The sequence below is a fragment of the Trachurus trachurus genome (assembly GCF_905171665.1).
Source record: "Trachurus trachurus genome assembly, chromosome: 1".
Lineage (NCBI taxonomy): Eukaryota > Metazoa > Chordata > Actinopteri > Carangiformes > Carangidae > Trachurus > Trachurus trachurus.
The window spans coordinates 5,747,881-5,892,059 of NC_139891.1; the positions used below are offsets into that span (position 1 = coordinate 5,747,881).

The 144,179-nt window shown below is 42.4% G+C and overlaps 6 protein-coding genes across 9 annotated transcripts; 4 read left to right on the forward strand and 2 right to left on the reverse strand.

Annotated features, from left to right (window-relative positions):
• Positions 1 to 22,314: 22,314 nt before the first annotated feature.
• ccdc85al (coiled-coil domain containing 85A, like) lies at positions 22,315 to 48,952 on the reverse strand (the record flags this gene model as incomplete). The annotated part of the gene is made up of 3 exons (XM_083974257.1): positions 22,315 to 22,376; positions 46,288 to 47,389; positions 48,707 to 48,952. 3 exons carry the CDS (start codon positions 48,950 to 48,952, stop codon positions 22,315 to 22,317), a joined length of 1,410 nt encoding a protein of 469 aa, XP_083830383.1.
• Positions 48,953 to 50,939: 1,987 nt separating this feature from the next.
• Positions 50,940 to 63,080, forward strand: sec23b (SEC23 homolog B, coat complex II component). The gene is made up of 19 exons (XM_083994208.1): positions 50,940 to 51,120; positions 53,546 to 53,773; positions 54,118 to 54,175; positions 54,314 to 54,400; positions 54,651 to 54,887; positions 55,439 to 55,521; positions 55,623 to 55,767; positions 57,030 to 57,188; positions 57,960 to 58,075; positions 58,185 to 58,308; positions 58,437 to 58,517; positions 58,614 to 58,703; positions 58,965 to 59,071; positions 59,349 to 59,502; positions 59,677 to 59,754; positions 59,959 to 60,120; positions 60,265 to 60,351; positions 60,612 to 60,833; positions 62,054 to 63,080. Exons 2-19 carry the CDS (start codon positions 53,553 to 53,555, stop codon positions 62,141 to 62,143), a joined length of 2,301 nt encoding a protein of 766 aa, XP_083850334.1. The 5' UTR covers positions 50,940 to 51,120; positions 53,546 to 53,552; the 3' UTR covers positions 62,144 to 63,080.
• A 6,387-nt stretch (positions 63,081 to 69,467) lies between these two features.
• LOC310984108 (germ cell-specific gene 1-like protein) lies at positions 69,468 to 75,274 on the forward strand (the record flags this gene model as incomplete). The annotated part of the gene is made up of 5 exons (XM_083969229.1): positions 69,468 to 69,756; positions 71,847 to 71,894; positions 73,123 to 73,275; positions 74,245 to 74,356; positions 74,980 to 75,274. The coding sequence occupies 5 exons, from the start codon at positions 69,468 to 69,470 to the stop codon at positions 75,272 to 75,274; spliced, it is 897 nt and encodes a 298-aa protein (XP_083825355.1).
• A 3,602-nt stretch (positions 75,275 to 78,876) lies between these two features.
• Positions 78,877 to 95,825, reverse strand: tmc5 (transmembrane channel like 5). 4 transcript variants are annotated; one of them, XM_083979027.1, is made up of 22 exons: positions 95,743 to 95,825; positions 94,371 to 94,470; positions 93,730 to 93,903; positions 92,938 to 93,155; positions 92,660 to 92,734; positions 89,651 to 89,761; positions 89,456 to 89,558; positions 89,131 to 89,209; positions 88,758 to 89,018; positions 86,264 to 86,406; positions 86,008 to 86,152; positions 85,615 to 85,767; positions 85,117 to 85,283; positions 84,022 to 84,097; positions 83,830 to 83,927; positions 82,743 to 82,838; positions 82,576 to 82,651; positions 81,910 to 82,043; positions 81,598 to 81,771; positions 80,042 to 80,120; positions 79,764 to 79,856; positions 78,877 to 79,672 (listed from the first exon to the last, which is right to left on the reverse strand). In XM_083979027.1, exons 3-22 carry the CDS (start codon positions 93,801 to 93,803, stop codon positions 79,073 to 79,075), a joined length of 2,955 nt encoding a protein of 984 aa, XP_083835153.1. In that variant the 5' UTR covers positions 93,804 to 93,903; positions 94,371 to 94,470; positions 95,743 to 95,825; the 3' UTR covers positions 78,877 to 79,072. The 4 variants fall into 4 exon arrangements, with proteins under 4 accessions (XP_083835153.1, XP_083835151.1, XP_083835154.1 ...); XM_083979025.1 differs by having other exon boundaries at positions 92,938 to 93,158; XM_083979028.1 differs by lacking the exon at positions 95,743 to 95,825 and having other exon boundaries at positions 93,730 to 93,978; positions 94,371 to 94,581.
• On the forward strand, positions 95,795 to 103,660 carry tmc7 (transmembrane channel like 7). The gene is made up of 16 exons (XM_083979058.1): positions 95,795 to 95,937; positions 97,303 to 97,567; positions 98,379 to 98,527; positions 98,709 to 98,864; positions 98,953 to 99,038; positions 99,127 to 99,272; positions 99,357 to 99,504; positions 100,021 to 100,203; positions 100,552 to 100,697; positions 100,880 to 100,994; positions 101,342 to 101,439; positions 101,743 to 101,926; positions 102,030 to 102,160; positions 102,317 to 102,472; positions 102,557 to 102,635; positions 102,776 to 103,660. Exons 1-16 carry the CDS (start codon positions 95,922 to 95,924, stop codon positions 102,971 to 102,973), a joined length of 2,256 nt encoding a protein of 751 aa, XP_083835184.1. The 5' UTR covers positions 95,795 to 95,921; the 3' UTR covers positions 102,974 to 103,660.
• A 952-nt stretch (positions 103,661 to 104,612) lies between these two features.
• Positions 104,613 to 128,501, forward strand: nomo (nodal modulator). The gene is made up of 31 exons (XM_083993286.1): positions 104,613 to 104,839; positions 105,522 to 105,611; positions 105,708 to 105,753; positions 106,200 to 106,300; positions 106,567 to 106,673; positions 106,776 to 106,848; positions 108,256 to 108,408; positions 109,444 to 109,581; positions 110,646 to 110,735; positions 110,844 to 110,949; positions 111,084 to 111,234; positions 112,190 to 112,367; positions 112,828 to 112,969; positions 113,159 to 113,290; positions 114,014 to 114,150; positions 115,950 to 116,037; positions 116,237 to 116,300; positions 116,396 to 116,491; positions 116,624 to 116,845; positions 117,831 to 117,913; positions 118,163 to 118,322; positions 120,118 to 120,244; positions 122,804 to 122,917; positions 123,065 to 123,192; positions 124,367 to 124,508; positions 124,661 to 124,744; positions 127,164 to 127,274; positions 127,388 to 127,489; positions 127,620 to 127,739; positions 127,917 to 128,009; positions 128,295 to 128,501. Exons 1-31 carry the CDS (start codon positions 104,684 to 104,686, stop codon positions 128,424 to 128,426), a joined length of 3,666 nt encoding a protein of 1,221 aa, XP_083849412.1. The 5' UTR covers positions 104,613 to 104,683; the 3' UTR covers positions 128,427 to 128,501.
• Positions 128,502 to 144,179: the final 15,678 nt, after the last annotated feature.

Sequence of the window (144,179 nt, forward strand, 5' to 3'; positions counted from 1 at the left end):
TAAACACTCATGATCATAATGCTTTATAACAGTAATTGACAGGAAGCCTATCATTGGTTTTTAGACTATTTCACTGAACACCACAATGCTTCACCTGGAAATACTGACAGGAGTGGTGAGCCAATTGGAAATCAAAACAAAGAGCTTAAAGTCACTAAAAGAGTATACTGTATTTGAAGAGTGTTGGTTGATCGTTTTCTGTGGATCAGTCTTTAAACTTAAACATGCACAGACAAGAAGACTAGAAAATAATGACATCACACACTGCAGGGTATTGATTACATGCCAAACCCAGCAATCAGAGTAATTTACCACCCCCCATAATCTCATGGAGACGCAGATGTAAACAAAATGGTGACTATGGTGCAATAATCATTGTAAAATTAGTAACATGTAACGGGTGTGAGTTGTAAGTTGTGAATAAAGAATAAGGATAAAAACTGAATAAATGTGGTCTCTTCTGGGGAGCCACTGGCCACAAACAAGCACGGGCTGTAGTTACAACGGAAGATATTTATTAAAACAGGGCTATATTAGAAGCAAGCTGAGACTACGATAAAAACACAATAAAAAGGAGTCCATGGAGTCTCTATGACGAGAGGGAGCAGGTGGTGGCAGAGCGCAGTCCAGTTACGATTCAACTCCAAGCTCGTGTCCTCTCCTCTTCAGGTGCGTGGGCCCAGTCCCGGCGTCACCTCCAACTATCATGTAGTACAGAGAATAACCAGTCAACACTCTGGGTAAAAACCGGAGAAACCCCTTTTGAAAATAATAAACTAAATCAACATGTAGCCATAATTAAATAAATCAAAGTCAAACCAAAACAATGGGCTACATGGAAAGTAAAGTCCAAAACAAACAATCATAAACAAAATCAAGGGGTTTCTCTGTCTTCCCGTCTGTAGGCTATAACAAGTGATGAGGGGAGTGGAATAAAAGCGGTACTTAGCTCGGAGGAGGGGCAAAGCTCACTTATACCCCTCCACGTTTCCCGCGTTGCGTCTCCCCTGTATCCTGCAGCCGACCAGCGTCGTCTGTGGCTCGCTCCGCCGCTGCGTTCTCTGTCGTCCGGCCGTAGGCTGGATCCCGCTCTCTTTCCGTCGTCCTGCTCCGTGAGTCGCGTCGCGCTCTTTGTCTGCTCCTGTCCCGTCTCGTCTCTCCCGTGTTCTTCCCGTCGCTCCCCTTTCACCTGTCCAGACCCCGCCTCCTCTGTTCCTCCGCCAACCGCACACCAGCAGTCTCCCGGACCTCTTCCGGGGCAGTCCTGACGCCAAAAGCCTGTGGAGACAAATCAACAAACAGCGCCCCCCACTGGTCCCACACATGGGTATAGTCACCCTGTGACACTCCCCCCATCTTAAACAGTTCTAGTCCCCTAGAACGACTCAATTTTGATACCTTGCAGGCATACGTCTATGTTCCCTCTGAGATCTTCTTAATGCGGGTCTCTCTGCTTCTTGGGCAGCACCGACAGGGTTTAAAGGGAGGGGGAGTACAAATCCCCAAAGGGGCCTGTCTTCATGGGAACCTTGGGTCCTGGGTTCTGCATTTTCCTCTGTTCTTGGAACTAATGCAGGGAGGCAGGGGCGTAGACTGTTCCGGTGGAGGACACGTTCTGGGCCGGCCTTGCCTTCAGGCCGTACTGTGTAGACTGGGCGGTCGGGGTAGGGTCGTGTTACTACTACATGGGGTTGGTTTTCCCACCTGTCACTCAGTTTTCCTTTTCCTCGTCTCCTCTGGTCTAAGACCAAGACACGCTCTCCTGGGAGCAATGGGGCATCTTGAGCAGTCCTATCATAAAGTCTCTTGTTCTTTGCAGCTGCTTTGTGAAGGTGGGCTGTGACCTTGTTGTAGGCATAATGAAGTTGTGTGTGATGCCTCTCCACCCATTCCGCTGTGGTGACTGTGTTAGTTGGGCCCGGTGCTCCTGTTATCATGTCTATCGGGGTTCTGAAGTGTCGTCCAAACATGAGGAAAGAGGGGGCGTAGCCGGTGGAGCTATGGATGGTGTTGTTGTAAGATTGAATCAGACCCGGCAAATACCCCACCCAATTACTGTGTTGTTCTGCTTCTAGGGTCCCTAGTAGCGACAGGAGCGTTTGGTTGAAACGCTCACAAGCCCCATTTCCCTGAGGGTGATAGGGAGTTGTGTGGGTTTTGTGGCAACCATACACTTGACACAACTCTTTCACCAGTTTAGACTCAAAATTAGGGCCTTGGTCTGAATGGAAAGTCTCAGGGCAGCCAAAGGGCTGTATCACATGTGTCCACAAAGCACGGGCTGTAGTCAGTGCAGTCTGATCAGGGGTTGGAATTGCCCATGCATATTTGGTGAATAGATCAGTAATAACAAGGATGTTCTGGTATCTATCTGTGGGGCGACTGAGTGTAAGGAAGTCCATGGCAACAATATGCATGGGGGCTTTTGGGGTTAAAGGGACGAGGGGGGCTCTAACATTGGCTCTAGCTTTATGAAGAGTGCAGCGGGGACAGTTTTGTGTGTAATGTTGTACAACCTGTTCCATCTGGGGCCAATAGAAGTTCCTCCGCAGTAGTGACAGCATACGTTCCGTTCCTGGATGTCCTGCTTGTTTGTGACATGTGTCCAGTAGGGTCTGGATCTTGGGCTCCGGGACTAGCACCTGTTTCAAAGTCTCGAGAGTTGATGGATCATGAATCTTCCTACACACAACTCCTTCAAACAGCGCCAAGCGCCTCCACTGGCTCAATAGTTTCTTTATAGGTTGTGTGAGAAACAGTCTTTGTGCTGTGGCAGGTAACTCACCCTGTTCCAAATAGTCACCAATCTGACGCAGAGTGGGGTCGTCTCTTTGTGCTGTCCTCCAGCGATCAGGATCCCACCCCCAGCTTGTAAAGCAGTCCTCCTCTCTGCTTGGGGCTTGTACCACCCTCACCTGCAGGTTCTCTTCACACCCATTATGAGTTTCCGTTGGACCTGGCGGGGCAGTTGAAAGTCTAGACAAGGCATCAGCATTAGTATGATCCCTCCCAGGACGATGTTTAATAGTGTAATCAAAATTGGCAAGCTGAGCGACCCACCTTTGTTCTACAGCCCCCAATTTTGCTGTCTGTAGATGTACCAGTGGGTTATTATCTGTCACAACAGTCACTTTAGCACCCCACAAGTAATCTTTAAATTTGTCCCCCATTGCCCACTTCAGTGCTAACAACTCAAGTTTAAAAGAGCTATAGTTAGCGTCATTACGTTCTGTTGGGTGGAGGCTTCGACTAGCATATGCAATGACTCTTTCCATCCCCTCTTGTTCTTGTGCCAAAACAGCACCCAACCCAAGGTTGCTGGCATCTGTGTAGAGGATAAATGGCTGGGTGTAGTCTGCATAAGCTAAAATGGGGGATTGCAAAAGTTCTTGTTTTAGCTGTTTGAAAGCCATTTCACAGTCCTCAGTCCAATGGATTGAATGGGATTGTCGCCCCCTGCCCCGGCCTGTTCCCCTCAGCAGTTCGTTTAGTGGCTTGGCAATCTTTGAGAAATCTTTAATAAAACGTCTATAATAGCCAACAAACCCCAAGAATGATCTCACCTGTTTGATGGTGGCAGGGGTAGCCCAGTTCTGGACTGCTGCGGTCTTCTCTGGGTCAGGTGCAACTCCCTGGCTGCAAACTTGGTGGCCTAGGAACTTGACTTCTTTTTGGAATAGTTGACACTTGCTGGGGCGGAGTTTGAGGCCGTAGCGACTGAGAGCCCTGAAGACCTCCTCTAGATGTTTCAGGTGAGCTGGAAAGTCTTTAGAGTATACAATTACATCGTCCAAATACACAAGGGCGGATTCAGTCAAGTGGTCACCTAGGCAGCGTTGCATGAGTCTCTGGAAAGTAGCGGGGGCATTGCAAAGGCCAAACGGCATCCTCTCAAACTCAAAAAGTCCAAAAGGGGTGGTGAATGCTGTTTTCTCTCTGTCATTATCTTCGACTTCGACTTGCCAATACCCACTGGCTAGGTCAAGAGTTGAGTACCATTCAGCTTGTGTGAGGCTGGTAAGAGAGTCTTCAATGCGGGGGAGGGGGAAGGCATCTTTGTGTGTTATGTTGTTGAGTTTGCGGTAGTCTACACAAAAGCGCCATGCTCCGCACTTTTTCTGCACTAGTACTATTGGGGCAGCCCAGGGACTACTACTCTCTCGCACCACACCTGCTGTGAGCATGCCTTGTAGCAACCCCCGAATCTCTTTGTAGAGTGTAGGTGGTATAGGCCTATACCTCTCCTTAATAGGTTCTGCATTACCTGTGGGGATCCTATGCTTCACTACATTAGTGCGGCCATAGTCCTCCTCATGTTTAGAAAAGACATGGTCCCACTTTTGGATTAGCTGATCCAACTGAAGCTGTTGTTCTGCAGTCAAACAATCACTCTTAAGAGATGGGGACTCAGTGTTTTCTACCTTAGCTTGCGTGACCTCATCTTCAACATTTACAAGGTTAACTTCAAGAATCCCTGGACACACTTCGATGAGGGATACTTCTGTATCTGTCCTAACCTGTTCGGGGTGTACAGAGCAGACATTAGCCACTTTCTGAAATTTGTGTAGGACTGTGGGAAATGGGTTGATGTTTCTTACCCTAATAGGGAACCTACCCTTCCTTAGAGTAACTAAAGTCCTTGCTACCTCAATGCCCTCTGCTCCCTCTAAGGGTTCTACCAATGCACACTGTCGTCTGTAGGGATGGGATGGCACTTTTGCCCACAACATCACTTCACTTTGTGCAGGGATCGTTATGTGAGAACGATAGGCCAATCGAGCAGTACCCTGCCAATTTTCTCTGGTCGAGGCAGCTTGGACACGTTGACAATCAACAAAAACCTCATTCCAACTTTTCTCTAAAGAAGTGTAGTTAGTTTGGTGTGAGTTTGGGTGTTGTCTATTAAAAAGTTCTTCCCAACAGTCGCCAATCACATTCATGCCTAAAATGGCCTTTTTGTCACCAATGAAGGAATCTTGAACTACAACTACACCGCGGGCTGGGACTTGGACTCCCCCAACCTGAAAGTCTGCAACAATGTAACCGGTGTAGGGAATGCTTAATCCGTTTGCTGCCCTGAGTTTGAGCCAGGACAGTGCTCCTCTCTGTTCTTTACCTTTAAAGAGTTTATCACATAAGCTCTCACTGAAGAGGGTAACTTGGGACCCCGTATCAACTAAACATTGTACGTCTACATCATCTACTTTAACAGTCACTTGTGGGCAGATTCCCGAGATTTTAACATCATGATTGGAAGGGTCAGCTTTGGGGGATCCGGATACCTGACCCACGGCGGCCGGAGAAGCTAAAAACCCCGAGAAGTAGGTCTAGATGAGCAATTGCGGATGAAATGCCCAGGTTCATTGCAGTAATTACAAATCGGACGCCCTTGGGAGTCCCATCTATATTTTGAAGGGCCAGCTACAGCTCTAGCTCTGTACCCATCCCGGTTAGGATTGGGTGTGTGTGTGTCAGAGTGTGGAAGTGGTGGTGTGTGTATGGTCGGTTTGACATTGTCTTTGAGTTCTGCCAAAATTGTCTTTGTCATCTCTGACATGTGTTCTTTTACCTCTTGGAGGATCTCGTTCCGCAGCTCTTGCTTCCAGTCCACTGTAGGGGATGAAGTGTGGGGTACCTGTTTGTGTACTGCTAAGCAGGTGGTCGGCAGCCATTGTTCGTCCCGTTCCTCCTCCAGTGCCATTGCCTCCATTTTTACTTCATCAAAGGAGAGTCTCGGCTTCTTCCTCACTTGACGGCGTAGCTCTTGTCGAATGGGGCCTTCTCTCAACCCCATGATAAACTGATCCCTCAACAGAATATCTCCTTCCCCAAGGCCGACATCTTCCCTCTGCCTCAGTCTGGAGAAAAGTTCTCTCAAACGTAGGGAGAATGATCTCAGGGTCTGTTGAGGTTCTTGCCTACAGTTAAAAAACTGTGTGCGGAGGGTGGAGACATGAGTGTTATCACCATACAACACAGTCAATACATCAAATATCTTCCTTGGTGTGTCTCTACATGCCCTCTCTAGAGTCAGAATTTCTCTTCTTGCTTCTCCATCTAACAAGCCCAGTATAAAATCTGCTTTCTGTGAGTCACTGATGGGCTGTAAATTTACCATAGTCTCCACTTGTTGTCTCCATTGTCCTAATTTAACTTCTGAGCCTTCACCATTAAACTTTTGTATCCAAGGGCCCCCCATAAAAAATGGCATCATCATATGAGGCCCTGCGGCCTGTGCTTCACCCTGCATGCTGGATGGGCCAGCTACTCAACCCAGAAGAGATCCTGCCAACAACGCCAAATTGTAACGGGTGTGAGTTGTAAGTTGTGAATAAAGAATAAGGATAAAAACTGAATAAATGTGGTCTCTTCTGGGGAGCCACTGGCCACAAACAAGCACGGGCTGTAGTTACAACGGAAGATATTTATTAAAACAGGGCTATATTAGAAGCAAGCTGAGACTACGATAAAAACACAATAAAAAGGAGTCCATGGAGTCTCTATGACGAGAGGGAGCAGGTGGTGGCAGAGCGCAGTCCAGTTACGATTCAACTCCAAGCTCGTGTCCTCTCCTCTTCAGGTGCGTGGGCCCAGTCCCGGCGTCACCTCCAACTATCATGTAGTACAGAGAATAACCAGTCAACACTCTGGGTAAAAACCGGAGAAACCCCTTTTGAAAATAATAAACTAAATCAACATGTAGCCATAATTAAATAAATCAAAGTCAAACCAAAACAATGGGCTACATGGAAAGTAAAGTCCAAAACAAACAATCATAAACAAAATCAAGGGGTTTCTCTGTCTTCCCGTCTGTAGGCTATAACAAGTGATGAGGGGAGTGGAATAAAAGCGGTACTTAGCTCGGAGGAGGGGCAAAGCTCACTTATACCCCTCCACGTTTCCCGCGTTGCGTCTCCCCTGTATCCTGCAGCCGACCAGCGTCGTCTGTGGCTCGCTCCGCCGCTGCGTTCTCTGTCGTCCGGCCGTAGGCTGGATCCCGCTCTCTTTCCGTCGTCCTGCTCCGTGAGTCGCGTCGCGCTCTTTGTCTGCTCCTGTCCCGTCTCGTCTCTCCCGTGTTCTTCCCGTCGCTCCCCTTTCACCTGTCCAGACCCCGCCTCCTCTGTTCCTCCGCCAACCGCACACCAGCAGTCTCCCGGACCTCTTCCGGGGCAGTCCTGACGCCAAAAGCCTGTGGAGACAAATCAACAAACAGCGCCCCCCACTGGTCCCACACATGGGTATAGTCACCCTGTGACAAACACATTTCAATGACAAACAAGTCTGTGTGAGAGAGTGTTTAGGCAGCCACAGTCAACACAGGTCGTCTATTCCTCAGTGAGAACAGCAGGTGAGATTTAATTGTCATTTACTATGTAAATGTGTAGTAAATTACTGGGGTGTAGCTACTATGTAGTACATTTTTTGCAAACTTCTGCTCCAAGGGCTAAATTGTTTCCAGTTGCTTGGCAACATTGTCAGGTGCTCTGTGACTGGCATATGATTGTAATCATCAGAATTTAATATGAATATAAGTGTGTTATCACATTGCAGATCACTGCAATTCTTTCAATGTAAAAATAATGATGCTTTAAGGACCACAGGGTCCAGACCGTTCATTTCCATCCTTTGTGATGAAAACTCATTACTTTTATTTACTAGTTTAGTTACATCTTTGTGGCACTGCGTAGGCCTACTATACTTTAAGCAATAACTGAGTCAGTAAATAGATGATTTATTGTGAAAATGCCTGTCTTAAATCACAAAATGTAAATAACAGTAAATGGAAATAAAATAAAATTCTTTATGACAGTCATTTCTGTCATAGAGTACTACAGGAATCAGTCTTAAACCAGGAATTTTGTTTGCATTGTAGCACTTGTCACAAAGTCTGCATGTTTATTTGGTCAGACCACTGAAGCAATTACTCTAAAATCATTCATCCCAGTTCAGATTTTTCAAACCTGACCAAAACTGAACCAGTAGCTACATTGTATCAGCAATCTTATTTATTCTTTGTCACACAACTTTTTTGCAGTAATATGAAATCCTTTTTGCAAGTTGTTGAGGGAACCAGGGTGGTGCTAACTTCCGGGCTGGCCCACAAAAATGTGTCATCCCTGCAGCACTCTGGGCTTCAGCTCATTTTGCAGCTGCAGTAGTTACACCAGGGCTCAGATAGCTGAGACACTCAGGGTGCAGGTACAGCAACTCTTTCTGTTATAGAAATGGAAGCGATAGAAAAATATACACAGACATTTCATCTCCCTGAGACCAAAAACATTCAAAAGGAAGACAGGATGTGGACAAGAGGTCAGTGAAGTCAAGGCGGCTTCACGTGGGAACTCAGCGTCAGGGCTCGGTCTCTGGTTCTTCCCTCTACGTCTCCATATGAGTCAGTTCCTGGTCTCTCTCTGAGCTAAGCTCCTTCCTCTGACTGCCTCCACTGCTGTCACTGCATATCAGCATTGTGTTAATGCTTAACATCTCTCTTCACCTATCCTGACTCTGCTCGCCCACTCAGGAGGCAGGAAAATAAAGAAATAAATAAAGGGACAGAATGAAACAAGGAATGAAGGCAGGGGACAGAGAGGCTGCAGACACAATGTCAGAGGTGCCAACCATGACAAGACAAGATAAGATAAGATAAGATAAGATAAGATAAGATAAGATAAGATAAGAAAGAACCTTTTTATTTTCTTGATAACATTTTCCACAAAATCCTCACTCTGTTTGCGATGTTGTATTTGTGTGTGAAAATCTCCACTTCTGAAAAGCAGGTACAGCTTGTGCAGGTATATTGATGTGAGAGAGAAGATTTAATTAACTTTTATTCTGCACCAAAATCTCACTGACGGCAGACAGGGTGAGCACATCACAAAACGTTCTGGGGAAATTGGACGGGGGGAGAAGCGGTTTTCACAAAAATCCCACCACTGAATTGCACCTTTTAAGCTCTGGATCGGGCTCTTGCAGAATTCACAGAGAAGCAGACAGACAGCACCAGCCACTGATTGCATAATTAGCTGCCGCCTTTTGTAAACCAGAAGCTAATTACGCACAGATTGTGACCGCAAATAGAATAAATGCTTCATGGTGCAGAGTCGTTGCACATCAATCAACACATCTGTCCATCAGTCAGCATGACACACTCATCAAAGTTAGTGCACTGCCTCATTGTTTCAGTATGCTTTATTGGCTGGGTGGGATTATTGACTGATGAAATATAGGTCTAGCTATTCCTCCTCCAGCTTGGCACCCTGAAGCTCTGCCTTAGGAGACAGTAGTTTATACACTTTGTGTAGATATATACACCTGAAAGAACTTCTCACATAGTGGAGCGGAGTGCTGTGTATTTTTATATTCTGCAATTTATATTCTGAGTCTATAACTGCTGCATAAAAAAATATACTGGCCCAGAATCCAAATCAAGCTACAGTTTGTATTTAAAAAGATAATAATGACAACTACCGAACACATAATATGCTATAACAATATCATGACCCAATAAATACCAATAATTTAAACAATTAAAGGTACCCTGCGGAGTTTTCTAGAAAACAAACAAAAGTTACATTCAGTTTTTTTTTCTGAAGCAAAAGTGGATTGTGTGTATATTTTTTTATACTGTGTATTATGTTAATAGTCTCTTTCCCTGCTGTTTGCTGATACAAACAGGATTATTTTCATTAGTGGCCTGTGATCACTCATGAAAATAATACCTAATGATCCTCAAAGTGGTCAACAACTCCACAGGGAACCTTTGAAACAGCCATGAACCCAAAAAGATTATAGCAACAATCTGAAGCTTTTAAAGGGACTACGAGGAGTTTTGGAAAGCAAAGTGTTTTCACACTACATTTCCCATGAGCCTCCACGTGCACTGTGAAATTCCTGGACCGGCACAAGACGGACGAAAGCGAAAACATTTGCCAAGAATGTTTTCATTCATCAGGAATAAAAGATGGGGGTTCGAAGACGATCAGATAGCGTCGTAGTTCCGACCATAAACAGCGATCCGGCAGTGTTATTCCCATGACCCGCCGGGCAGCGTCCGGGAAACCGAAACTAGGAAATGCTGGGCGAGTCGACCACTAAATAATAATAACGAAATAACAATAAAGACAATATCATATATTTATCGAAAATGGACCCTTTAACAAGTGTGGGTAATGAAGATTCATCCACATTAATATGAGACTCTTTTATAACTAAAAGCAAACTCCTCAGGGTCTCTTTAAAGCCCCATGTTTAACTTATTTGGTTTTTTATTAGCAAAAATCAAATATGTCTTTCATAAATACGTATTTCACTGAAGTTGAATCACACCCGCATACAAATGAAAGCTTTTTCGTACCTTAGAATGAGTTGTTACAAGTCATTACAAATACATAAGTGGGCGATGCACCGAACCGAGGCGGCCATGTTGCATCGCCATTTTTTACATTGAGTGGCAGCGTGACCGTAGGTAACCACGGAAACTCAGCGGAGCTGTCGGCTCGGGGAGAAAGTTTTCCAGATAGCGCCTGCACACTGTCACCACTGTGTAGTGTGAGGAAGGACGGAGGCTCTAGTGTTGCATTCAGGTGCAGTCAGGCAGACGGCCGTCGGCAAACCAACCAATGTCATTTTACTAGACGAGAGAAAGACGGTAAAACGTGGGTCAGGTAAACAATACGACATCACCATGACAACATATTGTCACGCCTGTATTGTTTTGCCTCGTGCTGGTGGACCACTTGTTTACATAGACGCTTGTTTATCCTGTTACATGCAGCGTCTGTTGTCTGTCTGACATCTGCCCGATTTCACGTGAATGCAACATCAAGAATATGTTCTGATATGCAACCGCACCGCTAGATGGGGGGAATTCACATACCTTTAACCACTGGAACCAGAAATTAAACTAACCTGCACAAAACAAACGGTTCCCATCAATACTGTAAGTGTGACAGTACAAATTATTACCTTGAACAATAGATTAAAATAATTTGCTGACTTTGGATAACATCTTCCTGCCCGTTTGACTATGCAACCCTGTTGCAGTGCTGGTCACATTATCAAAAAGTACAATTACCTCACCAGTGAAATGTGTTTAAGTGGCAGCAGCACTGAATGACTTTCTAACACGACCCAGTATCAGCGGCGGTGCGTCCGCACAATGAAGTGCGCTCAGTTTGTTTAATAAGTCCTCCATCCCAGTCAAGATATGTGCAGAGTGGTAATGAGAGATGTGTTATCTCTCTTGGCCATTAGCCTTACTGTGTGAAGTCATTAGAGGATGTAATTAACTCCTATTGTACTAGAGATGGGTCGTTAGCAAACGAGTCTAAGACGCATGTGGCACCGAAGTGATTTTCCAGCTTATGACGGTGACCTACATGGGGTGAGGGGGTGAACACGCCTCCCTGGGAGACAGCGAGACGACGGTGATGCTGGTGTTTACAGCCAAGTGTTTGCCAGAGAGAAGTTAGACTTTTATGATCACCCGCAGAATGCAGATGGAGCACATTGTTTCCTCACTTCTGATGCAGACGCAGCATTTTGAAGACATTTATCACTTGACAAAAATGTTTGCACCAACTGCTTTTGTGAGTCACAAATATGGAAAACAGTTCAACGCCTGTCCACAGCTCCTTTGTGTGAGCATTTATTCAGATCAGGTGCGTCTATAGGAAGCTCCTCATTTCTCTCTGTCTCCAGGGAGCCTGCAGTGAGTGCCCTGAACGATAGTTTTTTTGTTTTTTTTTTCCTTTGCACTGTTCCTGCACTAGCTAATCTGTACTGGTTCACATTTTACCCCAGTTCACCCCTTTTCAACACAATAAACACAGATCTGGGAAAGTTGAGATCTATTTGTTTGTTTCCATTGGATCTAGATGATAAATCATTGATAGTCCCATTGAAATCCTCCTGCTGCATCAATGTAATAAAACCCCGAGCATCCTGGCAGATGAGCTGAGCTGAGTATTTGTACAACAAGCCACTCCATGTCAAACAGCTCCCTGAAGCCACACTGGATAAGAGACGTGGTCAGAAGGCGAGTCAGTCAGCTGTCACCAGCTGCTTTTGCCCCGAATGCTCTTTCTTTCATTTATGCCCAAAAATCTCTGATTCTTTGTCATAGACTGAGCAACAGGCAAATGCAGTAATAACAAAATAACCCATAGTTATATTACAATATATATATATATATATATATATATATATATATATATATATATATATATATATATATATATATATATATATATATATATATATATATATATATATATATATATATATAAAGTGCTAATGTCACTTTTATTGGCTATATTGTGCTCATCTAGTTCATAAGACACCCGGCAGCATATCTTACAAGACATCTGACAGGGCGTGACACCCAAGCAGTCAGATAAACATTGATGTTTTACAATCCTTACATCAGACTAAACTATGTACATGTAAGTGACTGAGTGACTATCCCAAAATCAGAATCAGAATCAGATGTATTTGCCAAGTATGTAAAGACATGCAAGGAATTTGACAGTGACAGTGTAAAAGAAGAGAATAATATTTACATTTACATTAAAAGTTACATTGACTTCCTTGGGACAAGTTTTCATCCAAAGTGACAAAGAGACATTACTAAAGCTCCAATGCAGTGGGGAACAATATTGCAAAGTGTTCTTTATTAAAGGGACATTGTGTAACTTCTCCTGTTATCTATTCATGAAAATCGATTATTTCATTCAAAAGTCTGTTTTTCATTAATCAGTAATCCGTAAGTTCCGGTGAGCTCTGAATGAGCCGTTCATATCACTCATATCTACATGGAGCGGGTAAGCTCGGTGCTGCTGCCATGTGGTGTCGCCATGTTTTTACGTTCAGTGGCAGCGTGACGGTAGGAAACCACGGAAACTCAGCGGAGACACCGGAGCTGTCGGCTCAGGTCGAGGTGGCGTCTGTGAAAAGTCACCGCGGTAACGCAGTGAGGAGGAATGTTACACTGATGCTGCATTCACCTGCAGTCGGGCAGACGGCCGTCGGTGACAAACCAGATGTCATTTTAGTCACAGAAGTCGAGAGGAAGCCGGTAAAACGTGGGTCAGGTAAACAATACCACATCGCCATGACAACATATTGTCACGGGTATTGTTTTGCCTCATGCTGACGGACCACTTGTTTACATAGAGGCTTGTTTATGCCGTTACGTGCAGCGGCTGTCGTCCGTCTGCCCAATTTCACATGAATGCAGCATGAAAAATACGACTGAGTTGCTTGCGATATACAACCGCAACGCTAGATGGGAGGAATTCCTACACAATGTCCCTTTAAGAGCAACAAGATCAAGTAAAGATGTGCACTGAAATTACACAGTGTTTTCTAGTTCATTCTTACAGCTTTCCCATTATTGTGTCATTTTGGGCCAAGGTGTACAAAAACCCACCTGCTCAACAGTAAATATTAGAATAGCTGATTGAGAACAGTGGAGCATTAGCTAATCAGATATTTCTATTCTTGTCAGGAATCAGTACAGAGCAAATGCAAAATAGGCTACTCATCTTCCCTTTACCAGGTGGCCAGAATAACGTATGTCCTTCAACTGCTGGATGTGTAAATAAATGCTTGCTAATAAGCTCAACATGTTAATTAATGATATGTCAGTTTTGTGTTCACTTGTTTCCACTTTTATTGCACAGTCACTGCTGTTCTAGCAAAATAAACCATCAGCACACCGTTGAGAACAGGCGGGTTCTTTGCTAATAAAGGGCTTCATTGTTGTGATTTTGCCGTGTTACCCAGGTCCCAGAATCATTCTTTAATACAGCATGTACACTGTAAAATGTAATTTTGATCCTTACTTACAGTGCACAGAGTGATCGTAACTGATGTTTGCTTAATTTGTTGACTCTTCCAGCTTACACTTAGTTAATACAACTTCTGGTGAGGAAAGTAATTCAACTCATCAGTAACCTTTATTGAAAGGTTTGAGTGAGGATTAATGTGCCTTTAAAGCTGGTTGCCACCATGGGTCTATGGCTGCCACCCACCAAAAAACCAGAAAAAAATAAGTAGAAGTAGAAAAAGAGGATCCAACCTCAGGACAAACTCAACAGAAACAGTTTTACTCAGCAGCATTTGGCAAGTGCACATTAGTGCACTTTCTACATGAGACATGGTGCAATATTGGATACCCTTTAATGTTCTTAATTATGTTTTTAATACATTTACATGTGTGCGTGTGAATGTGAGCATAGTATGTGAATGTGAGTGTTGTACATTTTGTTTTGTACTGCACAATGACAATGAAGCCTTTGAATTTGAAATTGAATGTGATTTTTGAATTAAATTTAACTGGCTGACATGAGCTGTCTAAACGCAGTTCTTTTCAGCCTAAACAACTACAAGTAAATATTTTACTTTGAGGCAATCAATTTCCTAAGTTTTTTTTAAAGTAAAGACAATAAATTACATTTTTCAGTGTAGAGTGTGATTAAATCATGCGTTATACAGCCACATTTTTCACATATGTCACATTTGTGCAAAATATGATTCTTTTTTTTTTATATATATATGTATATCTTTTGAAACTTATCGTGGCCATGAATCACTCCAGGAGCATTTTTACATTCATGTTTGATTCTTTGCTTATTATTACTATAGTAAAATGACTGAACATTAATGATTTTCTTCAGCTGAGATTTTATTTGCAGGTGCTTTCACAGGTTCTGTGCTTTAGCTGTGCAAATTACTCGTATCCATGGCAGCAGAGGGAAATGTTTTATTTGTTCGAACCTGCCCTTGAACTCAGAGTAAAAACAGTGAACTATGGAGGAGTGTGTTTGTGTACTGTAGACACAAGCATTCAAAAGTTAATGTGGTGTTTGCATCTGTTTTAACTGTTTTTAATCCTCTAAGTAGCAAATATTTCCTTTTTTTCCCTAGTAGCCTAAGATTTGAAGTGATCACATCCATGTTTCATTATAATTTGTACTCGGGGCATTTTTTGGCCATAAAGCCTCACATGTGGCTCCACATGCCTGTTGGCTATTCCCATAAAAGTCTTCATCTTCCACAGATGGACAGTAAATTCCACCAGGCTAACAGCTCCCGTGTCAAAGTGTCACAACATGTGACTTCAGCTGCATGTATTTGCATGTAGAATGTGTGTGCTGCAGCAGTTCATCTTGTGTTCATCGGTTTCCTGGTTGATCGACCGGTCATCTGGGTAGATTACATGCCTGGTCTCTGCTCTGATAGATTATTGTGACCATGGAGCCTGAGTATGGTTATCTCCAGCCCTGGTTCTTACTGGTGTCTCGTTGCTCTAACAGCCAACAGATTTGGCGTGGTGTTTATAGATTTACCCTCGCAGCGGCTGGGTATGCAGATGGGGTGGATTGACCTGCTGTGACCTTGGAAGAGCGCCCTGGCGGAGGACGACGGCGACCTCGGGATGGGCAGGATGTGCTGCAATGCAGCAGAGCAGATCAGTGGCGCTGCATGGTCTCACCCACTCACACACAAGCTGCAGCCACCAGCACACTTCATTCACACACACACACACACACACACACACACCTACTGTACCTTAATATCACGAAAGAGAAAAAACTGCACAGATGCTCACAAATAAATACATACAAAAGCTCTCTCTCTCTCCCTCTCTGTCTTGGATAAGCAGGCAGGGGTGTGTCTTCACCAACCTGCCACTGTCTGGCTGGCTCCGATACACTCACCACCCACATGACTCTGCATATTGAACAGCATGCACATATGCACACAATCCCATTTACATACACACTCCTTCACAGTGCACACATGTACACACCTTTGTGGGTTGCTTGTATACACAGATACACATGTAGATTACAGAGATGTCCAAGTAAGACATGACATATCAGAGGTGTGTTTACTGTATATTAAATTGTAACAGGATTGCAAGAAAAATCTTTGAGTGGGACACTCTGACTAATGGGGCATGGGATAGGGACATATATGACATCTTGCTTAGAGCTGGATATGAAGACCATTATTATAACAAAGAGAAAGTGGAGATTAACGTATTAAAAGAAATTATTTTTCAACAAAGTACAAATAGATGGGCATTAGATATTTGGGGTAAACCAAAGCTGCGTACTTACTGAAAACTATGTTTTGTATAATTTGTCTAAAAAGAAAAGATCCCTGTGAGCTCAATTGAGAGCTGGTATTCTTGGTCTTCATATTGAGACAGGCAGATATGTTGGCACAGCAGAAGACGATAGAATTTGTAATTTATGTAACATCCAAGAGGTGGAGAATGAAATTCATTTTGTGTTCTATTGTCCTTTCTATGACTCTATAAGACACAAATTGTTTAGTAAGGTAGATCCAAATAATGAATTTGTGTGGTTAGACGATGCTGAGAAGCTAAAACATCTTTTTCAGTTGAATATATTTGCATTTTCTTTATTTCTTGAAAAGGCTTGGGCAATGAGACTTTACTTGAGTAAAGTGATCTTAAATTGTTTATTTGCATCACACCTGTGTGGCAGGTAACACCAACAGGAAGGACTGTCTAATCTTTGTTTTTGTCATTAAATGTGTCTTGTAATCCCATATGGGATGGGCAACAGTGGTGGCATGACACGAAAAAAAAAATCATTCATATAGATATAGATACACATTGCCTTACACTGTATTTATATAGCAAAATACCCACTATTGTGCACACTAAAAATAATGAAACTTTTTTCCTCTGAGTCCTTCTCTCTTGTACAAACAGCAAAAATAAGGACTTTCCTTTTTCTCTACATCTACACACAGTAGCACCCCTGTGTATTCATATACATAGAAAGTCTATACAGAGTTTCTAATGCTTTTTTCTTCACTGCATCAACACTTCCTGCACTACAGATAAGGTGATCACTCATTTCCATCAGCCACTAAAGATCCCCCAGACGCCTCCCCAGCAGGGCATCCCATAGGAGGACAATGTGCAGCTGCAGTGCTAAGACATTGAATTGAAACACCAGCACAGCACAGATCCTCATTAAAGAGATTTTCTCAGGCACATAAGTAAACCCTGATCACTCCGAGCGATCAGATCAGACCTCATCAGCCTCAGTTTGTTTTCATTTTCACACGATAATACTTGAACCCAGTGGACAGAGCAATACACAGTGCACACACTCATACCCACACCCCCCAACACACAGACGTGCATGGGCTTTTGTGACCTTGTACTACAGTATACTGTATGGTTCATTTCAAGGTGAACAAGACTGCCCCTCTAGTTAAAGTGTGAGCTTATGCCTCAGAGCAACAGAGCTCCATTATTGTCTAAAAACCATTTAAATGCATTAAATCCATAAATTAATGACACTGGATGACATGTCCCTTCACTACAGTAGACATGGGCACTGCAGTTGGAGTCTGGAGTCAATCCCGCAAATATCATCCTGCTGCCAGTTCAGTAGCAAATGTTTATTAATGCACAGCTGTTGATAGTCCCCAACAATCACATTCTTTATTCCTGATAGAGAAATTGTTGAAAAACCTACAGTACCCAACTGTTTCAGTAAATTCTTTCTTATCTTTTTTTTAAAGGAACAATAACTTGACTTAAAGGGATAGTTCACCCAAAATTCAAATTTCACTCATTATCTACTCACCCTCATGTCAACTAAGTCCTCTGTGCCTTCTCTGAGTTACGGGGGGGTCCGTGCAGCAGTATTTGTCCATATAATGGTTGTCAATGGATACCAACTTTGTTGTATTTGGATGTTTTTTGGTGTGTCTTCTTGGACGAAGAAAGTTGGTATCCATTGACAACCATTATATGGACAAGTACTGCTACACGGACCCCCCCGTAACTCAGAGAAGGCACAGAGGACTCTGAAAATTCTGACAGCTCTTAGTCAACATGAGGGTGAGTTGATAATGAATGAAATTTGATTTTTGGGTGAACTATCCCTTTAAGATATTTGCATCTTAACCTGGAACAAATTTGTTTTTGTCTGATACTATAATAGGCCGACTATTGTTTTGTTGGTCATGGTCTTCTTATGGGATCTGTTAACAATAACAAAAATACAGAATATCGTCATCTATATCCTTTGACCTAATCTAAACACACACACACACACACACACACACAATGGTGAGCAACATCCTAAGTAGCAGATGTTGAAGCACAGCTGGATTGAGTCATTGAGTTGGTCAGGATGTGAGAGAAGGTGATGGGTGTGCAGAGGAAGGAAACTCATGCCTTTTAGTTTCAGTGATTTAACAGGAAATTCTTTCCAGTTTGATCCCATTGTCACAGAGCTGACAGGATGGGACGGGGGAACATGTGAGGTTGTCACATCTAACATGTGGCAACCAGCATGTGTTTCGCCCAGAGCTCGAACGCCATATTTCCAAGATTTCTATTCCTCCGGATCACACTTATGGTTTATTTTCTCTTTTATCACAAGGATCCAAACTGCTGACGAACAACCTTTTCTCTGATGCTCTTTGTTTTTTTTCTAACTGCTGATGTGCATGACTTATTGATTTTTTCCTTACCTTAAAATTAGCTTCACAACATATCCAATGTGACCTCTGACTGCAGGGTCAAAGGTCACCACACATACACCTCCAAGTCGTTTCAGCACATGGAAATAAAACCTGAACAACTGATGCACTTTTACATAAAGAAGTCTGTTTATTATTTGATATATATATATCATATGCATCTTCGTATAATAGTTCTAATACCAGTAAGTCAAAAATAATAATCATATTATATTTATATATATAGATATATAGAAAACTAATCCAATAATCTACTTTTTACTTGAACTTTACTTCCTTGTAAAAAACAACATGGAGAAACGTATAATCTTCTCCCCAGCTTCAATATAGGCGCTTTATGGGAGCAAAGAAGATAATACAAAAAAGAAAAATTACACCTGAACATTGCATCTTATGGAACTAGAACGTCTGTCAGCAGCTAGTAATGTCGACCATCTTGGTTTAAGACACAGGAAAAGTTTGTTTGTTTTTTTTCTTTGCTAGAACATCTTTGACAAATGTTTTGTTTTATCTTTAAGTTCAGTTGAAATGGCTGAAAATGTTCAGAAATTTTTACGAAGGGAGAGGAGACGATGGGCGATCATGTGATTGGCTGGATCTGGAGACCGAGAGACAGAACATTAGATTACACCAGTCTCATTATACACTTTGGATGATGAATGTCTGAGGATGAAGGAGGAGGAGGAGGGAGAGAGCAGGAGAAAATGGGACAACAGTGGGGCTACAGGAGGGAAGTGGAAGAGAGAAAGAGGAAAAGAGTGTAGGAAAATAGTTAAAGTAGAGAACAGCAGGGTATAGAAAGTTTCATTTATGTGCTTCTCCACCAATGATCTACATTTGTAAACAGGGGGTAGCAGCACCCACAGTGCAGAGTCCTCTCCATCTCCTCTCACCAATCCCCAGCCAGCGCCCCCCCCCCCCCCCCCCCCCCCCCACCCCTCCCGCCCCACACTCTTCTCTCCGGGAGGTAGCCATGTCACAGTTGGCAAGGAGAGATATCCACTCTAATCCTTATAGCTGTGGCAGTCTTCCAGTTGTACCAGCCGTAGTAATAGCATTCTCACAAGAAACTCCCCTCCCCTTAAACTCTCGATATGTAGAAATGAAAAAAAACAAAACAAATGGAGGCAGGCTGTTTCAGGGCTGTGGACATGGACGAGGCCACGGGCGTCAGACCATGTGGAGCCGTGGACAGCGGCGTCCGGGGGCCCTCGTGTCTTCTCAATGCCAGAGACGCAGGAGGGCGGTACCACTGCGACCCCTCCTCGGTCCGAGGAGCCTAACTGGTCCAGCTGTGGTCAAGAGGAGGCGTCGAAGCTGTACAGGGAAACAAAAAGAACAAGAGGAGATCTTATTAGTGCTGCGTGACTTCTGTGGTGCATTATTGACAGTGTAGAGTCTTTTTTGTCTGTGCTTGGATTAACACAGATGTATTATTTCATTATATGTAATAGTGGCATTCAATTAACCTGTTCTGAAAGCATTAAAGGTCCAGTGTGTAAAATGAGGGGAAAACCGTAAGGCTGCCCCCAAATTGTCGACCAAGCACTGGTCGACCAAAAATTCATTAGCCGACCAGAATGTCATTGGTCAATTGGTCATAGGAAAAATAAATAAATATTTGGAGCCCTGTCTTGTCAAAATTATGTCAAAATCAGTATGACTTAACTGTATATGAAAGGCTATAGGGCTTTTGATTTGAAGGGCCAGATACAGGAAGTTGTGACACTCACTCGCTGTCAGTTTTTCGATTAGTCGATTTGTCATAAATGATGACTACTGGTCGACCAAGAAAATCTTTGGTCGGGGGCAGCCCTAGAAAACAGTGACATCTAGCATTCCAATTCTATTATTTATCTATTAAATAATTCTATTGTTTATTTAAGAACGTGAAACTCTTGAAACGTGCTCTCTGGTTGGCTAGATTTTCCATTTCGTACAAACATGGCGGCGCAAGATGGCGGCACTCTCTAAGCAAGACCCTTGCTAAAAGAAGAACTATGCAGGCTATGAAAACCAAACAGATTTTATTTTATAGCGATTATACACTTGTACAAATATATTCATTGGTATATTCAGATTTTACCAATAAACCTTGACAAATATTACACACTGGACCTTTAGGTCAGGACAACACCTCACATTGAATTAGAGATCTAGCTCCAGTGGGATAAAATCAAGAAGTTTTGTATAAACTCTGTGCTCACAAAATGGTTAAAATTCTGCATGGAGGCATTATCCAACTTCATTGTGTTTAATATTCAAACATTTGAAGCACAAACAGATACAAATCCACACTTATTCTCTTTTTACAGCTGACGTTCAACTCCGTGTCACTATCATGACAGAAAGATCACAGGTGTTGTATTTCTTATTATGACATGTAAATATGTCTTCTGTGAAAAAGGCCCATTCACCTTCCCCAGATAAGAGCAGGTCTCCTGCCTCTCACGCCAGCACCACTGCTGATAACACTGAGACTGAATTCATGGTTGAAGGTCATCTTTCTGAGGGTTCTTACAATAATCCACTAAGTCTGCGGATGTGAATGTTAATAAGCTGTTCATAAATGGTTCCAGACACTCTGCAGCACCGAGGTAAACACCAGCCACAGGGATTTTTCACAATAAAGATGTCCGTGGCCTATTACTGAACCATTGTATATGAGCATATGATTTATTAACCGCTGATAGAGCCATTAGCTTCAACTTGTTCTGTCTTATATCATATATTTGGGAGACAGGCAGTTAAATAGACAGAATCAGCAAAAATCTGTGCAGAGACGCAAATGAAAGAGACAGAGTGTGAGTGACTAAGATTTTCATCACTGCAGGTTTTTGTGTTGCTTATCAGTGACAGATCCTTTTGTCCCCCGCCTGCGTCTGTCTCCACCACAGCACGGGGCCGAGGGACGGCCGAGGGACGGCCGAGGGACGGCCGAGGGACCTATGGCTTCAGTCCGTATTGTTAGCACGTCCCCGTTGCTTTTCTCCGAGCTCGCAAATCATCTACTGACATAAAGTACACTTTCTTCCTTTCCTCACCTGAGTCATTGATATTTTTGTAGGAGGAAGTAAGAGGGAGTGGGCTGAGAGAGCACAGGCACAGGAGTGATGGGGTGAAAATACTAATGTGAAAGAAAAAGGAAGAAGACGTTTTCATCCACAGCTATGACTGAATGTGTGTGATATATGCCAGTGTACACTGTAGTGCATGTGTGCTGCGACAGGCTTGTCATGCAGTCATTAAATATTAACACATCCAACTGGCCCTCCCGCTGGGGCCTGATTGAAGACGTAGGACGGCACACAGGGACAGGATAGGGTCACCTCTAACTCTGTAGTCCCACTGTAAACCCACTGTGATTACACCTGGGCCAGAGCAAGCATGCAAACACATTACTCATCTGGGGTCAGCACAACGGACTAAGTCATAGAGCGACCCTGCAATGACACAGGATCACAGTCGAAAAAATTAGCTGATTAGCAAGAGAACAAAGTGAAAACATCCCTGTACTGTTATTGCTCGGTATAAATCAAATACCCCCTCCAACCCAATAATTAAATGTAAATAGGTTTAAGGACTCCAGCTAAAGGAGGCACACTGTATGGTAAAACAGAATAATAGGAGTTAATTACAGGATTATGGACCCTTGTCCATTGTCTGTGGAAATAACAGACAATGACCTTCACTGGTCATTCTCTTTATTCCAAAGACTCTAATTAACACAAAAGAGGTCTATAAAAAAAGAAGCAAGGTGTCGAGGGGCTCTTACCTGTCCCATAGCTTGACATTTCTACAGTTGTTAGTGCAGCAGCCGGCAGATATCAAAGCTGTGGAAAAGGAGAGGAGGAGGAGACAGGTTTTAAATGCATTGTTCATAAATCTAAAGATTTACAGATGAGGTCTGTCTTTCTAGATCAGTGGTTCCCAACCTTTTTTGGATCATGACCCCATTTTGACATCACAAATTTCTGGCGACCGTGTGATCACGTGCAGTCACGCGATCGCCATCAATCAAGATGCACCAGCTCAGATATTTGCTGAATTTTATTTAAACTCGATTTATATTTGAGAAAGTGAAAGTATAGAATACAGTTATTTAAGATTGTGTGTGGTGTTTTTAATCAGTAGCTATAATAATTAGTTAAACAATATATTTTTTTATCAGTAATTGTTTTATCAATTGACCCCATTTGAATTTCAGGCGACCCCACATGGGGTCCCAACCCCTAGGTTCAAAAACACTGGTCTACATGCTGGATATGATGGAGCGGGAGACCAAGTTTTGGTATGAGCTGAAATAATGTAAAAATTCACATTGGGAAAGATTGCACTCACTCACACCAAATACTTTCATGTCTATAGCTGTGCCCCATTTCTGGGACCACATCACAGGGAGGACACAGTCTACTTGTATGTTGAGCATGGAGCTATAGCCTGGAGGTGATTTGGCTTGGCTTAGCAGAAAGACTGAAGGCCAGAGGGAAGAGCTAGCCTCAGTCATACTGTCAAACTATTTCCTGACCAACAATAGTTTATTCCTCTGCCCCATCAACTGTGTGCTGTGTCTCTATTGCTTGCTTGTCAGCCCCTGTCAGAGACCAGCAGTTGTTTACTGAATATTAACAACACTCTATAACACTATATCCTTTAAAAAATACCCATAGACAACTGCCTTGGTTGTCTGTGAACATATCTACACGAGAGCTTTAACATGTTAATTGGTAGCTTTCACAGGCGCTGCTTGGGGCAGGTTTTGCTTTAAGTGGAGCTGAGCTAATTGTTTCCCACAAGAAACAAAATACACATAGATTTTTACATCTCGTTAGGAAATCCTTCATCGTTTTCTTTTATAAACGTAAAGCATAGTGCCTTTAAAGTACCAGTGCAGATATGTGGTAGATATTAACTTTATGCCTGCTGTATAGAGCAGCATTTACAACTTTTCCACATTTCCCCCATCGTCTGTTTCAATCTCTGCTGCAATGGTGCATGTGACAGCGAGCGGAGCGGCAGCAACCTTCACAGGATGGCTTAATGTGAATCATAGTGGGCACACACACACATGGTACATACACACATGCACACTCACAGGCAGACAGATTTATCTCTGCTTTAATCATCAAGTGTGTCCAATCTTTGAGTGAAAAATAAAGTGAAAGTCGAAGACAATGAGACAAAGGGGGCAGAGAGGGGGAGATTTTGTTTAATGAGTGACAGACTGATCGGCTTTGTCCACTAAAAGTTCTGTCATGCTCCACCTCACACTCTGACAAGTGTAAGACATCACGCTATTGCACTCGTCTCTGCCGCCCTTAAAGGGATACGCCAACATTTTTTTTTCATGTCTTGCCTCACTCCCGAGTCCATGACTAGCAGATAGACACCATTCTTTCGACTGTGTGTGCAGTAACAAGGGAGATACGGGCAGAGCTGGCGCACCGCTAATTAGCTTAGTTCAAACGCTGGAAGTGCATAGGTAGTGTTAGCCTGCCTCCTACCTAAAGTCATCAGAGAAACTCTTCAGCAACTCTAAACGGAAACCGGCGGGCTGATCTTCGTCTCAGAGCTGACAAACTCTCCGGTAAGGCATCTTGAGCGGTCAAATGCCGGTAACGGGACAAGATCGGTCAAAACGGAGGGTTCAAGCAAAGACGTGAAAGTAACCAGAAGTGCGTTGGTCACAACGGCTAGCTTGAGTAGCGCCGAATTCGTCCGAACAAAATTGTAAACAGCTGGTATTTAGACAAATTAACGACACACTGCTGATCTAAACGGCTACTTTCTCGCCTAAAAATGTTTGAAATGTCGATAAAGTGATATATTTACAGAGTTTACAGCTAAAATGAAATCAGCTTCTGACTGCTGATTTCAGCTCAGGTAGGAGGCAGGCTAACACTACCTATGCACTTCCAGCGTTTGAGCTAAGCTAATTAGTGGTGCGCCAGCTCTGCCCGTATCTCCCTTGTTACTGCTTGCACAGTCGAAAGGATGGTGTCTATCTGCTGGTTATGGACTCGGGAGTGAGGCAAGACATGAAAAAAAAATGTTGGCATATCCCTTTAAGGACGGCAGAGATGAGTGCAATAGCGTGATGTCTTACACTTCAGAGTGTGAGGTGGAGCATGACAGAAAAAAAAAATGTTGGCGTATCCCTTTAAACACAAAAGGGCATCCTTAACCCGAATCCTGCACTTTCAGTTCAGCCTCTCATTGAAAATAGTGCTAATCTGAAGTCGCTGTAATGTACAGGACATCATGTAGGCTATTTGACTGACTGTATGAGCAGGTCTGCTAGGGACTCAGTTCAGTAAAACAGAGGAAAATGCCTTTGCCTTAGGCTGTCTTAGTCTACAAAAAAAAAATGTTATCCCTCTTTACCTCCTTTGCCCTTCAAAACAACTCTTTTCTTCTTGCCCCCCTCCCCTTCTTGATATAGTTGTGTCTCTCTTTCTCCCCCCGCCAACGATTTCCTCCCCACGAGTCCATAATCATGTTTTCAGCACATTTCCTCTCCTTGGCGCACCAACATCTCACATTAAACATTCATAACGCTCTTGTGACCGCCGAGTTGTGCGAAGGATTCCGGGGGGCTACCTTCACTACGTTCCCTGCCCCCTCCCTCACTCTGTTTATCTTGGTTGGCGGAGGGGAGGGGAGGGGGGGTGGAGGGCAGACGCCACATACACAGATATGAAAAACTCCTTTAAAGAGTCGGGGGGATGCTGCAGTGGGCTGGAGGGTGTTTTCATTTGGAGGTCAGGGTGTGGGGAATGGGATTGATTTCACAGTTAAAGCAGAGCTGGTGGACCTGTTGGAGAGCAGTAAATACACAGACACATATATCTTGCATCCTCCTCCTCCTCACACACACACACACACACACAAAAAGTCAACAGGATGTGTGGCTGATTATCCGCTGATATGTTTGGAGGCAGGACGTTGTCTCTGATGGATCGATACAAATACAGAGCCATCTAGCGAGCAGTTACTCTGTAACTGTTGTAGTTGTGGTTTTGTATTGATGCTGGCAAAAAATGACATTGAACAATTTAGGCATCTTGTGAATCAGTTAAAGCTTAGAGTGGCAAACTATGGCAACAACAGAGCCTCACTCTGGGCTTTAAAACTACTCTTCAGTAACCTATGAGCGATGTCAGTTTTTATATACAGTCTATGTCATGGACATTAGCTGTGTGCATTAGCTGTGGAAGCTATATGAGGTCGTCCCCCAGGTCCTATGTTCCCCGCTGTGTATGTGACCAGGGAACATAGAACCCTTCTTTAGAAAAAGGTCTGCTTTTCCTCTAAAGGACCTGGGGAACATGCAATTTTTGGTCCCATACCTGCAGTGGAGTTGTGACTTTACAGATTTTTGCCTGGAATTGTCCCATTGGTTGGGTTTAGGCAATGAAGAAAGGAGTTGGTTTGTAAGTAAAAAAAAAAAAAAAAAAAAGACAAGGTAGAGGCTAGACAGGCCAGATAGATAGAGAGAGTCCAGAAGTAGAGAGAGTCCATCGACCAGCAACAGCGGGGAACATAGGACCCTTTTTCAGAAAAAAAGCTGTTGCTGGTCGATGGACTCTCTCTACTTCTGGACTCTCATACGTATCTGGCCTAGAACCCTTTTTCTGAAAAAGGGTCCTATGTTCCCTTGTACATATTGCGACCGGGGAACATAGGACCCTTTTTGGGGAAAATGGCGAACATAGGACCCAGGGAACATACGTACGCTCTCGCTATATGAATAGCTTCAAACAGCTAATGCACAACCCACAGTACATGTACCATATAAGACCAGCAGATGTGGTCACATGACAGACAAGGCGGCTTTACTGCTGACTAACTATTGACATAACTAAGGGCTTACAGTACAATTAACAGTAGCACAAGTCATAAAAATGATTCTGAAGAGTCAGAAAATGAGCTACCTAGGTAGCTGAGGTTGGCAACATTGCTTGTTTGCACATAATAATTTTGAAAGAGCAACGACCAATGGGGAAACTCAAACACTCAGCATGGTCAGTGGTGTAACCTTAACACTCATGTGGCATTTGGTTGACCAATGATATGACTTCATCATTCAGTCAGTCACTCAGTCAGTGGCATTCACATTTATAGGGCAGACCCCTGCTATTGCAGACCAAGTTGTGTTGTTATCTGAAGTAAAACCACATGACAATCTACTGTGAGGGGTCAATGGAATTTTGAATGATGTCTTTCACCTCTTGAATAGATCCTTTCAGTTCAGTTCAGTTCAGTTCAGTGTGTCCTCTTCACTATCTGATGTTTCACCAAACAAACACTCTGAACGGAGATGGTTTGAATGTTGACTCTGGGTGACCTCCACATTATTGCTCCTCTGTTTTTCACATAGATAGATAGATAGATAGATAGATAGATAGATAGATAGATAGATAGATAGATAGATAGATAGATAGATAGATAGATAGATAGATAGATAGATAGATAGATAGATAGATAGATAGATAGATAGATAGATAGATAGATAGATAGATAGATAGATAGATAGGCACAGGGTGTGTGTGTGGGGAGGACCCGGTCGCAAGTTAAAGTCACAACTCAACTTCTCACTCAAAAATAGGCAAAAATCTGCAAAGTCACAACAATAAGGTATGGGATCAAAAATTGCATGTTCCCCAGGTCCTTTTGGGAAAAAGCGTTTTTTAGAAAAAGGGTCCTATGTTCCCCGGTCCCATACAAAGTGGGGAACATAGGACCCGGGGAACATAGGGATGATCCCGTGTGTGTGCGTGTGTGTGAACATGCTGGATCCATTCAAACACACAGTTTTTGAATGTGGCTTTGTTTTGGAACTTATGAAATGACGTTGTTTTTATTAGTGAAAAATGAATATTAGGCCAAGCATCCTGCACACAATGTGATTAGTTCCAGATGTGTTCCAGATGATTTTTTTTTAGATAAACACATGTCGGCAGGCCGCTGTCACCACGCTGCTGAATGAAGGGTGGCGCCCCTCTGTTCCTGAGCTCGCTGCCTCGCCTTGGGGCGTGCAAATCAGTTTGCCAGATCAGATGCTCGATATTTTTGTCTCTTTGCATTGTCACTGTGAAAAACATGAGGACAGCCCGGGGTCCACAGTAAGACAATCAGAGATTCAAACACTGCAGTTTCTTTTCCAGTGTATCATGGTAACTCAGTTCTCCGTCTTAGGACCTGAACTGCTCAATCACAAGAACGATTAGCTTAAATGGATTTGCTGTCCCAGGGTCGGCAGTCACACACTCATAGGTCACAAGATTACAAACTGCTGCCTTGTGATAGAGCAGTCCTGCTAACACACACGGAGCCGTATGCCAAAATCCTGAGAATCCCTTTAAAAGTGAACCCTGATCAATGCCTAATGAAAGTTACTCCTCCTGAATTCTAACCAGCAGCCATGACCTCTTCAAGGAGAGTTACAAAGTGAGAAAAACGTGCAGCACACACGGACAGTGTTTGTTGATTCAGTTATGGGCAGGGTGTTAAAACCAAAATTGGATTTAATGGGCTTTGAGAGATATGTAGAGGGAAGAGGCTCCGTTGCGGGTCAGGGAAGGAGTATACAGATAACGTGATTACCCCAGAATAATGTGGGGCCTAAGATCCCTTAAATTCCAACTCTGTACACCAGGGTGTGAGTGAAAGGCTCTAAATTTCCTCACAAAGAGATCTGTGAGATTGGCTAGGGAGAGGCTGCTCCCACACTGAATAAATCACTGTTATGGATGGGGAACCCTTTTTTTTTTCTCCCTCCACAGCCAGACACCAGTTATTAACTCCATATAACTCATCATCATGCGGTTCATAACAGAGATTCCAGATTTCCTCTTTAAAAGGTGTTGTTTAGAAAATCAGATCTGTTTTGTCTGATGGATAGCAAATTTGCGAAATAACTTGAGGAGGCTGGGACACAGACAGAAACAATAAGGCAGTAACACTTTAGATTAGGGAACACATATTCACCATTAACTAGGTGCTTATTAATCTGCATATAAGTAGCTTACTAGCTCCTTATTAGTAATTATTAAGCACGTATTAACACCTTATTCTACCTCTATTACACCATGAATTAAGATTTTTCCTGATATTAACCAAGGGGGCAGTTGTCGGTCTGAGAAGTGAAGCTCACTTCCGCGTTAAAAAAACTGCAATCCCCTCGGCTTCCTCTGGGGGCTGGTGTCGGAAGGGAGCATTCTCCATAGACCCCCATGTTAAAATCACCGACTTTACATCCTCAATAAACATGATCAAAGCCTGGTGTCAGAACGTTTTTTGGTTTCTACCCCACACACACTCTGAGGGGGGTGAATTTTTTTTTAAACTCTACCGTTTTACTGTTATTAGGTTAAAATTCTGGCCAATTAGGGCGCGGAAACGTTGAGTGACAGGTCCGAGCAGCTCCGTGGACAGCTGCTTCGAGGCCAGTGGGCGGGTTCTCGGCCGGCCAATCCAACATGGCGCTGTTCAGGCCGCCATATTTGAGTCACAAAAACGACTCCCCAAAACCAATGGGTGACGTCACGGACGCTACGTCCATTCTTTTTACAGTCTATGATATTAACTCCTAATTATGGCTTATTCATTGTAAATGAATGCATTGTTGTTTCTGAATAATGATGTGAATAACCAGTGGGTTATTGGGGCCTTGTACAGGGGCAGTAGCACAAGAACAGTCATTCTTCCTTTATCACATTAATTTACAATGAATAAGCCATAATTAGGAGTTAATATCAGGAAAAATCTTAATTCATGGTGTAATAGAGGTAGAATAAGGCTATGTACTGTAGAATAAGGTGTTAATACGTGCTTAATAATTACTAATAAGGAGCTAGTAAGCTACTTATATGCATTTTAATAAGCACCTAGTTAATGGTGAATATGTGTTCTCTAATCTAAAGTGTTACCAATAAGGCACCTCTGAAAACATTTCTGAATGGCTACTGTGTAATTTGTGGAAAGCAGTAATCAAGGTGTTATTGATGTCTGAATCAAGACAGTAAACGCAACCAACCTGCTCTCTGCAGGTCTGCTCATTTCTCAATCCTCTCTGATCTGACCGCCCCCCACCCCCTTACCCTCCACCACCACCACCACCACCACCACCGGCTCCCTCCTCTCGCCTTCTCTCAACTTACAGGATCAATGCAAGGTAATTTCACATGGCCTTTCCCTCAGATCTCCTAAAAATCTGCTGCATAAATTATTCAGGCTGGCTGGGCAGGAAAGCTTGTGGAGATGCATGGTAGATCAGTGACCTTCCGTTTAGTGAGCAGCCATTCAGACAATCAGAAGCAGCCAGCCAGTCAGTCAGTCAGTCAGTCAGCAGGGATGCCTGGCAGGAGAACGACTTGTCTTAACGTCCCTCAGGCAGCTGCAGTCAGTGCTGTTACGTGCAGCTCTGGAGCATGAGGATAGGTTCTGAATGCATAATAAAGGGCTTATGTGTGGCCATAACACACACACACACACACATAAAGTGGCAACAATATGCGGGATATTTATGGAGTCATGTCAGTGTTCGGTCAGCAGCTAACAGTGACTCACAGAAAGGCCCAGTCTTGAGAGGCCAAAGTCGATACCACTTCATGTCTGGGGAATTTCGTCTCTTTGGTCATTGCTGCTGCACTAGATCGAACCACCAGCGTGCTGATTGGCTGCAAGGGTTGTCAGCTGTGGATGCGTTAGCTGTCACTCGGTGTTGCAGAGACCCTGGTGGCCTGTGCTTCTGTCTTACATCAATAAAATTAGACTAAGCTCAACTTAGATAACTTATTTCTATCAAAATAGAGGCCTGAAGACTTGAGGAGAGCAGAGAATCTGGACATTTTTAAAGGCAAACTGAAGACCTACCTTTTTAGCCTTGCTTTTAACTAATTCTTATTATTTTTATCGTTATAAAACATTAAATTTAATTTATTTTATTTTTTATTACTACTATTACTATTACTACACCTGTCTATTTTACTTCATTTTATCTAGTGTCTTTCTCGTCTTCTCATTTTATCTATTTTTACTTCACTTTATCTAGTGTTTTCCCCATTGCAAATGATTGAGTGTAAGATAGCGTTTCCCCTATGTCTCTAAAATCCAATGTTCTAAAATTATTGTGTGAATGCGTATGTGTATGTGAATGTATGTGTGTCTCCCAATATGTGTTCCCTATGTTCCTTGTTTTTGTCATGCGAAGCACTTTGAGCTGCCGTGGGCATGAAAAGTGCTATACAAATAAAGCCTGTTTGATTGATTGATTGATTGATTGATTGATTGATTGATTGATATATAAGTGTGGTGGGTGTGGTGTCACTTAAGATGGCTTTTTCAAAATCACATACAAAATGGCTGTCCCCTCGCTTTCACATTTTCTAATATTTTCAGGCCTGCACAACACAATTGTTGTGCACAAATGGCACTACTGTGAGACTGGACTGGATGTAGTAATGGTTAAAACCAATGCAAAGAAATATGATGATGCATAGTGGCTTCAAACGGCAGTGAAAAGCAGCACAAATACACACACACGCATACACAATAATGCTCTAATGTCTCTGTGTTCAGTATGGAGCTTCAGCTTGGAGGCGATTACTTTAACTTCTCATTAAGACTGACAGCAGAGAGAAAACAGGATATCCTCTAAATCTCTATAATTCCCTCATATCGTGTTTATTTAATCCACACAAAGACAGAAATGTAAAAACAATAAATTTGTGTTTCTATGGAGAGTCTTCAATGTTCAGCTACACTTACTGGCTAACTCTCCTCATGGCTAATGCACGGAAATGAGAATGGTACCACTCTAATTGATGGACAGAGCATGAATAAGCATATTTTTTTCCAAATGTGGATGAACTGCTTATAGGAAAGCACTGGACACATCCACATAACAGTGTAGGTATTTCACCCTGCTTATTGCTTATGCAGTGTCCTTATAAGTGTGTTTCTCTGTAAGAAATTGGTCAGTCATTGAATTTAGGAAAAAAAAAACACACTAGACACCATCCTGTGTTGGCATCACACCAGCCACAGCTGCTGATGTTGATGTTTGGACTCATGAGTGCTCAGTAGTGATTTCTACTAGTGCTCAGGACTCGGACCACAGGGATCTTTGAACTTCAGTCTTCACCTTGATCTCAACTACAACACCTGTAAAGTCTCATGACTGTATCTCACACAGCTGCGATGCTATCGAGGTGACAGAATCTGTCAGACACATAAACACCTGTCAAAGTACTCAAAACCTCTGTGTTAGTGTATCCTGGTTACACACACACAGAGCAGCTCTGCTGCTGCAACTGATGATGCGCTTTTCAGATGTGTTATTGGTTTAAAAGATTTTCTTTAATTGCTCCTCCTCTGTTCCTTCTGTATGTCGTTTACTTTCTCAGATATCTTGTCTAGTATTGGTTTAATGACATTTTGTATCAGTTAAGCTCCTACTTGTTGTCACATTAGACTACGCGGAGAATAAAAATACATAAATGAGTAAGCAAAAGACCTGTCATGCTGCTATAATTAATGGAAAGTGTCTTCCTACTACTGTGTGAGAACTGTAATGGCATGAATGATGACAGCGGGTAGGAGCAGGAAATAACTTGAAGCCCTGGTTTCTGAGCGTGGCTCACTGTGAGGCTGTGGACAGATGAGGGTATGAAACTCACTGGAGTAGAGCTGGATAATTGGTGGCCTGTAGGCCTATAGGACTGTCTGTCTCTGTGTGTGAGTGTGTGTGTTATTTTGTCTTTATAATCAGAGGCAAATAGACACACATCTACATCAAAAAGGAGTGCGTACTCACAGGGCCGTTGCTAGGAATTCTGGGCCCCCTTAAAGAATACTAAAATGGGCCCCTACCCCCTAACTTTTCCAGTTTCTTTTTTTTTCTTAGACTACGTATATGTATTATCATTTTTTATTTAGCCTACTTTGTTTTGATGCTAATGCAGCATTACTATGAGTATTAGTCAGGGTCTAATGCAGAATAATTCAGTCATACAAAGATTAGACTATGGGTTTTTTTGTGGGCCCCTAGAATTATCATCACCTTTCTCCTCTATACAACGGCCCTGCGTACTCATGCATCCACGTGCAAACTAATGCAGTAAAGGGAACACTTATACCAGGACTTTTTGCACATGATGATGAGCAGACGCTAAGATTTTAATTCTTTGCTCCAAAATCAACCACTTGTGTTTGATTTATATTTTAACAAAAGAAATCAACTGAGCGAGAGAGAAAAAAAAACTGAATACTGTCAGAAAGGTTTATATTAGCGCAGAGAGCTGTCACAACATCGGCCCTTTACTCCTCTTTTGTTGCTTTTGTCCTCTGTGCTGAAGCCTTCACATCCTCACTCCACTTTCTGCACAGGCCCCAATTGTCAGTCACATTGGTGCTGTATGGATTCTGCTATGATCCTCCAAGGTAAATTAAATATTTAAGCAGACATTTGCAAGATAAACTGCTGTTGTCCTATTTTAACATGTCACTGCCCATCACTCCTCAGCGCTGATGAATAATATAACAGTGTGTGCGGCTCAGGTGGGCGGGGAAGAGAGGCAATATTGGTAATTTCGCTAGCTGTGAATGATGTTGGACTTTGAAGCATCCCAGAATCCCTTGCTGCTCCATTTAACAACAAGGGTCGGCGTTTTAATGACTTCTGTCTTCTCAGCCCCCTATAAGCCTTTGAAAATTGTTTATGCTCTCACACACTGCTGTGTCTGTCTCCCCCTCCTTAACCAGAACAACAAATTATTTTGTACTTTGCACGTAGAGTAAGTATAATGCAGTGTATTGTGTCAGATATAGAAACAAACAAACAAAAAATCTGTTGTGGCAGTTTGCTTCAGCATAATGCAATGAAATATACAAGTTAAGTAACGTATTGTGACATAAAGCCTGAAGGAAGAGCTGACATTAATGCTAGTGTGCAACGCCTGTGGGGTTACATGTAAGTGTGGACGGGAATTTACATGTTTCTGTTCTCAAAATACTGCACATTTCACACTGCTCTTCTCACACTAAAGAAGTGAAAATAAGGTTTAACACTCCCTTATACAAGGTTTAAAAACTACATCCCTCGAACGCAACTTGAATTCAAAGAAATGTCAATATAAAGCTGCATTTTTCCCGGAATTCATCATCCTGCGTCAGAGAAAGCATATAAAAACCGACCTACCAGCACAAAAAATGGTCATCCACTGGAGTTCAAAGCAAACCAAGACCTCTCTCAATTACATGTCTTACCTGGAGCTAAAGTGCTCACAAAGCCAGACGGAAGCAGTAATTAAATGTAGCTTTTGCTGTAATAGTAAGGGAAATGAGCCAGTCAGTCTGGAGCGGTGGGGGGGGGGTAATGAAATTGATTTCAATATCTCAAAGAGGAAATCTCACAGACCAAAAGACATGGCTGAAAGTGAACCAGTAAGATATAATGATATAAATATAATGACAGTGGTGCCAATCATTTTATGTGGGTAAGATCAACCCCATTCATCTGTAATAATGGGAGATGCGCACGTGCCTTTGCTGTCATTCTCATCACAGAAAACATTACATCAAATGCACATAATGCACAATATGGGCAGGAGATAAATCCGTAGCCCCAGGAAATGGATAACTACATCCTGGGTGTTGTGAGTGGTGGAGAGATAATAATGTTGTCAGCAGCAGTGCTTCGGACATGTTATGTTTCCGTTATGTTATCTCACTTTCTATCCCTCTGTTAACAGATGTTGGAAGCTGTAAAAAGCGTTGCACCGACGGCAGCAGCACATCAGCTCATCACCAGTGATATAGGCTACCAATGCACAACAGATTAAAGTGAGACTGCATAAATTGTTGAAAGAGGAAATAAGACATCTCTCTTCTTTAGAATTAAAGTTGGATTCAGAGGCAAATGATACACCGCTGCTCATTTCCACAAATTCTATTGTTTTACTAGTGCAGCTTTTCTTAGTGTGCTATGGTCAGCAGCTTCTGATTGTTAATGTTAGCTAACTTTAAAGCAGAAGTAAGCGGAATGTTTGTGTTAATATAAGTCTTAAATAGTTATATCTTCCGACAGCAATCACTTATATAGAGTGTTTGGTCTGAAACACGGGTCTGTCAGTCACTCTGCTCTGCTGTAAGCCGAGGAGAAAACTTTCCTTGTATCCTACAACCTTTATCCAATGAGGAGAGAGAACGGCATAAAGGGGTGGTCCTCTCTGTGTGTGCAGCCAAGGGATGCGCGTGAATGTGGTGACGTAGGGACGAGGGCGGGGCCTGTTAACTCCATCGGCTGACAGGAAGTTAGCCAAAACGACCGGATCGCTTACTTCTGCTTTAAGTTAAAGTTGTTTTTTGTCCTTCTGAGAAAAAAAAAGTTCTTGTTATGTAAATGTATTTAGGGAAGACAAATGTTATTGTCATCTCACAGTTTGCATCTGTGATATTGAAACATACTGCTGTTGAAGCCTTCATTAATGACCATAAGCAGAGGGAACACCCTAACGGTCAATCCGCTGATAAATGTTCCCATCACTTTAATCATTTATATACTGCCTGCTCCTTGTTTCATGGTATGCATGAAGCACAGAATTACAAGATATTAAGCTGAATTGGGATTCACAATCTCGTATCAGTAGCATTCATGTACGCACAACACACACGTCTTTATTACTGATGAAAATAAAATGGTGGCAACACAAGGTCCATCCATCATAATATTTGTGGTGATTTTTTGATGTAACATTCAGACACAAAGTGAACTTCAAATAGCATTTAGTTTTATTGTCTCATGTTTTTTTTATCATGTTTATTGTAGCAGCTTGGTTTGGTCTGAATCTCGTGAATTGTTAATATCTTTAGTAGGCTAGGCAACTGTTCTGGGAATCTATTGCGTAAAGGGGAGTTTAACGGCATTTTCTATGGGATATTCAATAGCATATAACAGCAGCCTGTTGTTTAGCTGATGTTGAGTTTTATGCTCTGAAAAACACCATCCCTCCCTCTCTCTCTCTCCCTCCCTCTCATTCGATGAGAAGACATGGTTGTTTGAGAAACATAAAGGTAGCAAACAGACAGTTCCTCTGTGTACTATGAATTATAATCCTGCTGTTGTTGCTGCCTCACATGTTGCGTGTAAACTGTTATGGAGGAAAATGTGTGTTCAAAGTGTTCCCAGGACTGTTTCAGTGATACTACGGTTGCAATCTAAAAGTCTACTTTAAAAAGTGTCTGGTGCTTATTCAGATATGAGACTGCTATGCAAAAAAAAGTGATATAACATTTACATAAGTTCATATAACAGTGGTTCACATTGCTGTAAAATGTGTCTCTCTGATAACTGATGACTTCTCTCCACTTGCTACAGATGTGCTACTTGTGCAACACTGTGTGTTGGCATCTTTTTCACATCCTGAAAATATCACACATTTGCCAAAGTGGCAATTATTAGAAGCCACTTGGACTTGTTTTTAGTTGCACATGGGTGAGTTAACCTGTAGATACACATAATGTCCTATACTGTTCCCTGACAGACTCACCTAAACTCAACATACATAACTGATGAGTCTCATGCAAGTTGTGTTTCATTTCATGGTAATGATCAGTCAATATAGCTGAAAAACGAGACTTGGTCCAATCTTGCATATGGCTGGACTGTGTTATAGGCTATTTGCATTCTGCTGAGTGTCAGCTGGTTTCAGCCCTTTGTCTATTTGCTTCTCTCCAACTCTATGGAGAGGCAAACTCCTACATACAGAACTGTAATACTGGATAAGGATATTCTATTCTACATTATAGATTATAGACAAACAGATGGATGGATGGTGGATAGAAAGATCTAGTTACTTTTTGTTCTAATTCTGGCTAATTTATCTAGATAGCATGTATTCCTTCCATACTGAGCCATACTGAGCCAGACACGGTCCTGTTAAAGTGACAAACAGAAATAGAAGAGAGACTCCATCATTTTTGCGCCACAGTATAATTCCTCTGGAGTTCTCAGACTTCTATGGATTATGGGTTGCTTGATACTTCATCTGGTCCATCACTGTATCATAGTTCCCAGTGTAATAGCATGTGATCTGCCTAAGGCTGGGCTAAAAAAATACAGTGGCCAAAGACAATGGAGCCTGCAGCTGTGTTCACACTGCTAAGGATAAGTGAACCGCAATGCAGACATGAAGCAAACTGAACTGAGACCATTCGCTTCAAATGTGCTATGTTGGCAACAATGCAGACTCTAAGTGCCCCCCTGATATTGTTTGTGGCAATTCATTTTTGATAAACCAGCAGCCAGTAGGGGAACTCCAACCAAGTCACTCAGACATTCACAGAGATTTGCAATTACTCGACCGGTCCCATTGTTACAGCAGTCCAGCCGAGCATGGATACCAGTCCATAGCTGGTCAAACATTCATCTTAATGAAAGCCTGCGCTCAGCTACATCTATCCAGCTCCGCTCTTCGCTCTCCTCCCTTCACCTTAACACCCGATACCCTCAGACTGACTAGATGCAGCTGAAATAAATGTAACATAGCTAAATGTGGTTACTGCTGCTGACTTTGGGACTGACAGAGGTTTCCCCCAGGCCCAGTCCTGCCCTCGTACATGGCAGCCTCTCAACTTCCAGTTAATTACCTGGCCTAGCGAGCTAATTTCCTCTCAGCTCAGTGGGCCGTTCCCCATTGGTGCAGCGTAAGAGGACAAAGACTGTTCTCCATTCCGCTGGGTTTGCGTGTCTACCGGATGACTGGGGCTACTGTGGAACATTTGTCACATTCCTCCGGGGTTTGGGCTGGAGCGACGCTAGTACGCGCCAAACAGCCTCCATCATAACTCACACGGCTACTTAGGAGCCGCTGGTGGAGGGGAAATGTTTGGGAGCATCCTGCAACAGTTATCTTCATATTCTGGGTCAATGATCTTTTTAAACATCTAACATTTGAATATTGGAGCATCCAGATGTGGTGCATGCTATACTGTAGCTCCAGTACATAATCTCTTTCCTTTCATTTCCCTAATTCATAATTTATCTTGTCAAAAACACTTTTGTTCTCTTGTTATGAATTTCACACTCCATTTCCCTCTGACATTACCCTTGTTTTAGTATTTGGCTGAAATAACCAGTATAGGACCAACAATAAGTCTGTATTGTTTAAATAGTACACAGCCGGGAGGCAATGACAGCCTTTTTGCTGATGGTGTCTGGATTAAAAATGACAAGGATATGCACCAGAGGTAGATAAACAAAATACTTCATCATGCACTCCTTGGTTATTAATGGCTGCTCTGATGGCTTATAGGCAAGAGTGTTTGGGATAATTGGTCTCAGGTGTGATTAGGAATTCAAATGCCATGATAGCATTTAAAAGTAACATTTTCTCCTGTGTGGATCTGCGATAAAGACATTCACCTTGAGAATCACTCATCTCTAAAGGCTTCAGCTCTAACCATCTCTGGAGTTTTTAACCTGATCTCATTCCTCTATGATAAACATCTGGCAGGGAATACCATTTCATCATAAAAGAAGACAAATACTGTAGTAGCCCTACTTTTATTTGCAGTATTGGAGTTCAGAATGATGTGCCTAGAGTAGTCGGTGCACACATCATATCACTTTAGGAAGTTCAAATAGTGGAATAATGGCAATATAGATGCGAATATCTGGTAATAATACTAATCCATTTCAGTTAGAGCAGCCTAATGCTGCCTCAAATCCTTTCATGCCATCCAGCTGTGACAAACATTTAAGTTTCTTCATGCCGCTTAGGCTGCGGGACTTCACATTTGTCAAGGGGATGCTTTCCATCCATCGCCTTGGCAGGCGAGTGAGGAGGAAGACGATAGAGTGGAGTCAGAGGACGAGCAAAAGATATGTGACAGAAAAGAGATGGGGAGAAGGAGGGGAAGGGAACAGCTAGTAATCCACTCAAATACTTCCTCAACCCTCTTTTCCTCAGCTCAGCCTGGCAAACAGTACATCCTCTACTACTCCAGAAAGACGGCTTTGTAATCAGAGTTTTCTCTCTGTCAGGCAGCTGGTTGTTCACACTGCCAGCCAATTAGGATGGAAGGAGAGAGGAAGAGAGAGGAAAGTAGGGAAAGAGAGAGGGAGAGAGAAGCTTGGCTTGCTCATTGACAGTAGCGAGGGAGAACATTATCTGGGGGCAGAGCTTCAGCGATGAATTCCTGTTGCACTGACAGGCAGCAGCACTTCTAAACAACAGCCCCAAGGAGCTGGATAGTCTGAGCATGATGCTACAATTATAGAGATTAACAGAATCAATGAGACAATGCCACGATCTTTGCTAATTCAATCAGAAATGTTATGCTCAAGAACCAGCAGACCATGCTGCCAGCGTTTGTCAGTTCCCATTCAGTCAGAAAGCACCAGATGAAGTTGGAAATGAATATGCAAAAGTTTGCACAACACTTCTTTCACATGTTCGGTTTCTGCTAAAGTGAAAATGTTTTTTTAATCAAAATCTTCAAGAAAAAACACTAACAAACACCAACTGTCCAATCATACCTTAGCAACTGAAACCAGGCGCAGCAGGCCTGTCAGGCTTTGATTTCTCCTGATGCTGAAATACAGAGTGTCTGTGGTTTGGACAACACTCCTTATTTAGAGAGTTCTGTGTTTTTATCCCTTTTACACAAGCAAAAGTTAACAGTGCTGTTCTTTTATTTATCCTGTTTGACACTCAAACTCATTATCTGTTGTAGTTTGGCAAACTCACTTTTCTTTTACTAAATGTGAAAGTTTGATCAACGTATGTATCTAATCTGGTTCCGGTTCCTGTCCAAACAGCAATTAGTAGATTAGATAATTGTCAGATCTTGACAACTTTGCCTCTGAGATGTAGCTGAAGTCTCAGTATCATTATATATGATGGGAACTGAGAGTTGCCAGGTGCGCATAATGTCTTGTAATTTACATTTTAACCAACTCACAGAGCATCTGTTCTGTTCGCCGTCATTATCTGACAAGCATGCTACTCTACATGACTAGAACAACACACTGTTTCCAAAAAGAATGACGAATATTTGCCATGGAAGCATTTGGTACTCATGTTGTGGAGACATATGTCTGTTTACACATAGACCTGGCAATAACATGTGTCTCCACAGGCCACTTGAGTCACCATTTGTGAATGGGTGTCACTTCCCTGTGTGTGTTTGTGTGTATGTGAGTGAGAGAGAGAGGGAGGGAGAGAGAGAGAGAGCGTGTGTGTGTGTGTGTGTGTGTGTGTGTGTGTGTGTGTGTGTGTGTGTGTGTGTGTGTGTGATTGCATCACACAGGACAAATGTCTAAGCAGGTCTCAATCAATTATTGTGTGATACATTGTCTGATTTGGTTTAATGTTAGATTTAGATTGGGACAAGATATCCTTTATCCAGGAAGTAAATGTAGGCCAATGTAATGTCCTCTGTAGAAACATGTGTGTGTTGTATCCCAGATGGAAAGAACCTATAATATAGGTTTGAATATATGTGACATACATAAAACTGGCCGTTTTCATATATGCATATACTGTATATATATATATGGTGTATACTGTATGCTGCATATATGCATATACTGTGTATATATGGTGCATATATGCACCATATATATATCATATGCATATGAACTGGCCGTTTTCATATACGCATATGCTGTATGGTGCATACATGGTGCATATATGCATATACTGTATGGTGCATATATGCTGCATATATGCACCATATATATATCATATATGCGTATGTATGAAAACGGCCAATTTTATGTATGTCACATATATTCAAACCTATAGGTTCTTTCCGTGTGGGATGTGTATTGTGCATGTGTGTCTGTGTGACATTCATTGACAAGGCCATGAGGTTCTCCCACACACTGTGGTGTCTTTTTTTCCCCATGTGGCCTTCCTTTCTCCTCACGATCTTCTGAGCAGCTTAAGCTAATATGCAGAACTTGTGATTGCTAAAGCAGAAAACATGATTAAGTCTCTCCTCTTTTTGTAAAGGACCCTCTGCAGTGCAGAGATCCTATAGGCTTAGCAAGCAGTCACCCCTCCAGTCTGGGTCAGAAGACTACAGTGTTCATGGCTGATTATCTATCACTGAGAGGAAATCTAAATCCATGGAAGGTCTGGTATCTTTGATCTGGGTCATCACTGAGCTGGAGGTGCCATTGTTTAAACAACTCAACATCCCATACAATGTCTACACAGGCTTTACAGGCCTATTATTTTATATGGACAGGAGCAGGACAACATTTATTGTACAGAAACCTGTAAAACTCCAAAGTGACATGCAGTTATGTTATCTCTGATTTATGCACTTAGTGCTCCTTGAATTCTCCGAATGCCTCTTTTAGCCACACCACTTAGTGATTTTCTGGTTCACACTTTATTAAGATAAGACGCTATGCTTATTCTGTCTTTTTTGTTGTTGTTGTTGCTCTAGAAGCACTGATTAACTCTGCTTTGCACAGTGACGCTTATAGTGCTTTTTTTTGTGGTTTTGCTTTCTCCCAGCTACAAATATAGCAGCACATGTGTGATAAGCTTCCCAAAAGATGCAGCGGCAGAGTGTATTAAAAGGCTGCAGAGGTCTGAGTGTTGTTTTGCTTTCATTTTGGATCTGACAGAAATTTAAATGGCCTGAGCTTTAGTGCTGTTGAGTGTCACATGAACATGAGACTTTCATTTGTCTGAATAAAAAGCCTACACTGCCACAGTGACCCTGGATGGGACACTTCGGCGCATCCGCCCAAATCATGCACATACACACACACACACACACGCAAATACATAAAAAAATGAAATAATACTGTGCAAAGGGCTTAGAGGATAATCCAAGCGAGTAGAGTGTACTACATCGTCACAGGAATTAAATTCCCTCTTCGTCCAAAAAAGGACATGACACAGTGAGGATGGGTCAGTGGATGACATGGCCACAAAGCAGTTCTCTTATCGCTTTCTCTACATCATTCAATTACTCTGATCCTTCATTTTCTTCAACCGTGCATCCTTTGACCAGCGATTCTGTGTATTTCAAATCAATGAGCAATAGGCAGGTGGTATTTCTGTGTTTGAGTCTGAAGTAATTAAATCAGTATCCGCCCCGCTAAAGCAATATCTCCAACCTCTGGCAAAGTGTTGATTGCGTGCCTTGATCTGCCTGTAAATATTGTGTTGTGACACTTGAAGTTAGTGTCCTTGTCAGGTCAGTGGAGGCATGATGGGCCTGGAGGGACAGGTTCATGATAGAGATAAACAACCGTTCTGACACCAAGCAAAGACGTGACACACCAATATGACTCCATAGCAACACGCACACATGCACTCTCAAACTGTTCTCACACGCATGTTTAATGAAGTCTTTATGGACCTGGCTAAAGGCTACTTGGTGTGTGCGTTTCTCTCTCAGCGAAGTTGACACAGTTAGGCTATACCACAGCTGGCAAACCGCCAGGCTCCAGGGGCAGTGAGCGCCGCGTGCACTCACAACATTTTCCAGTTAAGGATTTATGAAGCATTAATGCGGCGTGGTCTTTTGGAGACATCATATGGGTTTCACGTTACATCAAGATTGAAATCTGTGCGATAATGCACATAGAGTTAAAATAGAAACAGAATGATGATGCAAATCGAGATTGCGTGTGTCTTTATAATAATCTGGTGCAATCCATAGAGATTGGCATATGGCTAGAGAAAGCATGTTTACCTCTAGACTTTGATTTCTGAGGCTACTCTGTAGTTCTTAAAGGTATAATGTGTAGGAATTCCCCCCATCTAGTGGTGCGGTTGCATATCGGAACGTATTCTTGATGTTGCATTCACGTGAAATCGGGCAGACGTCAGACAGACGCTGCATGTAACAGGATAAACAAGCGACTATGTAAACAAGTGGTCTGCCAGCACGAGGCAAAACAATACAGGCGTGACAATATGTTGTCATGGTGATGTCGTATTGTTTACCTGACCCACGTTTTACCGTCTTTTTCTCGTCGAGTAAAATGACATCCGGTTGGTTTGCCGACGGCCGTCTGCCTGACTGCACCTGAATGCAACATCAGTGCCTCCGTCCTTCCTCACACTACACAGTGGTGACAGTTTTAACAGGCGCTACCTGGAAAACTTTCTCCCCGAGCCGACAGCTCCGCTGAGTTTCTATGGTTACCTGCGGTCACGCTGCCACTCAATGTAAAAAATGCCGATGCAACATGGCCGCCTCGGTTCAGTGCGTCGCCCACTTATGTATTTGTAACGACTTGTAACAACTCATTCTAAGGTACGAAAAAGCTTTCATTTGTATGCGGGTGTGATTCCACTTCAGTGAAATACGTATTTATGAAAGCAATATTTGATTTTTGCTAATAAAAAGCCAAATAAGTTATGGGCCGCATAATGCAAATATAGCCTGACTTTATTTCCCTAATAACCTCCCAAAACACTACATTTCCCATGATGCTTGCTTGATATTGTCTTTCTATCAGACCCTTCCTGTCCGATGAGAACCCACAGACACAGTTTGCGAACAAGGCTTATTGTTGAACGTTTTAAATCCTTGTAGCCACAGAAGACATTTTTCAACTGTTTTCATAGGCTGAGCTCTGTGGGCTACTCCCCAATATGAGTAAACTGATCTTCATGTGTATAATTTGTGGAGTTTCCCTTTAAGGTCATCAAATGTTATCAGAGATAGCACACTCTGTCCAGCAATCTGTGTCCTTTCTTCTGAATTATCTATATAATGATACATTATGACTGATATGCATACATGACTCATCACTCTGTAAATATAGCACACATTCTCGCATAACGACCGATGTACCTTCATGAGAGGTAACCGAACCCCTTCCTGTTAGTGTTGGGTTTACTCTGCTCTGTGTAGACTGTTTCTGTTTCTCTTGTAATTTAAGCCTATATTGCAAAGTCAGGTAGATTTTTCACCTTGAGGAAATTGTCCTTTAGCTTCTGCCAGCTCTGTGCCACTCAGCACTTTTCCCCCCAGAAATCATTATCAGCCACTGTGGGGTATTTAAACAGCAGCCAAGTTGGTACTTTGATATTCTTTCTTCTCTCTGACGTCTGTACTTCTGACTCATCTCACTGAGGTGGGCACGACTGCAGCAAAGATTTAGGGGTGATACTACTCTACGTGCATGTGTATGTGCAAATAGAAACTTAACACCACTATCTGAAATTTGACCATGGATCATTTGAGCTGAATCTCTTTTCAACCAGATACAGAACATGTAGAACAAATATTTCTAAACCCCTTATTTTCTCTGTCCTCCCACACTCCTCTAGAGACGCCAAAAAATACCAATAACGCTGTAAATTCTAAGATGAGGAGGAGCATCCTTTTTCAATAAAGCAAATCCTTGAGTGACTTTAATGCTCAAGTTTGTCTGAGTGCATCTGTGTGGCTTGAATCCATTGTAAATCTTTGTCATCATCATCATGCAGGCATGGGCAACCCATTCTTCAAAGGGGCCGTGTGGCTGCAGCTTTTTGTTCCAACCAACCAAGAGCACACAGTTTGACCAATCAGCTGTCTGAAGACTGAGGCCTAGTCCACACGAGCCCGGGTATTTTTGAAACCGGAGTTTTGCTTCGCGTCCACACCAGTGGTGTAATAAAAACACTGCGTACACACGCAACCGTGAAATCCGCTACCAAGTGACGCAATGCACGTGTGGAAGGCTGTTTTAACCAATCAAAATACAGTGGAAACCGCTTGGATCAAAAGGCTTGGGACGGAATCATTCTATACAAATGCTGTTTAAATAATTCGTTATCAAGAAATCCGCTTATAGTGTTCATTTTTGGTCATTTTATGGATGAAAACATGCGCAAAAACCATTTCAAAACTACGTGTTATTATAGCTTTATTTCACAGACTCCAAGTCCAACAATTAAATATTAATTAATTTAATAAAAATGTGTAGCCTATTTATTTTATTTTCGGCGGTGTCCCTTTGACGTGCACTGCTGCAGCAGCCTGCACATGTTGCTGCGCTGTGTCTTGACTCTTGTGCTGTGTGTTGTTGTGCTGTGTGCGTCACCTGGCTGCTGAGCCACATGACTGTCTGTCGGTGCGGCGCAACTCTGGCTGTTGTGTTGTCTGTCAAAACATGGATGAATGAAACATATCCACTTTATATCGACCGCGGACGTCACGGATACATTTTCGGCTTTTGGCTCGTTCCTCATCTCCGCATAGGCTCTTTTTATCACTGCATGATGCGACCCCCCCCTCCCGTCGTACCCGGGACATAGGCTATTGCCTGTTCATTCATGAAAATCATCCCGAAAAACTCTCAATCAAACAAGGTGGGGAATAAGAAACTGCGGCGCTACTGTAGTAGTTCTGTAATTTTAAAAACACACCGGCAGCGGCCCAGCTGATCTGTAGCGTCACTCTTTACTGTAAATGATGCTGTGTGGAAAACCAGCTGTGGTCTGTGATTGAGGGTGAGTTTGGAGCTGACAAGAGGATCGCCCTGATGACCGTTTCGTTATATTTTTCTCATCGAAAAACTATACAAATAGCCTAGCATTTAGATGATGTAAAAAATAAAATAAAATAAAATAAAAAGTGATAAAAATCCACTTTGTCACCTCCATTTTTGCGAGCTCACCTGCAAACCGCTGCAAACAACCTCTGCAGCTGGCAGTGTTTACATCAGCACGTGTGCAGCTATGACGTAAACGAGTAAAACAATCACGGTTGCAGTGTCCACACGCACCCGGTGAAACCAACCCCGGCCGAAAACCCCACCCTGGACTCCGGTTTCAAAAAACCACGGTTTCAGGTTTCCAAAAGCACGGTTGCATGTGGACAGGACATACAACCGGGAACATATGTTCACGGTTTCAAAAATACCCGGGCTCGTGTGGACTAGGCCTCAGATCAGTTGAGAAAGAAAACCTGCAGCCACACCGGCCCTTTGTGGAATAGTTTACCCATGCCTGAACCACTGCATTTAAAGGGATAGTTCAACATTTTGGCAAATTGGCCGATCCCCATAATCCCTATAGTTTTAGGAGTAGGTTCGTTACCTTTAATTGTCGGTGCAAGCTGTTTTTAGAACGGCGGAGCAGAGCCGCAAGCTGCTCAGAGCTACGCTACGGAGGCTAATGGGAATTCTTGGTTTCCCTCATCAAACTCATCAAATACACAATCCAACAACTCCAAAACGCTCTTGTTGACAAGTTGTGACCTGCACATTCACCATGCTACGAGATAATAACAGAACGTTACCAGACAGAGTTGTTTTAGAGGTAAATGCAGAGACTGCTTGCCGAAAAACTGCCCAGATGGCAACGCTCATTAGCAGTTTTACCTCGAAAACAACTCTGTCTGGTAATGTTCCGTTATTATCTCATAGCGTGGTGAATGTGCAGGTCACAACTTGTCCACCAGAGCGTTTTGGAGTTGTTGGATTGTGTATTTGATGAGTTTGATGAGGGAAACCAAGAAATCCCATTAGCCTCCGTAGCGTAGCTCTGAGCAGCTCGTGGCTCTGCTCCGCCGTTCTAAAAATAGCTTGCACCGACAATTAAAGGTAACAAACCTACTGTTATGACTATAGGGATTATGGGGATGGGCCAATTTGCCAAAATGAACTATCCCTTTAAGGAGTTGTGTGCATACGAAAGGTAGATAATTTCAGTATTCTGGGGCTTATTTGAAGGGGGTTGACGTGAGACACACACACACATACACACCTACCATTCATGCCATTGTAGATGCTCCTATGATGTGGCGACAGCTCGTCTCCAGCCGGCCTCCTCTGTCCGTCTCTCACAGGGCTGCCGAACTTCACGTGGTCGGGGCTCATACTGTACTGGTGCCTGTGTGTTTCGGGGCTGCCCCCTGGGACCACGCAGCCCTTTTCGTGGTGGTCACCGGTCCCTAAATGTGCCTGTCTGGGCTCGGGGCTCCCACAGCCTGTACCGCTGATGCTGCTCCTGTGGTGCCTCTGATAGAGCTCCCCGCTGCCTCCCTGGCCCAGGTAGTGCTGCCTCTGTCCCAGGACCAGATCAGAGCTGTGGTGTTTGGGGTGCTGCTCCGGACTGCGGCGGCCCACGTTCTTCCCGTATTTTTCCGGGCTGAGGCCTCGTATGACTCGACTCTGGTGGTCAGGCACGGATATGGAGCCGCAGCGGGGTCGGCAGAGCTGGGGCAGGGTGTACGGGTACTCTAGGCTTGTACTCCGATGGCGCCCGGCTGGGTGCTCGGGACTGGACACATCCCTGTCGCCTCCTCCTCCCATCCCACTGATGCTGCTACACCTGGGTTTATGCACAAGCTCGGGGCTCCCTTTTTCCCCACCGCCGCCGACTCCGCCCACTCCGGCAGCCAGGTGAGGCTGCTTGTGATGAGGGTGGTCGGAGCTGTCGGCGCTCCCGGCGCTGGAGGTGCTGCTCCCATCCCCCACGTCTCTCATTAGGAGCCCCTGTCCGGGCACCAGCAGCAAACTGTTCTGGCTGTCTATAGAGTTGCGGCACCCTCCTGTCCCCACGCTCCCTCCACTCCCGCTTCCTCCGATGCCTCCTCCTCCTCCACCACCCACCACCCCCTTCTCCTCGTCCAGCAGCAGACACAGCTCCTTCAGCTCCAGGTTCTCGCGGATGACCTCCTCCTGCCGATGCTCCAGCTCCTTCAGTTTCTGGAGGTAGAGAGTCACCTCTTTGCGCATGATGCTGGCGCTGTATCGTCCCAGGCGCTGCCACTCCCTGGAGACGCGCTTTCCTTTCTGACGGTCATCGTCCAGAAAGCAGCACAAGTCCCGCAGCTCACGGTTGTCCTCCTGCAGCTTCTGATTAATGTCCTGAGAGGAAAGGAAGGCAGAAACAAAAAAAGAGGGATGAGTTAACTGGCCAATAGCCTTGGACATTAGGCGGAATGATTAATTAAGTCAATGCTAATCAGCATACAGGAACGCAAACATGCTTTCCATGTGATATGAAACTAAATGGTTTTTCCCCTATTAATTGTATTCCAAAGTAAATTGCTATAAGCCATTGTCCAATTTCAATCCACTTCAGTGCTCTGATACAAATGCTGTATGCAATCATAATACAATGAAATCCTAATCCTCCCATAAAAGCACTGACTCACTGTGTACCATTCAACATCAAGTACATAACGTGGATTAGACTGCTCTATAGGACATGGAGAGACCACACACAGGAATATAAGGAAAGAGGAATCAAACACCTCCTGTAGCAACATTTACTTTAACATACCTTCATCTTTCCTCCTCTATCCATCTGTGATTATTTAATCCCCCCCCCCCTCTCCCTCTCTCTCCCTTGCTTACCCTCCAGCTCTTTCCTGTGCGATTAGGCAGCTTGGAGGGGCAGAGAGGTGACCACAGGTCTCCTAGAAAGAAAGCCAAATGATCCCCATGTGTTTCATGTGAGTCTATACCTCGGGCTTGGTCTCAGCTTTAATCGTGCACACTCTGGACACTGTGCCATAGTCCTCTTATTAGTGGTGCAGAAAATGAAGGCAGTGGGTAAAGGTTACTGTGAAGGAAAATGCCTGCACATACCTTCAAAGCAAATGCCACAATGTCCTGGAGGCAAATTACCCAGCAGCACATATTGTGGATTTATGTGCAGATTTTCTTTCTTTCTTTTTTTTTTAGGGAATGTAGGGTGTGTGTAGACAGAGAGAGATCTGGACGCCAGATTTGAGCACTGGCATATGAGCAGAGCTAGATGCCCTCCTTTTAAGTATTAGGAGGATTTGAAATTTCTCCCTTACTGTACTTTTACTTGCCCTGTGCTGAATCTGCAGAGATACAGTTGGTAAGTTAAAGACGTTTAGCCCATCACTTCCCTTGTTAATGTTCCTCTTTTTATTTAAAAGCCTGCATGGATTTCTTTACCTCCACAGCAAAAGTTAAATGAAAACTATAACTCTGCCTCAGGTTAAGGATGCATAAAAGCCTATCTGCACGAATCATCCACACCAGATTCCTCACACGGGCCTACACAATGGCACAATGAACTTCAACGATGCCATCTATCCTCACACCACGCTTGCCGAGGCGCTAGCTGAACATCCCTCCTGCTATGCGCGTTCTCAGGTGCGCTCCAAACCTATGATCTCATCCTTCACCGATGCGCGCCCCCCTCACCTTCAGCCCCCTGATCTCGTTCAAATGCAGCTGGAGGCTGCGATTGACCTCTCGGATGAGATTCCCGTGGTCCAGGATCACGCTCATCTTGTCGGCCTCGGACCGCCTCAGCCGCCGCACCAGGTCCTCCTTGGACCACTTGAGAAGCTCCTCGTCAGAGAGACCGGAGATGTCCTCCGCCGGACTTTCAGTCTTCGCTATCGACAGCTGGAGCTGGGGCTGGGTCGGTGGAGTCGCTTTCTCCATTGGCACGGCTCCTCCAGCACCGATAAAGGGCAGAAAATACTCAGAGACTCGTTGGCAACCTCTGCTCGCATCCGCTCCCCGGTCGACTTAAGGGTGGAAAACGGTTACTACCGGTTGGAAATCAGTCGCATAGTTTGGCCTTTTCTCTCTCTCTATCTCTCTCTCTGTTGCTCTCGACACTTAACACTCTGCTAGAGCAACAGCTGACGATGCCGGCTGAGTGCGAGCGAGGCAGTGGAGAAGATGCTCTGCTGCCTTTCACTGCAACATCCTCACAGCCGAGGTGGATCCTGTGCAGCCGACCTGCAGAGTGAGTTACTGCATCGGTTTAGTATCCAAAAAACCAGTCCCAAATGTAGTCAAGGTGGGAGGGGAAAGCTTCACGGACGGTCGGCGGCGCACACACCTGCCGCATGTAGAGAAAGGAGGGAGTCCGCTGCTGTGCACGGCAGGAACAGAGAGAAGGAACCCCCACCCCGCTCCTCCTCCTCCTCCTCCTCCTCTCTCTCTCTCTCTCTCTCTCTAGCCCTCTCCCCCCCCAGGGGTTTGTGCCTCACCAAAAATACAGCTTGGTTACAGCGCCACCTAACGTTTACAATAGCTCCAAACACCTCACCTGCAATGCTGCTGAGTCCCACCCCATCCAATAACTTTATTGTAACGGGAGACGCAGGTTTCCCTCTGATTCCCACGTCTTAATGACGTTTTGCTGAATGTGTGTTGAGAGGAAACGCCTCTTTAGCAAAGATCTGGACAGAGAGGCCTAGGCTAGCCTACCTTACAGAAAAATACACCAACCCAACAAGCATATAGGGCACACATAACACACATAGCCTATTTTGAACAAAAGTGTTTTTGTTATCATGAACAACATCTAGCCTAGGCTACTATTTCGTTTCTTCTCAGCTCACCTGTAACCTGGATGGGTCATGTTTCAAAAAGTGCACTGCAGCGTGAACTTTCCTATTGAAAGTGGGTTATTGACTTGAGTGGATGAGATCAGATGTTCGGACATCCTTTGCTTACATAGGCCTACGCGGCTTTTCAAAATTAGCTAAGACCCAAAACAAGTGGTTTCGACGCAGACAAATTAAAAAAAAAAAAAAAAAAAACTCCCAGTATACGGGAGCAGCCTTGAACGCAGCATGACCACTAGCAGCAGTGTGCTAGTTTCCCCTCCAGCATCACGGATACATGCTGCAGGGGAGCAACAGGGTTTGTTTGACCTTGAGATATAAAACTGTAGAAAACATAGAGCGGAGGAGATGGACCACTTGTGCATATTAATGAACATACAAAAACGTGTTATAAATATGGCTTATTAGCTCTGGAGCTTATTTACATCTGTAGGCCTAGTCTGTGAACACAGATTGATAAAGCTGGCTAGTTACTAAATCAAGTAGGCATATTAAATTCCCTGCATCTAGGCATCCCATTCTAATGTAAGAGGTCATATTTTTTGTAAAATCATAATATGTATATAATATGTTAACTGCACTAGGGCTAGATTATTGATTACTTTAATAGTCTATTATCTGACACAGACACAAAGACAAATTCCAGTAGACCTTGAAAAACAATAGTAAAAATAATAATTCCTACATTATTACGATAAAGTCCAAGCTTTTTTTAATTGAATAATTAATGAATGAACTTTAAATGAGGTAGCCTAGTAGGCATCTCCTCTGCAAAGTGGATGTGAAACTTAATCTAAAAACAATGTAGGATAGGCTACTTAAACAGCGGTCGAATGGCCTACAATTAAGAGGCAGTATTCACACTGTCTAATAACAGGTTATCAATTTCTACTTTGTAACAACCATGGATGTATAATAGGAATATATAGGTTCTAAAACATCCACGGTAGCAGCTACTACAACTGTGTCAAAACGTCATTTCCCATAGTCAGCCCTCCTCTCCTCCCGTGGTGCGTACGCAGAGCACGCACGCCCTGGTGACGCAATGGAAGGATCAGCCAATAGGAGACGACTGAACTTAGAGTAACACGTCATTCTAGTAGAGTGCAGAAGCCGGCTGATACGAGAGATCCCCCCACCGTCGTCTCTCTGTGTCCCTCAACACCCGTCGGCCTAATACCTCCAAATGCTGTAACCTGTCTCGAATACAACGTACTCCTGTCTAAAACTGAGGCAAACCTGACACAAAAGGTAAGCACTCGACTGAATTACGGTCGAAAGTAGGCCGCCCGTTGCTCCTCCATTGACGAAGCGACAGGAAGTGGGTTGATGCTACATTCCGTTAGCTAACCCACCGGTAGCTGTGCGACGTAGCGTTAGCTTCAAGAGGTTTGAGTGGCAGAGCAGCGGAGACACAACTGTCAACAGGGATTAACAATACACCGTTTTCTGAAGGTGTTTGGTGTGATCCAACGGGAGGGCGTAGACGGCGAAAATGGCCATATTTGTATGATTTTAGAGCATTAATGTTGTTCAAGACGAATATCAACCTCCATGGTCCATCGATGCTGATACGTGGCCTGTAGCCTGTGTTGTTGACCACACGTAGATAATCAGGTTGAATTTACTGGGTGCAGATTTCACAATACTGAAGAATTTAAGGTTATATTGTCAAGGTTTCAGCAGATTGCCAGAATAAGGAGATGATTTTTTTTTGTAATGAACAGCTGCCTGTCACTAATACTTGTACCACACCTTCTCTGGAAATAGCAAGGCAAAGGTCTCACTCCGTAATAAAACGCTAGAGAGCACAAGCATATACCAACAGCAGACAGTCGTGTTTGATTTTCCATGACCACTTTTAAAAGTGTTGGCTTCAGATGTATTGTTTATCGACCATCATTGTAACCTAGGTGAGTTATGACAGAAGTCATGAGGGTGGAACTCCCGGGGAATACTCATTTTTATTTGAAAAACTGTATGGTGATTAATCAGTTACTAAAGTAGTTTCTGGTTATTGTTCTCTGAATGGATTAATCAAGTTACCTACTAAACCTTTTAGTTCTGATTAGACGCAGTGTTACAGTTATTGGTAATTGTTTGACTTTTGAGATACTGAGATGTTCAGTTCCCGGTAACACAAAGCTGTCACCTGTGATTTTACTTTTAAATTGTGACAGATTCATGTATTTGGAAACTGAAATGATCATGTTACATTAATGGATCATAATTTCATCACCAGCTCTGTTTAGAAATTAAGCTCAGCTATGGCTGTGAGAATGTGACATTTTTAGGTGCCACAAATGAATGTGATTAACCATAACTGTCTTTTCTGATGATTTTATACCACTATTATAGTATAAGCCTAAACATAATTTAATAATACACATACACCTTAAGAAGAAGAGCCATTTTTTGGCATTAAACATTGGAACATAAAAACTACATTTCTGTTTACCTTCAGGCTTTGCAACTAAATCCATGATGCCAATGTCAATAAATGCTCAAGGAAATCCGGTCAAATATTAGAAATTAAACGCCTCAAGATAATAATGATAATAACAATAATAGCAATAGCTATGGCACCTTTCAAGGTCATTTTACAAAAGTAACAAACAGACAGAGGGGAGAAGACTAAACAGTTTGTGGCGCTAATTCTCCACTCATTTGCAGTTAAACTATCGCAAAAAAGGGGGGTGCAACGTGATGATGTCATTAAAGAGCACCAGTCAAACCTCAAACATCTCTTAGTTCCATCCAGCTGTTTTTGTACAGATGAAAGGAAACAATTTGAACAATTATGCAAAATGATTGCGGTTAGCTCAAATAATTGCCATCAGGCAATCATGTAATAATTGTTACAGCCTGACAGGCGTAGTCTCAACATTTCTTAGTTCCAGCTTTTCAAGTCAGAGAGTTGGCAGCTTTGTTGTTGATAATTAGCAGCGAACAGAATATGTTTGGATTGCGAACTGCTTGTCAGACACATGGACTGATGGACTAATGCACTGGTGACATCACTTTGGGGTCTTGGAAATTCTGTATTATCTCTCATGACTTTCACATTATCTTTCAACATACTAACTTAACAGCACTGGTTGATTGAAGAAACTATTTCTAGATCAATAGCTCATAATCATTAGTAGCTGAAGTCCTACTTGGTGCATAATTGTGTTGGCTATAGTAGTTTAGAACACCTTTTGTTTCTGCTGTCTTCAAACTCTGGTTGTAATTGTAATGAACAAGTGTTGTACTGTGTCCTCTGATGATGGTAGACAAAAGGGGGAGGGTGTAAACCTTCTACAACAGGATCCTCGGTGATGCTTTGCTAAAGGCGTCATTGATATTTCGCGAATGCATTCCAACAATGCTTTGGAGGAGCTTTGGAGGAACACTGTGAATTCCTGCTCCTTCTTTCGTCAAAACAAGCTGGTCAGGTTTTCTTATGACACAAAACTGCGTCATACTCGAGAACCTCTATGTCTATTGTCTAATTTTGGCTCAGGAGAAGGGAGGAGTGTCAGTATAAAGGCTGAGTGTCATTGTAACCAGTGTCTGAGGTGAAAGACGGACAAGAACGAGCGTGGACTTCCAGTGTCACAGACACTACATTCTGGTTCTTCCGTCGGGCCAACAAACTAACCCGTTTGTGTATTGGACTTTTTCTCTATCGAAGCTCGGTGATGGCGACCTACCAGGAATTCATCCAACAGAACGAAGACAGGGACGGGGTGAGATGCAGCTGGAACCTGTGGCCCTCCAGCCGCCTTGAAGCGACCCGGCTGGTGGTCCCCGTCTCCTGCCTCTTCACACCCCTCAAGGAGAGGCCCGACCTGCCGCCTGTCCAGTATGAACCAGTTATGTGCAGCCGGGCCAACTGCAAGGCAGTGCTTAACCCACTGTGGTGAGTAAATGAGAAATACTTACTATGCTCATGTTGCCATGCTCACACATACAGCTGAGTGTGTTTTGTTTTTTTCTGTTATATAATTTAGCTTTGTTCTTTTACATGGGAATCGTGCTTAACCATCCACGTAATTCTGCTTTTCCGGCGGCATCCTTGATATTTCATGTTCATAAGGAATGTCAATAAGGATGAAAGAAAGCTGTAGAGCTTCCAATTATGTAATTATAAGTCTAATGCTGATGAGTTATGATTACTGGGTGTGGTGGTTGAAAGCCCAGTATCAGTCAAGCTCCCGCCAATTGGATGGAAACCTTAAATCATTTTAATCCTTGTTTTTACAGTCAAGTCGACTTCAGAGCAAAAATATGGGCATGCAACTTCTGCTTTCAGAGAAACCCAGTAAGTAATGACAGTTATTCCTGAAGTTGATCAGAGCTTTACCTTAAATACTACATTTTCATAGTATATAATAACTTAATGCACATGTTGCATTCCTGTGTCAGGCTGGTTCATCAGGTTTTCTCTTTCTCTCTGCAGTTCCCTCCCTCTTACGCAGGCATATCAGAAGTGAATCAGCCGGCTGAACTCATGCCACAGTTTTCTACTATCGAGTACATAGTACAGGTAAATGCCACACACACACACACACACGTGCACTCTAACCTCAGCCATGTGCATAAACTGAATATCAATTATTTCAATCAGGAACCTCAAAAAGAAATAGTTCTTATTTTTACTTAGAAGGCTTGGATTGAACCTGCATCCCATTAAATACCAACATGATTAACATCGCCAGGCTGAACATGATCAAGTGTATGGAAATGAGTCCTATGAAGTTCAGCTCTCCATAACCTTCCCATCCTGCCTTTTCCAGCGTGGACCTCCGACTCCACTGATCTTCCTCTACGTGGTGGACACATGTTTGGAAGAGGAGGACCTGCAGGCCCTCAAGGAGTCCCTACAGATGTCCCTCAGCCTGCTGCCGCCCAACGCCTTGGTGGGCCTGATCACATTCGGACGCATGGTCCAGGTTCACGAGCTCAGCTGTGAGGGCATTGCCAAGAGCTACGTGTTCAGGGGCACCAAGGACCTGTCCTCCAAACAGATCCAGGTGGGTTGAGGAATGAGGAAAATAAAAGAGTCATGTCAGCGTTGTATTACCCAGTAGTTTTTCATCTCATCTCAAACTTTATATCGAATGTACAGACATTTTCATTTATATCCCCTCGAACAGCCACTCATTCACACAGACAAAGAAAAAAGAATAAATAAAATGGACAGTGACAACAGACATCAAACTAATGGAGTAAAATAAATAAATAAGAATAAAATGGAACAAATATATTAAATTAAATTAAAATTAAATAAAAGGTAGGATCATTTCATAATCTGTTATTCAGTCAGTGTTATCCATTTCATTGGTCAGGAATGACATAAATGATTCCCAAATACAAACAAACTCCTCCTGTTTACCTTTAACAATGTATGTCAATCTCTCCAGTCCAAGACAAGTTATCAACTCCTTCTCCCATATTGCCAGTGATGGTGGTTCTACATTTTTCCAATATAGTGCAATCACTCTAAGAAATTTGAAATGTATAGTTGATAATAACACACTCTATTCAACTTAATAATATGTGTGTTTTACGTTGTGTGTTTCAGGAGATGCTGGGTTTAACAAAACCAGCAGCATCAGCACAGCAAGGTCGCCCGCTGCCCCCTCAGGAAGCTGCAGCCACATGCAGGTATGAAGGAGAAAGTAACACTTCAAATGTGCCAGGTGATGATAGCTGCTTGTTTTTCTTCTCTAACACGTGTGTGTGTGTGTGTGTGTGTTCATATCCAGGTTCCTTCAGCCTGTGCACAGAGTGGACATGAATCTGACAGATTTGCTGGGTGAGCTTCAGAGAGACCCCTGGCCTGTCCCTCAGGGCAAACGTCCGCTCCGCTCCACTGGCGTTGCACTGTCGGTTGCTGTCGGCCTACTGGAGGTACAGCGCTCACACACACAGGAAAACAAACGATGCTGTACATGGAGAGAATACAGATAACACATTGTGTACATGTGTCCTTAATTCAGAGGAAACAACAGTCTATGTGCAGTTCAGGCGCTCCTGAACTTTAGCTCCCTTTCGTGGCACATGTAACTGTTCTTAAGCACACACTGCCTGATAATTATCTGCTAAAGGAACAGTACATGTGTTTTATCAGTTCAAAGGCTGATTTCTTGTTTGCCTTGTGTCTTTTCTCTCTACCATCATTATCTTCTCTTCTTCTCCTGCTAATCTGCATGCTTACATAACTGATTGTTCCCCCGCTGTACTTTCCTCCAGCAGATGGTTGAAAAATGGAAGCTGGAAAAAAATGGATTAGAATAGATTTGTTTAGATGCATTTGAGCTGATGAATGAATGTTTTCATACAGACAAAAAAGCACAACTCCCCAAAAGGGTTGTGATCCACTATCAGCAGGCTTATTGGTTTAGTCATTCTCTATGAATGAGTACACCTTATAAATGAATCAGCTTTTACGTAGAAGCTGCTATCAAGTGTTGCATTATGTTAAAAGCTCAGTCTGGCGGCTGTGTAACTACGTGGCCTGTGTCCAAATGTATCGCTGTGTCTTGGACTTTTGCACTGTGGACTTTGCTCTAAGCGTTGGCTGTCAGGTTTACTCTGTCATCAAACTTTATACATACATCCGGTGAAGCTGGATTTGGCTTTTCTAGATAAGTGAGGAAAAATGGCATTGTTAGAATGAAAAATCATTTTGACTGAATAAAACAGTTTTGTCTGATAATTAGAGTTTAAATCAGGAAATTAATCTATTTTCAGTTTTTTTGTCACTTGCCTCTGAATGGTTGTATTGTGGATTACTGAGGCTGAATCAGTACAGGTGATCCTCTCCCATTTCATTAGGCAGCGTCCTTAAGTACCACTCTCCCCAACACTCCAATTTAAATGGCAAATTTAAGAACTAGGTCAGTGGTCTATTTGTGCTCATTACCCACAGCCTAAAACAGGGATTCAGCACAAGGGATGAGATTTGCAAGCACCAGTTCAGCAGCAGTACAGTTGTGCAGCAGGGGAATTGGTATCAATTTAAAGTGCCTACAATGTAGTAAAGTTGGTAAAAAAAAAAAAAAAATGTTATAAATACTTTGTGCCATAGTTATACAAAAAAAAAAGAAGTCAGATTGTAATTTAAGAAAAGTTCCAACCCATGACTGACTTCTCTTACGTCTCACCCACAGGGTACGTTCCCCAACACAGGGGCTCGTGTGATGCTGTTCATCGGCGGGCCTCCCACCCAGGGCCCTGGCATGGTGGTTGGCGATGAGCTGAAAACCCCCATCCGCTCCTGGCATGACATCCAGAAGGACAACGCACGCCATTTGAAAAAAGCCACTAAGGTGAAATGTCCCTCTCATTCAAAATAGGGCTGCCAAGATTAGTCGACTAGTCACGATTACGTCTACTATCAAAATCGTCGACGACTAATTCAATATCGACAAATCGTTGATTTTTTAAAGCTTTTTTTTTCCTCTCAAAACTGCCGCTGCCCTGTCTGCCTTTCTGTCCTTGACGCACATGCTCAGTAGTGGTAATCGTCACCGGAAAGGTTATGCCCAAACAGTATCATGGCAAGGCGGCAACGGAGCTCAAAAGTTTGGGAGCATTTTACCAAAATAAAAGGGAAGAATGTGTAATGCAAAATCTGCAAGGCAGAACTTGCCTTCCATGGCGGTACGATGGCGATGCCCGAGCATCTGAAAAGGAAGCACTTTGTGGCTGATTCAATTTCTGGCAAAGAGGGACAGCTGTCTCAGTAAGCTAATTGGCTAGTTAGCTGCTAACATTAAAGCTACAGTTGGTAAGTTGAAGAAAGTCCGCAAAATGCTGCTACAAGCTGCAAAGTTCATTAAAAGTTTAATGAACTATCATCTTAATTGTCTTTATTTTCAGTTAGCACATACCTTAAACACTAAAGCTGGAAGGATATGAGAGCAGCTGCATGCTTGTGCGATAAGCTGCAATTTACGTATGATCCCATTAGTCGACTAATCGTAAAAATAATCAGTGACTAGTCGATTATCAAAATAATGGTTTGTGGCAGCCCTAATTAAAAATGTAGAGTAAAAATTTGTTTATCGGTATTAAGTGATTGTATTTGTATCGTATAGTACTATGAAGCCCTGTCCAACCGCTCAGCAGTGAACGGCCACTGCATTGACATCTACGCCTGCGCCCTGGACCAGACCGGACTGCTGGAGATGAAGTGCTTGTCTAATCTCACTGGGTACGTCAGTCCTCATTGTTCCACTGGCTTTAGGGTGTTAGATTATATTTGTCTGTCTCTTTCTAAGCATATTTGAGCATCCTAATAATAAATTGCGCTTCATTACCAGGGGCCACATTGTAATGGGAGACTCCTTCAATACCTCTCTGTTCAAGCAAACCTTCCAGAGAGTGTTCAGTAAAGACTACAACGGAGACTTCCGCATGGCTTTTGGAGGTGTCCTAGAAGTCAAGGTAAAGAAGCAACTCACCATCAGAGTATCTTTTTACCTTACTCGCTCTATCAGAGCTTTTAATGTTAAGTTGTACATTATTGTTTGATGTGGAAGTTGAGTTTATGTCCTGTCTTTTTCTGTCTCTAGACATCAAGGGAGCTGAAGGTTTGCGGAGCCATTGGACCATGTGTTTCGCTCAACTCTAAAGGTTCCAGTGTTTCAGAAAATGTAGGTCACTGCCCCAGATGAGATTCAGTTTCTCTGTTTTCAAAATAGTTATCCTGAGAGCTGTTATTTACCGCTTATGTGCTCTGCTTTTCGTAGGAGATGGGCGTCGGTGGCACAACCCAGTGGAAGGTGTGCAGTCTCAACCCCTCCACCACTCTGGGCATGTATTTTGAAGTAGTGAACCAGGTAAGGGACATTTCCATGTACCTTTTTGAGCTTTTCAGTTGACGGGGTCACAGCATGCTGTTGACAGTACAGTCGCTTATCACATCAAACAAGGGAAAAGCTGTGATGAAGCCTTTGTCGAGCAAAGCTGTAGGAACAATGGCTTCTTGTGTGGCTTGGTTTCTTTCTTGTCCTGTAGCAGAAGGCCGTTTATTCAGCTCATACAAAAAAGTGTATTGTCAATTGTTGACTTACCGTCTCCACTGTTTTGTGTTTGTGTAGCACAACGCGCCAGTGCCCCAGGGTGGCCGAGGGGCGATCCAGTTCGTCACCCAGTACCAGCACTCCAACACACAGAGGAGGATACGGGTCACCACCATCGCCAGGAAGTAAGATTTCTCTCTGAAACAACTGTCAAGGGTGGAAAAAGAAAAATGCAAGCTGGCATAACACGAAACTTGACATCAAGTCAAGAATGTGACAAATAAAATTAATATCGGCCTTGGAAGAATGCGTACATCTTCGCAGTCTTGCGTGCATGTGCGTCATTCACACACCGCACCTGTTCTCACCTGTGTGTTCACCTGTGTGGTTTCTCCTCTCCTGCTTTCCTCCCTCTCCTTCCTCCTCTCTCTATCTTCTTTTCCTCCTTCGTCCCTATCCAAGCTGGGCAGATGCACAGTCCCAAATCCAGCACATCGAGTCCTCGTTCGACCAAGAAGCAGCCGCCGTGCTCATGGCTCGCCTGGGAGTCTTCAGAGCCGAGTCGGAGGAAGGCCCAGACGTCCTGCGCTGGCTGGACAGGCAGCTCATCCGCCTGGTGAGTGACATTCCTGCACAAGACTACTCCCTGCTTGTGTTTGTTTTGTTGTGTTGTGTTGAATTCTGTGATATAATTAAACCAAACATTGTCCTGTCACTTTTTATGAGTTATTGGTGCATAATATTTGGTTTGATCAGTGTCCAAACAATGTTTTGTCTCTCTTGCTTACAGTGTCAAAAGTTTGGCCAGTTCAACAAAGATGATCCTTCATCCTTCAAGCTGTCAGAGTCTCTGTCTCTGTACCCACAGGTAAACCTGCCTCCTAGTGGAGATGCATGAATGTGACTCTGTTAAGTTGTGACTGAATATTATTTTGCAGTCTTCAGTTGTTTAATTTAGCAGTGTATCCATTACGATTGTCTGCTTGAGCTGATTTTTTTTTTTTTTTTTTAAGAAAAAAATTATTATTTATTCTAACGTTTTTTTTTATTCCTCTCTTTCATTCTCCTGCAGTTCATGTTCCACCTGCGGCGCTCGCCCTTCCTTCAGGTGTTCAACAACAGCCCAGATGAGTCGTCCTATTACAGGCACCACTTTGTCAGGCAGGACCTCACCCAGTCCCTGATCATGGTCCAGCCCATCCTCTACTCATACTCCTTCCATGGACCACCAGAGGTCAGCCTCACACCCTCCACACCACCGTTTGGAAGAGTCCAACTTTCCTTTCCTAGAAGCTTCCCCACAATGTCTCTGTATGAAATGTGAACTTGTTTTTGGTGCTTGTGGTTTTCTAACCTGGATGGTATTTGTGCTTCACAGCCTGTGCTCCTGGACAGCAGCAGTATCCTGCCAGATCGAATCCTGCTGATGGACACCTTCTTCCAGCTGGTTATCTTCCATGGAGAGGTGAGACAGCTATAGTGCATCTATTTTTTTTTTTATTTCAGGAGGACAATGCACATTAATGAACATAATAAAATGTAAAGGTGCCAGTGTTAGCCAACGGCTAGTTTCCGACTGTAGTCCTCCTGGCAAGGTGTTAAAAGCCATTAAAATTCATCTAAAATCTAAAATTCATTTAGATTGCAGGCAAATCAAGCTAAAGGAATCATGTTGGTGATACAGAAGTCATTTCTGAATGCTGCCTTTTTCATCTCCATTCCCAGACTATTGCCCAGTGGCGAAAGGCAGGCTACCAGGAAATGGCCGAGTATGAGAACTTCAAACAGCTGCTGCAGGCTCCTCTGGACGACGCCCAGGAGATCCTGCAGACACGTTTCCCCATGCCGCGCTACATCGACACCGAGCATGGAGGCTCACAGGCTCGATTCCTGCTCTCCAAGGTCAACCCATCACAGACCCACAACAACCTCTACGCCTGGGGACAGGTACCGTACAGCTACACCTTGCTATTTTGGAATGATTGCTTTAAATATTCAGATTTCTAATGATTTTATGTTATGTTGCTTTTAAATGTGTTTTGTTGTAAGCATTTCTAGACTTTCTAAATGAATGAATGAATGAATGAATGAATTTTCTTTATTTTCGTGTCATTCCACCACTGTGGCCCATCCCATATGGGATTACAAGATACATTTAATGACAAATACATGAAAACAAAGACTAGACAGTCCTTCCTGTTGGTGTTACCTGCCACACAGGTGTGACGCAAATAAACAATTTCAGATCACTTTCAGTACTCAACTATATATCGCTCTTCATCTCATTGCCCAAGCCTTTTCAAGAAATAAAGAAAATACAAACATATTCAACTGAAAAAGATGTTTTAGCTTCTCAGCATCGTCTAACCACACACATTCGTTATTTGGATCTACCTTACTAAACAATTTTTGTCTTATAGAGTCATAGAAAGGACAATAGAACACAACATGAATTTCATTCTCCACCTCTTGGATGTCACATAAATTACACATTTGAATTACAAAACATTGTCTTCTGCTGTGCCAACATATCTGCCTGTCTCAATATGAAGACCAAGTATACCAGCTCTCAATTGAGCACACAGGGATCTTTTCTTTTTAGACAAATTATACAAAACATAATTTTCTGGGTATCTAGGTTCAGTGGACTCTCATGTCTGTCGCATCATACCACTAACATGGGCTGAGGTGATGTGCATCCTCCTACAGAGCACTTGTAACTACATGCAAATGAGAAACGATGTATATTTAATTGACTCCGTTGATCAAATTTAAAACTTAAAAATCCCAGGATCGGGTTAGGGTTAGGGTCCCCACATGAAAAACAATCACTGACCCTGAGAACTCAGAAGAAATGAAGTGAAACTGTCAGTAAACACAGGTCAGGGGTCAGCTAACCACCGATTGTAAGTGGGGGGGGGGGATTGAAAGCTGAAAATAGCATTAATCTCTTACTTCCTGTGTCAGGGAACAGCTGAACCATAACTTGCAAATACATCTCTGGCAGTCTGAAAACGAGATTAACCAGAGAACAAGGTCTTGCATAAGCTTCTCTTAGTGATAAATGTGTTTTGGTTCAATAAAGTGATCACTGGATCAGAGTTATGTCATGGAAAGACGTTTGTAAAGTGAGTAAATCGCTCAACCGCTATTTTCGTCCTCTACAGGAGACCGGAGCCCCGATCCTCACCGATGACGTCAGCCTGCAGGTCTTCATGGACCACCTGAAGAAACTGGCCGTTTCCAGTTCTGCATAGACGCCTCTAAAGAGAGAAGGAGTGATGTGACATTCCTGTTCTGATAGTGGGATCCATCAACATTTCCTCTGTTTTTGTAAAGCAGCCCCAAACCCACAGAGTCGACTGTATGTGCTTGCTTGATTTTATACAGCGCTCTTTCATATGTGACCTTTTCATGACATAAAAGGAACAGAAAAAGGGAGAGAATATCACATTCCTAATAAGAAAACAAATGTCATTTCTACTCATGTCCTATATCTTGTTATTTATAAGAAATGGCTCCAACACTGCGGAACCAGAATGTCCTCATGAAAGCAATATCATCTCTATTTCTACGTATACGGGATCACCTCTGACATGCAGAATGACAGATGACTAATAATTTTATTTGTTTTCTTTTTTTTTGTTTGTTTCTCCTTGTATGTGTCTCTGCTGCATCAGACTTGGTTGAAGGTGCTGGTCAGTGAGATGCTTACATGTATTTGCTTTGTCTATAGCTAACGACTTGTCTAGAATTTTTCTCGTAAAATAAATTATAATGGTACCTCCTAATGCTGGTTGAGAAAATGTTCACACACAGGGCTTGTTGATCCTCACACTGATGCGTTGTTAATCACAGTCTATTTGACAGAAAGAAAAAGAATCCTATATGGATTATAACTTATGTGTTTTCCAAGAAAATTCCCTCTGAATAATGAGGATTAATGTTCTGAAGGATGGAAGTCAATCACACCAACTAAACTGACTCTGGTTTCAATGACGAACATTGACTTTTATTTTTAACCTTAACTTCATAGGACGGTCTATCGTTTAGTCCACTGATCCCGTCTCTTTCACCATCTGGTATTTTGCACCTGATGACTACCCAAGTGTCTTTGTAATCAAACTTTAATATACTGTGAGACTGTAAAGAAGAGACGTTTGTGTGATTTAGATCCTGTCTGGGTTCTTAATGCTGTCCATATATTAAAAAAAAAAAAAAAACAGGAAATGGATTCTGTCTGTTATCTGTCTTTGCACCAGCATGCACACCCTTTTTTTTATTAATATTATTTATGCCATTGTAATTTTGAACGATAAGAATTTTTATGCATATACAACCAAGTCCCATGTCTGCTGAGGTGTAACAAGTGGATTTTCACATGGAAGTCAAGGGTTACCGGAGATGCTCAGTTTAACCAGCAGGCATCTGTTGCATCTCACTCTGACTGCGTAGTATTACAGATTTGAATGGTTTCATGCCAGTGTGTGTGTGTGTGTGAGAGTGCAACACGGCATGTTGCTACAGTAGTGGGTGGCATGTCCTCAGATTGGAAGCGACACTCGCTAAACAATTGTCTTTTTCTCGTTCGTCACTACTGTACGTAAAGCCTACACGGCACGCAAACCCCAATCATAAAACCACTCACACACCATCTACTGTCACTGTAAGCTGATTTCACAGCATCCAGACAGTATGATTTCGAGGATCAGTGAACGGCAGATTACGAGGACTAATCCGTTGGGGCTATCTGTTTAGGGGCAAATTCTACTCCTAGCAGCTTTATGCGGAAGTTGCCACTGAAAAACAAATGAAGTCTGTGTCTATCAAGAGCTTAGGCCTCACAAAGTTGCACTCTGAAGCCACATATGGTCCAAAAGGTATTCAAGGCCAAATAAAAAGAGGCAATGCAGTGGCTCTTAATCTCTTTTGACATGGATACTTATGCACAATGCCGAAAGCTCCTTTTATTATTATCCATGTGTTTCTCAGTTAAGAGTGATGCTGTTGTGTGTGAGTTGAAGCCATAATATGCACAGATATAAAATGATCCCATTAAGGGGAAATATTAATATCACTGTGGCTTCTTCCTGACACATGCAAAGGTCGCATCTGTGCATGTTCCATGAAATTCAACGGGACAAAAGAACATTTCTTTCTTTTCTCCACTATTTTCTTTTTTAGTGACCATTCATGATGCTCACGTCCATGTGATTCCCAGGCTTAGGCAAAGCTGTAAGGAAATGTGTCGTCTTTATTATCTCCTATCAAATCCTAACAGATCAGTTCTAGTCCAGCAGCCAAAGAAATCCATTCTGGCTTCTGTCCCGGATAACTTATGTAAGATTGCTATATAGAATATGTCATAGCATGTTTATATAACGACAACTGACACAATACTGTGACACGTTCCATTAATGATATTGCTCTGTTTGTCTCTGTGATTGAGATTATATAGGGCCTAAAATCAAAGTTTGAATGTATATTAAAAATGTATGCTGGAATAAATGCAATGTTCTAATCCCAAATCTCACTCCCACAGACATCAGTGAAGAGTCAATAATAACACAAACCATAGGACCAGCATCTTATAATCATCCTATGATGATCTTTACGTTGCAGCCTCCATAGATCTGTGAGCATTAAGAGAGCCTCAGAAAAGAAAACGAAGAAGCACAGAAACGTGAAGTGAAATGAACATTGTGAAAACATTAAATTACTGATTTTTTTTGTTAGCAAAGCTATTTGCAAATTTATTCGTTTCAAACAAGACTTTGTATCTTCTTGATGATGTACGGCAGTCAGTCATGTTTGCACTGAGTCTGAGTATGGAGGCGATGTAAAGGAAGCTCTGAAATATCAATGTCTCAGCGTCTCAACTGGGGTCAGTAAAATGTTTTTCTAACAGGCTGACAGTGACAATCACATGAAACTGAGGTGAACTCATTCATGGTTGTCTCTGATTATACTGATAACAGCCGACCTCCAATGTAGACGTGCGATGTGCGCGCTCGTTACCCAAAGCGGCGCTTAGCCGCGTGCATTCGATGCAACGGCGACACCGTTTTTTCCCCCCCGTGCATGTCCGTGGAGCTGTGCACCGCGGACATGCACGGTTCCCTACGTTGCTGTGTCAGGCAGGTGTTTCCCATGGAGCTCTGCCCCGTTTCCAGTGTTGGGTAGTAACGCGTTATTAGTAACGCCGTTACGTAACGCCGTTACTTTTTTCAGTAACTAATAACGTAACGCGTTGTTTTTTTTAAATCAGTAACTCCGTTCCCGTTACCAAACGCTGCGTTACTCCGTTCCTTTTGGTGAGGTTTTACAGCGGCACACAACATTCCTATAACATTTCAGCGATCAATAAAGTTTCATTGAATTGAAAGAAAGACAGAGCACAGACACTGCACTAGTTGGTGGCCGCCCTCTAGCGTCCCACACGTAATCAAACACGCTACATGAAGAGGACTGGACAGGTCAGAGCGATTCTCTGGGCAGGGCATGACGGCGAGCTAAGGTAACTTTGCTAACGCAGCATCCGAGACCGAAGCTGTGTCTCAGTTCAGGCTGCAGCCCCTGAACTGGGACACAGCTCGAGTCACAGCGCACACACACAAGCACCCACTCCACCCGAGCAGCAGCGGTTGGAGTCCGACAGACGGACTCGAATTATGACGCCTGAAACGGTAAACACAGCTGATCGCTCTGGGTAAACACAGCTGATCGATCGATAAAATAAATACCGCTGGAGTGAATTTACTTCCGTCACTGAAAACAGTCTTAAACGTAACTCGAGATTTTTTTGCAGTTAGGTCAAGCTGCTGCTGACATCATGCAGCATGATGATGATGGTAAAATTGTACAGATAAAAATACGTGTTTCTTCATCAGCATCAGTAGGCTACAGAACTGAAATGAGGTTAGAGGGGAATTCAATCAACCTTTATTTAATGGGAGCATTGGGAAAAAAAAACCTTTAAAGTAACGAAAAAGTTACTTTCTCAGTAACGCATTACTTTTTGGTTTAAGTAACTGAGTTACTAACTGAGTTACTTTTTTATGAAGTAACTAGTAACTGTAACTAGTTACTATTTTTCAGTAACTAGCACAACACTGCCCGTTTCAGAGGTGAAGGAAGCCCTGAGTGAAAAGACGTCGCCTCCGTGATGTAGAATGTGTTCAGTTCAAAAAGTGAAACTAACACATTATATAGGCCTATGTCCATTACACACTGAATGAAACATCCCATGTCTTTATTTATTCAGTTTATTTTAATAGTAATAATTATGACTAACATTCAGTAAAGACCTAAAATTCAGTATCTCCAAAATTGAAATATTGCAAAGGATTTTTTTTTAAAGCATTTTTAATATAGAAATGTTGGCCTTCTGAAAACTATATCCATCTATATGCACTCAATACTTGGTTGGGGTTGAACTACTGGAAATTGACTTTTCCATGATATTGTAATGTAATAATTTGTTAATGTTAATTTGTTAACCCCGTGCCCCCCACTAGAAAATACTATGGACCCGCCCCTGGACATCAACCTTAAAAGGATTGTTAAACATTTTGGCAAATTGGTTTATTGCCATAATCCCTTTAGTCACAGGGGTAGGTTAATTAAATTACCTTTAATTATCAGTGCATGTTGTTTTGAGATCAGCGGGGCAGAGACTCGAGCTGCTCGGCGAACACCATGGAGGTGAATGGTACAGGTCCACTGTCCCTCAAAACTCATCAAATACACAATCCAACAACTCCAATACACTCTTGTGGAGAAATTGTGACCTGCACATTCACCACGCTATGAAAAAATGTAACATGAGTAATATAATTGGAACATAATGTAACATGTAACAGAGGTCAGTTTTCCAAGAGTTCACTGGATATAACGGATATAACAGCCTGAGAAAATAAATATCCTCAAATAATGTGTTAAGAAAGTTTTGCAAATTGAATTACTCTCCTACTACAGATGGATGTGTGAACATGTATTCCACCACACTGCAACCAAACTACTTAAAGTGTGTTAACTTGAGAGCAGGGATTAACTGCTTGTTATTGCCACAAATTCAGGAGACAGCCTATCGCCTTCAATATGGACGTCATAATCAGTGCTTACCAGGCTGTAGCCAAGTATTCTGACTTCCAATATGCTGCTGATATTCAATAAGACTCTTGTTAGCTCTTCACGATTACAACTGGGTGATTTAAGGTCACACAGGGCACTTTTTGGAGCTCTGAGATGCAGTGAAGTGTTTACTCCGAGTGGGGACAAATCGAGTATCCTACAGTGTGCATCTGTATCTGCTGGAATGTTTTCAACCATTATCAGCAGTTCATTATTTTTTAAATGTATGTGCAGATATGTTTGATATAGAAGTTGTAGATTTAATTCCACACAATTGCATGGGCATGTTCATCTTTGACTCCTCTCTCAGCCTTGTGTACAACACCCTGCTAAGGTGGTAATTACCTGCAGTATCACCAGCAGCTTGTTCACATGTATTTGGGGCACTTTAGGTGGAGAGCCTTGGTCTGATTTGTCAGTTTTCAGAGTCATGTTGAAGAGCAGCTAAGCCTCTGGGGCTGAACATGAAGGCACTCCACTGAGGTAACAGAGATGTCAAGCCTATCTGGCCTCATTTACTCTTGGCTTGTAAACACTGTTTGCCAAGAGGCTCAAATGATTTGTATTTATAGCTCATTCTCACACGAAGAATCGCAGTACTCATGGGAAAGGTCTTTGAAATGCCAGCTTTTGTGTTGTCTCTATGTGCTCCAGCACTGTTCAGATTAGGGGAAAATTCACTGAAAACTTTCAGTGTTGTGGAATCATTTCAACTCGTCACGGTGTAGAGATCACAACAGAGTAGACCACCATCAGTCTGATCAGGAGCAGCACAAAACCTGTTGTTCTCTTCATGACCTCCCTCTGACCAGACAGAGCCCAGGTCAGCTACTAAACGCAACTGCTGCTTGGGAAAGGTAACATTTGATGTCATTGTATAGATTTATACAATAAATGTGCATTAAGATCACAATTTCTTAAATATTCTGCATAATCCAGAAAGTAAAATCTTATTCACTCAGAGTCAAAATCAAAACTTGGCACATAAACAGTTATGCAGCAGATGGTAGCAGTTGTTCTAAGCTTTAGGTTAATTAGATTCACAAATAATTATCCAAATATAGGCCCTGAATCGTGAGGTGTATGAATTAATCATGACCAAAATCCTTCAAATGGGCACAGACTTTTAACTTTGCTCCTATCCTAGCTTACTATAGTTAATCCATTATCAATATATCACATTCAGTTCATTCATATCACTTTTAATTGTTTTAATGCGACTTTGAGAGTCCTGAAAGGCGCCTATAAATAAAATGCATTATTATAAGGTTGCATTATGGGAGATGTAGTAGTCAGCTAGAGTCTGACCCATAGACTGCAGGTCTAACCTGTAGGGGCTAAAACTGAGGTATTCTGGTCATGGTCTATCGCGGTATTACTTTAAAATAGGTCTCCTGTGAGTTCAGCAACAGCAGGCAAATGCGTCAGAAGTTATTCCTGGTGAACTGTTTTATAAAAGTTGTATTTTTTGTCTGACACACTCCCAGAGTGGAAATCGTTGCAGCTGATATAAGCTGCAGGGATCAAGAGAGAGAGAGAGAGATACATACATTGACAATTTCGACATTGAGGTTTTCCTACAGCAGATAACTGCAGCAGATCCATCGTATCAGGGAAAAACATGTGATGAACTGTTAAAAGTCTGTCTGGGAGAAGATCCAGAATTTGTAAAGTTAGCTGCACAATATGATATAATATTGTTGTTGTCGTTTTTTTTCATTTCTTTATTTTATGTATTATTATTATTATCATCATCATCATCATCATCATCATCATCATCATCATCATCATCATCATCATCATTTAATATGAACTATGTGTATATATTTTTCGTTATAACAACTTACCTACCTTACACATGCGTGTATACAGTATAAATGTATATATTTATTTTTATTTTACATTTGATTCTGTGAGTTGTATTTGTTCTGTTTAATTGATTCTTGATGCTTTGGCAACATAGTTCTCCTAACATTCATGCCAATAAAGCAAATTTGAATTGAAATGAATTGAACTGAGAGAGAGAGAGAGAGAGAGAGAGAGAGAGAGAGAGAGAGAGAGAGAGAGAGAGAGAGAGAGAGAGAGAGAGAGAGAGAGAGAGAGCATCATGAGAACATCCTACACTTGATGCTGATGCTGCGATCGTGTCAAATCCTTTGACAACGTGACTTCCTATAGGCTGCTCGCTCGTGGGGCACCGCGTGTGAAAGTGAAGGGAAAAGTCCAGGGTGGAGATGTGACAGTGACACTCTGGCTCCGAGCTGAGCTCAGAGTGAGGGACGGAGCATCGATGGAGACCTGTGGAACCTGTGGAACCAGCGGAGAGCCGAGCGGGACCCGAGCCTCAGCCTCACCTGCTGCTGCTGTGTTTGGGAACTAACTAACCGAGGTCTCGCGCACCTTTCTCCACTCCTCCGCGCGCCGCTGCTGCAAACCTCCTCGCGGACAATGAAGACGACTCGCAAATGCAGGACCCTCCTGTCGGTTAGCCTGAACTTCTTCGCTCTGCTTTTCTCCATCACCGCGTTTGTAACGACTTACTGGTGCGTGGGGACACAGAGAGTCCCCAAGCCCAAGTGCAGCAAGCTGCGGACGCACCAGTGTATAGACTACGGAGTGAACGAAACCGACCCCAACAAAGTAGTTTACAGCTGGGAGACCGGAGACGACAGGTTCCTGTTCCGGCAGTTCCACACCGGCATCTGGTTCTCCTGTGAGGAAAACATCGACGATGAAAGTAAGAGGAGAACGTGTGTGTGTGTCACTCAAACATTGTAGCCTACTTTTAATTTGAAAATCAGTAGTTATCTTCTTTTTTAAAGAGAGAAAAAAAATCTCTATGGGACCACCAATTTGGAACACCAAAAAATTGCTTTTCCAAGCAAATAACTTCTTTCTGTCCCTCATGGCTCTCCTTCTATCATTAGTTATTGTTTATTGTATTGTATTCTTTGGATCCCCATTAGTCTACATAAAGATGAAGACTATTCTTCCTGACTTTTACAAAATGTATCACTGTCATAATAGTCATCACAAACAGACATCAGCTGTTGTCTGATCCTGTATCCCCAGTGACTCAGCCATTCACAATGTCAAGCACAAACCCCATTAAGCAAATGATCATCATCATTTCAAAATTTCATCCCCTCATTTGAGATAATGGAACACTTGTTTTAAAGAGGATTAATCTCTCTTTTTCAGATATTGCATTTCATGACAATTTCTACATAATCATTCTCCATTAATACCAGTCTACTTAGTATATCTGGATAACTTGTCTTTGCTGTTTTTATCTGGCATGAAAAGCTGAGCAAACAGAGGCACAGCTTCAGTTTAAAAGTAAGGCTGGACAGCAAAGTACTGTGATTACCTTGGCAGACATTGGGATTGTGATATGAGTCATGATTTCAGTTGAAGTTCCCATTTTTCTCCTTTACCCAAAAATATTAGAATTACGTGATGTTGCTGGAGCTTGTAAGCATGTTCTTTTATTGAGAATTTGAGTTCTTGCATTTCTCTGGCAATCACAATGCTTCTTTTGTAAAAAAAAAAAAAAAAAAAGACAAACTTTACTTTTATAAAAAGTAAAATAAAAATGTAGCACCAGTGATTTTGAGACTAGAACTCCATTAGCCCTAGTAGGACATGAAAAGAAAGAATGAAGAGTAGCTCTCACACTCCACATTCAACATTGTGCTCAGACCAGGGCGTTTATTGCTTCACTGCATAATCCAAAAGGAGAAGAAAACAGTGAATGACGTGTGGTTAAGCATCATTCCCTCACTCTGGGAAATGGAAAATGAATTTGATCACACTGGAGTGACGATTTAATAGCAAGGTCAGGAGAAAAGGTCCTGGTAATGCAAGGTTCAGGTCAAAGGTGTTATCAGGCCAGATTAGTCCAACTTGATCGGGAATTATCTCCAAACACCTCTCTAATATCAGCCTGTAATTTTGCGTAAGAGTTAAAATGATCCACATATTGAGATTACTCAAAAACAAATTGCTAGCACATGTCTATCTCATCAAGTGGCTGTACGATGAAGGGGATGGAGGGATGGAGGGGGTGCTGAGAGCTTGAGTTAATAAGGATTATGTAACAGGGGCCTTGATGAGTTTTTCCTCAAAACAGCTGTTGCCACCCTCCTACCTGATTAAAGTGTTACACTTAGAACAAATCCAGCCACACGCCGCACTCGACAGATGACCGGGGAAAAACATCACATCTGCAGGACGGCGCCGTGTGAAGGGTCAGATGTTATATCCAATTTGTTAAATGAACACAGGCTGTCATTACGGCTCTCAGGAATGATTGTTATTACAGTACTTTCTTTCCACTATATTTTATTACTTAAAGTCTAAAAATGTACCTGTGATTCAGTAGGACAAGAGCCAGATGTTAAGCGGCCTTGCTAAGCTACACTTGTGACATATGCCTCTTATTTAACACTCTTTTAATTCTTTGAACTTATGAACTGTTTTTTCAGTGTTCCTCGGGTTCACCTGATAGGAGGTCGCAGACTGTTTGAGCTGATCCTGTGAAACACTCCTGGACAGAAACTGAGAATTAAACACAGATTAGGATGTCATGGATTGAAGCCTGTTTAGCACCGAGAACATTGCTTTATTTTAGTTTTTTTTTTATCCAAGACTGGTTCCCTCTGACCTTTGTAACATTTCCTCCTCCATGTTCACGTCATTATCTGAACATGTGGCTCTGTCATTGTAAACCAGCCACATAAAGAATTCAAAATAAAGTTCTGACTGACGACGCCACTGCTCGTGTGATATTCTAAGTCTTGACAATGTGTTGTGTTTGTGCCGTAGGTGAGAGATGCCGAAGTTTCATTGATTTGGCGCCTGCATCCGAGAAGGGTGAGTGTCCACTGCACATCATCAACAGGTTTAAACAAATTAAGAAGTTCCTCAAAAGCCCTCTGATCAAACTTTTTCTTATAGAACTTTTATTATCTCTGTCAGATCATTTAAATGTTCACATGTGCTAAAATGTAAATAAATCAGGTTTAGTGCATTATCAAGATGTCCTTGCTTTAAGCAAATCATTTTCTCAAAATTGAAATTTCCAGTCCTCAACATGATTGCTAATAGCAAGGCTTTACAGTCTATAGGGGCATAAACACTGTTTGCATTTTCTGAATAATTTCATCTTTTGATATAGTTACAGTAGTAACATGTAAGTCACTTTTATCAGATGAAATTTTGTGATAAAGTTAAAATACTTCCTTAGTCCGTTGCTTCCCTGTTTTCAAATTAGCAAGCTTCCACTTTTCGTTTTAGAATTATCCCTTTATTATGAAAGGATGGGGGCACAGAGGAAGCCACACACATTTGGTGTCAAGTTGTAGGATTTTCAGCTGTGCTGACACTGTCCTTTGAGAAATGTTCATTTCCTGCCAATCTGTGAAGTGTCAGAAAAAAGGAGAAGCAGAGATATTTTTGTGTAGCCAGATAACATTTGGCTTGAGTCATTGGGATGCTCAGTAAGGCATGGAGTAGGATCAGCTCAAGTTCTGCCTCTCCAGTTGGAAATGTGACTGGGCTGTATTACAGTAACTGCACGAGGAGTCAGATGAATCATTAAGGATAGAGTTGAACATGCAAAATTAAGACCTACTTGGGCTGACTGTGGCACTTTTGTAAAAAATGTTATATTCCACTGTGAATTCAACAACAAAATATTATATAAAATCCTTTTTATTATAAGTCATCCTAGGTTTTATGTTAATACTGTGAAAGTGTCGAAGTGCTCAGTCCACAGAGAAATGCTCACCGCCTGTGTTCAGGCATTGTGAGTTAAAATGAGCCGTCAGGAGCCCACCTCCACCCACCACCCAGCTTTTCAGGATTTTCTTACTCGTGTAAATAAATGTATTTTTTATTTCATCACTCAGGCCAAGGCCCCGGGCCTCTGCTCTTCTGATTGGCTCAGTGACCTGTTGCTACGGGAGCTTCAGAGGACATAAAGCTATATTGAGAGTGTATATAAAACACAAGAAGCACAGGAAAACACTGGAAATGGTATGGGAGCTTCAGTGTTTGGTTTAGCGTAACACTGACATCATTATTTGTCTGTGTTTTGCAGGGATGCTGTGGCTGTCACTGGTCTCTGAGATGCTCTACATCGTTCTGCTGCTGGTCGGCTTCAGCCTCATGTGTTTGGACCTGGTCCACTCTAGCAACGTCATTGATGGGCTCAAGCTCAACGCCTTCGCTGCCGTCTTCACCGTGCTTTCAGGTGTTCTGATTGTTTGTTCAATTATTGTTATAGAACTGTATAACTATAGTTATAAACACTCATAAATGATCAGAATTCTTTATAACAATAATCATAACACGCTATAAAGCATTTTATCATGACTTATAAGTTCAGGTATTATAATACGTTATAATTGTTAGTAACTCGCTGACAATGCCCACATCGATAATGCATTATAAATATAGTTATAATGTGTTATAATTGGCTTATAGATGTGTATAACTATCATTATAAACACTTATAAATTACCATAAGGCTTTATAACAATAAGCATAACACATCATGGAGTATTTTATAATGGCTTATAAGTTCAAGTATTATAATAGAGTTATAATTGCTGTGCCTGTGAGGCACCATACTGTACAGTATACCCTATTCAAGTGTTGGCTGGTTATGTGGTTTGATAAAGGGCTCAGCGAGATATTACACCTAATCTCATGAGAAGAAAGGAAAGAGAACAAAACCCACGTCATTTGCTTTTAAGATTAATTTAGAAGATGAAGTGAGCTCTCACTGAAAATTCTAATCCGTCTCAAACCAAGGAGCCAGATCTTCAGTTTCCCCTTGAACAATCTCTAATCAATCCAAACTAAATTGAATATCTATGACGTATAGGAATAACTGAATGAGTTGACAAGTCCTACGGTGAAGAAATGATCATTTGTTTCATATGAAGAAACAAACTAATATTTGTGAAAACACACACACAGAGTTCCAGTGGAATTAAATGGCATTAATGAGGACATTGGCTTTGCAGATCTTAGAATGAACAAATATGAACTATTTGAATGGGGATTTGAGACTATAAATATTGGGACTACATTATTTAATTGTGTTTAAACACTTTGTCTGTACAAGTCAGCTTGGTTCTTGTTGCATATTTTCTCTTTGAACCTTGTATTATACTCTAAAATGAACTAAGCACACATGCTATCTCTCTGATTTCAGGTCTTCTGGGTATGGTGGCCCATGTGATGTACACACAGGTTTTTCAGGTCACGGTCAGCCTCGGTCCACCTGACTGGAGGCCCTACAACTGGGACTACGGCTGGTCCTTCTGGTACGACACAACTGACCAGATCGTACTCATTCTGGTTTTGTTCAGGAATGTCATATCAAGCACTTGGGCTACATTTAGAAATAAAATTAAGTCAGCTCACCTATTAGAAAGTGAGAGATTATTCTCTATTTATAGCAGGCCCTAAAAGTCAGTTGTGGCTCTGCTATCATCACCTCTTTCCAACATCACTGTCTCTAATGAAAAAAACCCCAAAGCTCTCATGTTGTGGTAGGATTAGGCTTTGGTGTCCAAAGCCCCCGATACAGGCGTGATTGGAATTGCATAAGGGGATAATATTTCACTCCTTTACAATATGCAGGGTGTGCTGAAAATTCATTCTAGAGGCTAAACAATTCTTGACCTTTTGTTGGCATTAATCAACCTGTGTGAAAAATACACGAGACGATGATTTGATTGTCTAAACTAACATGTGGCTCGGCATGTTGAGGAGGGTGGAGCGACTTAAAGTGAATGACACTAATCTCAAGCAAGCGCAGCGGGGAAAACACTGAGGGAGAAAATGCCAAAATGCTATTTGGATTTACACGGCTTCTCATCACAAGGCAGAGTTAAACTGTGGTGTCACTGCTTTGTCTAATTTCTTTTCTCTCTGTTCACATCAGCATGGCCTGGGCGTCCTTCACCTGCTGCATGGGCGCATCAGTCACCACCCTCAACTCCTACACCAAGACGGTCATTGAGTTCAGGCACAAGCGTAAGACCTTCGAGCAGAGCATCCGGGAGGAGCACGCGAGGGAGGCTTTCGGATATTTCCGCGAGCGCTCTGTGCACTCCATCTCTAAATCTGTGGAGGTTTATTCGAGCCAGTCCCTGAATAGCGGCAGGAAAACCCCCATACCCGCCGACTCCCTGGACCTGAGCGATATTGCAGGATCTTTAGGGGAAGAACAGTGCTGAATGCGATGGGACAGTAGGTGGTGGCATTTCTCTCAGTATGGCAGCTTGGTGGACAGAGGCGTCGTCCCTCTCTGCTCCGTGCTCAGTACAGTATGAATGCTGCAGAGCAGGGGTTCCCAACCTTTTTATCACCGCGGACCGGTCACCGGTGGACAATTTTACCACGGACCGTTTACATCACACATATAGTATAAAAACGATTGTAGACGGTCACATGGTTTTCTGTTACGTTTACGTTCTTTTACGTACATTCAGAGATGGACAGAGTACTCGACCCCAGTACTTAAATACTACTGGTCAAAATTGACTCCGTTACAAGTAAAAGTAGCTTAGTCGACATGTTACTCGAGTAAGAGTAAAAAAGTACTTGCTTTTAAAGGTACTTAAGTATCCAAAAGTACATGCTTTTAAATTTACTAGTTTTAAGAGTTTTAAGGGTTTAAGACTTTTAATGTCTTATTTTTCACAATGAATTACTATAATTTTTTCTAAATGAATTTAAGGACCTTTTCACTCTTGTTTCTGAGAATTAACTCTTTGAAACCACCTCACTGATGTGCTGCTTTTAGAACCACAATGTTATATAAAGCTGCAGAAACACCTAGAAAAACAAATCAAATGAATGGGATCATAAGAGGACAGCAATTGTCATTTTCACGACTTGCGGTTTAGTTTTGAGTTGACAAACGCAGTCGAGAGGGTGGCTACTTTGGCGGTATCGTATTTCTGCTTTTACATAGATCCAAGTGGAGAGCATGCACTGTGACAGGTTTCCTTCTTTGACAAACACAGCTTGTGTTCAATAGGATTTTAGAAAAAAACAAAAACAAAGAGCAGACCTGAAAGTAACGAGTACTTTTCAGCCTTCCTAGAAATTAACTCGAGTAAAAGTAAAAATATTTGTCTTGGAAATGTATTCAAGTAAGAGTAATAAGTACCAAAGAAATCTAATACTCAAGTAAAGTACAAATCATCTGGATATGTACTTAAGTACAGTACTCAAGTAAATTTACTCCGTTACTGTCCACCACTGCGTACGTTACAACTCACCATAGTATAATAATAATTATAGCCTACCTATCAGTCATCTAGGGGTGATGGTCCTGTCTACTCTGTCATCTCGTTTTGCTGCTGTTGCTGCAGAAAACTGCGCTTCACAAACATAATAAGTTTGTAATGGAAGCAGGTTTTCAGTGCTTTTGTGGCGATCTCAGGATATTCTGCTTTAAGCCAGAACGCAGGGAGATTTGACGTTTTATGTGAAGCGGCGGAGAGCCGGCAGAACACCGGTCCCCACATTTATTACGCATGTGGATCTTGGAGCAAGTGAATCACCTGTTGCAATGAATCCGTAATTTAAATTGGACTCTTGGTTTTTCTTTTAAAACAGCTTTCTTCTTGTTGGCAGTCATTGGGTCTTCTGTCATCTCATTTGAGTCTTTCCCGGCCGGCGACTAGTCTAGGGCCGTTGACTTGCTGTTTTGGTAAGGAACCGGATCCAGGGCGAGAGAGACAGACCTTTCCGTCAAAATAAAAGCACCCGGCTAATAAAATGCGGTGAAACTCTTTAATTTAAGGAACATAATTTACAAGGAAGTCCCAGAGCCATTAAGTTAACATTTTGCTTCTATTGTATTACAAGTTAATGTCTATTTTATAAGTTTTATGTTGGTGAACACTTTTACTTTGGTGAATTTGGTGATTTCCGGATCTGCTAGAAAAATTCCGAGTTAACAGACGCCGGGTGACACAAGGCTACCCGGCGACGTGTGTTTTTCACTCTTTTACGTTTGTGTCTGCCTGTCAATTGTGCAGCGCTGGGAAGATGCACAAACGGAGGTGGCAAAATTTCCAAAATAAAACGGCCGGAAGACAAAACAGACGATTAGCCTATATATATTTTCATTCTCTTTCTGCAGCCCAGTACCAAATGATCTACGGATCAGTACCGGGCCGCGGACTGGGGGTTGGGAACCCAGGCTCCAGAGGGTCATTTTGCTCCATCTGATACATTTCAACACTGCCTTAAAAAAACCTTAATCTCATGGATGAAGGGGTTTCTGTGTTTGTACGTAGATGTAAAAGAAAATGGTAATATCTGTAAGATCCTAATAGCCTTAGTTCAGTCAATCAGTGCAAAGGTTTTTTCTAAACGAAGACAGTTTACCTGATGTCCATCAAATGTGAAAAAAGCCACAGATAATTACTGCAAATCATGTGCCTATAGTACTGTATATATTGTAAATAGGTTGTGAAATATAAATGTGCAGTATGTTTGTACACAGAGTGGTTGCAGAAAATTGTGTATTATTTTACTTTTGGATGTTCACATCAGTTACTTTTATTGTGTCATAAATTTCATATGAGCATCTGCAACACACCTGCATTAATGAAATATATAAAACACAAAACATACTCAGAACGAAGGTTTACATGGACACCTGTATGACAGATGGCAAGTTTAGAAGAACCAGCAGTCAGCGTAGTCATCATTTCAAGTATAGCATGTGATTTTCATTTAATGTCTCTGCTTTGGTTGGAGGAAAATAAATACTCAATGCCATAAAAATGTCCTGGAGTGTTTTACACATATGGTGGAAATTGAAGTTGCCCTCAGTCAGTAAGCAAGTAGTGTTTTTTCTCCTACCTCCAAGTCCCTGATGTCTGTGCTCACTGACTTTTCAGAAATGTACCTACAGCCGGTGGTGGAAGAAGTATTCAGATGATTTTCCTTCATTTGAAAACAGAATAATGATTACTACTGCAAGTGGCAGCACAGTAACGGATGGTAATGCAATAACTTTGGAAAGCTCAATAACTAGTTTGATACCAAAGTTTTATATAGATATAAATGCAGGTTAAATTGTTATTTCAGTCCGACCCTTTTTTCAAGTATTTTTTTCAGGCTTTTCAGGCCTTTAATGACGGGACAGCTGTAGTATAGAGAGACATTAAATGGTGAATATGTCCGTGAAGGTTCTCAGTCATCTGGGTCATCTTATTCTTGTGGAGTTGATATCAGTGTCCTAACACACAAGTAACAGCAGGATGTTGTGACATCATAACTAGTTCTGAAGCCAATCAAGCTGCAGCTCACATTTTGTATTTGTGTAAAGCAAAGAGTTCATGTCATTTTAACAGCTTTTAACTTGGTAAATTGAGCTTTTGTGGATAAACACTGATGGACACAAATGATAATTCATTTCCAGTAGAGTGATGCAGATGACCACAGGCCAAGAACTAACGTCTTATCTGTGATATTGCACTGTTTGCAAAATTCCTGCAGAGGGCAGTGTTGTCTAACCACATTGTGTTTGCAGAACTATCATTTCACTCAGTGACAGTAATGTCTTTGCTTGTTATCACAGTTTTATTTTAGCATAACTATATTGGTGTACAAGGCCATTTCCTAATTAGATTTAATACAGAGGGGTCAGTAATTGTATTTGTATATGTCAATATATTTTATTTTCATCAGGGTCATACACATTTCTCAGAGAATATTTACAGTATCAACATCGTATATGTTTATGAAACAGAAACTAAATTATAAATGGCACAAGCCAAACAATTTGAAAAAGGAGTGAATAAAGAGAAAGACCTGCAATCTCTCATAGACCTGCTACAGTAGCTACAGTATCTTTGTTCTTTTGCATAATATGAGAGGATTGAATGTGTTGCAGCTCAGCTGATGTAAAAATCACAACAAACCAAGACTGATCTTGGAGAAATCCACTCTTGTTATTTTTGGTCTGCATCTGTTGCTGTCCCCATGGCGAGATCAAGTCAGCCCTTTGTTCAGTAACCGTCATCATACTCATTCTGGGCCTGCTGCCTGGCCAGCATGGCCTGAATGAGAGCACTGGAGCCTGAGGGAGCTGGGTTTTGTGGGGGAGCGGGGACCCACTGAATCCTGTCCTCTTCCTCTTCCTCTGCTCTCTGTCTGGCTTGCATGACTTGCATCATAGCGTTCGACACGGAAGACGGCGGTTCATCTGTATCATCATCTCCACCCTCCACTGATCTCTGCCTGGCTTGCATGGCCAGCATGACGGCACTAGATGTGTTGACAGGGTTTTCAGAGGAACCCGTCACGCTGTAGTATTGGTCGTGACCCTCGGCCCTCTGCCTGGCTTGCAGGGCCTGTGTGACGGCGCTGGAGGACGACGAGCCGCTATGAGGCGTCTGGTACGAATCTTGATCCTGTTCCTCGGCTCTCTGGCGAGCCAGCAGGGCCTGCATCATAGCACTGGAGGTGGAGATGTCGGAGGGAACCGGGACTCCACCGGCGCTCCGTCTCGAACCTTCAGATTGCTGGCGAGCGAATAAAGCCTGAACCATGGCGTTGGAGTTGGACTGACCACCTGAGGAGCGGTCATCTGAATGAGGTTTGTGGTGCTGGAGGACAGGAGGGGAAGTTCAGTGAGGTTGATAACAAATCTCAGGGCGAAAGGTGATTAGTTAACATGAAACACATTTCACAACAAACCTTTTTCTGAGTCTTCTGTTTGGGTTTTTTATTAGGATTTGATTTCTGGAGTTTCTGGAGCCTCTCTAACAGGAATAACTTGTCTTTGCCCTCCTGTTAAGAGAAAAAGAGATTTAGATAAAACTGAAGAATAGAGGGAATCATATACAGTATATATATATAAAATACTTTTCTAAAAGAGATAAAGTAAAGTACGCCCAAGGTTGTGTGAGTGTATCCAAAGGGAAATGGATTCAAACAAATAACATATTTAAGGGAGGTTTTTCATACACACTCACATTAACAATCTGTTGTCTCAGGAGACCAATAAGATCCTTGCGGCCCTTGGTTAGTTGCCAGAAGATGTATATGATGACCCTGAGGGATAAAAACAACAACAAATCACAAAAAGCACAATTTTAATATCATAAAAATGAGTCTGCATAATAATAACAACATGCAAAAATGGACACAGATACAAACAAAAGCGCACACTAAGCACACAGTGTCCCTGTCTCTATTTGTCCATGATAGAGAAGTGGAAGTCAATAAATGAACCACAGCGTCATGATATTTCCAGGTGCTGCGTGACTGATTCTCTGATGTGTCAACTGCCTTTCAATGTAATGGTCTGAAAGGTTAACTGCTTTGGACATGACAGGAGTATTACATACAAAACACATTTCACTGTCCATTGTGTTTAACATAATTGCCTCAATAAAGTAGATTCATTGTGGAACTGCTTTAATACACAATAAATAAATGATCCATCCACCCATTGTCTACACATCATGCACACGGGGCTGGAGCTATCACAGGGCCGACATATAGAGATAGACAATACATGCAAACACTCACATTTATGCCTACGGGCAATGTACAGTTCACAATAAGACTAGTGTGCATGATTTTGAACTGGGGGAGGAAACCAGAGAACCCATTAGTCCAGTAATTTTAAGCCAAAATGGGGGTTAACCTTGAACAAATTTGCAACAGAAGCAAACTCAACTGATTTTGTATCCTCAACATGTCCTGAGTGAGGGAAAAAAAGCCCAGAAGAATCTCATTAGGGGAAAGTTTCGAAAAAGACCAAAATATAGCCCATTCATACTGTACGCCTATTCATTATTTTTCTCATGTGAGGGTAAAATTTGTAACCTTTAGATATCGCTATCATGAAAATGACCCAGTTGATTACTTACATTAAGACAACAAAAAATGTATTAGGCTACAAGTTTTTTGAAATTGTTTGTTAACATGAGCAAATTTGCACGTCGCTGCGTGAAGCACTCGTTTTACATGGTAGCCTAAGCGTCCTAGCTCATTAAACTACGTACAGTACTGGGTGCCTAACTGTAATATGTCAACAAGATTGAACAAGACAAAGAATTTCAAAAAACTTGTAATACATTTTTTGTAATCAACTCAGTAATTTTCATGGAGATATCTAAAGGTTAAAAATTTTACCCTATTCACATAAGAAAAATAATGAATAGGCGTATGAATGGGCTATATTTGGGTCTTTTTCGAAACTTTCCCCTAATGGGATTCTTCAGGGCTTTTTCCCCTCACTCAGGACATGTTGAGGATACAAAATCAGTTGAGTTTGCTTCTGTTGCAATTTGTTCAACCTTTTTTCAGAAAATGACTGGACTAATGTGGGCTCAGGGAGAAGCATCCAGGAAGGATCCAGGCTCAGGGACTGAACCCAGAACCTTCTTGATGAGAGACAACAGTGATACAAACACTGTGCCACGTTGAAGAGATTATGTTACATAAATAATACGTGTTATTTCAAATAATAATAAATAAAACAATAGGACTCATGTTTTGTTTTTTCGCTCTGTGCACTTACAGGATGATGAGCGTGATAAGAAAATAGAAGATTTCGCTCCTGATGACGTGCTCATAGACCCAGACGACCCAATGAGACCTAGGGATATCCTCCAGGTCGTCGATCCAGAGTCCAACCACACTGAAGGTGTTGTTGAGTCCTCGAAAAGGACCACACTGCTCAGATGGAGTCAGACTAGAGAGCGGGACATATAGCAAGAGAAGGCGATGATAATGCAAAATGTTTTTTTCTTCTCTGCCTCCAGGCTGTTAACGTGAGATTAAATTTTTATAGTTGTCAAAATAGGCCGCCGCCGCCTCCTCCTCCTCATACCTCCAGGCGGTGTAGGCAACCATGGACAAGGCTCCCACAAAGAAAGGGAAGAAGAGGAGGGCGATGAAGGTTGTTTGCATCTGAGCTGCCCTGCCGATTCGCCGTGGAGGCTGGCAGTTCTGGGTCAGGCTGACCTGGGGAAACACAAAAACATGCACACTTGAGAAAGCACATGCACACAGACAGAAGAGTATTGTTGCTATAACTCAGTGGTATTAGAGTTTAGAAACTCAGAGCTCATTTCAGCAAGACAACGTTTCTGTTTCACAACACTTTAGAAAACACAAGGATCTCATCAGAGCTTTTGAAAAGCATTGCTTGAAAGGCCGTTCAACATGTTCATGAAACATTCAGCAACACCAGATCTGACCCAGGTCGAATTACCAGTCGTATCGAAGTAATTTATTTCCCTGGGACCGATTGGTCTTCATCTTGTTGGTACAGAACAATACAACCAAAAGATTTACCTGCCTGTCTTTTCCACGGCACAAAAATTACATCCAAAGTCATTATAACAAAAGGATTTAAATTAATTATTGACCCAGGTGCACAAATAAGGTAACACGAGATAGCTGCTCTGTGAGAAGTGACAGTATTGTTTCTGTGGAGGGCAGTGTGTCGCATCATGGTAGTTCAGTTTACAAGGCATCCAAACCGTGCATTTACCTTCTTTAGGTAAAACAAGATGAAAAACTTGACAATCTGCATGACAGGCAGCAGAGGAGAGAAGTAGATCCCAAACCTGTGGAGAGAAAATAGAAGGAAAAACAACTTTGAATAGGAAATTGGCAGTTAATAGCAATAGGTCTACCGATGCGCTGTGTTGTTCTTACCAGGCTAAAGTCTGTGCATAGATGAGTTCAAGGACATTTCTGGCTATGTCGAACTCTGGAACCCCCAGACGTGGTAGAAATTTGGTCCCAATTACACTGTAATAGAGAATGGATGATACATAACTCATGTTGTGAGAGTCTAGATTTATGAAATGATCAGTGGGTAACACTTTATAGTAAGTACACACTATTAAGCATTAGTTAAGCATTAATAAATACTGAATTCTTCATTTATAACGCATAGGGATGTCACGATTATACATTTTCTTGGTACGATTATTGTCAGAGAAATCACGGTATTACGATTATCACGATTATTATGCACTAATTAATTTCACAACACTATGAATGTGTAAAATCAAATATAGTCAAACTATAATTACATTACTCATTGTATACACAGAATATTTCAAGTATCTATTAAAGGGATAGTTCACCCAAAATTCAAATTTCAGTGCTGCACGGAGCCCCGCTGTAACTCAGAGAAGGCACGGAGGACTCTGAAACTTCTCCCAGCCCTTAGTCGACATGAGGGTGAGTGGATAATGAGTGAAATTTGAATTTTGGGTGAACTATCCCTTTAATATATGACCAATTCTTAATCCCCAGGGGAAATGTTTGAAATATTCAGGTCATAAATTGTCATCTATACCAAATGTTTGCGTTTATTTTAAAGGTTTTTTTTTTAATTTTCTTTATTAAAAATGACACACTAACATTTAAATTCCTAACAATTCAATGTTACGTTAGATAAATGGACCAGTATCTGTGCATTAACCTTTATTTTTGCGCACATCTGCCAATAAGGTTCCAACATCTAATTTTTGTGAAAGTGACAGTATTTAGGAATCTTTACGATCAATTCATTGCGACATTGAATACCAGGGTTAATTGTGAAAACAAGTAATCGTGGCATCCCTAATAACGCATGAATACTCATTAGTTTGTAGTTTATACAGTTAGTGCTTATCAATGATGAGTAAAATATTTTAACTGTGTTTATAAATTACTACATTCTTATGAGTATTTATGTGTTATAAATGATTAATTCAGTATTTAAAAAGTGTTACTGATCAGTGTAACTCACTTGCTTAGAAATTCTCCAAAGAAGGATCCCAGCATCAGAAAAAAGAAGTCAACAAGGACCAGACGGTACAAAGCCTGTCCAACCTTGGACTCCCAACACTGTGGGGAAAACATCAGATGGCTGATACAGTGAAATACACATTGGTTAAAAACAAAAACAATGTGTTCAAGTGTTACTTCGTGTCAAACGCACCGAAAACTTCGTAGCCACCTCGTTCATCCAGTAATAACACAAGACACCCAGAATGGACATCCTGAGTAAGACGTTTCTGTAAGTGGGAAGAGATTTCATGCTATAATAATAGTTTTACATTTGATTTGTTTTTTTTGCAGAGTGATGAATGAGTAGAACAAGGGCAGTTTCATGTCAGTGTGATAAAGCTGGAGATGCTAGTTAGCATAGCAAGCATAAAGACTGAAAACAGCATGAAACATTGTGAGTTTCCCTGAAGGTAACACATCTACTCTCTGTACCTGAACCTCTTCATCTCACTGATGAACTCATCACAAGTCATTTGTTAAAAGTTTAAAAACAACTATTTCTGGTTTTACACAGAAATAGAAAAATAAATGGTCTCATACATAACCATTATGTCCAAACATTGTAGAATAAACAAGTGGATGAACTGGTGACCTCTGGGCTGATGTTCTTTGTGTAAATAATGCTCTCTTCTGGACAGAAACTAGATCGAGGTCTCCAACTGGTGACCCCTGTTTTATAGCACGTCACTCAAAGGTTCAGAGAATATAGTCTGTGCAAACTGTGGAACAACACAACTCTGTTTAGGGAATCAGCTCCAGGTGCAGCAACAATGTCAGTCAAATGAATTGTGTGTCAAGTTTGTTTAACGTCAGATTTGCCATGGGCGACTCCTGTGGAGAACTGAACAGATATAAACTAAACTTTTCTAAGACCCAGGGAATATGTTGCCTCAGCTGAAATGAGTTAAGATGTGGATTTCATCTTGAGCCCCGTTGTTTTTGTCCATATTTGTTTATACAAGATTTTCTATTGTGAGTTCCCACTGGATGTACGAACAACCACTGTATCGACTGTGGAGGGGCTTCTTTTTTTCTTTTTCTAGCAGAATTATGGAAGTTTATTTTTATTCATCAGATTTGTGACACAGAAATTGACACTGATGTGCGTTTTGGTACAAAATGTGAGTTTTGGATGTTGACATTTTATGATTTGTCAAATAATCTTATGTAATTTGATAATCAGTTTGAGTGTCTCGTCACGATATGTGAATGAATGTAACCAGTGACCTAAGATGAGTGATCTAACCTGACCACCAGTGCGTAGATCTGCGTCCGCTGGCTGGCGTAGTGCTCAAATTTGTAGAAGAGGGAATAGAAGAGCGGGACGACCAGGTTGATCAGAGACACTACAAAGGGAACTAGGAGAGTCTCTGCCTCCTGAAGCAGAGACCAGTCGGCTCCATCGGTCGCTTGCTGTAAAGATAACAGATGGAGGTCAGATCAAGATAACGCTCGCTGACGAACACTGTGTAATGACATGAATAAAATCCTGTGCTGCTGGTAAATGACTTCACACATGACTGTCAGTAAGTCGTAAGGTTGTGACACTGATATGGACTTAAAAGGCCCAACACACCACAATGCCATAACATGTAACACAGAGAAATAACGGAGCAGGCAGGTTGAGGTTCTTCTGTGAAAACAGCTTTAAATTCCACATCAATGATCAAATTTTCCAGACAAAGAAAAATCCTTTTATCTCAATTTAGCAATAAGACCACTTATTCAACCTCGACTTGTGTACCTGCTGTTCATATTGGCTGAGATAGTAGATGCTGGCTCCACAGCCAAATGCTAAGCCAGTGGAGAGGAGCCAGGAACCCAAATGAACCCCGAAGTGCTTCAGTTTTTCAGAGAGGGTTAGCCGCTCCATCTGGGCTTTTTCTGACAAAGACTCCTGGGAAGATGGCAAGAAAACAAACATGTTGATGAAAATAATAAGATGCGTGATGTGTCTGCAGAAAGGAATCCATCTCTTGAAGTTAATTGTCTGAAATTGGCCTGAAAATCATTGTCAAGAGCATCATCATTTGCAGTTTCAGCCAATTTCATATGACATAACGTTGACTGAACACCTACTTTGTCTTTCTTGACTCACTCGCTAATTGACAGCACTTTGAAATAACATAATGGTCACCTTGAGTTGGACACGGAGGTTGTTCTTGCGCTGTCTCACGGCTCTCTCATTGGTTACACTGAAGTCCCAGCTGCACAGAAGCTGCCATGCACTGTTTGAAGTCGGTTCAGCCAGTACATAATTTGTCTTAAACGATGTTGCCATACTGCATGAGGAATAAATACAGATTGCTTATAACACTTTTGTAAGCAAACTACATACAGTACAAGAAGGAAAAGATAAATATGAAGTCAGAGCTACACAGGACTGAACTGACCTGAAAAGAAGTGCAAGTCCACACAGCACCATGTAGACCGCAATGGTGAAGAAGTAGGCCAGCTGCATGTCGTACTCAACGAGACCCTGAAGAGTTTCATTGGTGTAGCCACCGTAGTACATGACAGTGTGGTTGAAATAACCCTGGAGAAACCAAGACACATGTAATATATGAACTTGGCCAATGTAAAACTAATTCACTCAGTGTGCAGTGTTTTGGCCTCCACCAACTCTTGTGTGAAATTAGCCGCTCATTAGCTGCTAAATGCTCCAAGATAGTGATTGGCCAGTCACTGACTTTGTCGCTCTGCCATTTGGTCCTATTAGGTCTATTAGGTAGTGTAAAGAGGGTTTATCTGAGTTTTTTTTCCTGATGATAGTTGCCTGCAGTGTCTGCAAACACTGCTCATGAAAAACCAAAACAATGAACTGAGAGATGCTGAAACAATTTAGTAAAACAGGGGGAGCTAATTCTCAAAACACGGTTACACTGTCCTTACACGATAACCGTGCCTATATCTATTAGAGCTGCATTAAAGGTATAGTATGTAGGAATTCCCCCCATCTAGCGGTGCGGTTGCATATCGGAACGTATTCTTGATGTTGCATTCACGTGAAATCGGGCAGACGTCAGACAGACAACAGACGCTGCATGTGTGTGGTCTGCCAGCACGAGACAAATTCATTCTAAGGTAGATGAAAGCTTTCATTTGTCTTCAGTGAAATTATTAGGGCCCGAGCGGCGACTGCTGTCGCCCAGCGAAAGCCCTATTGTTTCTGCTATGTTTATTATTATTCTTTCATTCTTTCATTCTTTTTCTCTCAAAAGGATCGCATTTTTGGAGGCTTCAACATGCCCCAAAACGCGTAAATTTTGGCATGCACATCAGGACTGGCGAAAAATTTGATATTTTAAAGTCGTTGGAAATGGGCGTGGCCAAATGGCTAAATAGCGCCCCCTACAAAATTTCAAAACATCAGCCCCGCCTTTGTGTGTCACCTAGACGCATGAAATTTGGTGGGCTTATAGAACATGGCAAGACGCACAAAAAAGCCTCTTATGTCATGGTGAAATCACAACAGGAAGTCGGCCATTTTGATTTGAATTTTTGACCTGTTTGATCTATCTCCTCCTAGGGATTTTGTCCGATTGACTTCAAATTGGCTAGAGACCACCGAGATGCCACTCTGATCAAAAGTTGTGCTCTGCAGGTCTCTAGGTCAAAGGGCGTGGCTTCTGGGGCCTTGAGGATTTTGGCGACTTTTCGTTTGCTCACCATTTCACCTTCGAACAGCTCTCACACCCACATACTTTATCTGATCAGCTTCAAACTTGCTGGACATGATGACGGCTCCACCCTGAACGTCCCCATATATTAATTTCCTACGTCACTCATAGCGCCCCCCGGTGGTAACAGGAAGTGGCCAGGTTTTTACCTTAACGTGTGCTGATGGCACATAGTTGACCCCATCAACTTCATTCCACTTCTAAAACATGCAGACTAAGGTGGTGAAGCTACATCATGAACGCTGTGAAGCTACGAGTAATGGCGTCCCTGTGGGGGCGTGGCTACGATTCCTCGCCATGAACATACGTTTGGCTTTTTGATGGCTTTAATGAACTCGTATCAACATGAAAATTGGTACACAGGTCCAGGGTCACGACCTCAACGTCTCCATATGCTCATAGGCGATCCCACTCATTCGCCCCCTAGTGGAAACAGGAAGTGGCATATTTTACATCAACATTGTCCGATATCCACGAAACTTCACATGTGTGATGAGGGACTGACCCTGAACACACCTGCATGCATCCCATTACTGCCCCCTAGTGGACGAACCATTAACTGCTCATAACTCCCTCATGCTTTGTCCGATTCACTCCAAACTTCACATGAGTGATGAGGGGCCGACCCTGAACGCACCCGCCCACAACTGCTTAGCGCCACCTGGTGGATGAACAAAACATTGCAGCCCAGGCATGCCTCAGGCCCCGCGGTCGCATGGGTGAGCGAGGGCCCGTCATCGCCGCTTGCGGCTTTAATTATTATTATAACCTTTATTTAACCAGGTTTGTCCCATTGAGATCCAAGATCTCATTTGCAAGAGAGACCTGGCCAAGAATACATATTCATGAAAGCAATATTTGATTTTTGCTAATAAAAAGCCAAATAAGTTACATACTGGGGCTTTAAATTATACACTCAATAAAGAAATGAATTGCCTTTTGTGTTGTTTACTTTTTTTTATTATATCTAATGTGTAATGTTTTTTAACTGTTATTATGTTATTGGGACTATGGACGGAAACTAGCATCATGCTATAATCCGGCATATTTACATGTTCTTATGTCCATTAATGTGCACTGTCCCATTCAAATAAATAAAAAAAATAAAAAATAAAAAAATATATATATATATCAAGGGTGATTGATTTCCGTAGCTGTGGCTTTAGAAGTAGGTACTGTAGGTGCTTTGATGGGAGCCTCCACTTACAGCTCCGGTCAGTATCTCCAGTCCTCTGAAGCTGATGTTTGGAGGAATGTTGGGTGAGGGGTCATAAACGAGCATTGGGATGGTGATGAAGCCAAAGTTGACCAGAAAGGAGAAGATGTTGAACATGAGCAGCCACTTGAGGAAAACGAAATAGGAGAGGACGCTGCTGCCAAACTTGCCACCGATCTCTTTCATGATGCCTTGCCACAGCTGCAGGGCCTGCCTGGCCGACCTCAGGCCGTAGCCGCACCTGCGGAAAAACTGAGAAAAAAGCCCGCAATGTGTATGACGCACTACATTCAGAGTGAGTTAAGTAATGTATGTCTCAGTTGCAACATCTTATTTTATGACTGGTGATACTGGTAATACTCACCAAGGACACCCTCTCTGTGCAATCTGCAAAACATGTGAACTGGCGAGTCTTGGAGGACCTGAATTCCAGTACTTGGGTCCTGTGAATAATAAATTAGAAGAAAAATTGGTGCAAATTCTGCCACACTGACGCCCTTTGACCTTAAACTTCTTGGTTAATGTCCCTTGAAACGAGGGAGTAGAGTTTTTACATGCACTTCCTCCAGAGCATGCAAATCCCTTACGAATTTTATAGCTGTTTGCCAGGGGTAATGTTTAACTGCATTCCTCAGAGTGGCACTTACAGTACAAAGAAGGTTTATCACCTTTGACCCACTGTCACCCACCTGATATGTTTCTTTTCTTCTAAACTCATTTGAAGTTCTCGAATGGCTCGGGTTCGCTCATGCGTTGACATGGCAACAATTTTCTTGACCAGATCCTGTTCCTCTGTCACACAAAACAAGTCCTACCTGTTATTTTTACATGCTACTGCTGAATCCACAGAAAATAACCTAGCGCCACCTGTTACGGGCTCTTACCGTTCTCCATCTCGCTCCTGATGGCGTCCTCTGCCAACGCTAGATGGGCAGGATCAGAGTCAGGAAACATGCTCATCCTCCTCATCCCCCGCCATCGCATCGTCATGCGACCTGGATGAACACAGACGGACGACAATGTGTTTTTCTGGTTTTAATGTTAAAGGGATAGTTCACCCAAAATTCAAATTTCACTCATTATCTACTCAGCCTCATATATAAACATATACATATAATGGTTGTCAGTGGATACCAACTTTCTTCGTCCAAAAAGACACACCAAAAAAACATCCAAATACCTCCATACTGCTCGTCTGTAATGTCCCTCTTGTATTGAAGCCCCGACATGAGAAATTGTTCCTCTGGTCAGTGCAAATCACGCGAGATTTGCACTGACACAGGAAGAGCAGTGAACTGAGACACTGGGAGCTTCCGCTACAAACAAGCTTAAAATATAGACTTATTTAATTTTTTTAGAAACAATTTCTCATGTCAGGGCTTCAATACAAGAGGGACATTACAGACGAGCTGTGTGGAGGTATTTGGATGTTTTTTGGTGTGTCTTTTTGGACGAAGAAAGTTTGTATCCATTCACAACCATTATATGGACAAATATTGCTGCACGGAACCCCCCGTAACTCAGAGAAGGAACGGAGGATTCTCACAGCTCTTAGTTGACATGAGGGTGAGTAGATAATGAGTGAAATTTGAATTTTGGGTGAACTATCCCTTTAAATGGTAAATTCATGGAGCAGATGGGAAATACAGACACAGGGTGAGAGACACGAAAGTTGGCTTTTTTTAAAAACATAACACCAGCCACCCACACATTTGAACATTTACACTCCCATTACGGAAATTGTACTTTTTTTTGTCACTTTCTTTTCTGAATATTTTCCTGGTATTCTGTGCATACCTTTGAAAAATGTATATCACCTACTGTTAATACCCAGATCTAAAGTACAGCAGATAGCAGTGTGTGAGATAATGTCGGCACCATTATAGCATGTGTCTGTAGATTATCTTTACTTCTGATTAAGACTAGGTAGCTGCCACTGCTGCATCCATCAGACTGTCATGGACTGCCGTGTCACTACCGTGAAACTGTTACTGCGTGAGACATCTGGTGAATGACAGTGTAATTATGTTGTATTACAACAAGGTTAAAGCAGAAGTGAGTGATATATTTGTGTTAATATAAGTCTTAAATAGTTATATCTTCCGACAGCAATCACTTACATAGAGTGTTTGGACTGAAACACGGGTCTCTCAGTCCCTCTGCTCTGCTCTGAGCCGAAGAGAAAACATTTATCGTATCCTACAGTTTTTATCCAATGAGGAGAGAGAACGGCATGCAGGGCTGTGTGTACAGCCAAGGAACGCTGTGAATGTGGCGACGTAGCGACGAGGACTGTTATGGTGCGTTCAAGGAAACTCGTATTTTTCCGACCGTGAAGTGGTACCAGTTCGATCTGGTACGAGTTCACCGGTCGGAAGTTACGAGTGGCCGTTATAGTGACTTTCACCGGTAAAACAGGTCGGAAAAATACGAGTGGGTTGCCTGGAACGCTACAAAGTCGTAAGTTGTGACTTGAAGCTGTAATTTACGATTTCAAAAGCCGGCCTGGAACGCAGCATTAGCGAAAACGACCGGATCACTCACTTCTGCTTTAAGAGTCTACGGTCATACAGGAAGTTCAATGAGTCATAATGCTAACATTAAAGCAGAAGTAAGTGATATATTTGTGTTAATATAAGTCTTAAATAGTTATATCTTCCGACAGCAATCACTTACATAGAGTGTTTGGTCTGAATCACGGGTCTGTCAGTCCCTCTGCTCTGCTCTGAGTCGAGGAGAAAACATTTATCGTATCCTACAGTTTTTATCCAATGAGGAGAGAGAACGGCATGCAGGGCTGTGTGTGCAGCCAAGGAACGCCGTGCATGTGGCGACGTAGAGACGAGGACTGTTATGGTGCGTTCAAGGAAACTCGTTTTTTTCCGACCTGTGAAGTCGTACCAGTTCGATCTGGTACATAGACTGTACAAAAAGACGTACTGGTACGATTTCACGGGTCGGAAGTTACGAGTGGCCGTTATAGTGACTTTCACCGGTAAAACAGGTCGGAAAAACACGAGTGGGTTGCCTGGAACGCTACAAAGTCGTAAGTTGTGACTTGAAGCTGTAATTTATGATTTCAAAAGCCTGCCTGGAACGCAGCATTAGCCAAAACGACCGGATCACTCACTTCTGCTTTAAACACATAGTGAAACTACAGCTGGTGGAAATGTCTTTAGTTTTACAGGTGTTACACTATAAAACAATTTACTTGACAAATCTAGAGTTTTGATAGGATGATGGTATAAAATGGAAAGTGAAGGTATCAACAAAGTTATTCTAGTTAATCCTGAATGGCGCATTACTGACACCAGTTTCATAACAATCCATCTGAGACTGTTACTTGACTCAAAACCACGATTAGAAAAAGGAATAGTGAGAAATTCAACTCATTCGGATCAGACAATACATTTCACGACAACTCTTTCAGTAGAATAAACACCAATCAGCCTGGTTAACCTGGTTGCTTGGCTAAAATGAAATTCAATTTGAAATCTTAACTGGTGATTCTCCAAGGATTTACTTATTGTACAGCACAAAGGACTCACGTGCACTTCCAAAAAACGTGAGAGCACTATAAATTCACACAGATTTATCATTCCTCTTTACAGATGCATGTACACAATGCTTTAATCATATCATTTCAGATCCGCTTGGCAATTCCCATCCCTCCATTTAATTTCTTTGCCAACTTCCTTCTCTTCCTCGTCATTTGTTGTGACGCAGCCTCTGTCAATAATTATCCAGTTCGGCTGACTAAGTTGATTGATAATCATAGTCAACAGTCATTAATGTCATTGTCAAACACTGTGTGTAGCAAAACCAAAGCAACACTGTGAATACTTTAACTTTTAGCTTTCATGTGCACAGTAAGATTATAGTTCAACCATTACCTGAGATAGAAGGAAGTCGAGCAGGTGGTGGTCGATCATACCGAGAGTCAGGGATGATTTGAAATGTGCTGTGATCTAAAAAAGAAAAAGATATGGAGAAGTGTCAACAGAAGTGTCACTTAGCAACACACAAGGGCGCAGACAAACCACAGAGCCAGCTGAGCTGACAGCCTATAGTCAACACCAAACAATGTTTTTTTTTTCTCTATGATACAAACTCCAGCACACCTTGGAGATGTATGCCAAAACACAAAGTCACAAACACGTCCTTCACTCACTGCGGTCATGCTGCCATGCTGGGCTCCCGGGGCGCGTGGAGATGAGGCCCATGGGGATGCTCTCTCTCCCCCTCCAGCTCTCCTCCTGCCAGCCCCCCCAGGGCACTCTCCCAAAACCCTCATCACCGCCGCTCTGACCGTTCACAGTGTTGTGTGTCTGTGCCCTGTTGTCCCTCTGGGCCGGGTCCTCCCTGGCATAGGGGTTGGTGTGGTGGGGTCTGCTGGAAGACAAAGAGGTAACACAGGACAAATGATGTTTAAAGTGAAAGCTAAAGGCCTTATCACTCAGGTATAGTGTAAATACAGTCTTTATGATACCTAGAAACTCTGGGGTTAACAATAAAAGAAAAAGGAACTGGAGTTTCGACTCGTGATTATGAAGCAATCATTATCTGTCATTAAACAATTCAACGAGCCGTAGATATGGAGGGGATTCGTTTTTTCTCCTGTGGGTTATTCTTAGGGATAAAATATCCCACAAGAAAGAGTAGTGAGCAAACATCAAAGACAAATAGACTAATGCATTTCTCTCAGTCTTTGCTTCTTCAAAGAATAAAAAATAGTTGAAACACTCTAGTAGGCTGGGATACAGCCAGGATAAATATCACAGCCACCAAGCTGTCTGTTCCTTGAGTACATCCTGTTCATACGCTCTCTGGTTAATAACCAACAACTCAGAGAACTCAGTCAAACACATTCTTTGATTACTTATAATAATAGTAGAGTAATATTAGCACATAGCAGGATGAACTAGTGATTAACTACATTTTATGTTAGTATATTACCACAAACCTTCTATCAATTTCCAGAGTCTCATTGTCATGGTAAGCTTGGTTGAAATATCCGCCGCTGTTGTAACCTGTCATGAGATTCTTCAAAACGATCCTTTGGTTCTTCTTCTTCGTAGACACCGACAGTCCTCAGGGTCACTCACTCTGTCACAGCCTCTCCTCAGTATGTTGATGTCTGTGAAGTCCAGTTGCAATAATCCACTCTGAACAACGTGTTCATTTGAATACACAAAAGTATAAAGCGTGTTTCCTACGATACCATGAGAAATAGCGGAGGGTTTGCCTTCATTACATTACATTAAACAAGCAGCATCACATGTTGAGGCCAAGTGGCTCGCCGCACTCTGAGTGACAGCTACATTGTCGAGGGGAAGCATGTGTAATTTAAGCTCTTGATCCCATCCTCAATTGCTAGTCAATAATTCATTCTGTCGGTTTGGTTCCTATCCCGTGTAGGAACACATCTCTATGGTTATCACGCATGGCAACTGAATAAAAATGTAAAGAGAACTATAGGCTGTGGAAGTTTAGTTACAGTAGTTGAGTATAAGAGGATAAATTGTAGACTACAATTGATATAGATGAAAAAATCCTGTTATATTATATGAACCCATTCTGTCTAGTTACCAAACCCCGGCTTACCTGGTAAATATGTGAGAATATGCAGAGGTAGGTCCTGAGTACAGCTTGAAGAACTGCAGAGCGATGACTGAGTCCTTGCACACCAAGCCTGAGTAGTAACCTGTGGATCACTCACAGTGAGAGAGAGGGAAAACTGTGTGGCACTATGGGCTACCAGGAAGTGTGAGCTAAATCCACTGAGGTAAAAGTCCACTCACTGCCTCTGACCAGGCCAGGTCATTCTCATGTGGGGGAGTTTGTGTTGTGATAAAAAAATAATTGAACCCTAAAGGCTAAAATTTAATTGCCTTCCTTATTAGAATTTAAGGAGGGAGTACAAGAGTCCGTCTCTGTTGGTGTTTACAGCTTTACTACAGATGGATATAGGGACATAATGATAATTAATCTGCAAGCCATCCTGAACTAATAATTGATTTAAAGGGACTGTTCTTTGGTGGCACTTTGCACTCACTAACAGGAAATTTCCTTTGGCCAAAGTAAAGGTCAGAGGCAGGATCATCATGCTGACAACATTCAATTTGTGTGAGCTGAGTGTGCTTCTCTAGCGTCATTAATTTTGATTTAATCTGGGTTTATGTCTCTTCCTTCATCAAAGACACACCTTACTGCTTGCTCTTTTGTTCATTTCTCATAAAAAACACAAACAATTGTTTTCTGTAGGCTGTTGCACTTTCAAATACAGAAAACAGAATAGGCCCTAGGCTATAATAAAGACAGACACATGCAAATTCACTCCTACAACACATCTGCGTCAGTGTTTCCAGTGGACATAATTGAGGGTTTGATATGAAGGTGTAATCACAGCTCGGATCTAGGCTACTTGTTATTTAATGCTTCTGACTTTTGAAGTTCCATTTTGGCAGTAAACTAGCCAGGTCTTTTACTTTACAGTGTCCCCTGAATACTTTGCTGATGGTTTCTGAATTAAACGATTTAACTAGTATATTTATTATATAATATTTTGTATGTTTATATTTTGTATGCTGGGGTTTATATCATCATTATTATTATTATTATTATTATTATTATTATTATTATTATTATTATTATTATTATTATTATTATTATTAGGCCTAGTAGTAGGCTAGTAGCTAGTAGTAGTAGTAGCAGCAGTAGCCGGATAAATTTGGTCTCAGTTAGACTTTAATACAATTAAAGTCTAACAATTATCATTTAGGCTATTATTTAAATGGTGGATAGGTACACTTTAATTAACTGCACTTAACTAGCAATTTGATGCTCGTCTTTTTTATTTTCTTTTTTAAATATAAAGTGACTAAATACATTGATAGGCCTACTAGTAATGTTCAACAATGAGATTTAAATTGACATCAGAGTGAAGTGCGGCTGGTGTCGGTATGTATGAGCTTACTGTGGCTCCTCTCCTGGAGCTGGATCCACAATTCAGGAAGTGGTTTCCTGGAAAGGCTGTGTTATCTTCCTGACAGCTGAGCACTCAACTCTCAGCTGACGAAGTCTGCGGGTTTATTGTTTGCCAGCCGTAATATTCTCCAATAATTAGCTACGATTGATCTATGAGAAAAGGAAACCATGGAGGTCGACTCAGGTAAACACGGAGTTAGTCCGAGTCTGTCTACATGTCTGTAGCTAGCTTTATTTCTTCAACATCAGTGCTAAGAGGCTAGTCATGTTAGCCTCTAACTTTAGAGATGAACTCGCCGCCAACAACAGGCTAGAAAATAACTTTACAACTTCCTTAATGCTTTGATAAATGTTGTTCAGAGGAGGAGAAGGAGCAGAGGTCCGAGAGTTAACTTTAACCCGTCTCTGTCTCAGCATATTTCCCGTGTCGAAACTTCTCTCTTGGTGGTTTTCTCGCTGACTCTGCTGTCGGCTCTGTGTCGTTGTCTGGATACAGTAACGTTACTTACTAAACAAGGGAGACTCTTTATTTAGTCCCGTAAAGTGTTTGTTTCCCGCACTGGAAACCTTTAAAGCAATTTACCTGCACTTTCTTGGATGTTTTTCATGTAATAGATTTGATTTCTTAGTGGTAATGCGGTAAATTATCCAGAATAGCTTCCTCACTGTGATTTCTATGGGGAGAAAAGTGACAGGACAAAGCTCAGGGACGTCCGACCTCATGTGGCTGCAGTAAACACAATGGCATTATAAACAAATTACAATAATCCTTTCCAATGATATGGCCTGACTGGCAGCACTTCGTTACATCTATCAGTCACATTCAAAATAATAAAAACAGGGAGAAAATAATTTACAGCATAGTAAAACTTAGTCTTCAAAACTGAAAAAAAAAAAAAAATAATAATTTGTACTGAAACAATGATGCAAAAAATATATAGGTATTGGACAAACTGTATATCAAAAAGCATGGAGAGTCATTTAAAACATACATTTGGAATAAGCAAATCCTGATGACCTGACCACTGATCAGTATCCAAAATACATAGGCTACATTATATGATATTATTTATGGGTTATAAAGAGCATGGTGAAAATAAATAAATAAATAATTGTAACTCAATCTGTGACTAATAATATAAAATCCTCACATTTGAGAAGCTGATACATTTTATAGGTTTCTGATGGTCAATATACTTTTTAAAATAAACAAATTAACAATGCATATTCTTTATTATTGACAGGATATATCTTATGCTTTAATATGGGATGTTTTGTTATATTTATTATATGTAGCACCATAGTATCTATTATTCAGAATTTTGTTCAACTAATTGATTGATTGATTATCTATTGCAGCTTTATTTTAAATTGCCCAAAAATGGGTAGTATCTGTCACAACATAAAGTCAGTTACTCCAGGATGGTAAATCATCACACATCATTACACTGTGTCAATTCTAGCCACATTGTAACTGTAAGTGCTTGATAGTTGACTGTGAGTAGTTTAACTCTGTAAGATCTAATCACGTTTGATTCACCTTTCCTAGTGTTCTACACTGATCGCAGTGGGAAGTTTACCGGTAGTAACCCACTGCTGGATCAGCTGCCCAGCTACCAGTCGCTGCTGTACCGCAGGAAGTCGTCAGCTAGTGGCACCAAGCGAAGAAGCAGCTCCAAGTCCCGGGTCGGCTCCTCTGGCAGTTGGAAATGGGCCAACACAATCACCAGACAGGAGGAGAAGCCGAAGGGTCAGACAGAGCAGAGAGCCATCAGGGAACTGGCCAGGACCATGGCTGAGAAACGCAGAGACAAGTAGGAAAGACTTTATTATGGTCTCCTTAGTTTCCACCTTCCTGGAAGACGTGTTGAACAGATCTGTTCCTGTTTAACCCTCCTGTTGTCCTTATTGACCCAATCTGTTCTCTTCCTCCATCCTTCCTTCTTTCCACAATCCTTATTCCCTTCCTTCTTTCTTTCCTTCCTTCCTTCCTTTCTCCCCTTCGTCCTTACTCACTTACTCCTTCCTCTTTTGATCCAATTGACCTGATCTGTTCCCTCCCTCCATCTTTCTTTCCTTCCCTCTTCTTCCTTCCTTGAACGAATCTGCTCCCTCCCTCCATCTTTCTTTCCTTCCTTTTCCCCTTCCTTCTTTCCATAGTCCTTATTCCCTTCCTTCCTTCCTTCCTTCCTTCCTTCCTTCCTTCCCTCTTTGTCCTTACTTCCTTCCTCTTTTGATCCAATTGACCTGATCTGTTCCCTCCCTTCTTTCCCTTCTTCCTTCCGCCCTTGAATGAATCTGTTCCCTCCCTCCATCTTTCTTTCCTTCCTTTCTTCCTTCCTTCCCTTCGTCCTTACTTCTTCCTTCCTTTTTGACCCAATCAACCCAATCTGTTCCCTCCCTCCTTCTATCTTACCTTCCCTTTTCCCTTCCTTCTTTCCTTCCATCTTTCCCTTTGTCCTTCCTTCCTTCTTTCCCTTCGTCCTTCCTGCCTTCCTTTCTTCTATCCCTTCGTCCTTCCTTCCTTGACCCAGGAGGGTTAAAGTTACTAAGAATGCATAATGTTATTCATTTCCTGTTTCACTCGTTCTGCTAAACGATGAATTTGACGATGTCCCCCGTTAGGGCGCAGCGTCTGGAGGAGGCTGGAGATCTCAGCAGCTGGGGACAGTGGAGGAAAAGCACCCGCAGGTATCTGAGGAGGCTGAAGGATGATGCCGAGGAATGGCTGAGCTCCCTGCAGCTGTGGAGGGGAGACATCCACCTGATCGAGGGTGAGAGATGAATAATGATACGGCTGCCACTGCCAGAAAACTGTCTCTGCAGCCTCATAACTCTCAAGCCACACATGTACTGTTCAGGATGGTTGAAATGATTGAACACACTTTTGGTACCAAGTATGGTTCTTGTTGTTGTTGTTAAGTTCCTTCCTCTTTTTGTCTCACTTTCATTTAGGGATGTTTGGCACAGGGATCCTGTCTTACTTCTCTTTCCTGCGCTTCCTGGTCATGCTCAACCTGATCATCTTTCTGCTCATGTTCAGTTTCGTCATGTTGCCTATCATCGTTGCCCCTCATGCCTCAGGGAACACAACATACAACCAGAATGATGGTGAGAAAACACTGATTTTTTTTTTCCCCCACCCGGGAGCATAAACTAAGCGTTAAATGGTCTTAACCCTCAAATTGTTTCCTCACAGGCAGCCTGTGCAGTGTGTATCCAAGCAGTGCTCGACGAGGCCTGGTTATATTTCATGAACATATTACAGATCTGCTGTCTGGTGGAGTAAGTCCTTGTGCTTTATATTAAAAGGTCTGTGGAGAAAAATGTTTCCATGTGGTTTCCTCACCTCCTAACTGTGCTGCACCTGCAGGGCTTTCTGGAACAGACCTATCTTTTCTACGGCTACTACAGGGTTGACAAAATCCACTTTCCAAGCATCACTTATAATTTGCCTTTGGCGTACCTGTTGGCCACTATAGGGTACCTGTTCCTCAGTCTCATCTGGATCGTTAAAAGGTACTGAACGGAGCGCATTACTGTATGACGAGTGAAATTTATTTGATCAATCAGATTTTGAGAGTGTGTGTGTCTGTCTTCGAGGTCTGCCACGGGATTCAAACGTAGCCTGGTTCAAGATGAGGATCGCTTCCAGAGTTTCTGCAACAAGATTTTTGCCGGCTGGGACTTCTGTATCACCAACCAAACTGCTGCCAGGCTGAAGAGGAGCAGTCTGCTCTATGAGCTCAAGGTTAGTTGGTTATATTTAAAGGGATAGTTCAACATTTTGGCAAATTGGCCAGTGCCATAATCCCTATAGTTTAAGGAGTAGGTTTGTTACCTTTAATTGTTGGTGCAAGCTATTTTTAGAACGGCAGAGCAGAGCCGCAAGCTGCTCAGAGCTACGCTACGGAGGCTCATGGGATTTCTTGGTTTCCCTCATCAAACTCATCAAATACACAATCCACAACACAACAACTCAAACGCTCTGGTGGACAAGTTGTGACCTGCACATTTTCACAGAGAAGCTCAGTTGAACCTTTATTGGGTGAACACACATAGATAAACATGTATCATGTCAGCTCCTTTCTACAGTATAATCTAAAATTACCTCCCAGTTCCCAGCCCATTACATGTCTCCTTTAACATCTGTGTTTTTTTCTTTTTGGATAATGCATATGTGTAAGATGTCTTAAATGTTCTAAATGTGTTATTGCTTTTTCCATTTAATGTTTACCTGCCTCATTTTAAAACTGCAAATCCCCAGACGGATTTGGAAGAAGAGAGGATCAAGCAGAAAATAGCAGATCGCACCCGCAAAGAGAAGTGTCGGATTTACTTCATCCGCCTCATCCTCAACCTTTTTGTCATCGCTGTGCTGGCTTGTTGCTTCTACAGCATTTATGTAGCCACCGCCTTCTCTCAGGAAGCTCAGAGGAACAACACAAAGGTAATGACACGTCGCTGTCTGATATAATCATGTCTGTTTCTCTTTCATTATTTTTCTCCAGAAACTCCAATCAGACTTGAACTCTTTCATATAATTATCACAGTACAGTCACACTAATAAATCCTTTAATAACTTTTTTTTTGAAATCCCTTTGAACTGACTTCAGACCTGCCTTGAATTTCAAAATGTGATTAAATAAATATAGCCTTGATACTGATATTGCTGATGTTCATAAAATATTTGATCGAATTAAACTGTGGAGACTCTTCCACATCCTCAGATCTTTCTTGCTGACATCAGTAGGCGTCAAATATATCTGCTCTCAGTGTCATTTCTGCTTTTTGGCAGGTGAATTTCATCGTGGATCTGATCTACGAGTATCTTCCCTCGATCGTTATTACCCTGGCCAACTTCATCACCCCCCTCCTCTTCTCCATTATCATCAATTTTGAGGACTACTCTCCTGCCTTCGAGATCCGCTTCACTCTCATGCGGTACACTGGCCCTCTGTTTATTGACCATTCAATAGCTTTTTATTGTTCACTTAAGAATTAATTGCATTAGGGGGCAAAGATTAAAGGGAATGATACACATGCTGAAACACTGGAGCTAAATTAGCCGAAGCAAATAGCTAAAATTGAATGCCTTTTCTTCTTCCCTCTCTCTTTCTTCACAGCTGTGTCTTCATGCGCCTGACCAGCATTGGGGTTTTGCTTTTCTCTCTCTGGTCTCAGATCACTACATGTGAACCGGAGCCCTGCCTCTGTGGCTATAACCATGTGCTTTACTCTGTAAGTTGTTATTTCCAATACAGCACACTATAGCTTCCTTCAGTCATCTGCTGATAGCAGTGTTGAACTCACAGTTATCTCTGTGTCAACACAGGAACCGGTAACCGCTTAATGATTTTGATTAAACAATATTAAGAGTTCATTTTCAGAGTGTTAATCATTTATGCCTCTGTAACAGCAGTGGTATTTGCCCATTTTTTAAAATCTTGATATAAATGGTTTTCAGTGGCTACTGAGCTCCATATTTATTCAGTCCATCACATCCAGGTATTTTGTTACAGTTGCAGTGTAAACTCTATCCTAACTAATTGTATGCATTATGTTGGTATCCTTGCTGTTGTCCACAGTGTTGGGAGACCCGTGTCGGACAGGAGATGTACAAACTCACCATTTTTGACTTCATTATCATTGTTGCGGTCACCATCTTTGTGGAGTTTCCGCGAAGGTAAGTCCTCACTGTGCCCAAATAAAAACTACACCTTCATCAATTCAATAGAAACTTCTGTTCATCTAATGTATATACCCAATGAGATCATTTGACGATATGTCTGTCAGCATATTTTGTCTCTATATCAGTGTTGACAAATATTTTACAGCATTCACTTATAACACAATATAAACATTATGGTGTTTAATTCTGCGTCCTTTTTACCTTTGACCTGTGTCGATTTTCTAATTTTTCCTCAGTGGGTTTCGTTCACTCTGAGTCATATCTAACTGTGTTCTTGCGTTGCTCTGTCTCATCCAGGCTCATAGTGAAGTACTGTGAGTGTGGCCTGGCCAAGTGGTGGGGCCAGCAGGAGTTTGGTATTCCTCAGAATGTGCTAGAAATCGTCTACGGTCAAACAATCTGCTGGATCGGCACCTTCTACTGCCCGATGCTGCCTGCCATCTGCACTATCAAATACTTCTTCATATTCTACATCAAAAAGGTGTTTAAAAAATGTTTTTGTCGCTTATATATATATATTCTGTCACCTTCCAAATGAGGCGGATAGCTTCTTACGTTTGTAACTTTCTTTTCTTTCTTGGTAGGTATCACTGATTAATAACTGCCGACCAGCCACGCGTCCGTTTCGAGCTTCTAGCTCCAACTTCTTCTTCCTTGGCGTGCTGCTGATTGGCCTGGCTCTGGCCTGCATGCCTGTCATTGTTAGTGTAGCACAGTGAGTACTGACCATTTTTAATTACATTAATAGAACCTCCAGTTTTGACATCAGAGGTAATACATTGAAATGTGACATTTCTCATGTTGTCTGTATGTCAATGGCTAAATATATAGAGTCAGTCATTGCTGCTTTTTGACTTTCCTTTTTGAACAGAATAAACTGCTCCCAGGCCTGTGGACCTTTTGTTAACTACACCACCTCCTGGGAGGTGCTGCCAACCACTGTGTCCCAGCTACCTGATGGAGCTCAGAAACTGCTCCTTGCTATCTCATCAGAGGCCTTTGCTGTCTCCTCTTTTGTTATAACATGGTATGTTTCTTTCAGGATCTTTTAGAAATGTTTTTTTTCTCTATTTGGTCATATTTTTAAAGAGTATTTTTATTTCCTCTGCAGTTTGGCCATGTTTTATGTGATTGCCCTTGCTGGAGCTTACAAGAGAGTTATAAGCCAACTAAGGGATCAGCTGGTCATGGTAGGTTTATTCAAGATCAAGAATAGATGATGTGGTCATATAAACCTTCTCTTTATTTTTATTCTTATTAGTCTTATCTGTTCTTTCTTTTTTTTTATTCTTACACAAACTATAATCTATATGTTGTATTGTTTTTCCAGGACGGTCGTGACAAACGTTTCCTGATCCAGAAGCTGTGCCAGGCCCAGAGGCTCTCTCCGATCAAATCCCCCGTGTCCAAGCCTCAGCCCCGCAGCAGCAGCAGAAGCAGCCCCAGCTATCACACCAGCTTCTCCAACAATTTCAATGAAGCTGTGTTCCTCGCACACCCACCTCCAGACTCCTCGACACATGTGTGAGGCAAAGACATAACATGACTGACCAAATGCAAGAGCAGACAAATATACTGGAACTGAGAGACTGTTTGAATGAAAATCTTAAATGCTCTTTTTTATTGTGAAAACACTAAAACTTCTTATTCTAGCTATTTGGACCTGCTAAAAAAGAATGCGTCATGCTTTTTCAGTATTCCCTTGTTGACAATCTTATCATAAAACAATTAAGAAGTGGCAATGTATTTTTTTAAACCAAAACAGTCACTGCTGATTTTGTGTGGTGTGGTGTTTTTTCTACTGTAAGTTATTTCTCATGTCTTGTCCTTCTGAGAGGGATTTGCATTACTTTAATCACTGGAGTTTGAAAAAAAAAAAAAAAACTGTCTCAAATGTATGCACTTTAAAAAGTATTAACAATGTGTTTTCTTACTCTTACCACTCTTGTGTTTATAGTCAATACTATACATTCCTGTGTGAGTTTTTGAATCATTTATTTTTGCTCTGAGGTTGTGTGATATTGCATAGATAGAAACATTGTCCTTCTAGCCTTAACTCTAACCATGTTCTCTTTATAGTACTGTGACACAGATTTTGTAAAATAACCTTTGGATGGTGGGCATGCTAGTAACATAAATACTGTTTTAGATGTATTTTGGGTAAATATGTTTTTGTGTTGGGTACGTTTTAAGTAGCTCATTTTAATATGTAACTTTTTACATGAAAAATAATATGAAAAATAAAGATTTGTGAAATAATCAGTGTTCATAATCATAATCACGTTACCTTTAAAAAGTCATTAGTTAGTTACTTCCCCCAAAAAAGTAACTTGGTTTGGAACTGAATTACTACATTATAAAAGTAACTAATTACCAGAAAGAGTAACCATTGCTTTTTTTTAAATAAAATGCTCAAATATGAGAAATATGGGAATGTGAGACTCACCCCTAACACAACCAACTGACGTATTCGCAGAGGAATACTGAGTGAGTTGGTTAGTTCCAGATAAAAGCCTTTTTTTTTTTTTACAACTACGTAGTTGTAGGCGAGGAACCGGGCATTTTATTGTCAGTGTCGGTAAAGGCGTTATAACAGGGAAAACAGTAACTTTTTTGATTAATTGTTACTAGTATAGTACAGTATATCCATCACCAGGGGCGTGTCTAGACACTCTGGAGGCCCCAGGCAAGAGGTAACTTGGAGGGCCCCCAGCCCCAATTGAGAAAACTCAATAGTTTCTGCATGAAAATGCCCTTTGATTGCATTTCTAGCGAGAAATATATCTTTTATTTTCATTAAAATTGCTCAGTGAATGTACATAATCATTTGCTTGCTTGTTGTTTTTTCAGATCCAGCCAGAATAATTAGAAAGGGCAATGTTTTCTGCTGTCCCTACGTGGTTCGTTTTTATATGATACTTGGTTGACTATATGCACAACATCAGGTTGTCACCGATATGGACCAATGTCAGCTGTCCCTGGGGGGCCCCTTCCAGCTCAGGACCCTAGGCAATTGCCTGGGCTTCCTGCCCTGTTGCAACGCCTCTGTCCATCACTGGAAATAATGTTTTGTATTTCTCTCTCCTCACCTCACATCAGTGTCGCTGCCCTGCGGCTCCTCCGGGCCGGCAGGGGGCGCTGCGTCGGTCCGGCTCTTTGCTCGGTCAGTGACAGCAGCTCAGCTGGTGCGGAACCGGAGGAGCAACGTGCGGTGGCTCGGCTCACTCACTCAGCCAAAATGTTTAGAGTAACAATCCGGGCTGACATGGGCTCCCTCTGCTTTTTCTTCTGTATAATCTATTCTCAGTTGTTGACCGTGACCTCTGATGATATAGTGGTGGCATGCGGCGGGTTTGTGAAGTCCGACGTTGAGATCAACTACTCTCTGATCGAGGTGAGAGTGCAAACGTCCCCGGCTAGCTGCTAGCTCACGGTTAGCTGGTTCATCGTAGTAAGCTAAAGGTTAGGCGGAGACTGGAGGTTTATATGAATGACAGTTTGAATGAAACGACCATAAACACTGTGTATATAACACAGAGTGAACTCTCGGCTGCTGTAACAAACAGACATATGAGTAGTTAATGTAATTAGACGTCGTTTTAGCTGTCTGCTGTTTAGCTAATTTGAATTTCCACTAGAAACAGTCACGGTTTCAAACGGTTTAAAACCCAAATGTTGAATTACGTTAGTAAATACGTTTATGTTACACATTGTACGTAACTAACTGCTCCATGTGAGACGTGTCAGTGTTGGTGGTGGCCACGTTAAGTGCTGGTCACCAGTCCTAATCCCTGCTCATTGACAGGATCTGTGGGATTAGCCATTTGGTTCATTAGTGAAATGAACTAAAGCCCATATAGACTGGTCTGCTAGTTAGTTACTGTTAGTTGATGGTAGCTGATACAAGAGACTCAACCAGTGAGCCCATCACTATTCAAGACTGACAGGTCTAAAAGCAGTTAATCAGAATATCTTTATTGTCATTGCACAAGTAACTGAGGTAGAAGATTCCATGTAAAGTAACTATTACTACTGTGTAATATACTTACTCAGTCTGTGTCCCCTTTCATGCACAGATCAAACTGTACACCAAACAAGGTTCCTTGAAGTATCAAACTGATTGTGCTCCAATCAATGGCTACTTCATGATCCCGCTCTACGACAAGGTATGTATGGGAAACATGAATTCCACTGTTTATAAAGTCAGTTTTTTTTTTTTTGTTGATGATGATTTTAATTAATGTTATTTATTGTTTATACAGGGAGACTTTGTTTTGAAGATCGAGCCTCCTCTTGGGTGGAGCTTTGGTAAGACTCTCGGCTGTCTCCTCACCATTCACAAACTATTAACTAGAATGGCACTCAGCAGAGCACATACTTCCGCCAAGGCCAGCAGATAATGATCTAGATCCGTATCCAGGTTGTGCAGAATCGTAGATCTCAACACCATAAATATGTCAGATTTTTTACATCAAGAACCATTGTCAAGGAAAATGATTTAAAAAAAAAAAACTCCTCGACTGGGGCCAAGATATACTGGGTCCTTACTTTGACTATGCCCTCGACAATCACCAAGATTGATGCAAATGGGCTCTCTACTTATTGTCTAATCCTGCTGACAATTAGCAAACAACAGAGGTGAAAACATAACTTCCCAGTCTAAAGTGATATTCACGTATTGTTTAATGATGAATATAAAATCTTGGATTTTTGTATTGTTTATATATTTTTTTCTCATTTTTAACTCTCCCCAGAGCCCACCAGCGTCGACCTCCATGTGGATGGAGTCAGTGACATCTGTACCAAAGAGGAAGACATCAACTTTGTTTTCACTGGCTTTTCAGTCTCAGGAACGGTGAGAAGGCTTCAGAATTTCCTCCTTCATAATGGAGTTACCTTTGTTTGAAGACCCTCAAAATGTGACCTTACAAAGGACAGTTAAATGTTAATACATACTTACCATGCATGATGAAAAAGTGCTTGAGTCTAACAAAGAGAGCTTCAGTACCTTACATAGTTTTTTGTGTTTTAAGATTCCACAATCTTCCAATGACTCATGTCACAAATCATCTCTTACCTTTGTCTGATGCGTTTCCTCTTAATGTGCTGTGTCTGCTTCAGGTTCTGAGTAAGGGCCATCTGCTGGGTCCGGCAGGAGTAGAGGTCAGACTGACCCGAGTGGGGACTGAGGAGAAACTCCAGAGTGTCATCACTCAGTCTGGAGGAAAGTAAGTGGCTTGCACCTTTCTGTTCAGTGCAGTATACAGGTGTTCCTGTTATAAATGCATGTGTTTAAGACCTTTCCATTGTCTTTTGATTTGTCAACACAGGTACACCTTCTTCAAAGTACTCCCTGGGAATTATGACATCACAGCTGCTCATCCCTCTTGGACCCTTGAACAGGTTGGTATTTATTTCACATTAGGTATGACTCCCCACAATTTGGCAACTTTTCACTTGACCTGAGGATGTTTAAGTTATGTAATACAACCATTAGGTCACAGGGCGCTCCATGATGCCTGTGGTTTCCTGTCAGTTTAGTCATTTCCTGCCTATTACAGCAGTAGGGCTGTGAAGTGTTAATCTGGAGTTTGATCATTCACTAATTACAATATTTAATTTCAGGCTTTGGTATCTCCTTCATGGACAAAATTAGAACTGGCTCTCTCTCTAGGTATTTTTGTCATTAAAGCGGAAGTAAGCGATCCGGTCGTTTTGGCTAACTTCTTGTCAGCTGATGGAGTTAGCAGTCCCCGCCCTCGTCCCTACGTCACCACATTCACGCGCATCCCTTGGCTGCACACACAGAGAGGACCGCCCCTTTATGCCGTTCTCTCTCCTCATTGGATAAAGGTTGTAGGATACAAGGAAAGTTTTCTCCTCGGCTTACAGCAGAGCAGAGTGACTGACAGACCTGTGTTTTGGACCAAACACTCTATATAAGTGATTGCTGTCGGAAGATATAACTATTCAAGACTTATATTAACACAAATATTCCGCTTACTTCTGCTTTAACATCTTGTGGAAAATATTATTTATTAATAATAGATAATAAATTGCCCATAATTTAGCTCCCTAACCAGACACACCCATTTTTTGTGCAGAAGCCTACTGTGTAAATTGATTACAGTTATACACAGAGTGTGGTCACTCTTTAAAATGTACTCCACGAAGTCAGAACAGTAGATATTCCTACAGATAACCACACCTGTGTCTGTGTGAAAACCCCTGGGAGCCGTCGTCACCAGGCTGAACTGCTTCTGTGTCAATAGCTGTTTCATGATAAAGGGATCGGGAGCAGATGAATAATTTGTCGAGGCCGTGAGATGGTGTGTTTCAAAAGGTTAAGAGAAAATTAAGATTTTTATCCACTGACGTAACCCATGTGTTCCCTGCTGTGATGACTTGGAAAGATATGGATTAAGACCCACTCTATAAATCAATAGGCTTTTAGAACGGAGGTGGGACCGCTCAGCAAGTATGTAACGTAATGATTTCAAGTGATATATAATAAGATTGCACCTGTGAGACAGAATTTGCACCCCCGTAGTGTGTAATAACACACTCCTGGTTACCACGGTTTCACGGTTCCCTGTCAGTGCTGCAGAGAAGACGGCACCAACTCGGAGGTGTTTTTAATTCGGCGTCACTTCATTCTTCACCTCCTCGCTCAGCTGATAAAGTTCCCTGTCAGGTTAGCAGGTTTCCAGCTAATGATCTCCAGCGGTAATCGCGCCGCTCCTGACACGGCCATTATTCCGACCCCCGCTGTAACTTAAGTGGCGACCTTTGCCGTCCTCTCTCCGACAGAGTACCACCTCGGTGCACGTGTCCAACGCCAACGCTCCGGCCGCCGACCATCTGGTGGTGGGAGGCTACGACGTCTCGGGGGAGGTCCGCAGTGATGGAGAGCCCATGAAGGAGGTCACCTTCCTACTGTACTCGGCCACAGTCAAGAGAGAGGTAAACCAGCATCGTCACAGGAACCATGACGAGTCAAATAGGATCAAATGACCGTTTTTCTTGTCTAATCTAGACATTGTACCACTTATTACCCAGGGGGCAAAATCCCAGTATTTTGGAAAACAGACACGGAGCGTTGTAAAAGGTTTGACACTAGAAATGATATCTAGGAACTTCAAGGATTAAAACCTGGGTGGACAACCCGGTCAACTAGCTGCTGGAAAGCTACAAGGGCCAAAACCCCTTTCTTGGGTCATTTTGCTGGAGAAATTATGTAAATGCAAATATTTAGGTACTGCAATGGCATAAATAGTCATACAACTATAAAATTTGGCATAGAGTATCTTGACACATAGGGGGAGGCATGAAAAAAAGATTCTGGGGTTTGTTGCAACTCAATTTTAAGATATCACCCTCAACATCCCAAAACGACCAAAAAAAACTACTGTTCGCCTGACAAATTCTCATGAAAATTATTATTTTTCAGCACTTTATGGAGAATATCTATGCCTAACATGTATATAGAAAGCTTCCTTAATTCATAAGCTTCCATTTGAGTCCAAGATAACCTTTCTATCTCAAAAGCCCCACTTGCTGTGGCCAACGGTCTTCTCTATCTATCTGTTCACTTTGGGGAGACCAGAAATAGAATGTTTTCTGATCATGCCAGTTAACATTAGTTAGTTTTTCACAATAGGTGTTGCATCGTTTGGAGACAGCCTGTAGCTTTCCAGCAGCTAGTTGACAGGGTTGTCCACCCAGGTTTTAATCCTTGAAGTTCCTAGATATCATTTCTGGTGTCAAACCTTTTACAACGCTCCGTGTCTGTTTTTTTGCTTTGCCCCCTGGGTATATGGGATTTCTCTAATAACGTACAATTTTTGTGTTTTACAAGACAAACAAATTTTTTGGAAAGTCAAGTCAAGGAATAACAAAACAGAACTTTTAATTGTTTGATTTTATATCGAATTCTCTTTTCATTTTTTTTCATTTTATTTACCTTTTATCTTTGTGTGTGTTGTTTGTGAACTGAAGGATGTGAGTGGGTGTAACACATCCCCAGTGGAGGGGGCGGATTCTGGGGACAGCTCCCTGGTCTACCTGTGCAGCGCTCTGTCCAGGGAAGATGGCACCTTTATCTTCCCCTCTCTGGCCAGTGGAGAGTACACTGTGGTAAGCGTAATTACGTCTTTGCGTTATCGATGAGATAAATGTGTGCTGCATCATAGCACATGTTATTTCCTGTGTGTTGCACATATTTAGGCCTTTTTTGTATGATTACTACATTGTTTTGTGAACACAACAGCAGAATGCATCCGGTAGGCTGGCTGCAGCACAGATGTGATACTATCACTAAAGACTGGTACATTAGGAGATAACAACTGAACATCAAACACCCTGAATGGATGTTGCTGGAAAAAAAACAACTGTAGGTGTATCCAAACAATTCAGCTAAAGATATCTGACTAGAATAAGCATTATACAGGTCCCAGTGCATGATAAGTGCAATATGAAGTTGTATCTTATTCTTGAATACCCAGTCACATGGCTGGAGCTCATCTCTACAGTGCTTATACCTTATTGCCAGAACTTATGAACTATGATTCTGCCGTGGCGATTATACATTTTCTTGGTACGATTATTGTCAGAGAAATAATCACGGTACTACAATTATCATGATTAATTAATTTCACAACACTAGGAATGTGTAAAATGATCAAATATAGTCAAAATATAATGACATTACTCATTGTTTACACAAAACATTTCCAGTATATATTAATATAGGACCAATTAATTAATTGTTGGACTTGGATTTACGGTATTTATGAATCTTTACGATTAATTAATTGTGGCGTTTGTGTTAGGGTTAGGGTTAGTTTTGCATTTCTGCGATGCCTCCCGAAGATGACCTATGAACTCGCACAGGGTCATGGACAATGATTGGTGGCCAGTCTCCTGGCCAGGACACAGCAAGAATGTTACGCCGCTGTGAATGTTTAATCTGACCATTGTGGTCCTGGCATAACACAACCAGACATGAACAAGCAACATATCATTTATAGCTGGTGCATACATCCACAAAACAGCAACAGTAATGTTACTCAACAATGGGTAATGATTCCATCTCACAGAAAACATTGCAGTAAAACGTCCGTTCACATCCTGGAAGTCTCTTTCTCTCTCCCCCACTCACTCTCCCACTAATTCTCTGTGTGTGAAACTCTCCACTTCAGGTGCCTTTCTACAGAGGAGAGAGGATCACTTTTGATGTCGCTCCGTCACGGATGAATTTCAAGGTTGAACACAACAGTTTGAAGCTAGAGGTAAAGAGTTAGATTGCATCTCCATTATCAGTTTATGTTCTAACATTTCATCGTAGGCGTGCTACATCACTTTGACACGCTGCGCTGTTTCTGTTGCTCCGCGTGTAGCCCATCTTCCGAGTCATGGGTTTCTCCGTGACGGGCCGAGTTCTCAACAGCGTCGGTGGGGAGGGCGTGCCCGACGCCGCCGTGTCCCTCAACAACCAGATCAAAGGTAAACATGCCGGAAGATGCTTTCTGCATAGCATCAAAGAAAACACATGAAAAAAACTGTTCTTTGTGAACACACATTCACATTTCTTTCTTTGCTTTCCGCTGCGCCCCCCCCCCCCCCCCCCCCCCCCCCAGTCGTCAGCAAGGAGGATGGTTCTTTCCGGCTGGAGAACATGACAGCCGGTACCTACACCATCCGAGTCAACAAGGAGCTCATGTTCTTTGAGCCAGTCACAGTGAAGATTGCCCCCAACACGCCTCAACTTCCTGACATCATCACAGCAGGGTACGTCCAGCCTGTTCACTCACTGCTTTAGCTGCATGCATATCCAGTGTTTCTGCTAGGATTTTTTTAAGGAGATGCAGCGGAGCAGAGCCAGGAGCTGCTCAGAGCTACGCTACGGAGGCTCATGGGATTTCTTGGTTTCCCTCATCAAACTCATCAAATACACAATCCAACAACTCCAAAACGCTCTGGTGGACAAGTTGTGACCTGCACATTCACCACGCTATGAGATAATAACAGAACGTTACCAGAGAGAGTTGTTTCAGAGGTAAATTCATGCAAAACCGCTGATGCGCGTTCCCGTTGGGGGCAGTTTTTCGGCAAGCAGTCTCTGCATTTGCCTCAAAAACAACTCCATCTTGTAACATTCCGTTATTATCTCATAGCGTGGGATTGTATATTTGATGAGTTTGATGAGAGAAACCAAGAAATCCCATTAGCCTCTGTAGCGTAGCTTTGAGCAGCTCACGGCTCTGCTCCGCCGTTCTAAAAATAGCTTGCACCGACAATTATGGCAATGAGCCAATTTGCCGAAATGTTGAACTATCCCTTTGGAAAAACCACCAGCAACAGCGACCACTAAGCTGTACTGAGACATTTGTTATTCTTTTACACAAGTTAATTGACTGCTGTGTGGAAAGCAATGCTGTGGTCCGTAATCGAGGCGTACTGCAGACGAGTGAGTTAAGATCGTAGAAGTATCGAATCGGGAGAAAAGCATATCGTCCCAGCCCTAGTGCAAAGTAATTATTATTGTGCGTCTGCCCCAATACTGAAGAGGTGGCGGCAATAATTTAGTCGTGGTGGGCCGCCACGGAAAAAATGCATGTAGCGGAAACCCTGCATCATACAATATGTCAAATTATACATTTTTGATTGTACATGTTTAGATTTTTTTTTTTTTTACTAAAATGCCGCTCAAAAGCCTTATGTCCTGTTGTTGGTCTCACTCCAGATTCAGCGTGTGCGGTCAGATCTCCATCAGCCAGCTGCCTGAGGGCATGAAGCAGCAGGGTCGCTACAAGGTCACCCTGACACACCAGGGCCAAGACAAGACCTCCGGCCGGACCGTGGACTCCGACCCCCAGGGAGCCTTCTGCTTCCAGGCCAAACCTGGAGACTACAGTGTCCAAGTAAGACTTGACAATACAGTACTTCAGTGTTCAATGGCTTTATCTGCACTGGTTTGTGAATTAGTTACAGCAACTGAGCAACATTCCGCCCTAAAACAGAACACCTACTGTGTTATTTCTCCAAAACTGTACAGCTTGTCTAAACCAGTCAATGAACAATGGTTTTCATCCCAAAAAATACTCAATGAACTGGAATACTTAGTCAGTATCAGATTAGCCTACGTTTTCAGTCACTGAATAAATGGACAAAAGGCTTATCTTCATCTGTCAGTGCTCTGATTTCCAGTATTATTCTATTTAAACCATAATACTACAAGTGACCAAGTCCAACAGCGTACATCATAGATATGTCCTTCACTAGATTTATATTCAGAAATGAGCCATAGTAATGTAATATTGTATAGCAGCGGTCTCTGGGTTTCTGTATTTTAATTATTGTACATTAATTCCATGTGTCCAGGTGTCTCTCCCTGAGGCGGAGGTGAAAGCAGGCCTGGCTCTGCAGCCTCAGGCCCTGGAGGTCTCCCTGGTGGACCGGCCCCTCACAGACCTCCTTTTCACACAATTTATGGCTTCTGTCTCCGGAAAGGTCCACTGCCTCGGTAAGCACTCGGTTATATATGGCTTGTCCTGTCTTTACATGAAAATGTTCTAAATATCAAGAACATAAAAAAAAGGAAATGTGGGAATAAGAAGCAGGACATGTCTCAGCTTTCAGCCCCAAAGAATATTCAGATGTGTGTTTTTATGTTTCACACAAGCTGACCTAACGTCTTCTGGTTGACCTCTAGCGTCCTGCGACGACCTCTCAGTGACTCTGCAGCCAGTGAGTCGGCAGGGAGAGAGGAAGACGGTGGCTCTGTCCGGCGGCAACGACATCCTCAGCTTCTCCTTTGACAACGTGTTGCCTGGGAAATACAAAGGTCAGGACTCGCTGCTGATAATCCCCTTCATCCTTTTGTAATGACACAGCAACAGTCCAGGTTGATCAGAGCAATTACGAACCGGGGAAGTAGCCCCGTAAGCATTTTTTCTGCCAGATGTAGAATGAAACTTATGTGGAGCCTGAACGCAGAGTCAGCATTCTGGTTTTGACTGGAGGACATGAAAGCAACAGATCCCTCCATCCTACCTGCACTTCACCATTCATCGAGGAATCACAGTAATTATTCTCTTAGCGATTGTAGGGGAAATCAATTAGTAATTACAGTCCTTCCATCATAACTGGTGTTTAGCAGCAGCTTTCTTTTTTTTGGGGGAAGTGCACATTATTCAGCTGCTGTGTCTGTACCTTCTGGTGCTGCATCTATCTCCCCCTCACTGCTCGATACACACAGTCTGCTTGTGTGTCTGCAAGCCCTGTGCGCACACATCAGCATCTCTCGGGGTGTGTTTACTCAGCTTGTTGTGTCGCCAGGCCAGAGTCAGTTTAAGACGTTTACTTTTTCTTAAGCGTTTGTTTAGGATGAGATTATTATAAGATCCTTAAGTGGAACGACTCAACTTGAAGTGATCCTGGCATCTGAGGGTTCTGTCTTTCTGGACCGGGGTGGCAGATTAAGTCTTTCTCAGCAAATATTAACACTTGCCACTGCTTTTAATTCGAGTGTATTCAGTGTTTGTTTTTTGTTTTTTCTTCTCCACAGTGAGTGTTTCTCATGAGGAGTGGTGCTGGAAACACAAGTCGGTGGAGGTGGAGGTTCTGGACTCGGACGTCTTGGGGGTGGAGTTCAGACAGATTGGCTACATCCTGCGCTGCTCCCTCTCCCATGCCATCACTTTGGTTAGTCATTACCAACTCACTACATAAGCAGCACCTGGTGTGTGTGTGTGTGTGTGTCGTTACAAGTGACGACACGTCCTCCAGCATTATTCACTCTCTCACTCTAGCTGTGTTGTAATCGCCCCCTATCACGGATGTAGTGCACTAGTGCAGGCATGAAAATCACTCACCTTTTGGCGAAATTTGCCGTTTTGAAACCAAAATAGATGACCTACGTAAATCTTGCTCCGATGAGAAAATATTTAGGGGGGAAGGGGGTGATCGGGATTTGGAGGAGAAAAAACGAAACGAAAACAAACGAAGCAAGGTGCTTTTTTTATTACCGTGGCGCGACCTGTTCATGTGCCCCTGTGTGTGTGTGTGTGTGTGCGCCAGCGCGCGCGCGAGAGACGGCAGCCACAGACTCGTTAATTAATGCAAACACTGCTGATTGATAACTTTCGTTTTTACCACGCACCACAAGCATGCATGCTCTCTCCCAAAAATTACAACTGGTCAAAATAATAAAAAAAGATGCAGTGTTTTCAGACCTCAAATAATGCAAAGAAAACAAGTTGATATTCATTTTTAAACAGACCACTAATGTTTTAATTTAGGAAGAGTTCAGAATAATATCGATGGAAATTTCAGTTTTAATCCTGCAGCAGCAGTGATTGTTTACTGATTATTTACTGATGCATATATTATAGTTCTAAGATTTTCTATTAAAATAAAGTCAGTAATGACATTTTTGTGTTCTCTTTTTATTTGGAAAAGTATCGAAAAACATTTTGATACCGATACCGGTACCAAAATGTTGGTATCGTAATAGCATAATGTGACCATGTAGATAATTTACTATACACTCATACTGTCTTGTAGTTCTGCTTGAATTTCCTCTCAAAATGCATCAGATTGATGCTTTCAAATATGAAATATTCAAAATTTTCTTAGAGGGGTCCCCCTAGAGGGGTCATATCCTTCTCACCTTTTTGACCCATGACCCGTTTTCATGTCTGATAGTGTGTTCGCCATTTTGCAACATTATGTTGTTCAAATTCTCCATGATTCATTTCATCCACTATGTAGTGGACGACAAAACACCCACAATGCACCGCAAAATTAAGTGATACGGGAGTAGAAAGTAGTGTACATCGCACTTTCTACTCCCGTATCCCACAATGCAATGCGGTCGTGTTTTGCCAGAGAAGAAGAGCAAGCTAATTAGCGTGTTAGCTACGATTTCTTTAGGTTATTTACCAGTAAACTCCTCAGATGTATTTGCCTTTGCTCCGTTTGCCCGAGGAGCAGGAGTTGGGCAGCAGCATCCGAACAATAACAGGCAGCATTAAATCAATCTAATAAAGAAATTGTAGTAGAATATGTAGTAAATACAAGCTAACGAGCTAAGCTAATAGTCACAGTTCACCTGCGAGCTGTTACGGCTCACGGTCGGGACACACAACAGTAGTTGACCAAACCAAACTTCCGATATTTCAACAGTTTATTATCCGAGAAACACAACCACGCAGAATCTCATCCTCAAATGTTCCCGCAAGTGTCCGGTTTTTCTTATTTTATTTTTATGTGTCCGGTTTGTTTACATGATTCTCGGCGCGTCCGCTTGCGTCACAGCAACACCTGGCGCATCTGCTGACGCAACCACGTTCAGAAAATTACCGTGTAGTGTCCGAATTCTCCTCCCGTCGTTCCCTACATCATGTACATGATGTAGTGCACTATATTATATACATGATGTACGGGATAGGGAGTGAGTGAATGAGTGGATGATTTCTAACACAGCTTCTGTGTCTTCTCAGGAATTCTTCCAAGATGGCAGCAAACCTGAGAATGTGGGCATGTACAACCTCTCGAAGGGAGTCAACCGCTTCTGCCTCTCCAAGCCCGGTGAGGTTCATTCTACTGACCCCTCATTAGCTAAACATGGTGTGAATTAGCATAGCGTGAAAAGGAAAATATCAGTGTACCAACTGTTCCCTTGTGTATAGTTAGAGTGCAGTGTTTTGAGCCAGAAAGGTCTGTGTCGGACTTGGCTAAATATAAAACTGGAGCAAAGTAATTAATCAACTAAAAACGGCTTGTCCAGGTGTTTACAAAGTCACCCCTCGCTCCTGCCATCAGTTTGAACAGGACTTCTACACCTACGACACGTAAGTAATCGGACAACGTGCCCATTTGTTTTCTGGGTTAAGAAATGTTTTCTCTGTAAACGGTTCAATAAAGCGGTGACCTGTGTCTATAACAGCTCAGCTCCCAGTATCCTGACGCTCACCGCAGTACGGCATCACATGACCGGGCTCATCACCACGGACAAGATTCTGGACGTCACAGTGACCATCAAGTAAGAGTCAGACTCCAGGCTGGGATTATTATTTCAACTTCTGCTGCCGAGCGTCGGTTTAGAATGACCACCTTAAATGTTTGTCTGTTTGTTTTTCTTTCAACCCTCTCTCTTCTTTTCTCTTCCTCTCAGATCGTCCATCGAGAGCGAGCCGGCGCTGGTGCTGGGGCCCCTGCGGAGCCAGGAGGAGCTGCGTCAGGAGCAGCAGCTGCAAGAGATCGAGCTACGCCGCCAGGAACGGGAGCGTCGCGCCGCTGAAGAAGACGGCGGCGCCAGGGACGACAGTCCTCCCATCCAAGAGAAGGCCGATGAGCTGACAGGCCCGTTCCACTACGAGTTCTCCTACTGGGCCAGGTCAGTCACTGTGGTTGAGTTTATCACCTTTGCTTTAAAGGAGAATTCCGGTCATTTTTGACCCCTAAATCGTTGTCCTGATGGTCACCCAGTGTTGGGGGGAGCAAAAAACGCGACTAAAATTGATGCAGGCAAACCAGTTACACCATGGCCTTGTTGTGATGATTTCTTTACAAAAATAAATGGTCGGAGATATTTTGGACATTACCACTGCACTGCTCCACCGTTTATTTTTGTAAAGAAATCATCACAACAAGGAAAAAGTGTTTGTTTCTGTGGCGGGGAGAGCAGGCGCTCTGTGATCGGATAGTAATGTCTTTCCAGGATGTTTCAGAGTTCGGCTGTCTGAGGTGAGTGATTACAGGCAAAAACACAAAGTTTATACTGTTTATACTGTACACTATATGAGTTCAGTGGTGTGTCATAAGGATTCCAGTCATGTACCATAGATATTTGATTGTTTTCTGAGTGTTTGTTGTGGTTGAAAGAATTGCTCCCATAGGTTAGCAGTGTCGCTATCCCTAGCGCCGTCTAGCCATGGTGTAACTCTGGTTTGTCTGCATCAATTTTAGTGGCGTTTTTTGCTCCAACCAACACTGGGTCACCATCAGGACAACGATTTAGGGGTCAAAAATGACCAGAATTCTCCTTTAAGACACAACAAAGTCAAAATTGCAAGACTTGAGTTTAGACTGTAGAACGGGCCTCTTCCAGATAACAGCGCTCCATGTCTTTGAATATTGCAAAGTGGGATTAGCTGCTTTGAAAGCACATTTTCTTATTTTAAGTTCTCACAGATAATGTTAACAACCTCGACAACTTGGCTTTCAGTTTAATCCTCTAAACTTTGTTTCTGGGTAATCATGTTTTTATTTATCTTCAGTTTAGCATGGTGATAATTACACACCAAGTATGAGAATCTGACTCAGTCTTGATACCAGGGAATGATGCAGTGAGTTGATATTTGCTGTGCATGACTGTACAGGGCTGGAGAGAAGATCACAGTAACTCCATCCTCCAAGGAGCTGCTGTTCTACCCACCTGAAGTAGAAGCCACCATCACTGGAGGTAAAATCCTTCACACTCATCTCAGTCTAACACATTCATCTCATCTGTCTATTTTTGTGCTTGTTTTTGTTATAGATGCTTCTGAAGTCTTTAATGATGTGTTGCCTTGTGCTTGATATATCTGATCGCTATTGGTTGCATAGATAAACAAGAGAAACATCAACACAAACCTTAAAATAGACACAGAAAAAACATAAACAATTCTGTATCAAGCTCCCTGAGAAGTAATGATCCTCTCCATGCAAACAGAGTCCTGTCCAGGTCGGCTGGTGGACATCACAGGACGTGCAGGTCTCTTCCTGGAGGGCAAGGTGTCACCGGAGCTCCAGGGCGTAGAGATCTCCATCAGCGAAAAAGGAGCTGCTGCACCGCTCATCACTGTGGCCACTAATGAGATGGGAGCATACAGGTACCAGAACCTGGTTGTTTAAATTAGAGATAAAAAAAAAAAAAAGAAATGAAGCGAATGAAGGTGAAGGAAGGATATTCCACAGTGCTTACCATAGATAATGGTGATGGTAATGGCTAGCTTTGAGATTCACTATAAATGTATGTGCTTAGCAGGTGATTACAGACTAACTGGCAGATCCATAAATGCATTCAGGAGTGTAGAAGCAGCAGCAGCAGCATGTGGGCTCTTCTTAAAACTCCGGCTCTAATAGAGGTTGCTGGTCAGGCCCAGATAGTTGAAATTGGTTTTTAGACGGCTCTGTTAGAGGTGGTCAACCAAATGGATAATTAAATCACCACTGGTGCCAGAAAGACCCACTGACCTCATGGTAAACACGGTCAGGAGCCACACGAGTAACAAGGCTGAGAGATTGAATACATGAAGAACTGCTTCAGTGCTGTCTGTGGAATGCAAATCATATTGACAGTTTTGAATTTGAATTTATTAAAGCTTGTTCACTTGATCTTCTCTAGTGGTCACAGATGTTGTTCTACTTAAAGATGAGCAGTTTCTAGAGACATGATTAGGTATCAATTTAGATTTAGTATAACCTACAGTATACTTTGAAAAGTATACATTTTGACATTTTTGTCAAATTAATTCAGTGATTGAGATGATGAGCACATCCACACATACACAGAGACAGCTAATAGCTAATTCTGCATATTTTAAAGGTGTAATTCAGTTCAATTCAGCTTTATTTATAAAGCGCATTTCAACTTGCAACTGCTCATGTGCAACATTTGCCTGTGATACATTTTTGACAGTTTGTGTAGATTCAAAATGATTCTACAGTAGTTTCCCATCACATGCTAGAAAACAGGTTGTTGGATGGAGCTGATATCTGTCATAATTATATAAGTTCAAACAGTCTTTATTATCCCCAAGGGGCAATTATCTGTGCAGCAGTCGTCAACACATACACGACACCCAACGCACATACAGAAAAAGAATAAAATAGAATAAAAATAAACAACACATTACAAAATAATAATGTCACACAGTAGATAAATAAATAAATGCACATACAGTGGGTACGTTTAAGAAGAAGAATTCATGAGGGCTATCACTACAGGGATAAAGGAATTGGTAACACTTTACTTGAATAGGTATTCATAAGACTGATATAAAACTGTCATAACCATGACATAACAGCTGTCATAAACATCAATGAATACTTATGACAGCTGTCGTTAAGTGTCATTCGGTAAGTTATGTCACTTTTGATGCAAAGTTGACATTATTTGAGATGTTTTTGTTATGAGAACTTGACATAATTTTTAAAGTTTGGCAATTAGGTCTGCTATGACAGTTTAAATTGTCTTTATGTCAAGTTGTCAGAACAAAAACAATGTCAACTTTGCATCAAAAGTGACATAACTTACCGAATGACACTTAACATTGATGTTTATGACAGCTGTTATGTCATGGTTATGACAGTGTTATGTCAATCTTATGAATACCTATTCAAGTAAAGTGTTACCAAGGAATTTGTATGCCGATTGGTCTTACACTTGGGGAGAGCGAATCTACGACCTGAAGGGAGAAGTGGGAATTCTTTAAACAGTGGGTGGGACATGTCAGCCAGAATTCTCTGGGCCTTTGCAAGGGCTCTTTCGTCTTATACAGGTCAGAGATGTTGTCCAGGTTGGTACCTGTGATCTTGACAATGCTTTGAATTCTGTTTTTGTTCTGTAAGGACATGTTGCATTTGGTATCATTTTGTAAACGTCTCCCCCCTCTCGTCCTCCAGTGTGGGCCCCCTTCACAGCGACCGGCAGTACGACATCAGCGCCAGCAAAGAAGGTTTCGTCCTGACGTCAGTGGAGGGAACCCAGGGAGACTTCAAGGCGTTCGCTCTGGCCGGTGTCACCTTCAAGGTACAAGTTGCCACCCCCATCCCCCAAAACCTGAATACACGTTTACATCCCAGTAATCAGCGGCCACTTTACCATCAGCAAGTACATAGCGGACACTTTTCACCCGGAGTATGTGACAATTAAAAGCTCTTTGTTCTCATCGGCTACACTCACTGATTATGTGGTTTATGGGTTGACATGATGAAAAGCCCCTCGTTGGTTCCTCCGTTATGTTTTCATAAAACATAATTAAAAGGAAAATGTCACTGATGATAGTTGAATCAGTTTTCTGCTTTGCTGTGCCCTGTCAGTGTCTCGCCTTTGTGCTACCTTTTTTTTTAAAAGGGTCTGCAATTATCTACAGCGACCGTGAGATACTGGCACAAAGGATCATTGTTGCTTTCCACACAGACTGTCAGATGAATTGCTTTGAAATCTTCTGTACAGCACTCAAAAAGAGTTCAGTGTCCTTGTTTATCCTTCCTTTGTAAAACCCTCTCAGTTATGGAACATTACAGGGACTAAACTCACCTGTCAGCCTGATTATACCCACTATTTCACAATCTGCCTCCAACAGTTCGAGCCATGACTGATTGATTTGATGATTTTCAAGAATCGTCGGTGCTAGTTTGTTTTCATTGCAGTAGATTTAGGCCACTTCTCTTTTTAAAGATTGGAAGCGTTTAATTGCTCACCTCATAGTTCAGTCACTGACCGTTATCAAACCCTGAGCTCTATTGACCCCTTGCACGTGACGTCAGGTTCCACTCGCGGTAGCTACGGACGCCATGATGGACGGCAAAAGAACAGTGGACGTCAATTTATTTCAATGGGCGCGTTATAGTTTTGTGACATACCGGGGTTGTAGGGTTTCCCCCCCTTTTCCACTGAGCTGGTTCGGAGCCAGAGCCTGACTAGCACCGGTTCTTTGCCTTTCCACCGCTTAAGAACCGGTTATTGGTACTTAAAACTGGTCCCAAGCACCAACTCCTTGCTGGGCTAGAGCTAAGAACCGGGGGCTGGCCACTGGCAGCGGGGTTACATGACAGGGTTCTTACGGATCCTTAAAAAGTCTTAAAAGGCATTGAATTCATTAATCTAAAAACAAGGCCTTAATTGGCATTAAAATGTCTTAAATCGATTGAAATACCACATGATAAGTGGTATTTTATGGTTGTAATTAGTCTCAAATCTCAAAATAATTGGTAACATCCCGACATAGAGAAGTTAGTGGCGGCCGTCACCTCCAGCTCCCGAGTCAGTGTTTTTTTTCCGGACTTTTTATGCATTTATTTTGAAAGGACAGCTGGAAAGAGACACAATCCAATGTTCATGTAGCAGTCACTTTACCTTGGATCACATAGGAAAGTGGGTAAAATTGTCCCTAACCCTATGTAATTGATGTGGTGTTTTTTTTTCTTTTTTCTGCATTTGTGTTTATTATGAAGTCGGTCTTAAATTTCATTTCAAGTGGCTTGAAAAAGTCTTAAAAAGTCTTAAATTTAACTTGGCTTAAGCTGTAGGAACCCTGCATGAGCAACATTTCATTTATTGGTTTATTTGGAATGGGACCTCACATATTCATGAACATACAAAAAAAACAATTAATTGCTGTAAATATGTCGGATTTAGCTGGAAAGCTAATTTCCATCCGCGGTCCCATGGTACATAAATAAATAAAATTACACTCAGACATTTAAAACGATAGACAATAACCTCCATAGGGTGTTTAGCAGCAGTTACAATTACAATGTTGCAAATTACTCAGCAGGTGACAATGCTAGGTGACGCATTGCCACCTGCAGAGAAAGAAAAGAGAAAAAAGGAAATAATAATAATAATAAAATAAAATAAATAAAAATAAAAATAAATAGATAATAATGCAGGTGACAATGCTAGGCGACGCATTGCCACATGCAGGGAAAGAAAAATAAATAAACCAGTGCTAGAAGGACCAGTGCTAAGATATACAGACACGTTATCGATGCCATTATAGTTTATCTACAGTGTATAGTTGACAGCTAACGCTCGTATTAAACATAGCACCGTCACAACGTAGTTGCCGCCGGCCGATCGTGGCGATTACAACGAAGACGGCTTCCTGTTTTCTTTTATTTTTCAGCCGGGTTTAATCAGAGAATGATCACTAATTAGACAGACGTCGGGTCAGGTCTTCAACACCCACGGGTCGGACAAGGTTTTAATTTCCAGGTCCGTTAACTGTAGTTAGCAGCAGCTGCTGTATGGGGAGTGTGGCACTGACTGACGTTAGCTCCTTAGCAGTGGAAAAGCAGTTAACTCAACTGAGATATTCTACAGCGAATAACAAAAAAACAAACAGAATATTGCAACGGATGAGTAGATATTCTATTTTAAATAAGTGATAATGCTGTGAGGTTGTAGTGTGAAGTGATCGAGCCACATTGTTGGATGGCACCCATACAGTCTATAGACAGTACATTATCACTGAGCACTTTCTGCCGTCTGTCATGGCGTCGCCTCTCGCGTCACGTGATAATTGTGACGTAGCTGCAAGGGGTCAATAACCGGTTCTCTTCTCTCTTTCCCTTCACTCAATAGATCAGATCAGAGGATGGTCATCCCCTGTCAGGTGTCCTTCTGTCTCTGAGCGGAGGACAGTTTCGTTCCAACCTTTTGACCCAGGACACCGGCCTGCTCACCTTTAATAACCTGGTACGGATCTCGCAATTCATTCAGTCATTCACTCTTTCACTATTTTACGTAGCTGATTGTAGGGATGCTTTGATCTCTGTTGTACTCTGGCTAATGTTTACATTTTCTGCTCTCCGTCGGACACAATCACTACTTTCGTCCCTTCAGAGTCCCGGTCAGTATTACTTTAAGCCCATGATGAAGGAGTTCCGCTTTGAGCCCGCATCTCAGATGATCACAGTGGAGGAAGGTCAAAACCTCAGCATCGATATAACCGGCATCAAGACTGCATACAGGTACAGAAGTACGAGTGTGAACATGTCTGTCTCAAAGTTACTGTCATGTACATACTGCACAAAAGAGTCAGGCACTAAAAGTAAATACACTAATACCATAAATAGTAGACATTCATCAAGTGCAGTTAAAGGGATAGTTCAACATTTTTGCAAATTGGCCCATTGCCGTAATCCCTATAGTCATAGCAGTAGGTTAGTTACCTTTAATTGTAGGTGCAAGATGTTTTTAGAACGGCGGAGCAGAGCCGTGAGCTGTTCAGAGCTATGCTATGGAGGCTCATGGGATTTCTTGGTTTGCCTCATCAAACTCATCAAATACACAATCCAACAACTCCAAAACGCTCTGGTGGACAAGTTGTGAGCTGCACATTCACCACGCTATGAGATAATAACAGAACGTTACGAGACAGAGTTGTTTTAGAGGTAAATTCATGCAAAACCTGCTGATGCTCATTCCTGTCAGGAGCAGTCTCTGCATTTACCTCTAAAACAACTCTGTCTGGTAACGTTCTGTTATTATCTCATAGCGTGGTGAATGTGCAGGTCACAACTTGTCCACCAGAGCGTTTTGGAGTTGTTGGATTCTAAAAACAGCTTGCACCGACAATTAAAGGTAACAAACCTACTCCTTAAACTATAGGGATTATGGCAATAGGTCAATTTGCCATAATGTTGAACTATCCCTTTAACACCAAACACTATCAGGTGAGATCACTCTTTGCTTTAAAAACCGCAGCAGTTCTTCTCAGTCCACCTGTGCACAGTTTTGCCAGGTACTTGGCAGTCTGTTCAAAGCGTCTCTGACAACTTGCCATGGCTGCGTGGATTCATGCTGCCACAGTGTCTTCAGCCTCTTCATGTGTTCCCAGACCGACTCCATGATGTGGAGATCAGGGCTTTGCGGGCGCCAGACCATCTGTTGCCGGCCTCCTTGTTCTCTTTGTCTCTGAAGATAGTGCCTTTTTGACTGTGGCTGTGTGTCAGTGTTGTGGTGCTGCAGGCCGATCAGACGCCTCCCTGATGATGTTCCATGATGGCAAAGAATCCAGACATCTAAAGTGCCTGAGACTTTTGCCCAGCAACTGTTGTATATAAACGCTGTTTTGTTGAATCCAGAATTGTCCCTTCCGTGTGTGTCTTATCGATGTCACGGTCTTGTGCCCCTCGTCCTCAGCTGCTATGGAGCGGTGCAGTCTCTGAGCGGAGATGCAGAACGGGACGTCGCCGTGGAGGCGGTGGGTCAGGGCGAGTGCAGCCTCTACAGCGAGGACACCATCACTGATGAGGAGGGCCGCTTCAGACTCAGGGGTCTGCTGGTAAGAATGCTCAGAGCTGCTCCGGCAAAACACCTTGAATAAGCTGCGTTTGGCACTGCATGAATAATTATACACAGCAAGCATATTGAATTTCTAAAATGGTTTACTACGTGACTCCTAAACGACTTAATTAACTGAATGTTTCCTTGCAGCCGGGTTGCAAGTATCTGATTCAGCTACGTGCCGAAGGTAATGACCACATAGAGAGGGCTCTCCCACAACACAGAGCTATAGAGGTAAGCAACCCAATTAATACAGGCGATATGTTTGTTATATATTTTTATTTATTTTATTTAAAGGTTTATTTGGAATGGGACCTCACATATTCATGAACATACAAAAAAAAACAATTAATTGCTGTAAATATGTCGGATTTAGCTGGAAGCTAATTTCCATCCGCGGTCCCATGGTACATAATTAAATAAAATTACACTCAGACATTTAAAGGGATAGTTCAACATTTTTGAAAATTGGCCCATCGCCATGATCCCCCTAGTAATAGCAGTAGGTTCGTTACCTTTAATTGTTGGTCCAAGCTGCTTTTAGATCGGGGGAGAAGAATACCGAGCGGCGCAGCTACACTACGGAGGCTAATGGAATTTCTTGGTTTTGCTCATCAAACTCAGCAAATACACAACCAAAAAACTCAAAAACGCTGTGGTGGACAAGTTGTGACCTGCACATTTACCACGCTATGAGATAATAGCGGAAAGTTAAGAGAAGTGAAGCAAATATTCGGAACTACTTTCTTCAGTGAACCACTGGTCGGAGGGACACAGTGTGCGCACCTCAGCCAGTGCCGTAGTATACGGACGTATCTGCAGTAAACAGGCGCTTTTGAAATCACTCCGCCGAGCAGCCGTCTAGAGTGTAAAGTCCGACTTTGCCTCTAAAACAACTCCATCTCGCAACTTTCCGCTATTATCTCATAGCGTGGTGAATGTGCAGGTCACAACTTGTCCACCACAGCGTTTTTGAGTTTTTTGGTTGTGTATTTGCTGAGTTTGATGAGCAAAACCAAGAAATTCCATTAGCCTCCGCAGTGTAGCTGCGCCGCTCGGTATTCTTCTCCCCCGATCTAAAAGCAGCTTGGACCAACAATTAAAGGTAACGAACCTACTGCTATTACTAGGGGGATCATGGCGATGGGCCAATTTTCAAAAATGTTGAACTATCCCTTTAAAACGATAGACAATAACCTCCATAGGGTGTTTAGCAGCAGTTACTGCTATATATGTTTACGATATGTATATTTGTTAATAGTTATGCACATACAATGCATTATGTATAAGATAAACTATAGGAGACACTTTAACTGCATTTCTAACAGTGTTCGGTTCTCATGGAGAAGAAAATGTCAGCTGTCAATGAGCTTTTGATAAAATCATGTGATCGTCATGGGAAGATTTTTTTAACTGGATGTGACTGGATTTTTTCTGAACATTTAAAGGGATAGTTCACCCCAAATTCAAATTTCACTCATTATCTACTCACCCTCATGTCGACTAAGGGCTGGAAGAAGCTTCAGAGTCCTCCGTGCCTTCTCTGAGTTACAGTAGGGCTCCGTGCAGCACGGCATGTCCACATGACGGTTGAGAACGGAGCTCACTTTTCTACGTCCAAAAAGACACACCAAAAAACATCCAAATACCTCCATACTGCTCGTCTGTAATGTCCCTCTTGTATTGAAGCCCCAACATGAGAAATTGTTCCGAAAAAGTCTATGTTTTCAGCTTGTTTGGAGCGGAAGCTCCCAGTGTCTCAGTTCACTGCTTTGCCTGTGTCAGTGCAAATCTCGCGCGATTTGCATTGACACCCAGTTCACGGCTCCACAAATCGTGCAAGATTCCGGCAGAGCAACACTGGGAGCTTCTGCTACAAACAAGCTTAAAACATAGACTTATTTAATTTTTTTTGGAACAATTTCTCATGTCGGGGCTTCAATACAAGAGGGACATTACAGACAAGCACTGTGGAGGTATTTGGATGTTTTTTGGTGTGTCTTTTTGGACGAAGAAAAGTGAGGCCCATTCGCAACCATCATATGGACATGCAGTGCTGCACCGAGCCCCGCTGTAACTCAGAGAAGGCACGGAGGACTCTGAAACTTCTCCCAGCCCTTAGTCGACATGAGGGTGAGTAGATAATGAGTGAAATTTGAATTTTGGGTGAACTATCCCTTTAAAAGATGACTCATAAATAGAAGAAGTTGTTTCCAAGGTTAAAAAAATCAAACACCCCTTTCAAACGTTAACATATTTTCATTGTCCTGGTCCTTTATGATTTTGCGCTACAGTAACAGTCATGAAAACTAGATCGGAAGGTATGCAAAACTTTTGTAATTGAATTGTTGAAATGACTGTGGGAACTCTGTGATTATGACTTATCAGCAGCCTTATCACATGGGTCCTTTTCTATACGCAGAACAAAAGCAGCGATAATCCCGTTGCCAGTTTAAACCTCTTGGTTCATAATTTTAGCGTGCCTGAAGAGTGCAGGCCCCTAATCTCTCTGCCAAGACTGGAAATGCTTTAATACCACTTAATTCTCTGTTATTATCGCACCGTGTGACTTGTACAAGTCTTTTATAAAGTTGCTATTTCCTTCAGTAGTTCAAGGTTGGAACTGTACAGTAACCGGTGTTCTCACTCTCAGGTTGGCAGCACTGACATTGATGGGATCAACATCATCGCCTTCAGACAGATTAATCAGTTTGACCTCAGCGGAAACGTCATCACATCCCCCGAACATCTCCCCACGCTATCGGTAGGACTGCTTGTCTCATGTTAACCCTGCATTTTATAGATCTCTAAATCCCCCCCCCCCCCCCCCTGCAGTGACCTCACGGCAGCTGTTTACCCTCTTTATGGTCTGTCCAGGTGAAGCTGTATAAGAGCGACAACCTGGACAATCCGATCAACAGCGTCTCTCTGGGACAGTCCCTCTTCTTCCACTTCCCTCCTCTGGACAGAGATGGAGAGGTACGCTATTGTCATACTTGTGAAACAGCTTTTCAGTTGTTAGTTTTTAACGTCTTTATGCTTTAATTACATAACCACACAACCATGACCCAGGACATGCTGATAACAGTCACCTCTCTGTCTTCTCCAGACCTACGTTCTGATGCTGTACTCGACACTGTCCCGGTCCCAGTATGACTTCACTCTGCCCCAGGTCTCCTTCACCTCCAACGGCTACCACAAGCACGTCACACTCACCTTCAACCCCACTGTAAGAAACATACGATTCCCTTCAAAACTGTTTCTTCTGTTTTGATAGATTGAATTTGTTCCCTTCTGACTGCAAATAACAACAGGAATCATTTTTATTTTACTATCAAAACAGTACTGATCAGGCCGTTTTCTCTTGAAACTGTCTTATCTCACATTATGCATGTGTGTACTGCAGCGTAAAGTGCCTGATCAGGACGTTGCCCAAGGCTCCTACATCGCCCTGCCCCTCACTCTGCTGCTCCTGTTAGCAGCCTACAACCACGAGAAGGTAAATAAGCTGCTTCACACAATAGGTTCAAAGAGCTTATCCACTCAATTTCTGAATCAATTCAGTCGCTATAAAGCTCACTGGACTTCGGCCTCACCGTGGCAAATCCAAAAATTTGGAATGGCATCAAGAAGAATGCCCCACTTCTTACAGTTTTAATGTTTTATAATCAGTTCTTATTGCATTTATTCTGTCACACAAGTTAATCACATCATTGTTCCAAGTGAAACAGCGTTAATCCAGAAAGCCTTTGTTTAATACCTCCTGCTCGACCCCGTTGTGCAGGTGATCCCCCTGCTGTTACAGCTGGTGAACCGTGTCCAGGGAGTGAGGAGCATGGCCCAAGCCAGCGGGGACAGCGCCGCGCTGGATGAAGCCAAACGTCAGGCCAAGAGACAGAAAGCCAGACGTACATGAGCAGCCGCCGCTCACCTCAGACCCCACACCTTTGCGCGCTAAACGGCACACCAGCACTCACAACCCACAGCCCCGGCCCAGCACTGGGTTTCATTTCCTCAGTAACCGGGACTAATGATGGGAGCTGGTAAACTGTTTAGTTTGCCGAGATGTGATTTGCCCCCAAGTGAAGCTTAAGAAGAACCACTCAACTCGCGTTACCACCACCTCATCAGCCATTCAGATTCACTGGACTGCTGATATTTAACAGGTTGTTTTGTCTGTTTTTCTGAATTTTTTTTTTTTTTCCCAGAACACTCGATGTCTAAAAAATATTGTCAATATTTGTGATAGAATATGAGCCATTTTTATACCTTTGTAATTTATCTAGGTCATCTAAAATCTTGTTTGTTTTGAAAGCACTTGAATGCTCCTGATATCAATCCTCACATTTTAGAACTTATCAGGCACTGTGGATAACTAAGTGTCTTGCCTGCCGGCTTTGGGTCAATTTGGACATTACACAAGGGTGATTTTCACCAGATTGTAGCTTGAGTTTGAAAATAGTATGAACTCGATGATTTTTAAGTTGGATGGTTTAGATTGATTTGTATGGACTCTCGTAAGGGTCTAAAATACGTCAAATATGCTTTTGACCCTTGTAAACCAATTGGACCCCCCAAAAAACACTTAAATTGAGAAGTTAAGAATGTTAAAATGTGCTGAAATAAAACAAAAGGCAATTAACAATTGCCTGGATGTTTTTTACACATCATTTCACAATGTCAAACTCTTTTTGACCCTTATTTGAACCTGTACAAATCAATTTAAACCATGAATTTTAAAATCATGAAACTGCATTGATCACCATAATGCCATCACAACCAGGGGCTTCCAGTAACTATGACTGAAAGACAGCCAAAGATGTCGTTGACAAGCTAATAGCTGCTTTATACCGTTGTCACTTAAATGTAAAACACCCATGAGTTACTGTAATGGACTCTCTTCACTCCTGATGGTATTTTATAAGCTGTTAAAGTGTGATGCAAGATTGACCTGATGCCTCTATAGCTCAGGAAAGTGATGGTGGGCGAGATGCTGGAAATTTCAGTTTGAATCCTGTGTGAGGAGATTTCTTTTCTTTCTTTTTTTTTTCTTTTTTTTGAGGGGGGGGGGGGGGGGGGGGGGTGGGCGTAAGGGGGTAGGAAGGGAGCTACAGGGGATAACTAACAGTCGATTAATTTATTAACGTGTCTAATCAGATGTGAATGTTTTTCAGACGTGTGGTTGTGTTTTTGTCCCATGAAGTGTGTAACAACTTATTTTAAGAACAACATCAAATTTCAGAAGACTTCTGTCCACAGAGGTGAGAATGAGTGAGATATCTACAAAAAGTCTGTCACGACCTCGAGTTAAACTTAAAAAGATAAGGCAGTGTTGTCATTTTCGAAGCTCATTGTCTTACCGCACAGCTGTCTAATGCACTGTGAAAACTATGGACCCCAATTATTTTTCTGTATTCATTTCATCTACTGAGTTGTGGCTGACTTTCACTGAAAGATGAAAAGGCCACTGACTATTTACTGAGTTGAAAGATATTTCCAATTAGTCCACATTTAGGGGGCGTTGATTAGTTTGGTAGGGGTGGGAGAGGGAGGTGGGGTGAAGTTGTCATTTGTCATTTGGCCAGAATCTGTTAATTTTTTTTTCTTTTTTCTTTTTGAGATAATGAATAAAGTTTGACTGGAGGAAAAATGAACTCAATTGTTTTGTGGTATTGTCTCTAGGGGGCAGTGTAATGCTAGAAATTAATATTTTCATAATGATAGCATATTTCATCCTTATATGTGTGAAAGAATAAAAGTTGTATTGTGCCATTTAAGTCATGGATCAAAAATTATGGAGTCCTCCCCCCACCCACCAAGAAAACCAGACTTATTATTCCTTCTCTTCGCCCAAGCAGCACAGGGTGTGAAATGTGTTTGTGGACAATAGGAGCACGGCCAGCCCAGGGTGAGCTGATGCTTGGCTAAGAAGGGTTAAATGCTGCTAAGAGCAGAGCTGTCTGTAACGGACCATTTTAGTTTGAATCCTATTGTTCTAATGTGTCTAAACCCCTCTGTGCTCTGTCTTGACAGCTTTGCCTCACTGCCTCGCCGTGCTGTCTACTGGATAATGTAAAATGTGTCAGATATTAATGAATAACAGTCGGCTCAACTCAGGCAGAGGCAGAAAAAGCCTCGGGGAAAATAAAAAAGAATCTACCACTTTGGTCAGTAGCGAACAGACGGTATCAAATGAGTTAATGGATAAAATCAGCTTATAAGGGTCTGGACTAGCTTTCGCTGTCAGTCAATAGCAGACAGAGCACATTATCTGTCAATGGTAGACCACTGCAACCCATAAACCAGATGTCTTCTTGGAAATGATTGACTTTTTTTCTTTTTACAGCAGACAGGCGTACAGGTGGAGCAGTAACAGGGCACAGGTGGAGCTAAGAACCTGAATTATGGCTTCAAATCATTCCAGTCAGGTGTGTCTCCTTGGCAGCAACCAGTAATCAAAAAAAGTTACAGTTTTCCCCGTTATAACGCCGTTACCGACAACGAAATACACCAGCGTTACTTGACTCCAGAAGTCCCATCACAAAATAATACACCTGTTACACGTGTTATAGGCCTACACATTTTTTTCCAGTCCATCAACTGAAGTGAAGCTGAAGTTCCCTTTGAATCCTCTGCTGCCTGGTCCATCATTTCCTGACATATTGTTCTAGCTCAGTACACCAACCTCTGAGAAGAACGTATTGGTTTTCATCTTGCTGAATGTAAACTCCATTTTTTTTTTAGCAATAGCTGAGTGCATGCGAATTCCTGCCTGAATCTGAATGTGATCATGTCTGATGAAGTGATTCATCACGGTCATGTTCTCCTTGTACCGGCATGGGTTCTCTCGAGGTTCTCCTGCTTCTCCCTGCAGTCCAAAGACATGCACATTTGGCAAGGGATAGTTCACCCAAAATTGAAATTGCACTCTATCTACTCACCGTCAGGTCGACTAAGAGCTGGTAGAAGTTTCAGAGTTATCCGTGGCTTCTCTGAGTTACAGGGGGTCTCGGCATAGCAGTGCATGTCCATATAACGGTTGCAAATGGATACCAACTGTCTTCGTAACAAAAAGACACACCAAAAAACATCCAAATACCTCCATGCTGCTCGTATGTAATGTCCGTCTTGTATTGAAGCCCCGAAATGCGAAATTGTCTCGAATTGCCCCTATTTTTCAAGCTTGTTTGTAGCGGAAGCTCCTCTTCCTGGTTCGGCAAATTTGGACGAACCAGGAAGAGGAGCTTCGAGAAGCTTCCGCTACAAAACAAGCTTGAAATATAGACTTATTTAATTTTTTCGGGACAATTTCTCATTTCGGGGCTTCAATACAGGACGGACATTACATACGAGCAGCATGGAGGTATTTGGATGTTTTTTGGTGTGTCTTTTTGTTTTGAAGACAACTGGTATCCATTTGCAACCGTTATATGGACATGCACTGCTACGCCGAGACCCCCTGTAACTCAGAGAAGCCACAGAGGACTCTGAAACTTCTCCCAGCCCTTAGTCGACATGAGGGTGAGTAGATAATGAGTGACATTTCAATTTTGGGTGAACTATCCCTTTCAATGGCAACTCTACATTACACATACAGTACAGTATGAATGTGAAGGTTGTTACGTATTGTTACATACGTGGCCCTGTGATGGAGTCGTGACCTGTACAGGTGTAGCCTGCCCTCACCCTATGTCAGCTTGGATTAGCTCCAGCCCTCCCACGCCCCCTCAAGGATAAACAGTCCAGTGGACTGATTGATGGAGTATGGATGGATGTTATATGACTTAACAGCCACAATAATGACATGGAAATGTCCTTTGAAATAATTTCCTGTGCCTTTTCTCCTTATTTCTACTCTCTAATATTCAGTGTTCTTCATTCTCTACTTCGTTCCAGTTTAAAAACTTTAACTCATGGTCACATTTGAAACACTGCACTGCCAAGGCTACATCCGTAAACTCTGCCTGCTCCTGTGAAAAGAAACCCTTTTGTCTGAGCGCTACATACTAAATACAGAGCCTTTTGGAATGGAAACAGACAGCACTGGACTCATCTGCTGACATTTCGTCTTGATGAGTTACAGCCAATTAGTGTGAGCCACTCAGCTCTGCATCTGTTTTCTGAAGCAACCTAGGGAATAAGGCAACAGACTCAGTTCAGCACCACGACCAAATAACTTTCCACCCCAGTTCATGATACATAGTTTTCCATTCTCTTTATATTTATTTACACCTTAAACCTTTGTTTAAACATTTGTTGCAACCATTTTACCCTTAGAAATCATTATCATACAGTATCCTCACATGATTATATGTGAACAGCTGTTTCACACCTATAGCTCATTGTCTTTACTGACATTTTAAAGCACAGTCTACCACATTGTAGCCTTGGAGTAGCTCCAAAATTGCATCCCAGGCACCCTCCAGGATCATTGAGGGCTTAATAGAAGCCCCCCTGTAAAAGTTGGATTAGAGGAAGCTATTTAACCCAGCCAGTTGAACTAATTGTCTGAGGAGAAGTTTACAGTCTTACAATAATAATAGGTCTTTAACACATGAATTCTTTAAAATGGAGGTGAATTTATTTGGTTTGTCATCTCCGAAAGCCTTTCAGAATTATGACTGGTCCTTCCTCTGTGCTGCTGTCGTCAGTCGTCACCTAACGTGACCCTTGGCTGGTCATGTCGCCCCAAACTCCAGTGGCATGCTGCCCAGCCTGAGTCACCCTTAACGGTCATAATGCATTGATTGACCGGGACACAAGTCATTGTAGAGCAGTGGCGGGACAAGATGGAGAGGGGCGCAGCACACCGTCTGTGGCGCATTAATACCAGACGTTTAATGAGAAGGCCGGTCAGGGGGAGAGGAATTAAATATTCATTGAGGATGATGACAAGATGGGCAGCGGTGAGGATGATGTGTAACAGTATCTACTGGCTGCTTTTTGTGGGAGCTGAAGTCTGCGGGTGGGTGTGTGTGTGTGTGTGTGGAGACACGACCCAGACAGACTCTAAGTGCCAGTTTCTATCAGAACAAGAGGTGTGTCATGTCACCCTTTTATGAAACCTAATGCCTACTTACTGTATGCCAGATGTGATGAAAGCTGAGGTGGCTACATCCCCACTAATGTAATCAGAGAGAGCCAAAGAGCACAGGAGGCATTCAAAGTCTCCCATCAGTCTTTAAATTCTTTTGAACACACTGTGATACAGAATATGAATATTATGGCTTAGTCACAGCAGCTTTTTTTTTTTTTTTTTCAAAATTTCAATATCAGCTTTGATCATCTTGTTCACCCACAGACACCTAAACACTTGAAAGCCAACACAGGGTGTTCACCTTTGAACTTTGACATGCAAATGGAGCTGATGAATTGCTCACAGTCCTGAGAGAGGTAACCTTGGAGGGAGTTTAGAGCCAGTCAGACAGAACGCGGTTAATGTGTATGGGTATGAGCTGTGTTTTGTATAACTCTGCTGATGGAGTGGATGATAAAAAAAACATCCCTTAAAGGTATAATATGTAGGAATTCCCCCCATCTAGCGGTGCGGCTGCATATCGGAACGTATTCTTGATGTTGCATTCACCTGGAATCGGGCAGACATCAGACAGACAACAGACGCTGCATGTAACAGGATAAACAAGCCTCTATGTAAACAAGTGGTCCGCCAGCACGAGGCAAAACAATACAGGGGTGACAATATGTTGTCATGTTGATGTCGTATTGTTTACCTGACCCACGTTTTATGAAAGCAATATTTGATTTTTGCTAATAAAAAGCCAAATAAGTTACATACTGGGGCTTTAAAGCAGCAATTATCAATATTTTTATATTAGCAATTATAAACAGGCACCTAATAATTTAGCTCCTTGCATCATAGTACAGTATATCTTTATGCAATGTAATGTAATGTATGTGTATGTGTGTGTAAGTGGTGTGTTTACTGCCCGTTTCTGCCTCCCTCCCTAGAAATATTTTGTCCAGTTCCCGACTGATGGTGCAAGTAATCATTGCGTCAACCAGCTTTAAGCACCGTCTGTTTTGTAAAGACGCATGAATGAATGTCTCCACACTTAGTAATGTTACAGCGGCTCCTCTGAATCAATGTTAAAAATCAATAATCAATTTGCTTCACGCTCTATTGTTTGGGAAGATTTAGTGGCTCTTCAGTGAGATGAGACAAGTCCAGGTTCAGGTATCTAAATCAAACATCTCAAGTTTTTTTCTTCTTCTTCTTTTTTTCTTGAGGATATTATGCATTTATTAGAGAGATGACAGGAAGTGAGGAGACAGAGAGAAAGGGGGGTGACATGGGCCAGCAGGGATTGCATATCTTGGATTATATGGATGTAAATAAGGCAGAATTTGAATTCACATCATGTTGCTTTCTCTGACACTTTTAATCTATTATGTTAAAGGTGCATTGTGTAGGAATTACTCCAATCTAGCGTTGCGGTTGTATATCGCAAGCAACTCAATCGTATTTTTCATGCTGCATTCACATGAAATTGGGCAGACAGCAGACGGACGACAGCCGCTGCAGTTGTAGCCGATGTCATATCTGGCCCTCTGCGTTGTGTTTCTCACGGCCTGCCCTAGGTGGGGTTCGATCCCACGACCTCCCGCACCGGAGGCGACGGTGCTAACCTCTTCGCCAAGAGGTTGACAACCGCTTGGCAAGTTGGTTAGCACGTCTTTTATGGGTGGAGTGAATGCACATCCGTTACACACTAACGGCATAAACAAGCCTCTATGTACACAAGTGGTCCATAGCACGAGGCAAAGCAATACACGTGACAATATGTTGTCATGGCGATGTGGTATTGTTTACCTGACCCACGTTTTACCGGCTCTGGACTTCTGTGACTAAAATTACATCTGGTTTGTTACCGACGGCCGTCTGTCCGACTGCAGGTGAATGCAGCATCAGTGTAACACTCCTCCTCCTCACTGCGTTACCGCGGTGACTTTTCACAGACGCCACCTCGACCCAAAGACATCGTGCGGGGGTTGCGGCCGCACCCAGTCCCATCCGCCCCGCCTCGGCCACCCACAGCCCCCCCTCAGTTTATTTTACACATTAGCGACCAAGCTCATCCTTAATTAGTTCATCTTCCTCTTCCTCACGTAGGCCTACTGTTCTCCTCGCCGCGCTGTCGGACCTGGGTCTCTGCACTCCCTGTACAGTAGCACTTCACTCCAACCATTTCAGAAAACGCTGTAGTGCCTCCTCCAGGCCTGTGTGTGGCGCTGTAGCGCTGCCACACATAAACAACAGAGAAGAAGACAGAAAGCTTCCCCGCAGTATTCAAACTTCAGACATTACAAGTGGATTAAATGTTGATGGGAGTCGTGTCAGTGCAAATATGACGGTCGATATTGATTTAACGGGCGAGATTCAGCTGCAGTGTCCGAGGGACCGACAACCTACTCAGCTGTTGTTAAGTTACGTCCATTATAGACCGCGGTGTGTCTCGATGTGCAATGCTTCATAAAAGAAAAGTCCAGGTGCTTCAGCTGGCCTTTGAGAGAGACTTGACCCGAAAATGTCCAACCCAGAGGAAAGACGCACCGCCGCATACAACTCTTCTAAAGGTAACGCTAAGCCTCTTTTAATGTGTTTTGCCCGCCGTGGCATTGTTTAGGCCTAACACTTAAAGCTGAGTGGGGTTTTGTCCTGTCTGAATGTGTGCTGCATCTGACTGTGGTCTATCTTCAGTTGTTTCAGTGATGCGCAATGGCTGCGTGCGTGCGTAAAAGAGAAATGGCACGTGTGTGTGTGTGTGTGTGTGTGTGTGTGTGTGTGTGTGTGTGTGTGTGTGTGTGTGTGTGTGTGTGTGTGTGTGTGTGTGTGTGAGAGAGAGAGAGAGAGAGAGCGAGCTGTAACTTTCAGACAACGCCAGTGCACTATGCGGTGCCAGATGTGAAAACACATGGATTAGTCTGTTGATTGTTGACAGAAAACTGATGTCATCACGTATTTACGTTGTATAGCCTATAGATGTTGAGTGGCAGAAAGTGACCCCAGCATTCATGACCCCTGGTTAGACGTGCTCTGACGCCGACTCTGCTCCGGAGCATTCTCTGTTCAGCTTGTTTGGACTTGATATTAAAATTGAATGCTATTTAATGTGTCATTATTATCATGTTTTTTAAATGAAAATGACCGGTAAAATTAGATTATGATGGATTTTTTATGACCCCCAGCCGCAACCTCTGCTCCAGTCAGTCTTCACATGCAGACAGTCCACAAAGTTGAAAGAGTTTCTGATCATATCGTTGTCAGTTTGTTCCAGGGGAGAGAGTTGTTTTTTTTTTGTTTTTTTTGACCAGGCTTGTATTTAGGGCTGACCTTTATTTGTTCGTGTAAACAATTGATTTGAGGAAATCCCGTACTTCAAATCAAATCTTTAATCATTGATAAGTATGCGTCTCTCCCCCGACTCTCCCAACAAAAATCCCGCCCCCGCTCTCAGAAAATAGTTCCGACGTCCATACCTCGACCTGAGCCGACAGCTCCGGTGTCTCCGCTGAGTTTCCGTGGTTTCCTACCATCACGTTGCCACTGAACGTAAAAACATGGCGACACCACATGGCAGCCAGCACCGAGCTTACCCGCTCCATGGAGATATGAATGATATGAACGGCAGATTCAGAGCTGAAAGGAACACTTCAGTTTGTTGATGGGGGGGATTACTGATTAATGAAAAACAGACTTTTGAACCAAATAATCGATTTTCGTGAATAGATAACAGGAGAAGTTACACAATGTCCCTTTAAAGTTTACCATGTCGATTATAGGTCAAACTATTATTATATAGTATTTTTTTAAGTTAGAGATTTCTACACGTCTTTTTATGTCTTCCTTCACCTCATTTTACCCAGACATATTGCCATTGACTCCTGAAACTCATCTAGCTCTCTGCATGATCCTCTGTCTCTTCGTCCCCGCGGTGCAGTTTAAGGTGAAGCAGGTACGACCACTGTCTTCTAATCCTGTGCCTGTTCACAAATCTCTCCTTGAACACGCGTGCTTGTGACACTGACCACTGCCACTGGCTGTCCATCCCCCCCCCTTCCTTCCTTCCTTCCATCCTGAACAGGGTCAACAAGGTGACCGGTTCTCCCCGCGGCCCCCTCTGACCTCGGCCAGGTCTCACCGACTCGTCTGTGGCTCGCTGATCAAATGAGCGTTCAGGCCCGCTCACCATTCAGCAAGGTCTCCGTATAGCTGCCCACCCCCGTTGGCTTTAAGAGATTTTTGTTGGCGGGGCACGGTGATAAAAGCGCAGACATCACAGTAATAAAAAAAGCTGACAGGCTCTAGGAAGGACTGACTCGCTTTCTCTGCTCCTCTCTATCCATCTCGTTTTGTCTCATATCTCCTCTCCCTTCCCCTCATCGCTCTCCTCAGCTCTTGGTTCCGATACACTGGTGCTATAGTCTATATACTGTCATTTGTATGGTCAACAGAGCCTGACGAAAGGGGCGGAGGAGTGAGACAGAGGGGGCAGAGAGAGAGACGGAGAGATGTCTGGTTATGTGTGTGTATATGAGGAAGAAGTTCATCGGGCTGGAGTTGCAGAAAGTCCTTGAGCAAAGTCACATTGTGGAGGTGGACAAGGAGAGGCGGGCATGGCCGCTGCGCTGACACCCGGGAGCAAAACCTCCACCAAAGTCCATACATGGAGACCTTTTCTCCAGTACATCAGCGGAATGAGCTTCGAATGTTAAATAATTAACATCAGCTCGCAGCACTACTGCTATCGATTAATACCCAACCAGTCATTAAAGCTGCCCTTCCACACCGCGTCGACTTCACTCAAACTCAGCACGGTTATAGGAACAGTTTCTGTGTGAGGAAAGAAGAGTTTGCTCAATTTATGAGAAAATTATATATTCAACACTGCCGCATATCTTACATGAATTCCCGAAAAAATGTCCTGTGAAATATGTGCTCTGCCTCGGTTATCTATGTTCTACACAGGCAGTGGATATGAAAACACTATTCTAATGAGGTTTGTATTGGTTATCTTCAAGGCACAGCTACGGCACACATTAAACAAACAAACAAGACGTGCTTTCTGGACTGAAGTTATTTGTGCATCAGTCAGTATATCGACTGATTGAAACATGTTATGTAATCTATAGATGTGGTGTCAGGCTTTGGGAGAATGTCGTGTTTCAAGACGAATGAGGACAACGAAAACGAGGAGGAAAAGCAGAATTAAAGTTTCATCGTCTCCTCGTCTCACCCTTCACACTTAGCTGAGCAGTGGTGGTAGGATACTGATGATGCTGCCAGATACTACACACATGTTTTGATTAGGTGGCTATACCTTTACTGATTAATTGGATTAATTAAGTGGGTGAATAGTCAGCCAAGTGATAGCATACGAGGGGTTTTTGTGTGCTAATTTTATTTGATAGGTCTGAGGTGCATACAATTAGCAGAGCTGTATAGATGTGGCTGTGTGGCGGAGAATCTGTTCGACACTGAGTGAGATAAAAGACGTAGATAGTGCATGTGTGTGCGTGTGTGTGTGTGTGTGTGTGTGAGTAAAACAGGGAGCAATGGAGGGAAATCCTTCCTGACCTCCATTGTTGGTTAGCCTGAGGATGAAGAGATGACACAGTGGGAATGAGGAAACTAGTGTGGGCGGTCTTTGGTGCATGGAGGAAGATACATGGATGAAACACTGTCGGAATTTAAATGGGCTGTGTGCAGCTTTTACCATCAAAAAAATCATTAGCACATTAATTTGGAGACATTAATACATTTAGTGTGAACAATCAAAGCTGAGACGATTGGTAGTATCTAGTCCACACGCCACTATGTTGCATTTTTAAATAATGCCCCGCTGTGCTGAAATTCACAGAAAATCTGCTGGAAATCTCTATAAACACACAGACCACTCTCCTGCATAAAAAAGGAGACACTGTCTTCCAGTGGGAATACAACTAAAGCCTCCAGAGTTGTTTACTGCAGCAAATGCTGGATAATAATGAAAAAATCCTGTCACCAGAAATTCAGTAAGGAGAAATCAGTTAGATATGTATACAGTAGTCCAAGTTATTGAGCCTGCAACAACACAACAAATTTGGCAATTAGACTGAATCACCATTAAATGTTGGCCTGGGACTGGATCTCCCATGTGCTGTTCAAAAGTCGATCTGGGAAACAATGCTGACAATCCTAAAGAGTGAAAAGAGACATACAGCAGCCGTTTGGCAGAAAGATGATTCACCAGATGAGATGATGTAAGAATGAATGAGAGAAAGTGAAGGTGTGGGAAAATATATGAGGGTGGTTGCGAAGAATTGCTCAAAAGCAATAACAAAGACATGAGAACCTTTTCCATATGTAATTAGACACTATCTAATTATGTCACATGTCACATGCTGGTTTGTGAAATATGAAGCAAGATTAAGCACACAATTAGCTTCACTTCACCTTGTGAAGGTGTCTTGTCAGGTTTTTTAAAGGCCAGAGCTGCTGTTTCTCCTGCCTCACTTTGCTGGCGAATCCAACCATCTCTTGGCTCCAGCTTCAGAGTGCTATCAGTCTTCCTCTCATCTAACTCAAAAACAAGCAAACAACACTTACATAGCTTTCTAATTTGATTTGGTTTGTTGGCAAACAGTTGTTTATGTACATTTCCAGCAAGTGCAGCATTAACTTGGAGTTGTAAATCTGATCTGATGAACCCACTCCTCCCTCTCTTTGAGCTCTGTTTTTGGTCTCCAGCCATGACGGCAATTCACCGAAACACTAAATTTAAGCAGAGCTGCTAAAGTTAGCTAGCTGTGCTATGCTTTGCCAGCCATCTGGTGCTGGGCAAGTAATGTGCAGTGGATTTTTAGAGCTTTTTCAGTAGCCATCTGCTGCGTTTGGATGCGAGGTCGAGAGCAATGAGAGTGAACCAATACAATAAAGTACCAGAGAAGCAAAAAGGCAAAGTTGAAAATCCACAAGGCCGATGGGAACTGTAGAGTCAAATGGTATAAAAGACCGTTAGGGGGGCAACCGCCATTCTGACCTCCCACCAGTCCGACATAGGCCTCCAATTGTCTAAATGGCAACACTTAATTTTCTATCATGTCCCATCATTCCGACAATCAGCCTCCTATGGTCGGAATGACTGTATTTTTTTCTTTCTTTTTTTTTTTAAACATCCTGCCTTTCCGACAATTCCTTTAATAGTGCATTTTTTCCCCAAAAGATTATGCACTGGTTGGGCTGCAGGCAATGAAGAAAGGAGTTGGTTAAGTTCAGTAAAAAGACAGCAGGCTAGACAGGCCAGATAGATAGAGAGAGTCCAGATAAGGAGGGAGTCACCTGTTGAGTAACGCACATTTCTTTATATTGAAAGTCTTGTCGGAATGGTGGGACAATGGCATGTCGGAATGGTGGTATGTCGGAATGACAGTATGTTATCAGACCGTTAATAGAAAAATATATTGATATTACCTTCTTTCATATTAAAGGTGTTCAGAAATGGCCGTTTGTCCTGTTTGTCGCGTTTCCTTCTACGCCAGTGGCATAGCCAGAAAAAAGACATTGGGTGTGCACCTGCAAAGACTGGGTGTGCCAAATTTATTTTCAACAAACTGAGCGTTACACCTCCATAAATATTCAAAAGAATTCCAACATTATATGTTGTGTGAGTTCTTATCAGTTATAACAAACCATGTGTTATTCGCTCTCAATAAGCCATAGGCCTTTAACAAGCATCAGACATAGACTGCACATAATAACTTGGGTTTAACAGTGGCATCATGGCAAGCCTGTATGATCATACTTATCTTCTAATCTATCTGCAACGCTGAGTAAAAAAAACTGCTTAGTAACTGCTCTTATGGTCAACAGTACAACAGGTCTAAACATTCACACATATGACGTGCTCAGATAAATCAATAACAAAGTCATAAAAAAAACACACTTTTGCGTGTCTGGTTAGCGCACACACAGGTGATCTACTAAGAGTAACACACTAAATGACAACACGAGCAAACCGCAGTATTTAAATGAGGGTTTTGCGCGTAACCGTTTCCGCCATGGAGAGTGTGGAAAATTTGATCCGACGCATTAATAGAGAGAGGGACAAATAAACAGATTGTGGAGCTGCAGCATAAGAAACGTGGGAGATTATCTATGAGAAAGTAAAAATGTGGTTGGTATAACAAGAAGAGAAGAGATGAAGTGAAGAGAAGATGGGGAGATATAGGCCTATGCGCCAAAGAACAAAAGAAGATTTTAGTTTATAATAAAACCTCAGCAAACGAGGGAGAGCTGCTCTGATCAGTGTTGAGCAGCAGCTGAGCAGGTATTGGGAGACCTGCTGTCATTCATTGAGCTGGAGCTGCGCGCTATGGCACAGAGCTCAGGTGGGACACTCAGGCCACTCGGATCTAAACGCGCTGACCAGAGGGATCACGGACGGAGTGAAGGCAGCGGTGACGTCTCTCAGCCCCGGTCCCAGAGCTGAGCAGCCAGGTACTGGAGAGGGAGGAGAGGAGAGGAGAGGAGCGCACTGGACGAGAGTGGTGCGGCGTGCGTAACGGCGCTTAAATGACTTTGATCGCATGATCAACAAAGCTATTTAACCATCTGAACACAACTACTGGGCTCATCATTCATCACATATGATTATGTTACAGCTTGGCCTGATGGTTTTATATCGCAAAGTAGAAGAGGACAACGATATTGCACTGCGCAGCTCTCAATTTAAAGGGCAAGACGGCGTGGTTTGGCCTTGAACTCGTTAATTATTCCATTAGTCCAGTTTCTCCGCGAGCCGGTGCAGGTGTCGCAACGCATCACCTGGCGGCAATTTTTACAAATGTATTGACTGATCGATAACATGTTAGTAGCTATAGACTATAACAAAAACAAAATATGCATCAAATTTTTGGGTGTGCCAGCTTCCTCTGTGGGTGGCACTGGCACACCCTGGCACACCCGTGGCTACGCCAGTGTTCTACGCGTTTCCACGAGTTGCTGCACGAGTTTACCCGAGTAAGGAAAACAAATTTGATTGGTCGTTATCGAGTGTGTGTGTCTCAGACGTTTGATTGACGGATCCAATATCAGCGGCTGATGAATCGTGAGCAACGTGACGTATAATCCGTGCGCCTGCATTATCCAATGCAGAAAAAAAAACTACCCCACTTTCATCCCGGATTTACTCGAAATTAGAATTTTGCACAAAGTTTGGCCTACATCGTCTGATAGATGAGTTATTACACTAATGTTAAGACCCACAGTGGGCTCAAATTCATTTTTCTTTCAAGGTATATATGTGTATAAGGTGTGCATTAGTGTGAGTTTGCAACAATCAGCGGGGAACTTACTGTACTGTCATGCTCTGTGGTCTCCAGCTTTGTGCCACCGAAGTGAAGTTTAGGCAGGATTTTGCCGGAGCCAAACACAACAGCAGGTGGTTTCACTGATTAGTTCCTCCCCTCTGACTGGAGGTGCGCTAATCAGTGAAATCAAATGTTCAAGTGTTTGCTACAGACGCACAGCTCTCAACGGCACAGTTTGTTATGCCACTATACGCTATCTTCATCTCGCTTTTGGTCTTGTTACTTAATGTCTGTCTCTGTATCAGATTATCTCCTTCTCACATGTTGCTGTCCCTCTAGTCCTGTCATCCTCACATCTCTGCTTACCGCCGCCCCTCCCTTCATCTTTCCTCTCTTTCTTCTTGCCATCCCTCACACCGAGGCGTATCCCTTGTCTTCCTACGTGAATAATACATGGCCTCGGAGGCTTCGGATGTGGAGTGAGAATAAGATCCCTGCCTGGGCTGTTTTTTCTGTCTGCTCACCTCCTGGGACCTCCTGCGATCACAACGTCTGGCCAGCTGCTGAGAGGAATACTGAGTGACTGTAGTCACAGCGTCACTGGCAGCTCACCCTGGCGCACGCACAGATGCAAAGCTTTACGTATGCACCCTTTGTGGTCCTGAGGCTGAGACCAGAACGCAAACAAAAGTGTACAATCAAATCAAATCAAATCAAAATAAACTTTAAATGTCCCTGGAGGGAAAATTGTCTTGGACAATCAATGCTGTACATCCTGCAGAACAGATTTTAAAACCATACACCATTTCACATACTCACACACACAACCAACAGAGATCACTTACAGACAGTACGACTAAGTTCATAGTTCATACAAAGTAATAAATAATTATTGCACTTTTCTACTGTATATATTGCATCTTGCCTCAGTATTGCCACAGTCTCTGGGTCTAAATTGCACCATTTTGTATAGGGGTGGGTATTGCCAAGGACCTCACGATACGATACGCATCACGATAATTGAGTCACGATACGATACGATATTGCGATATCCAAAATTTGCGATATATTGGGATATTCTACGATATTCTACATAGTTCACTGAAAAATGTAAAAGGCATTATGCATCTTAAAATCCGAGTTGTATGTACATCAGATGATAGTGATAATTAATGGGACAAACTGAGTCAAAACAATGTAATTCAAATTATCCATGCCATTTTATACAAGTGCAAGTTACAACAACATATTTGCATGAACAACACACTGTCTGAGGTAGCAGTACAGTGACAGCTCGCGGAGCAGAGGTGCAGAAGTCGTACAGGATTTACGTCTGAAACATGATTTATTATTTGAAAAA

Bases quoted from the DNA above. Each gene is read 5' to 3' on its own strand.
- tmc7 (XM_083979058.1), top strand. The intron at 99,273-99,356 runs GTACTGAACGGA...TCTGTCTTCGAG, and splicing joins CTCATCTGGATCGTTAAAAG to GTCTGCCACGGGATTCAAAC. The intron at 100,995-101,341 runs GTAAGTTGTTAT...TGTTGTCCACAG, and splicing joins ATAACCATGTGCTTTACTCT to TGTTGGGAGACCCGTGTCGG.
- tmc5 (XM_083979025.1), bottom strand. From the start codon at position 93,803: ATGACAGGTTACAACAGCGGCGGATATTTCAACCAAGCTTACCATGAC. The intron at 89,762-92,659 runs GTAATGGTTGAA...GTGTTCATCCAG, and splicing joins TCGACTTCCTTCTATCTCAG to GTCGCATGACGATGCGATGG. The intron at 82,839-83,829 runs GTGAGTTACACT...TCTCTATTACAG, and splicing joins TTTGGAGAATTTCTAAGCAA to TGTAATTGGGACCAAATTTC.
- nomo (XM_083993286.1), top strand. From the start codon at position 104,684: ATGTTTAGAGTAACAATCCGGGCTGACATGGGCTCCCTCTGCTTTTTC. The intron at 112,368-112,827 runs GTAAGACTTGAC...CCATGTGTCCAG, and splicing joins CTGGAGACTACAGTGTCCAA to GTGTCTCTCCCTGAGGCGGA. The intron at 116,492-116,623 runs GTAAGAGTCAGA...TCTTCCTCTCAG, and splicing joins GACGTCACAGTGACCATCAA to ATCGTCCATCGAGAGCGAGC.
- sec23b (XM_083994208.1), top strand. From the start codon at position 53,553: ATGGCGACCTACCAGGAATTCATCCAACAGAACGAAGACAGGGACGGG. The intron at 59,503-59,676 runs GTGAGTGACATT...TCTTGCTTACAG, and splicing joins ACAGGCAGCTCATCCGCCTG to TGTCAAAAGTTTGGCCAGTT. The intron at 59,755-59,958 runs GTAAACCTGCCT...ATTCTCCTGCAG, and splicing joins CTCTGTCTCTGTACCCACAG to TTCATGTTCCACCTGCGGCG.